General features: G+C 39.1%; 2 protein-coding genes and 1 long non-coding RNA gene across 6 annotated transcripts; 1 reads left to right on the forward strand and 2 right to left on the reverse strand.

Moving 5' to 3' along the window:
* Positions 1-2,930: 2,930 nt before the first annotated feature.
* rad18 (RAD18 E3 ubiquitin protein ligase) lies at positions 2,931-32,251 on the reverse strand. 3 transcript variants are annotated; one of them, XM_085456657.1, is made up of 13 exons: positions 32,073-32,250; positions 30,118-30,196; positions 29,605-29,666; positions 29,318-29,388; positions 21,979-22,391; positions 20,266-20,365; positions 18,005-18,183; positions 16,400-16,470; positions 15,984-16,044; positions 13,941-14,072; positions 12,487-12,610; positions 7,901-7,939; positions 2,931-3,333 (listed from the first exon to the last, which is right to left on the reverse strand). In XM_085456657.1, exons 1-13 carry the CDS (start codon positions 32,232-32,234, stop codon positions 3,234-3,236), a joined length of 1,593 nt encoding a protein of 530 aa, XP_085312783.1. In that variant the 5' UTR covers positions 32,235-32,250; the 3' UTR covers positions 2,931-3,233. The 3 variants fall into 3 exon arrangements, 2 of the variants coding, with proteins under 2 accessions (XP_085312783.1, XP_085312784.1); XM_085456658.1 differs by lacking the exon at positions 32,073-32,250 and adding an exon at positions 31,810-31,977; XR_014920461.1 differs by having other exon boundaries at positions 3,299-3,333; positions 7,901-11,746; positions 32,073-32,251.
* A 13,421-nt stretch (positions 32,252-45,672) lies between these two features.
* LOC146709615 (uncharacterized) lies at positions 45,673-47,960 on the forward strand. The gene is made up of 2 exons (XR_014920462.1): positions 45,673-46,567; positions 47,360-47,960. It is a non-coding gene; the product is annotated as an uncharacterized LOC146709615 (long non-coding RNA).
* Positions 47,961-51,399: 3,439 nt separating this feature from the next.
* On the reverse strand, positions 51,400-107,578 carry srgap3 (SLIT-ROBO Rho GTPase activating protein 3). Of its 2 annotated transcripts, none has more exons than XM_085456660.1 (22): positions 107,000-107,578; positions 91,053-91,248; positions 82,907-83,069; positions 79,237-79,299; positions 71,758-71,943; positions 69,806-69,934; positions 67,317-67,538; positions 67,137-67,238; positions 66,324-66,521; positions 66,100-66,184; positions 64,257-64,284; positions 62,466-62,496; positions 62,107-62,167; positions 61,439-61,516; positions 61,202-61,336; positions 60,702-60,807; positions 59,708-59,935; positions 59,455-59,528; positions 56,868-57,048; positions 56,595-56,744; positions 56,192-56,501; positions 51,400-55,025 (listed from the first exon to the last, which is right to left on the reverse strand). In XM_085456660.1, the coding sequence occupies exons 1-22, from the start codon at positions 107,061-107,063 to the stop codon at positions 54,579-54,581; spliced, it is 3,237 nt and encodes a 1,078-aa protein (XP_085312786.1). In that variant the 5' UTR covers positions 107,064-107,578; the 3' UTR covers positions 51,400-54,578. The 2 variants fall into 2 exon arrangements, with proteins under 2 accessions (XP_085312786.1, XP_085312785.1); XM_085456659.1 differs by lacking the exon at positions 62,466-62,496 and adding an exon at positions 62,974-63,076.
* Between the last annotated feature and the right edge of the window lie 11,319 nt (positions 107,579-118,897).

The raw sequence follows: 118,897 nt of genomic DNA on the forward strand, positions 1-118,897 counted from the left end.
TAATCAGTACCAAACTCTTCCCACACCACACTGCCTAACCAAGACTAACTAAGCTCAATAAGACTCCTTCTTCAGCTTGACAGCTTCCTTCACCTCTGGTGTCCAACATCTGGTTTTGGGAACTACTTTGTGGCTGCAGCTCCTTGCAGCAACTTCACCAATGCAGGTGTTGAGCATTGTCCACTTCGACTCAATGTCCTTAGCTTCCCTCAGAATGCAATCAAAGCTCTGCAAGAGGCGGGAATTGATTATTGTGGAGAGTGGGGCCTCTACCAGATGCTCCCAGCTCACCCTGACAATATGTTGGAACCAGGTCCATCCCCTGGTGGTGACCTAACTCAACCTCAGTTGGTGATCAGTTGACAGCTCAGCCCTTTTCTTTACCCCAGTGTCCAAGACATGGACAAAAATCATTGCCTGTAACCTAGGGTGTTCTTGTGGCATGTGCACAACACCCTTATTGTCAAATATGGTGTTCTCTATTGCACAATAACAGAACACCACTAAGGGTCAACAGAAGGACAGAGCCACATAGCTTCTTCGAGTAACCTGCAACAATTCTGCAAAGAAGAGCGGAGCAAACTTCCTTCGCACCATTGTGAAAGACTCATTGCTAGTTATCACAAAAGCTTTTTTGCAGTTCTTGCTGCCAAGAGTGATGCAACCAGCTATTAGGTTCAAAGAGCAATTACTGTTACACAAAGGGCCAGGTAAATTTGGATTGCGTTTTTTTCACCTTAATAAATGAAATCATCTTTAAAAAAAAAAAAAAACTGCATTCTCTATTTACCCTGGTTATCGCTGTCTAATTTTAAAATCTGTTTGATGATGCACGATGATGTATGTAACATGAAACATGTAAGTGTGACAAATCTGCAAAAATCTAAGAAATTAGGCAGGGGAAAATGCTTCTTCATCTACCTGAATCCCAAACCAAACAGGAATCATTTTAACTTGTTTCCAGCTGAATTAAAGGCTCCATCTAAAACCCTGTAATTCTACCAGCTTCATTTTGCTTTGGATCAAGAAACTCCATCACAAAAAGTAAGAAGTACAAAAAAGGATGAAGCACTTATGCCAAAGAAACTGTATTTACTGCAGTGAGTCTTATGTAATATACAGTGCAATGCTAATACAAATTGCAGAGTAAGAAAATAATGTTCATACCCATTTCAACAAATGTTGAATTTTCACCAGAAATGCACTGAATATGGATAATTTGTTGTTATCAATGATGAGTTTAAAGTGAGCTACAGCCAGAGGTGGAGAGGTTCATGCAGAGCACTGAGGATTAATGTGCCCCTGTACGCGAGCTGCCTTAGATTCAGACTGATCTGTAACTATGACATTAAGATTGGTTATCCTTAAGTGATTTGATGGGACCTCGACAGTTACAAAAACCACTCAAAGGTCATTTTGACTGAATAATGTGAATTGGGACCAGAGAGGAACATCATAATATTTACTGCATATTTATGAGCCTTTAAATCTCTTTCACCTTGTGTTAGACAGATGATAAATATCCTGTTCAACATTGCTGTCAAAGCACAGGCAAGTAAGGTGACTGTCATTCAGGTGAGGTGTCTGGATCTTTGCCAGACACAATGGGTATGTGTGATCAATGAGATCACTACCTGCTTCACTGCTTCTTAAATCCAGGCTGAGATCAAAAGCCTCTCAGTGCTCTCCTGTTATTTGAAAGAGCAGTTGCTCTCATGCTAATTAACCCAATGACAAAATGCATCATTGTAAAGGAAAGAATAAGGATGCAGTGAGATAAGGCATGTGTGGCTTAATGCTCATTTCCCTCCATTCAGCCGGAGCCTAATGATGTCTGGCCATGTCTCTGCTTTGTCTGAGGGGTGAGACGGTTGACTCGGAAGAACCATGTGTCTGACTCCGGGCTAGCTCTGTTTTCAATCAAGGTCAGCTCCCAAATGTTTCCCTGCTAAGTCTCCCATGCATGTGCACATAAACACCACCTTTTCTTCTTAAGTGTTTACACTCTCTCTTGCCTTGACCTCAGGTTTCTGCGAGCGCTGAGTTTATTGAGTTACACCAACCCTGGTTACTTTTCCTTCAACGAAAACAAATCAATTTAAAAAGCTACAGATGTGTTGTAAACTTTGAAAATTGAGAATGACAGAGGAATCACACAGGACAGTGCCCCTAACAGGATTTGGAAACTCATGAGGGAAATTTTGAAGATGGAAACGATAGATTCGTAAACAAGACTGAAACCTAGCTATCCGATGGGGGATACAAAAATTGGGAATCATTTAGAACATTGCTAAAATGCCTTGATGCCAGACCCTTCCTTTCAGAATTCTTTGAGCTGTTAAGAAATCAACGGTAACTCAAGCAACAACACATTCAACCTTGAAGCAGCTGCACCAGCAGAAGAACACACCCAGTTACTACTCCTGTCAGCTAAGCACAGGAAAAAAACAACAATTCACATCATGACAGCTGATCTGAAAATTCTCAATTTTTGCTGCAAAATACAGACGGAAGAGTCAGAATTTGGTGTAAACATGAAAACATTGATCCATCCTGCCTTTTATTAACAGTTCAACCTGGTGAAGGTCATAACGTAATGATGTGGGGGATATTTTCTTGGCACACCTTGGCTGTACAAAAGTTATGGCGGCCACTTCTATCAGGATAGCGCACCATGTTACAAAGCTCAATTTATCTCAAATTGTTTTCTTGAACATGACAATAAGATCACTGTAGCCTTGAACAGACCACCTTTGGGATGCGATGGAATGGGAAATCAACAAAATGGACAAATCTGCAACAACTGTGTGATGCCACGATGTCAACATGGACCAAAATCTCTGAGGAATGTTTTCAGCACATTGAATTTATGCCACAAAGCATTAAGGCAGTATATGATGTAAAATACAAAGTATTCCTGTGTCAAAATATTGAATGTTTCTATTAGTTTATTGCTCTTAAAATCTGCAGCAAAACATGCAATAATACAAACTATGGATTCGAGTCAAAACACAAACAGGTAGCAACAACAGAAATGGGACATTGACCAGAATATTGCAAAAGACAAAACTGTAAAAAAGACCAAAGATTTATTTGTAAACATGAAATTACCAGTGCAACGTAATCAGGGTACAAAGAAATGTTCAAAGGAATGTGCATGTCCTTCAAAGTTAGCTGATACAGAAGCCGTGGGATTTTCTTTAGATTTTTTCCCTCCTTTCCTTCGTCTCTTCTTACGTTTTTCGCCGTCGCTTTCCCAAAACAGGCGATAAAGTGGCATTGTCTTCTGTCGAGTGGGATGTTCGCTTTTGGCCTGGGGTCCTCTCGACATCTCTGTGAATGAGTATTTAGAGACAGCTAGTTAATGTCTTGTGAACAGAAGAGATTAGAACAAGCAGCTTGGAAGGTTGGAGCGTCAGCAGATGTTCTTATCGGTAATGTTTTGACAACGTAAAACTGAAACCAAAAGATTTGGTTATTTATTAATTGAGGAAAAGAATGTGCAAAAGTATTGAGTGTGACCCCCTTGTGAAACTATTCCACCATGTATGACGTCTACCCCCTGGTTAAGGTGACAATGGTCTTGATTTTCCACTTTTTGTACTTAATTGCTTGACTTATTGGCAAAAACCATTTCCTGCCCGATGAGTCTGAAGAGCATCAGGCCCTCAGAAATATTCTTTGTCCGTGCCATGATACACTTTGACAGATCCCCATTCGGTAAATAAAAACGAGACATCCACTCACATCTGTTTGGCACTGATCACCACCTGCACTCATGTATATATCATGTATATATCTATCCACTTAGCACTTTTAATTCTTATTCTTATTTTTATATTTTTATGACAGTATGTTTGCACTGAAGCACCGCAGCAATTTCCTAATGTTGTAAACCTGCTCAACATTTGGCAATAAAACCCTTTCTGATTCTGATTCTGATTCTGATTCATCCCACAAAACACCTCATTTTATTTTAATTTCACCTACAAATTAAGTGCTACTCCGACAAGTTAACAAACCTTTGCCTCTGTCTAACACATAATATTGGGGCCATGGGCTCTTAAATCCCTTCATTTTAATCAAGATTAAATTCTGTGATTTCCCAGTCAGACATGATTACTCGAGCCAAAAAAAAAAAAAAAAAAACTTCCACAGGAGTTATGATGCACATTGCAAATTAAAAATGGAAGATGAATGCCTATTTGCACTTGCATCTGACTAACCCAAAGTTCATACAGTCAATTAACATCAAAAGCCCCTTTAATATCACCAACTAATGTGGAGAAGACTCTATACGTTCTGATGAGAGCGAGGACGCAAAGCCTCGTACTGCATTCGTACTGATTGTCACGCTGCTGAAAGAAATAAAAAACCCGACTATCTTCGGCAACAGACGGCTTGACAGCCCTCCAGCAAATTTATTACAGTGGGTTAAAAGGTTGCTCGCACACAAGTTCAAAATAACTTTGAAAGGAAGAATGTTGAAAGGAAGAAGGCACGCCTCTGCTAACAAAAAGCTCTCACACTACTGCCCGACGACGATCGGGCAAAATTAAAGTCAAAATGTTCATTTGAGAACGTGGCAGAAAATTATTAATCAAAATATTATATTTATCATGCTTTGCAAAAGCACAAACTGCAACATACAGAAATTAGGTCAGCTGAACATGTGCAACTGAAAACAACTGCACATCATTTAAGTCAACCTCGGTGAAACTGCACAATCGTTAACAAAATCAGTAGCGCTAATCTCACTGCTGTGCTTTTCCTGCTATTCATATCAAAATATGTTATGTGAAAGAGGTCAATTAAATCTGTCAGAGGAGGAAACTTTGTATAATTTTATCCTCCATATGATTACATTTAGGGAAGTGGAGGGATAAGATTAGGAGTCAAATTCTCTCCTCCTTTCCTAAACAATAACAAGAACATGAGTTTTTGAGAGCCCTGGCATTTAATTTATAGTTTGAGCTTTACAGGGTTAAATAAGATGGGTAAATGAAATGCACCCTTCTTACTCTTAAAATATAATCATCTTGGAAGCAAACATTTAAAGGTTTACAGGAAAGCTATAGTGAGAAAAGAATAGAGGTGAATCTATACACTCACTCACACTCCCATCTTTTATTCTGGGGGAAGTGACGCTGTTGTCTGCAGAAGACGTCAAGAGTAAATACTCAATACTTCTAAATAGGCAGTTTCCCTTTATGGATTACCTTTCGCCACGCCAATGTTTTGCTACCATGTGTCCCCATGTGGGCTCAACAGCTCAGCACGTAGCTTAAAGTTACATCCCCGTTAACGAATCATGCTTAACATTAACAGACAACGATGTGTAATCTCCTACACAACAAGTGTGCAGATAACATGGCTTAGAAACCAAAAGGGAGCCCTGATGCCACCAGTGTCTCATGTGGAGAATCACTTAAAGTTTCACCTATAGATATAATTCAACATTCATAGACAAGACAAGGCTTTTAATCATAACTGCATAAAAAGGAAAAAACAATATTCCCGCATTGGAATTAGGGTCACAAGGCCACATGGACATTGTAAAAGAGTAAGGAGGCGTCTTCTAGGTGTTGTGGATTATCGGTAAGCACAGTAGGAAGCCGATCACTTTTCTACTGGTCCACACTTTGCTCAGTATTTTTCCAGAGTCTGACAAAAACTAGAGGATGGATATAAATCGATGCTCGATGGAAGAACATTTCCTGTCACTCTTGTTTCAAAAACACTCGACTTCAGTATAGAATAGTGCCTTATGATTACATTCAGTCAAGTGTTATGTGGAACAAAAAGATTAGGAGTGAAAACTGGGAGGTTTGAGCCCAACTTCAGGGTCAAAAACACAGATAAAGAGGGGAGCCTAGACAAGGAACAAAAACAAAGCTGAGAATAAGCTTAGAAAATGTTTGTGCTATCACCTTTGTGACAGTAGAGCTGTGAATGCATTAAATACATTAAAACTGCATTTTCTAATTGTATTTTATTTATTTATTTATTTACTTTACTTAAGCAGCACAAAACACATGCATGGAGAGGAAGGAAAGATGCAAAACTCTGTGGTCGAAACACCACCACCACCCTGGAATGATTCAGTGTCCTAGTGCATGGTTTGCAAGTGAATGAGCTCCGACTCAAGTGTTGTTATTTATGTGAGTCTTTTGGGGGTTAAATGCTGCATGTGGTGTTCTTTTCAGGCTGAATCTCACTTGACAGAGATGACAGAAACAAGCCCGAAAAAGTAAGAATGAGGGAAAAAAAGAAAAGAAAAATCTGGAAATTGTAATGTGGAAATCTGTATAATAAAGTACGATAAAAAATAGATTCATTTAATACAAAGGGGTCAGCACAAAAAGCAGACTTCAGGTATCCCAAAAAAAATAAATAAATAGATTTAAGTGGAAAATAGAAAAAATATCTTCCCTTTAAACTGATAATACTGAGATGAACTGACTAGAATCCAATAGTTTATTTCGAACATGTAAATATATTTGGATAACAAGAGAAAAGAAAACCTTAAAACATCACGTTTTCATGAATATCTCTATGTCTACACATTGAACTTCATCCTTTTCGACCATAAACAAAATTTTTCTGTTCCTACCCAGTTTTTTTAAATGCCATTATTTACAAACCAAAATTCAGAATGCGAGCAGAAGGAGAGTATGAAGAAGGATTGGAAGGGCTCACAATTAAAGCATACCACAACATCTGTCAAACATGGTGGAGGCAGTGTTACGGCGTGGGCATATATGGATGCCAATGGATTCAGGTCACCAGTGTTTACTGATTATGTGCAAGTTGGTAGAAATACCAGGACTGATTTGCATGGAGCTATTATTTCTGATAAATACTGATTCACAGTATAGATGATGACCTAAAGCTACCCTAGAGATTCTTTAGACAGAAATGTAATTTTTTGTAATGTAATATTTTTTATGGCCCCATTAGCCTCAACCCAAGCGAGCATGCTTTCTGCATGACACCCACAATCAAGCATCAACTAACGGTTCACTGCAGGAAAAGTCTGACAAGGCATCTCAAGGAAGGAAATTTCAGGCAGTCACTGACAGCAAATAATTTATATTCATGTAATAAAATTATTTGTCAATTACTCATGAGCCAGTGAAAGCGGAGCGGCCATGTAAAAATGCCTATAAATCCTTTATGCGCAAGTTTGCCAAAACCTCTGGATTAGAGCTAAGTCTTCACTTCAGTTGCATCTTGATTGCATCATTTCTAATCCGTTGTGGTAGGGCAGAGCGGCCAAACTGAGTCAGATCAAAATATTTGGACCTGACTGTATGGTCTTGATTTACTTCAGGATATAACAGCTGACAGCACCATATTTTTTAAAATAAATTACAGTAAGTTCTACCTTTCTGTCTCCTGCTATACTAGAACTGGCTAAAAAACAAACAAACAAAAAAAAAAACCAGCTAGTAGGGGCCTTCAGAGGTATCAAGTGGAACAAAAGTTGTGCCACTGAGTGTTACATGGAACTGGAACGTTATACTGCAATAACGTGCTTTTGTGGAACACCATCTTGAAGTTGCCCTATGGCACGGGCCCCATCCTGAGGGTGGCATGCTTGGAGCAGACACCAGGTGTAAATCAGTCACCTGACTGTCAGCACCAGAAGCTCAAAACAAGTGTCAATAGCGGAATAAGCCGTTTTCCATTGGCACAACCCATAAACTCTACTGTATATATATGCATGGGTGCGTTTGTTTGTGTGTGTGCGCGCTTCTGCATGTACAACACGAACACAAAAACATCAACAGTATGCTAACATACAACATTACTTGTAATATAAAGCAAAACAAAAAAAGAAACAGATGGATGAACAATATCAAATTTAGGCAACAGCAACAACAAAGTAATCACTTACTTTCTGGCAGGTTCTGGACCAAAGATGTCAGAAATAGAACTGTAGGGGAGGAAACAAAGAAAGGGCAATAAATTAACTGTGGCTACATGCACACTAACACAAGAAGCCATAGCAACAGTAACAAGTGTCCACACAACTAGTATTAAAATTACAAAACGTAACGTAGGTGAAGCTGATTTTCACGTTTTACTTTTCACGTCTGATAAGATTCAATCTTGATGAGATTGAGAAACACTGACACAAACATCCAAAGAGTCTGTCCCGACAAACAAAATCCTGCAGCTTTTAAACTAAAACTAAATGAGAAACACTTAAACTGTTTACATTTGGGAAATCTCTAATGGAGTACTGTAAATGTTGAACATAAACATAGTAAAAACATACCAGTGTGATATACCGTGATTCGGGATACTTGCTGTTTCAATAATAAACACATTTAATGACTTGCCTTGTATCTGTGTTAACTTGCCTGCAGGAGAAATGTGAGATTACAATAAAACCTCATATTTCAGATTCACTGTGTGTTTTACTGTACCTGCAAGATCCATCACAGGCAAAGATCAATAAAATGTGAAAAAGACCCAGGATGTTACTTCATAACAAAAATCGACCCTCAGTTTCCGGCTTGATTTGAAACTAGACGGTATTGCACAAAGCTGAGGCAAACACTTCATAAATCTGAATATAGATACAAAAAGAAATTCACTCTTTTTTTGGGCTGTTGTCAAAATATAAAATCTAAAAGTCTGCAATTATGTGCTGCTGTTCCTCTCGCACACCCAACAGGCTGCTGTGCTGTATCGGTGGGGTGCATAAACTATAAACTGATCAAATTTCTGCCACATTCATGCTCTGTGGGCGCTGAAAATAAAGAACAATTCCATACCCCTGATAACAATATCACTATTATATTGTTAATTGAATGCATTGTGGATGTTTCGCTGCCTTTTTCTCTCTCTGCCGTATTAACCGATTTGGACGTTCAACACCTCCGGCACAAAAAGCTTTTTGTTCACGCCGTGATTTATTCTTCTACTGTTCTCGCTGTAAACCAACAATAAGCTATCGATGTGCATCAGACTTCGCCGTGTATTTTAGTTTCTGTGTGACATTTTGAGTTTTGTGAGGCGCTGGACTTTGATTTCATTTGCATTTGCAAGTCACATCTTGTTGTGATTTTAAGAAGTAGAAACAGGGAGGAAGATCTGTGAAAAGCATTATTCCACTCATGTGTTTGATGGCTTAGAAAAAGAAAAGAAATTGTCCAAAGTGATTAGTTGCACCTTTTCAGTCTAGAAAGCCAAGTGTGACTATTAAGAACAGAATGTGACTGGAAAAAACATTATCTTCCCCCTTTTAAAATAAAATAAAAAATCAAGACGGTCTAAAAACAAAATGTGTCAGCTCATGTTAGCTCAGCAGTCACTAACGGTGACATGATTGATTACCCTTAAAAAAAAAAGATAAATTACTTGTGATGCGGACTAAAATACAAAAATTTAAATGGATAAAAAACACAACTCTAGTAGAGACTACATTACATTTTACCATGAAATTTACACATTACACCCCTTAGAAATGTGGCACACCAACTCCCTGATAAGCAATTTTAACTTGAATAAAATGTGAAATGGTGTCAGAGCTGAGAACGCATGAGTCAAAAAGGAGGAAATTAAAGTTTTATCAAAAGAAACTGCAAAAAATATGCATCGAAAAGCACAATCTAACCTAAGACTGGGCTTTTCCCTCCCTGAGGGCGAACAGGTCTTAAAGCAACTTTCTCTCTCCACTTATATTAAATATTCTTGGAGAGCTCCTTTGGTTTCCCCAAGCTGTTGATCCTTAAAGGCACGGATCATTCCTAACACCATTAAATACCTCACAACTCTTTTGGATAGTTATTGCTACTGTTCAAATCTCCTGTAAGCATGGGCCGGCCAATTAAAGTCAGGGTGGACTTAAAAGGAGAGGAACTAAAAGTGCTTGTTTCAGATGGTGGATGAACTCCAGCATAAGCTAAAAAACAAAACAAAAACAAAAACATGCAAAGCCACTCTGAGAAACCAACAATACAAATACTGAGCTGACAAAAGGTATTATTTAAGTGTGTAAACCCACAAAAAACCAAACCAAAAAAGTGCTTCTCAAGATGTGCTAGTGGCAGGCACTGCCATTTACCAGCAGGTCCCTGTTGGCAAGCTGGTGCGTGCGAAGCATTGAGCATATCTCAACATTACTGACCAACTTCCAGATGAGGTTTGGAGCTCGAAACAGTGGGGTGCTTTACAAAAGAAAATGAAGTGGAAATTGGTCCAGAGCTGGTCCCATACTATCATTTACTGGCTACTTGGCCTGTGTTTATTGCACGTAACTTTTCATGGCTGGGCACAGAAACTAAAGTCAGCCTTGTGTGAAAGCCACACTTCACAAGCGGAGCCTTAAAGGTACGTCCCGCTTATATAAAAATATGACAACCATTTCATCTTTAACTCACAGCACCTCAGCTGTCTGCGGTGTGCTAGGAATAGCCATTTTTCTAGTTAGCAGGTGACCTCTGAGGATAGAGACACGAGTGCTGCACTGGCTTCTTTCCCATTATCAATGTACACCTAACTGTTGTAGCCCTTCAATATACATATTTAACCAAAGGCTGTACTTATTCATCTGTAGGTAATGTTATTTTACAGAAACTACACGTTATTTGTTGTTTAGTTAAAGTGGAAGTCTTGCATTTTTATCCTTTATTTTATTTCTCAAAGCTTCAGTCTACCTCTCATCATTAGCGACGTGTCCCACATAGTAGCACATGAATCTGGATTTGTATTGTTGGAAATCTCTCTCTCACTTTATGTGTCAAATGAACAAAAAAAGGCTGAAAGGGATTATGAATTTAAAGTAACGGCCCAACTTTAAAAAGGCACTTTTGTCTGATTTAGGCGGCACTCTGCTGACAGCACACACAAGAGGCTATCAACATCATTTATAACTGTGCGGCAAAGGACCTTGTCTCTTTCCCGAGTCTCACAGCACGGGGCTTTATTTAGCGACAGCCAGTTATCTTTCCTCTTTGCAATTATATTCAAAGCTATAATTGAATCCAGACTGAACACCTGCGTGACTCCACACCGATGCTTTTTGCCTACTTGATTGGAGAGAGGGGGAATCTAATTACCTGAAAAACAGCTAATTATCAGTTTTATAGAGAAGTTAGGAACTTGTCAGTAAATCTGGACTATCTGAATGCAAAAGTCACAAAAAGAAAATTGACTGTTAATGTTAACCAGTGCGTTTTATGTTCTAATTAAACATTACAATCAGCTTAGAAGCCCCCAAAAGAATGTGTTATTTGACATATACAAAACAAATGCCTTTAGGATTTTTAAGAAAATAATCCAACAACAGATTTAATGTGAACGCAGTAAGAGCAACATGAAAAGAAATGCTGCAATGTTTCTGGAAATATGGTACTAATGACTTCTTTAAAAAATAAAGAAAAAATCATGGCTTGTAGAACTTATTGGAGGAAGCGCGCTAGTTTTTCAAAAAGAAATTTGAAATGTAAAGAGAATGAAGTGAAACTCCATGGATGGGGTGTGTATACTGTCATTTTTAGATCTGATTCTTTACTGATTTATTTATGTATTCCTGGAGCCGGTCTGATTCCCATCGCTGCTTCCTCTGTGTGTGTTGAAATCCAGGCTTCTCAGGCCTGTGGTTTGATAGCAGATCCACAGACATGTAAGCAGATACGAGCCTCTCTTCATAACAGATGAATATTTCCACTAAGAGGGTGAACATGATAGCAAAGCGAGATGACAGGATCCAGTCTGGAGTGCTCAGGCAGTGCTTTAAAAGAGAGAATCAGTATTATATTTGCATTTGTTTCATTGCGGCTCAGTGCTCGGATCTACTTGTTTTGCTGCTCTCGGTTTCATCTTAGTTGTGTCTCCTCTGCCCAGCGGAGCAGACCCAAGAGCAGAGGAGACACACACGGAAACATAAAGCAGAGAAGAGAGGAAAAACATCTTTATAGAGTCTTGTCACAAGCGGGGGCTCAACATTAGCTGTCATGTGTGCTTGGGGCGATTGTGGCTCAAGAGTTGGGAGTTCGCTTTGTAATTGGAAGGTTGCCGGTTCGAGCCCCGGCTTGGACAGTCTCGGTCGTTGTGTCCTTGGGCAAGACACTTCACCCGTTGCCTACTGGTGGTGGTCAGAGGGCCCGGTGGCGCCAGTGTCCGGCAGCCTCGCCTCTGTCAGTGCGCCCCAGGGTGGCTGTGGCTACAATGTAGCTTGCCATCACCAGTGTGTGAATGTGTGTGTGAATGGGTGGATGACTGGATATGTAAAGCGCTTTGGGGTCCTTAGGGACTAGTAAAGCGCTATATAAATACAGGCCATTACCATTTACCAACTGATGCTTCTGGATTATTTGCTGGCACTTGTGTGCACGCGCTGTCTGGTTATAAATGAAACCCTAAGAGACTGAGGTGTGTCTGATGCACCTGTTTATTTTGGGTTGAGATGCTGGTGTCCAGTGCAGCACTCAGTGGTTCTAAATATTGTTTGTATTTTTTGTTTTGTTTTACCTGCTGACGGACACGTCGCTATAGGTGGGGCTGGACGGCACCTCGATTACTCCTCCTGATTCCTCGTCTTCAGCTTCATGTTCAACCTTCACTTCTGTGCAGCTTTTTATTTGTGCACCTTGATCTGAAAGAGGCAAACCGTAAATGCTGTACGACGTCATGCTACAGATCCAGGAGGAAATGACGGGTCAAAGGTTTCTACGTAAAATGAATCTCTTTCCCTCCTCACTGATGTGATAAGTAATGTGAAAACAGAGTGGCATGACATATGCTAAATGTTGAATTAACATTTCTGGATTGCAACACCAATTTTTAGAGAGCATTTGAATGAACAAACACCAGGCATCATCTCTTTGTTGATAAAAAACTGAGCATTCAGTGGTGGAAAAGTGCTTATGATTTTCTACTCACTTGGAAAAACTACTTTCTTATAAAAAGATGGGACTTTTTTTTTCCTTTAAAGGCAGTTGTGTAGAAAAAAAACAAACCTTTTTCACAGGGCTGCAGGGTCTGTGAAAAACTAAGTGCACAGCCACATTTTGCAGGAATAACTTGAAGTAATTATTTTTTGCATCAGACAAACACTGATGCACAGACTCTTTACAACATTGCTTCAATTCACTGAAATGTGCAGGTATTTGTTCAAGCACCGCTCTTTTCCAAGGCAACAATCTGATTATTTCCTTTTTCATCCATTGGATTGTAGATTTGCTGCTGTGCTTGAGATCATTGTCCTGCTGCTTGTCCCAATTTCAGCTACGTTTTAACCGTCAGACAGCTGGCCTTAAATTTGAGTTCATGGTCGTCGCAGTGACTGCGAGGTGTTCATGTGGCTGCAAAAGAAGCCCAAATCATCATCCCTCCACCACCATGCTTGACAGTTTATATGAGTTGCTTGTGTTGATATGTTGTATTTGCTTTTTTCCAAACGTGACACTGTTCTAGAAATCTCGAGGTTTGTTCAGACGTTTGCAAAGCTAAGCCAGGCTGCCATGATCATTTTAAAAAGAAGAGGCTTCCACCTGACAGCCATGCTTATTCAGTCTTTTTCTAATTTAAACATGCTAACTGAAGCCTCTGAACTCTAACATGTAGGGCTTTGATTTTTTGCATTTTCTCTCAACATCATGTCTTCACACCGACGAATGCTCCAGACTAACAAACTACCAAAACGTCTGCTATTATAAAAGGTGCTCGCACTTGCAGACGATCAGTTTATCAAGTGAATTTGATTAGCAGCACCTGGCTGCTACTTATTCTCTTAACTCCTGTGAAAGCAGCAAAGGTGTTCTTAGTCTTCACAGGGCTGCAAAGGAAAATATTTCCTTTTCACGCAAGTGTACAAGATAGCAGGTAACCACAGACATCAAGTGACTTTTTTTTTTAAAGGGCGTCAGAGAAGTGCACAGAAGTGTCCTTTGGCTAGAAAATATTATGTCTGAATGTCAAAGTACCTGCAGAGTGCATTTTTTGTACGTCCTTGTTCACCTCGCTGACTTCCTGTTTAACACGAGGTTGTCTGGTGGTCTCCATGCGGCCGCGGACCTGCGCTATTAGCCGGGAAAAGTCACTGCTGTGCTGATTCCCTGTGGGCAAAATAGCATATCGCTATAGGGTCAAACACATCAAGAGGATAGAATGATTATGACGTTATGTGATAGTCACTGATTTCTAATAGCGGTTCAAGAGTCTAACCTTGAATTCAATGTTTAGATTAAATGCAGTCATAAATTAAAGTTATTCGAATTAAATGGTTGCTAATTAAAATGACTGTAACGGACAGTTGACCACTTGGAGCTGCAGTTTAAACTCACGTCTCAGAAAGTGTTACTGCAGAACATTTTTTCAACCTGCTGTTATTTTACCAAATGGGAATGTTTTCTGAATAACTAGCTACCAACTGTATTAACACTAAAAGAAATTGGTGTCACAGAAAGAAAAGGCTGCGAGCTCCCGGCGGATACGGTGTGTGCATGTGTATACGCCGCTTTCACCTTCTTGCCTGCTCAGGCACCACTGCCCATGCCGGCAGAGTGAGTCATCCACATCCTCCTCTGATAAATCGGGAGGTTATCACAGCAGCGCAGCTATTTATAGAGCCTCTTGTGAGTCACATCCATTTTTCAAACACTTTTAAAGTTAGCTCTTAAGAGTTATTTCCAACAAGCTTTTCATCTAATTCAACTATGTCAACATGACTTGAGAACAATGTCCTGCGATTTTGGTGAACTGGCCTCTGCCCCGAGGATAAAAACACAGAGCTCATCTAGATTTTCTTGCTTCTGTGTATCCGAGTGATTACCTCCGAGGTCACATGGGGGGAAAAAAAAGTCTCAGACATACAAATCAACAGACAAGTGGCCCTATGAATTATAATAAAATACTGGAGATTATTTACACAGACAAAAACCTATGTCACCACGTGCTGCTAAAAATCAGACAACTGTTGTCCATGTTTCTGCTTCTTTTTTAACTTGTTGATGAAGGTATGTGAGGCTAGCTTATAGACTAAAGTAACACTTGCGTTATGGCTGGGCGACACTTCATATGCAAAACTGCAATCCTCTTTCTGAGAAACAAAAGCATGTTATATTAGAGATACTGAATATCAGTAACCTATGCCGGTTTTCACAGGGACAGTCGACCTATCCACAGTATTACCAAGCAACAATTACTCAACCAGACAAAAATGTCATGCAGTCTTTATGATGGACTGCCTCTCAGTAAGTCCTCTTACAGTGGATTTCCCAAGTGAACTAGTGACCTATAAGAATTGATCACCGAGAAGCCTGATGGAGGCTTTGAAAACTGTCATAACAGGCTGTCAATAACATCTATCCAGCTAATTTTAAACTTTTATTTCTTTTGTAGCCAAAAAATATATAATATGCACTCTAATTCTGAACACCCAATACCCAATTTCCTTCGGGGTCAACCTTCAGGATCAATAAAGTTTTATTAAATTGAATACGTCTCTATTCCTTCATTTAAAAAAAACTCTGTATAGAGTTAATAGAGAAGCTCTCCTAAATTATTTCAAGCGTTCTCATTGTACCTGACATAAATCAGTTGGGTGATGAGCCCAAATTTGAGATTTTTGGTTCAAACTGACATTAATATACAACAACGACTGTCTACAGCCATCTACCCACCCATTTACAATTTTCCTGGAAAAATATAAAGAAATGAGAGGTGGCTTAAGACTTTCACAATACTGTATGTGTGTTGTATTTCATGTGAGCCATACATTTCAGTCTTTCTTTCCAAAGACAGCAGTGACCAAAAATGAACACCATTCAGTTACTGGCCAAAATAAACATAGTCAACAGGACTCTGGCTTTTTTTCTCCATCACCAAAGTTTATTGTCACTACATGTGTCGTTCTTCACAAGTGTTGATTTCAACGAAACATTTCCTAGGACTGCGTTGCTGTATGCGTGTAAAACATGCAACGTTTCAGCACATAAAAGTGTCAGGATGAAAAAAGAAAAACTTACTGTAATTTGAATGCATGTCTTCGATCTCTTTCTCAGACTGATTCTTTGAGAAAACCATGACCTGGAAAAAGATTAATTGGAGAGACATTTGTTCATATTGACAATGAATCAAGAAAAACAAATATTGAAATTTTGCAATATTTGTAAAGAAACTGAGCTAACCTGTCTTTTTTTAAGCCAGCACCCGTGCAACAAAAGTACTGTTTTTTTATTACAAATAACTCATTTTCATAAGACTGTGAAATTTTAAATTGTAAGAACTTGTCAGAATTATTGTTTCTCAAAAAAAAAAAGATTAGAAATACAGTAAAATAAACCTTGCTGATAATATATAAACGCTACTGAAAATGCTGCAACGTACATTTGAGAAAAAACAAAAACAAAATTTAAGCTCTCACTAAGCAGTTAATACATACTGGCTTGGCCTTCCCCTGCAACTGGTTTCTCATCTTCTCATTGGCCTCGACCTCTTTGGCAATTTCCTCAGCTGTTGACAGACGAAAGATGAATCTTTATTTGGCTTGAGGTGACAAATATTGTCCCTTATATGAAATGTACCATTTGACCCATGAGGTGGCAAAACAAAACTGAGGTTTTCAAGAAAAGTAAAAAAAAAAATCAAGACAAAAACCAAACTAGTGAAGTCAAATATCACCAACTTCATTCTATGTTTAAGTCTCATGGGGAAAAAATGTTAAAGCTTTGTACCACAGCAAAGGCATTTCACGATAGAGTTACAAAAAAAAAACCAAACAAACAACAAAAAAAAACTGCCTGTTCCCAAACAAGCAGAGTGTTTGTTAAAGCGAATGCAAAACGGTTCAGTCTGATTTTGTTGAATTAACATTCAGTCTGGGAACAGCAGGGACCATCTGCTGGACTTTGAAAACGAATGCTGTCCCGTTCTCGTCTTATACACGACTCCAGCTGCTCAACAGTCCCGGGTCTTTGTCGTATTTCTTGTTTCACGATTTGTTAAATGTTTCAACTGGTGAAAGTTCAGGACTGTGAAATATGCAAAAGCTTCACTGAAATAAATGTCGTCTGGATGGGAGAATGCTTGTTTAAAAGTCCGGATGCACTGGATGGTCCCTCTTCTCTTTAGTCCAGAGGACCCTGTGTGGAATTTCAAATTCCCAATAGTACGAGGATAGAACAGTTTTCCACTTTTGCTCCGTCTATTTTAAATGGCAGAGAAACGAAAGCTGTATGTTCTTTTTGATACCCAATCATGTTACCATCTGTTTCCATTTAACCTCATTAGTTATAAAATGTTGATTGAGTTCTTTTTTTTCTTTAATGTTGGGGTATACTTTTCCAGCCTTTTGGTGCCTCCATACCAACTTTTGAGACATGTTACTGACATAACATTCAAAATGAACTAATATTTTTTTATGAAATGTTAACGATTTTGCAGTTTAAGCATTTAATGTTTCCTAGATTGCGAATAAGATATGGGTTTATGAGATTTTGCAAAACATTGCATTCGTTTTTATTCACATTTTACAAAAAAAAAATCTCAATTTTGGGGGGATTCTACTGTGTTTCTAAATATTTGAGTGTCATTTTCTGCACAAACAAGCTTAGAAAGAAAGTTTTCACCATTCTTCCAAAATGTCTTAAGTTAACTACTTTTCTGTTTGTTTCTCATGCAAGCCTCTGTCTGGTATAATGAAGAGTGCAGGCACAGGTTCAGGGGCTGCCACACTCCCTCCTGTCATTTGTTCTATAACTAATAAGGGCAACAAGTACACAACTGAGAGCTATTACATGACTGTTCCTCTGTTTTGTAAACAACACTGCATCTGGCCCCCTTTATGATGTGTGATTTTTCATTCCACATTCAAGTGTGGCTATTTGAATAGACTACAAACACTTCTGGTTTTCAAGTTGAGGTTGGACAATATCCTATACAGTCCACTTCTTTTGTTGTGTAACAAAACACTGTGATATCACAGTAGTTTAGAGTTCTTGTTTTGTTTTTTCATTTTAATAAAAAAAAACAGAGCAAATCCTCTCACCTGATTTCGGGTTTAGAGAGTCACACTGGGCATTGTATAAGTAGACAAAATCTTGGTGTCTTTTGATCAGCTGGTCTCGAGATCCCTGCAATGGCAGATGGCATTCCTTCAGCCTCCTCTTGAGCTCCTGCACTGAAAGCAGGTTGTATACCAACTTCGGCATTGGACGCCTCTTCTGGCTAAGAGAGCGGAAACAAACAGATTCACTGTATATTTTCAGTAACCAACAGATATGACATTTTAATGCTTGAGGTGCATCTCTGTGCTAAGCTACAACAAAAATCTACAACTATAGAAAGAAATGCTCTTGAACACAAGCAGAATTTTTATTGTCATAACAGAAAAGGTTCCAAATTAGGTATAAAATTAATATCTTTACACACTAAAAGAAAAGCAAGTGCTTGCAGACCTGTTCCCCACTTTGAAGCAACCATTTCAGAGCCGATGAGCTCAAAGGGTCGCATTAATTTTGGTCGTCCCAAGTCTCCAACCACTGGTTCCCCTAATGTGATTGTAGCTTTAGTTATTCACAAGTTAAGCCCTGTGACATCAAACTACAACAAGACAGATTTTCAAAAGAGTTCAAGAAACTCATGACTGTTGCTACTCTCCCTAAGAATGGGAGCGAGCCCAGGGGTTACAATGAAACACTATATCTGTATTTGTGAAAATCTTTGTTCGTGTTTCTGTTACAACAAAAAATAAAAAAAGAATAACAATGGGGTTCAAGAAGAATACCACAAAGGAAACTCTCTCTCTCAAAAAACAAAAAACAAAAATCAAAACAAGCACTTCTCATGTTAAAAAGAAAGCCTGGATGTTCCACAACACATCACTGAAAAATCTTTTAAACCTCTCTAAAGGCACAAAAGTTCCCCAGCATGCTTGGAGGTAAACAAGAAACTGCACAATAGCCACAAACTCTCATATCAGCCTTAAAGCACTGGAACAAGTATTACAGTTTAAGGCTACTTGCAACCTTTGAACAAACAATAGATGCAAAATTGTATCAAATTTTAGAGGAAAAGAGCAGGGCAGGAGTCCAGGACCTAAAGCTCAGCAGATGTTCAGTAATGGAACAAGACAACAAGCAAAAGCACATAAATCAGCAACGGACTGGCTGAATAATAATAATGATAAGAGATAATTCGTGTATGGAAATCCTGACCGTAACTTAGTCGAGATGCTGTTCATCAATATAAAAACTGATAAGCTGAAACTGTTTTCCAGGAGAAGAGATAAGATACCACAAGAAACATTTGACAGAAGTTGTTGCGTATAAAGGAAACATTATTTTGGAGTTATGAAATTCAAGAGTGCATAGACTCTTTTTGTTGCCTGAACTGTGAGTAATTGTGAAATCAATACAGACATGACCTGTTCATGAGAGTTATTCATTTAAGTCATATTGTGTCTGGCTATAATCGGCTTATCCAGACCAAACCTACAATATTTTTCCCAACATTTCTGTTTTTGGTAATTGTACGGCATTTTGTATCACAAACTGTATTAAATCTTATTAATAAAGCAGGAAAAACTGCTGGGAGGACATAAGGTCATCGGTTGACTGAAACCCAACTGTTGTGTTTAGTTTTCTTTGTCTTCTACTTTTATTTATTCTTTTTTTTTTTTTTTTTACTGCATCCATGTACAAGAAAACTTTAATCTCATTATAGAAAAGACATTTAGCCACAAGCTAATTTCCATCTGCTGTCCCTAGGCAGGTATACACAAGATTAAATAAAAATGCCACGTAAACATAACTCCACGTGGTACCTGTTAATTTGAAGCATAAGGGGTATTTTTAGTTTAAAACAAAATCACAAGTAATTAAAAAACAAAACATCTCAACATGTTAGGCTAACATACACATGTTAATGACAGTTGAAATAATGTTTAATAGTTTAAAAATTATTTTACAGCTAATCTGATTCATATCTGTCTTTTAGTCTGTCTGATCCACTGATAAGTTTGGAGATAACGGCAGTGGCTATCATTTCTAATGGCTGTTTGTTGTCTTTGCTATCTTGGATGTCCGAGACCTCCAACATCTTAGGTTGTCACACTGGTGTTCGTTCACCTTCGGAAATTACTGATCTTGAGTGACCTCTCTTTGCTACAATTTCCTTAACTTGAGGAGACTTCTGACTCTTCCTACGTACGACCCTTTTATTTGTATCCTACCTCCCAAAAGAGCATTAAAGCTTGACAAGACATCAGTACAGTCTTCATTTAAGTGATCAGTAAAGTGGATACTTTACCTCCTCAAGCTTTCCTTCTTGTCGCCACTGGTAAGACACGTGTCCAGATGTTTGTTGATAAAATGCTGGGAAACACTTACAGAACACACAGGGCACTCCACTGCAAAAAAGACACACAAAATAATGTTGATAGTTTTCGTGCTATGACTCTATAATATATTTCCATGTAATTTAGTGCATGCATCCAACCAGCTGCAGTTATGCAATTCATTCATAATTCAAATTAAGCACATGAAGACCTGAACCGAAATGACACATCTGTATGTTTTGTTATCAATATGTTATATTCACTGGAGGTGAATTTTAATTGTGACCCAGTTAAACTAATAGTGACAATTAAAGCAACAGGTCATGAAAAACACTGACAGTAAACTGTACTCTATGCTGTCTTTTTTGTAGATGGTACAAAGTTGGTATGAAGATGGAATTCAGTCAATGTATCTCACTGTGCACCAGTCACACACTGTTCTGTACTTTAGATCCATCACAGTACAGCAAACTAACCTGTTTATCCTGCACTAACCTGCAGAGGATTTCCATGCAGCCTTTAAATAAGGTAGTTAGTCTGCCTCAGTTTGAGTTGCAGCACGTTTCACAATATCAAAAAACATAACGTCACATGTACAGACCTAATATCTGGTTTAAAAACATGTAGGGCCACTTAGATGCTGAAGTACCGCAACCACAACTTATGGACACCTGCAGTCGTTCAGGTGTCAAAAATAAAAAAAATAAAAAAGCCCCCCCAAAATCCACCCAATCCCCCAAACAAACATAATAAACCCACCATCCCGCTTTTAACCCCTGACTTTGGCACATGTCGTCTCTTCTTATGTTTGAAGGCTCGCAGTGACATGAAATATTAACTCCCCTCAAATGTGTTACAGCAAAAGTAACAAGCCTGTTTTGAAAATAAGGAGTAGAGAGTATGGATATTTGTTTACAAATGTAGGGAGTAAAAGTTAAAAAAAGGAGTCAGGGGGAAAAAAAACTACTCAAGCTACTCAAGTACTTAAGTACAGTAAGGAAGTATTTGTACTTAGTTACTTCCCACCTCTGAAATAGGATGACAAAAATGAAAAAAGAATGGGGAAAAAAAATCAGTGTTTGCCTACTGACTGCAGTTTTTTTTCCCACATTTGGTTATAAATTACAAGTAGTTGCAGTGACCAGTTGCCCAGTTTGAATCTGCAACACCAACAACTTCTTGCAATCTTTCTGGGTGCAAGGTGATTGTTCTCATTTATAAACACAGAGTGCAGTCAAACACTCTGCAATCAGTCTGAGTCAGACAGTGCTGAAGAGCACAGCTTCTTCCAAGACAGGAAGCTGACTCAACTGGTTGCTTCATGTTAGTATTCCTATATAAAAATAAGGCTGCCAAGTGGCTATACTGGGTTTGTTTTTCCAGTTAATCCACCTCCTGCAGCAACTACAAATCTATTTGTGGAGGAATTTCAGTATTAAATCTATGAGGCTGTTCCAACTAACAGATTTGTGATTTTTCCCAGTTTATCGCAATTAATCCCATTTATCATAAACAGTTAGCATGCAATTCCCAATTTGAGTCAATCACAAGCTAATAGCAGATTGATGCCATCTTATTGCCCTTTCATTGCCATCTAAATGCTTTAAAAGCCACTTTTACCCATTTTTAAAGCAATAATTTCAAGGGCAACAGCCACAGTATGTTTACAGTTAAACTGGATTTACCTTTGATTATGGGCTTAATGTCTTTTGAAGGTGTTAAAGAATGTGCCATCCCATTTTCAGCGCTAATACTTGGAAAGGCCGTGAGTGACGTCGAACCCTGAGTAGAAGCATCGTCCATATCTATGGGTTCTTCTTTCACAACCACTGAAAGCTCAGCTTTTCCTGAATGTAGGTCAGTATCATTGTGGATTCCTGCAGTCCATCTTTTCCCCTCCTGAACGCACTCAGAGATGGAACCATTGCACTGGGTTTCTTTGCTGGAAGGTGTTTTAGGCTTCTTTTGGAAAAATTGGCTCAGCACAGAGTTGTTACACCTCTGGCCCCTCTCCTTCGGAGTTTTGCATTTAACGGCTGAAGCGGGAGTCTTCGGAGATATTGGAGGAGAGTCAAATTGTGCTTTTAACAACTGTTGCCTGGAAAAAGAGAAAAGAAACAGGGCACATATGAATGAAAAAGAAAATACAACACAGTTACATGCTCTTTTATTACATTCAGTTTGAAAAAAGAAAAAAAACGACAACATAGGAAGTGTGAATAAATGTTGTTGGCATTGAAGTGAGCCCTGTGATGTTCTCTTCACCTGCTTAATCATCTCGCTCCTTTTCTACTGAGCCAGAAAAAGGAGACACTTTGGCTGCAGCCTCAGAAATGTGGAAAGCAAACAAATTGCAGCTGGGCTGTTACTTGACAATAAAATGGAACCAATGAGGTGTGCGATGTTCCACTTTCCATATTTAAGAACTTATTTGTGCTTTCTGTCTACATTAGGAGGAGGTTCATGCACGTGCACGCACAGATGCAAGCACACGCCAAGTTAGCTTTGCACACATGTGATGTGGAAACACGTTCTACTCCTCCCAACCTTAAACAAATATGCTCTCCCGATAACATTCATCAGTAACGCTGCATACACATAGACAAAAATGAATAGAAAATGTCCAATGAACAAACCCACCATCTTTGTGCTAATGGCATTTTTCCCCATGTGCGATGCACTTAAACCACCTGGCTATCGAGTTATGTCCAAAGCTCTTTTCATGAATTTTAATACAGAGCCTCACAATTAACACACCTAAGCTTACCAACGCAGAGATGTGGTCAGGGCAGTTACCCCCTGCACTCATGGTCTCGCAGTGTCCCAGAGACTTATGGCATTACAATAAAACCACCTCTCTCCATTCTTATTAGTTAATATTATTAATAAAATTTGATCTAGTTGGAGAAACTAAAAGTTTCCTAAAATGTTAGGACAGACATGGAGCAATTTAAACAGAGTTATAGATTTCATTTACTGACCAATATATTAAATAAATGTAAAAGATTTATATGTGTTGTATTTACAACCATCCAAAATAATTATTCCAGTGCACTAACATCATTCAGTTGATTAGCCCCAGTACCATGCTGTTGTATACGAATTCGTCTTTGTTTGGTTTTTTTTAATCAATGAGTAGATAGGAATTTATAGTAAATAAATAATTTTTAAAAAAATTACTATGAGGTAAATGAAATGAATGAACTGGTCCTATTATATGAACCATATTCTCTAGCTTCTCTTCAAAAGCTGTGCTTCAGCTTTGATCTCTGATTAGGTGGAAAAGGATGAATTTAGTTATTATGAGGGAATGAAGCTAAAGTTTGGGCATTTTATTTACAATCCCACTGATCTGTAAGATCAATACAACCTACTTAAATTCCCAACACTTACTGAATTTAAATAGCTGCACCATTGATTTTCTTTACAATGTGAGAGCTAAAGTTTTATAATTAGAACTGGGTTTTAAAGGGCGGGTATAGCTTCTACAGCACTTTTTAAAGCTGGGTGTTAGAGACCTTAAACCATAGATACAGAGCAGGAGATCAGAGGAATTCCACACAAAGCCTTTGGACCAGATTTTATAAAGTCGCCGTCGCTGTTACTCGGGGACAATACACACGGTAATTGTGCCAAGACTTTAAAAAAGCAGCCCTGCAGCAGTCAGAATCATTTCATTAATAGGATTTTGTGTGTGGACATCAGTAGACCTCAGGGAACGTAAAGAAAAACTAATGAATGGTGTAAGAAAAAAAATGCATTTTTACAATAGGAGGGCTCTATAGCAGAAAAGTCTGGGTGCTAAAACACCATCGACACATTGTGAAATGAAACCTAAAGCAAATGAGACCCTGAACATCAGAACAGCTCATATCTTATACCCAGAAAGTTTCAAAACTGCAAAAACTGTTATTAGTGTCAGTATTTTAGAGTATTTTTATTTTGTAAGAAGCTGTGATACAACAAAATACACAACCCGCATCTAAATGATGTGGGTTGTGTATGAAACACAATTTCATAATGCGATGGTTCAGCCTCACAAATGGTCTCTCAACACTAAATCCAAACCATGTTGCATTTATAATAGAAAAGGGCATGTTATGATTGTGATCAAACATATTTTGTTAGCAATTTATCTCTTATCCTAATGTGCAAATACACAAATGAGACAAGAGGCTGCAAGGTAACTGGTTACTGTACCAGTGTAAATATGCAGCACTGAGATTACAGCTAATGGTGTGCTAGAGGGGGAAAAGGCCTCTAATAGAAGTAAATTAGAGCCATCAGATAACAGCAACCCAAAGCACTGATTTCACAGTGATAAATCCGAATGAAGGAAGTTACCCCCAAACACATGCTGGACCAGAGAATCTACCAACCGCATAAGCAGATGTTTAAATAATTATTCCCTAAATGCTTTGCAATGCTGTCATTTCAAAGCAAATAATCCAGTTGAAACAAGTCTATCTTTACACAAAACAACATTTTGACAGAGTCAAAACCAACAAATCCAATTTCTCAGATGCTCAGTGTTAGACAACAGGAAATTAAAAAGAGAAGGAAAAGGCTGCTGCCTAATCCACTCATTCGTAACTGTGATGACAATCAGAAGGGCTACAGTTTGAAGGGAGACCTTTCAGACTGTTGATAACAGAGATGTGATTGATGGAAGGGACAAACATTGTGGTAGACTGACTGATAACAGCATTCAGCATTGGCATCAGCCCAGATATTGGAGAAACAATTCTAATGACTTTAGGCAGAGGGAGCGGGGGGGAGAGCTCTATTTAGGCTCGCAGGCTTATTTTCAACTAATCTTTAGGAGTTGCTACAAGATTCCCCAAAATATGGATCATCAAAATGATCTGTTAATAGATGACTATCTATAATACAAAGGAACATATATATCCTTTGAGAGATGTTTTCTGTTCTACATTTGGATTATTATTTCTTTAGAAAAGAATGACAGGATGGCGTCACTCTCAGTGAACAAGAGTTTATGAACTCCGGCCAGAAGCGTTTTCTCAAAATGTTCCCTACTTTCACGCAAACTAGAAATGTTGCTGTCTGGAGCCCCACTCTTACACTATTCCCGGGATGGAGATTGTAATGCGTTACTACCTCAGTGACACATATGGACTATAGATATGAAATGTTCCAGAAGGAGTCAACCTCAGCCACCATCCATAAAAAAAAGTGGTTTAGGAGGATTAGTATTAATCGGTAAACCTGGACCAGATCTTTTTTTTAAGGTTTGTGAATACAGAGTTGCTGGCGGGGAGGTTCTGACGTGTGCATTTTAACAGAAGAAATGGAAACGAAAGCAAAAGAGAAAAGCATTTCACAGATGTAGTTTTTGCTGGTATGAATGTGACGAGTTTGGCAGATGACAAACTTGAATCTTTTTCAAGTACAGAGAAGGGGTGAGGGGGCATTGTTCTATGCTTTTTGGGACAATTTACTCTCTGTCCATTTGTCCCCTAGAGGGAAGTTTCACTGCAAATCAATACAAAGTCAGTCTGAGGGGCTTTGCTTTTATCCTTGTCATTACAGGATAACAATATCCCATCCACAGGCTTAAATGGTTGAAACATAATCATATGCTAAATGACTAAATTACATTTTGCAAATATCTAACCAGCCAATGACCCGGGAGCAAATCAATGCAATTAGGCATGTATTCATGGGCAAGATGACCTGCTGAAGTTCAAACTGAGCATAAGAATGGGGAAGAAATGTTACTGCAGTGATGTTAGGCGTGACAAGATGGTTGGTGCCCAATGGGATGGCCTCAGTATTTTAGAAACTGCTGATTTACTGGGATTTTCCCACACAGTCATCTCTGGTTTATGGAGAACGTACCAAAAAAGAAAAAGGAGAAAATATCCAGTGAGCAGCAGCTCTCTGGGCAAAAGTGCCTTGTTGATGTCAGAGGTCAGATAAGGGGTTGATAGAAAGGCAACAGTAACTCAAATAACCTCTCATTACTAATAGAAAACTGGAAAATTGTTGCCTGTTACTAGCCTGGTCTGATGAGTCTTAATTTCTGCTGTGAGATGTGGATGGCAGGGTCAGAATTTAGATTGAACAACATGAAAGCACGGATCAATCCTGCACTGTGTCAACGGTTCATGTTACTGGTTTTGTGATGCCATGGCAGATATTTTCTTGACACACTTGGTACTAATTAAGCCTCAAGGCAATTAAGCCTGTCGTATAAACTTCAAAATCCTACGTCACCACATTCTCGAGTTATGTCGACACTGACGACAATAACCATTAGCCTTTTATTACTGAGGAGTGAAAATGTAAGCTTCTCCAGAGCTATGTACAATAACAATAATAATAATAATACAGTTAAACCCTTTTTACATAAGTTTAGCATCACCAGGGGAGCTTGTGTGATTTATAACCCCTGTGCCAACCTGAAGGAATAAATAATTAGAGTTTGGAGTGACCTGTTGTACCATGACATTGTAAATAATTTACAATAATTACACCTCCCTATAAACAACTGTTCCACAACAGAAACACAGACCAACAGCCTGTGACTGCAAGCATGTGGCCAGTGTTATTAACTACAGAACAATCTGTTTTTACAATCTATTTTAAGGGAAAGGTTTTCACTTGTGTGAACTGTGTCACTAGAGCAGAAGATTGAGGATAACATGCAACCTAAATTGTACCTTGAAATTTCCAATAGCCCAGCTCTGGACTCTGCACCTCATCTCTGCGTCCTGTTGTAATGAAAACGTATCAGCCCCAGAGCTACACAGCACACAGGTAAGTGCAATGCAGTGAGAACTCTGAGTGACCTCAGCTGATGAAAACAAAATCCCCATTTGATTTACAGAAAATCTGTGAATAAGAAGCAGATTACTAGGAGGCAATCAGGCTGTTTTTTCAATACTGTACAGAAGAAAAAGTGAAATAGTTTTCTTAGTGGGCATAATGTAATCTTGCCAATAACAATGGGATCCCCTGAAATCCCTGCAGTGATCTTTTTTTTTACCCCTTCGGGTCTTACAATCATGAAATACAAATTGAAGAGATGCTCAGAGCACCTGTGCTCATGGTAAAGAGGTTTACGTGGATGGCAGAGGAAATCTGATTTGCCATTTTGATTACTCATTTAGCCTGCCTCTGCAGGATGAAGAATTTTTTAAAAACCACTTTGGCTAGCTGCAGCAAAATGGATTATATTAAATCATTGTGTCCCAACAAGTCTGATGTGCAAAATGCCAGAAAGAAATATTTCATTAATGATGCTTAGATGAGAAGCTTACTCACAGTCCACTTTATTAGGCACAACTATTCGCTAACAGATATGTGATCAGCCAATCACCAGGCAGCAACTCAATGTCTGACCAGATATACATCAAGAGCAACCGCTAAGTGACACTGAACATGGCACGGTTGTTTGCGTCAGGTCTGAAAAATTCCAGAAACTGCTGATCTTCTGGGAGTTTCCCACAAAAACATCTCTAGGGTTTCCAGAGAATGTTTGAGAAAGAGAAAATATCCAGCGAGAGACTGTTTTCTTTTTGAACTGTGTACATCTGTGATGTATTAACTGAATGACAATAAAGGAAATTAGAATGCTGTTGGTTGTTGATGCTAGAGGTCAGAGGAGAATAGGTCAGCCAAGAACAGGAACCTGAGGATTCACACAAGCTCACTAAAATTGAACCACAGAAGACTGGAAAAACATCACCTAGTCTCACGAGTCTCGCTTTTTGCTGCAACATTCAGATGGTAGGGTCAGAATTTGGTATAAACAACATGAAAGCATCGATCCACTTTGTCTTGTGTCAACAGTTCAGGCTGCTGCTGCTGGTGGTGGTGGTGTAATGATGTGGGGAAATATTTTCTTGGAACACTTCTGGCCCCCTGACCATCATTTAATCTCCACAGGATACCCGAGTATTGTCGTTTATTGTGCCCCTTGACGACCACAGTATGCTAGTTTATTTATAAAGCACCTTTCATAGATAGGCAGTCATAAAGCACTGCACAATAAAATAAAAGTGCAGTTAATGGCAATAGATGCAGAACAAAGTAAAACATGTAGTTTGAAAACATCTCAACAGAAAGTCAAGTTAAACAAAAAGGTATTTAGCTGCTTCTTAAAATAGTCCACAGTCAGAAGTTGGAGTGGGAGGCTGATCCAAAGCCTTGGTGCCACAGACTGAAGGCTCTGTCCCCCCTAGTCTTTCATCCTGTACGAGGAACCGCTAACAAATTCTGAGATCCTGTGATCGAAGACCACAAGCAGCAGTGTGTTTAGTAACAAGCTGGGATAAATAGTCTGGAGTCTGGCTGTTAAGTGCTCAGTCTGTGAGTACAAAACTTTTAAATCGAGTCCTGCAATTTACTGGGAGCCAACCTAAAAAGTAATGTGAGCCTCCTTACAAGAATGTGTAAGGAGTCTGGCTGTGACATTCTATATAGCTTGGAGGAGTCAAAAAGATGATTTATCTAAGACCACGGCGTACTTATCTTCTGGTGGCTGCTTCCAGCATGATAATGCACCAACTCACAAAGCTCAGATCATCTCAAACTGGTTTCTTGAATATGACAATGAATTCACTGTACTCAAATGACCTCCACAGTCACCACATCTCAATCCAAGAGAGCACCTTTTGGATGTGCAGCTGACAAATCAGCAGCAAGTGTGTGATTCATATCAGTACGGACAAAAATGTTCGTAGCACCTCGCTGAATCAGTGCCATGAAGACTTAAGGCAGTTCTGAAGGTAAACTGGGGTTAAACCCGATAATGTATAACTACTGAAGTGGCCGGTAAGTATATAGTTTGCATACACACTTATTCTATATGTGTACCAAATCATGCAATACAGCTGCAAGTATTTTTTTTTCTGTCCTTTAACTTAATATTGTAATATTGTTGTGGACCCCACTAGTGGTGATTCAGTGTGCACTAAGATCTAAATGCATAAAAAGCTCTTCTTCATTTCAGATACAAGACAGTTCACTTGCTACTTGTCATGAGCTGTACATTACCTTGCAGATTGAAAGTTTGTGACCAAGTCATCCAACAGACGGTTGTTCCTCAGGTCTGCTTCTGTCATTTGCTAAAAGAAAAAGAAGCAAGATATGAAGAAATTCTGCCTGTAGGGTCCAAAATCCAGTGATATTTACAATTAAAGTTGAGCAAGACAATGTTTAAGTGATGTTCTTCAGTGAATTACTTAAATAATTTAACCAATATTTACTGATATCGATTAAGTCTCTTTAGGTGATGTCCTTAATTATTATGTAATTCCATTACAAGTCATGGTCATACTTACTGTATTGCAAACTGGACACTGGAGCTTGTAAGAAAGAAATTTCCGGATGCACAAAGAACAAACTGCAAAATAAAATGCAAACACAAAGCTGTGTCAGCCTGTTGACATTTTATCACATCGCTATTTGACGTGTGTGACAGTTTTTAATTTAGCAAATTGTGAAATTTGAAGAGTGACAGAGAGAGGGTGAAGTTTTAGGAGAAGATGAGAAAAATAATATTATGTCTGCAGCTCTACAGTAAACCATTTTAAATCGTTAAAAACAAAACAATAGAAATTTAATGTGTGCCTGTTAATGTTGCGTTATGGTAGACGATCAAAAATAATTTATGTAAATATATTTCGTGATCTGCCTCTGCAATGTGTGGGATATAGTTCATAAACCAGACAAAGGACAGCTGATTGCTCGTTTCAAACAACCACTCAGTGTTCTTCCTTTTATTTGCATAAACTTCTTTTATGACTGCATCTGCATCATCATCAACAATTTTTTTTTGCACTGCTATTACTTACAATTGTGTGAGCATTTTGTCATCATTGAAATATTGAGAAAGTCGAAGCAAATAGGACACCGAAGCAGCGCATCGACATTCTGTAGATGGGAGAGAGGAAAAAAAAAAAGAGCTGAAAATCAACAAGTACCTGCAATAATAACAACAACAACAATATATTTTACCTACTAAAAGTATGGCTGGCTCAAAGCATCTGTGCATGAACCTTTGCACTTTTAATCATACATTATTTTAGGATGAAAATATCCAAAAGTTGATTGTGTTCATCTGGACGTAGCATTTTGTGGAAGAAATGTTTCGTCACTCATCCAAGTGACTTCTTCAGTCTGAGCTGATTGCAGGTTTCCACAATCTTATAAACAGTACATTTGCATAATGACTGAAACCAGCCCACTGAAGGAACAATGGGCTTTGATCAGTGAAACCCACTGTGCTGTTGATCAATGGTCATGAGAATTTGCATAATTAAGACTAAGGAACTGACCTCCCAGCCCATTGTTCTTTTAGTGAACAGAATCGACTTCTGGAGATTTACTTACCTGGATGATTGAGAATGCGTCAAGACATAGGATGAAAATACAAAAGTTGACAGATGAAGATGTTACTCACTGAATGATAAATAAATGGTAAATGGCCTGCATTTGTATAGCGCTTTTCTAGTCCCTAAGGACCCCAAAGCGCTTCACACTACATTCAGTCATTCACCCATTCACACACACATTCACACACTGGCGATGGCAAGCTACATTGTAGCCACAGTTGCCCTGGGGCGCACTGACAGAGGCGAGGCTGCCGGACACTGGCGCCACCGGGCCCTCTGACCACCACCAGTAAATGTAGTACGCTAGAGTTGGTGAATGTCCTCGTTTATCAAAGGATTGCCCATACATTTCCATAAAAAGGATATCATTTCCTAAAACCAGTCTATCCAACTAAATAACAGGAAACTATCTAACCCTCCTGTCTCAAGCTGAATGTTCTCTTGTAAGAATGTTCAAGGTTCCACAAATTTTTTTTAATGTGATGTTTGCATAGCATTCAAGAATACAAGTTGTCCTTTCTTTTCTGACCGCAGACAATACTGTGCACACATTCTGAGTCATCCCTCATGTCTTTATTTTTTGCTTCCATGGAGCCAAGCTTTCGTGTAATTAAAAAAAAAAAAAAAAAAGGGCTTTCAAATTTTTCTCTGGTCACTGACAGCTTTTTCTCTCATTTTCAGCACCCTCCTTGTACCTGACCATTTTCAGAGGAATGTTTTACTTTTCTTCTTGATTTTTAAGCCACTTAATACTGACCTATAAATAAACCAAGCATAAAAACCCCACATAATTCAAGGGATAAAACAGTGTTGTTTCTGCAAATTGACAGATAAATTACCACAGAACCAAATTTAAATTGCATATTTAGCCACAATGTTAGCAGCTGGCTGAATAAGGTCAAAATTTGCTCCCATTTCTTAAGCTGAATCTATGAAAAATTATAATTATAATTTTATACAGCACTGTTCTACTGTAAATGCCTTCTATCCAACATTCACACACCAATGGTTACATCGGCGATCAACTTGGGGTTAGTATCTTGCCCATGCAGACTATAAGAGACAGGGATCAAACTACCAACCTTCTGATTATTAGACGACGTCCTAAACTACAACCCACAACAAAACAGTATGTTTGCACCAACTACTCACTTTCCAAAGCACTATTAGGACAGTGAACAAGTAGAGGTCAAAATTAGAAAGTCTCAGCGGTAGTCAAATTAGATCGACTTATGTCATTGTTGCACTGTATTTACAAGGTTAGCAAACGTTTCATCACTAACTGTAAGCACGTCAGATACTCAAGTGAGTTATAAAGATTGAACGAATGTGATGTAAGGGGGTTTTCAGTTAGCTGGGGGCTAACAGCCAGCATGTCAACAAAACATTTGAAATCAAACATAGCTACAACCTACTTTCAGACATGCGAGACTAGGTGGTAGATCCGCTTCCGTCTCGAAGGCCATTTTCTCCGAAATAACGCGCAGATTCTTGACAAAGTTAGCCTCAGCCCTTTTTTTTATTCGGCGCTCAGCTGTGAGAGTCCCGCTCACAGAACGGGATACGTCTGACGTCATTTGACAACTTCCGCTGAGCCACAAATATGTAAAGACTGTAGCTGTGCTCGTCACTCGGTCAGAGTCCGGGTTACATTGTTTCAGTTTTATTTAAGAGGCTGTCTTTATTGTTTGGACTTAAAGGCATAGCAGTACTTGTGCTGCCTCGTATCTTTCTACGGGTGCAGATTCAAGAATATCAGATTTGATATACCTGCATTTTATACACAATGTTTTACTGCTTGACGAATCATAGAAAATAGCAACAAAATAACAAAACAAGGCTTTTTTTCAGTTAAAGTTTGACAGTGGTAACAACTTTTTCCAGAATAATTACAATATATGATGGACAGCAGCTTTTGTCTGTCTCTTTTCCTGATGTACTTTGTTATATGATTTTATATATAACTTCCCGTTTCTACTGAGTTTAATACGTTAATATCAAGCTACAGTATAATTTAGCATACTAATAATATACAATACACATGTACTAACAATTTTAACCAGCTTTAGTTATTCGGTTTATCAGGACTTTGCAGGACTAAGATGCAAAAATCCAGCCCTTTCAGTTGTACTCATCGAAGCAGCAGAGACAGGGCCAGATGCAAATCCAGCATATCCCCATTCTAGCAACCTCTTAGCAATTCCAGCCCCTGCAGACACCAACCCCCGAGCCCTCGTCTCGTTTCCACCTCCCAACCCCAGAGCCAGGATCTGGTCTTCACCAGCAGGAACAGCTTTATTCTGGGCAATCAATTGCTGTCTTCTTTCTCTCCTTGGCCATCTCTCTTCAACCGACAGAAGTGGTGGGGGAGGATGGTGTGTTCTGGGAGCAGGCCGTGCATAGGGGGGTCTTAGCTGATGGCACTGAGAGACACGTGCAGCAGGCCCCCCTTATAAAACAAAAATGATGCTCACCGGTATATTATGTAAAATACTGGATGTTTCACCTCACATTGAATGAGAGGTGAATCACCTCCTCAAACCTTAAAGAAGTCCAGTCACTTTCATTCTAAGCTCCTTAAACTACCATGACCTGGATCACAGAGAACCTACACACACATTGTGTAATGCTCACTCACTTTCACATTCAGTAGATTGTTAGACTCTCCGTATCAGGAAATGGTATGTGTGTTGCTGTTGTACTTAACAGTCCTGTGATAGCCACTTTGACTATAATGACTATATGTATATATCAATGAGGCTGTGCTGCACATCTGTTGCTATTATGCAATAACATAAAATACCTCTTAGTAATATACAGCACATTTGATGTGTAATTTGTGACATGAACAAAGTTACCACTGGAATAAATCAGTTTAATTTATATTATGGATTAAACATGAAATACATGAGAAATTTTATACAAAAAAAAAAAATCCGTGGACACTGAAAGATCCAAAAGTCATAAAGATTGTGTTTTTCTGGCTCCAGTGGAGGGAGCTAATAGGGAAGACAGCCACTGCTAACTCCAACCAGGGAATCTGAGAGTGGAAAATGACTATTACAAAATAAATGACCTTCTTGTGGTGGATGTAAAAGGACAGGCTCTTCTTTTGTGGTGTCCACACCATGACAGCCTCGTGTTTTTAGATGACACTAACACAAGTGATTCTGGATGACAAGTGTAGCATGAAAAAAATGGTACAACCAGTTCTTAGCTTGACTCATGCTTTATTATAATAGTTATTCATGCCTTTGGCAGTTGTTTTCAGGACATTGATGGGAAAGAAATAAGTTAATCAATCTTGTTCTTACAGTGGAGAATGCTCAGCAGATTTTTCAGAGGCCTTAAATGCAGACAATGAAAACCATCTCCCTTATTGAACTTTAGACTAGTAAGTGCTTACCAGAGATCCACAATAACCCATGTAATGTACAGTGTAAACCCAAAGAAGTTAGCAGAACTTCAATAAATGAAGGCAATCGATTGCCCTAAGGTTATTAAGTTTATGAACTTAAAAGTTGAAGCTTATAAGAACTCCAACATTTGAATTACGTTTGACTAAAAGTAAAATGTTTAATAATTATATTCACAAATATTTATTAAATACAACTTAAAGTCTTGATTTATGTCTCTAATGTCATGTTCCTGGGTCTGTTGACCCGCGTTTTAAGTTTTAGTTTATTTGGATGTTGTTTATGTTTAAGTTCATTAGATTAGTTCATTTGGTTATTAGACTCCTTGTGTTTTCTTCCCCTGTATTTAAGTTTCCCTCACCCTTTGTGTTTCATGCTGCGTGTCTTATGTTATCAAGCTTGTATTGTCATGTCTGCGTCTCATGTTTCCTGTTTTATTTTGAAGGAGTGATGTGTTCTTTGCTCATTGTATTTAGTTTGACTTCCCCTGTCCTGTCATTAGCCTCATGTCAGTCAGCTGTTCCCCCATGTGTTCCCACTTCCCCTAATCACCTCCTGTGTATTTAAGTCCTCTGTTTTCAGTGTGTTATTGTCAGATCGTCTGCGTTGTTTCTAGGCCAAGTGGTCATGTCAAGTTTTCTTATATCAGGTCCATGTTCCTGTTGTAGGTTTTTATTTAATTTAGCTCACCCAGTTTAGTTTATTGTTAGCCTTGCCTTTTGCCTGCAGTTAATTTGCCAGCCTTAATCAACGGCTCGTGTTTGGTTATTCAAGTCATGTTTTGTTTCGTCTGCATTTGGGTCCACCTTTCACTCTACACACAGTCGACCCCGCTGATTGTGACATCTAATGTGAATAATGTGGCATAACTTAAAAGAAATGAGTACAAGTCATTTTTTGAGTTATGAAAACTGCGTATTTATTGTTCACTTTCATTATCTTTTTTTAATTAAACAATAGTCAAACATCAACATTGAAAACTCAAAAACAAATCACACAAAACTATTTCTATAGTAAACTATATTTAAGAAATATTAAAATAAATCATTTTAAAAAGACTTTTAAGTGCTAAAGACATGGTGTGTACTTTTGAATATCTGAGTAACAGATTTGATTCATTACACTGTAAACTGTTGAAACTCTAAAATGTACATATACCACTGTCCTGGTTCTGTGATTTGTTAATACCTGCTTGGTTAACCTTCATATTCAAAACAGTGACTATTAGAATTCTATTGTAGTCCAGTGATTGCAACAAAACAATGAAAATAACTCCACCAAAAAACAAAACAAGACACTATGCTTGGATACAGTGATCTGCACACTTAAGTCTCTAAGTTGGGGAACAGTTTACCAGCTTCCAGACTACTGTACTCTGATTGAATACAGTGTTATTCAGTCCCTTGGTAATAATTGTAGTGGTAGATATAGTGTAAAGATCACTCCAATCATTATGAAGAAGTTCATCAGCAGTTCTTGGGAGACCTCCATAAAGTTGTAACAGACTAGGTCGTTGTCATGGATTACTATACCAAAAAAGAGGTGGCTCAACAGGCTCGTCCTGAATGAATGTAAGCTTGTGATCGAAAATTAATCAACTATTTCACAAGATGATTTTGTGACAAATCATCTCTCCAATTCATGATCACTAGCAGTGACCCAGATGATTCTGCAAATCGTCATAATATTTTTATGTCTTTAAGCGTCACCCAGAAACTTTTGGTGTGTAGGAGTTATGTTTGAAAGTTATGTAATATTTTAGCTACAACTCTATATTTTTGTGGTCGTTTTGAGAACAAATTACATGTGGATCGGTAAAAACAGATGATCTATGTTCTTCATAGTAATCAGTTCTGAGGCCACCAAACCCAAGTGACAAATAGAGAGGGAAAGCTGAGATGGTTTGGATATGTGCAGAGGTGGGATAGCAGATATAGTGGACAAGGGATGTTGAAGCTTGAGCTGTAAACAGTAGAAAAGGCAGGAGAAGAAAAAGAGGAAAACAAAAACTGAAAACAAAGTGGGCAAATGCTAGAATTCAAAATCTCAGTTTGAGGTTTGGGTTAAATCTCTTTCCATTGTGAAAGTTTTAAATTTCAGCCGAAACCTTTGCTGTATTAACTGTATTGGAAATCTTCTATTTGAAAATAGGTATTGGCTGAATAAGACGGCTGTGAAGCTTGGCGTAGAACGTGTTGGGCATGCTCGAAATGCTTGCCCAACACCAGGCTCTGCTGTGGTGAGAACAGGAACCTGTGTTGTTTATTAAAGTGAGTGAAGTGGGTAGCACATTTGGTTTCTTGTAACATTAGCTGTTGTTGCAAAAGACTGAAACAAGAACTTTTAAAAGGCAGACGTGCAGCAACACATTCCTGATGAAAAAGGTTTTCATCAGAGGGTAAATCTTCATTAAGACACACATCCACACATGTGCAATAACACTAAGTGCAATTCTCTTTTTCTGACAATGTTGTATTTTATTCTGTTGTATATAGTATTTTATTCTATTGTGTACAGTATCTTATTCGTATTCTTATTATCTTATCCTATTTTGCTACTGTAACTTTGCACTGTCCACTTTCTGCTGTAACAAAACAAATTTCCTAACAAAGGTTATCTTATCTTATTAACTCCATCCCCTTAAATTTGAAAGAATTTTACATAATACTTGTATACAATAGAGAACATTTATCAAAAAAGGGGGGGAACTTAGCAGGCTGTCTCAGCTACTGTGATGAACTCAGCTAACTTATTAGCTGTTAGCCAGCTGAATGAGAATTGCTTTGCTGACATTTCACTAAAAGAGCTTAGGAAAAAATAGAAAGCTAAAGAAAATTTGAATGCTTATTGCAATACAAACGATGCTGGTAACGAGTGATAAATACAGAACCACCTAATGGACCTGTCACAACACCGGTGTTTGTAGGTTTTCAATGAATCCCACCCTCTCACTTTTCAAAATCAAACAACTGCAGACAAGTGGGCAGACCTCCATATTTAAGAGGAAATGACCTCACTAGTGAAGCCTTACAAAATTAATTAAAAAAAGATCACTTGACTGTTTCTAAAGCTTGCAGTTGATGTAGTTTTTTATGGGAAAAAAATAAAAATAAATAAAAGTCATTAATAAATGAATTGCAGTAAATTCATTATTTTTAAGTCAAACTCTTTTTTTAAATATTTAAAAATTTTATGTAGTGTTTTAAAAAGAAAGAAAAGCAACCAAAAAATAAAGCAAGAAACAAAAACCAATTAGTTAAACTATTTGTACTTAATGTTAGTGCAAGAACCTGTGAGCACCTGATAAAAGACATTTTACTTTTACTCCATTGTCTTTTCTCAGAATCTCAAACAATCCAGCTCTTGTATCATTTAACAGCTGCTGTAAATCTTTGCATCTTTGCTGTGTTTTATACACTTGACTGAATGCACTTAGACTGAATCGTGAAGGTTTGGTTAACGTTTTTCTTTAAGTCATGATGTTTAAAGAATCCACAGAGCAAGAGACAAGGTATACCCTGGACAGGTCGCCTCTCTCTCGCAGGGCCACCACACAGAAACAGACAATAGTTCACACATAAAGTCAAATCAAAATCACCATTTAACCTGAACCCATGCAAGTCTTTGCACTGTGGGAGGAATCCCTGAGGAGTACCCATGCAGACACAGTGAGAATATATAAACTCCACACAGAAAGGTCCAAAATTCAAATATAGGACCTTCTCGCTGTGAGGTGACAGTGCCATTAACTCCACCATGGTTAACAAAAAGTTAAGCAGAAAACATCTTCCAACTCTGACATTTCACTCTGACTGTGTTTTACTTTGCCTCTTATGGGTGTACTGTACCAGCAGACAAAATGAAATTAGCCCTGTCAGGCAGCTTTAGCTTCAAAATAATACAAACTGGTATCTGCAGAACAGACAAACACAAAGTAAATGCTTTTCACTAATAAGTCATGAGATAAGATGCTGACCTTGGAAGTAAAGCCACTGCCTCGATAAAGAGATATTTCCAATTTGATCAATACAACACAGGGCTGGATTTGAAATGTCAGCTGGCAGTTTGTAGCTTGTGGCCATTCCAAGCCCCAATGTCATTGATCATGTATCCTTAACAAGGCACTAAGACCTTTGTAATGCTGCACTTTGGGCTTAATTGTTCCCAGAACATGCATACATGTTGCTCTTAAATCTGAAGCTCAAGTCTGAAAGGACAGTTTCAACTATCCTTGTGTAAAATAGCTGCCATTATAAACCGGTGTCTGTTTTGTAATCATTGCAGTTTGATTAAATTCTCTTGTAATGGTTCCCTGCTGTTATTTATCAGATGGCTCCAGCTTATATAGATAAAGTCAGTGGAAGTGGAAAGAATACTACAGAGTCTACATCAAAATTCTGATCATGGGGCAACTTTTTTGGATTTGAAGTGGATTATTTTGGGATTTCAGCCTTAAATGCAAGGATATCAAACAAATAGCAATGAACACAGTTTAACCTGAAATCTTTGTGATGATTGAAAAAACTCACTAATTATTCAGCACTCTTACAGCTTACTGGACTCTTACAGCCGCTGTATCGCAGATATTCAATGATTTAATGACCACCTTTATATACACAGATGTTGAGCATTAATCACAGTAAGTGTCAAGGAAAAGGTCATGCCTCTGTAATAGGTTGCTATCTTATTTTTTCTTCATATATAAATAATATATATAAATAACGAACAATTTTTCACCATCCATTATTTCCTGTGTGACCGATGTTTCACCTATTAGACTGCAAGGCAGCCAAAAATGTCATCTGTGTCACTGACATTGTAAATGTCAAGGCAACACAAGCTTCTACATTTCAGTTTGTTATGTTAGGTCTGATTCACTGAATTAATTTGGTTATAGATAATATTATGCAGCTTTATTTTGCTTTTTCCCAGCCAAAAGTCTTCACGCTAAAACAATGTTTTCAGTTCTCTCTCTCTCCCTGTGTGTTTGTGTGTGTGTGTGTGTGTGTGTGTTTGCCAAAATTCATTTATCTCTTTGAATATTACATCTCAAAAGGCTGAACCATGCTTTAAGTTTGCAAATCTATACCAAATGAAGAAATCACTGTCATGGCCCTGTACACCGACCAATTTCAAAATATGTCAATCTAAACTGCTGTGTGATAAATGCTCAAAAAAGAAGCAGAAAAGGACAAATAACACAAACAGATATGGAACCATGTAGAAGAGACTAAAAGTCTGATTAGTGCAGCTTAGCCATATGGCCATCCAGTCAATTTTCAGCACTCTATAGAGACATTCTTATGGGCTTGGAAACTGAGGATGTTTAATCACTGGATGCTCCGCCAAGTGGAAAATATATCCCTATATTAGTAAGATGACATGATGTACTGAGTGCCTGTAAGAGTCTCCAATTCAGATTTTCAGGAACTGTGTTACAGATTAAACCCATTACCAGCTATTTTACTCTGTTTCTAGTTCAGTCTGTAATTTTGAGATGTTCTTTTCAGAGAACTGAATTACTGCTTATGTGTGTTTAAGGATTATCTTTGGTGCAATGTTTTCTGATATTATGAAGCTGTAATCTGTAATATTATGTTTTGTTTTGTTTTTTATCTGCCCTGTGGTCAGAGCATTTTTCTAACGTTCTCCTCACATGGAGAAAACATTATTATGATATACTGTAGATGGAATCACAAATAGTTGGCAGCAGGTCAAAATGAGCTGTTCAACTTTTACTTTTTATACTTTTGGAATATTTGCTGTTATCCTGACAACAAAAAGAAAGAAAAAATGTCTCAGTATTTAGCACCATATAGATTATTCACAAAGCTATTTGTCTTTAACTGTTAAACTTTAACTGTTGTGATTCATGCTATCACTGCTTAATTATAAGTTACTGCACAGAGCGCCAGCTGGCAGGGAAAGCAGGTTCTCTCTTCTTAAATTGAGGTTGAATAAAGGCAGCAAGCCAAAACTATTTAGTTAAATCTTAAAAGTCAGCTACAGAGATTTTTACAGAACTTTAAGACCAACACTGTTTTGCACAAAGTCTCAATTTTAATCTATGTTTTACCCCCAAAAGACCCGGTCAAGGACCCTAAATATTTTAAAAATTCTCATGTTAAAAGTTAAATGCACTGTCTGTCTTCATATATGGACTATATTCAAATTTGCAAAAGAAGAAGCATCTAAACGTGCACAAACATCATTCTGTCCAATGCAAAACAGTGAAATATCAGAATGAAAAAAAAAACACACACAAACACATTTCTGGAGCCAGATTTTTAAAAGATTATCTTATTCACACGTTTATAAAATTAATCACAGTTTTAGCCTTTTCCGCATAATTTGTAGCCATTATTTGTAATTCAGAGTCTACAGTAGAAACTGAGCCTTGTGTTTATGATTTTTACATTGAGAAATGTCCGACAGGCTGCTGCTCCTTAGACATTATGCAGAACCTTTGAACTGGGGAGTCTGTGGGGAAATCATGATCAGCGTTTCTTCAGCGAAGTGTAGCATTTTAATGTGGATTCAAACAAGCGCCACTCATAAGAAATTTGTTAAGGATGCTAGCTGGGCTTCCACATTCACGATTATATGTAGCTTTGTGGTGGCCTGTCCGTATACTTTCACTGAAATCCATTTCACTAGATGAGATTGTGCCGCTCCAGAGACTGAAAATATATATTCTGTTTTTTAAACAGCTACCCATTAAGCAAGCTCCAACAAACACATCATGAATCACTGCTGCATGCTGTTTTATTTTCTTATGTGCAGAGAAAAGAATCTCATATAAAACTAAATCCAGTCATTGTGTTTTACCTGAAAAGTACCTGTTAAATTAAAATAGTTATGTTACAAACTCTAAGATAAACTACAGCTCTTTTTTGTGGTTATTTCTCAATTTCATATTTTTATTTTTTTTTTTTATTTTTTTTTTTTACCTCACATCATTTTAAAAATTGGTTATTAGATAATAGTAACAGTACCTCTTTCGCCTTATAATATTGTTTGGCAACAAGTGGATTTTCAAGCAGGATACCAGGAAGCAGTTTTAGGGTTTTATTGGAAACAAGTGTTTGAGAGAAAGGTGGCTGGGATGGAGTCCAGGGCTGGCTGGAGACAGGGCTTTGGAGAGACGAGGCACTGAGTTTGCCAGGGGAGAGTGGGTTGGCAGGAGAGCACCAGGTAATAGATGAGCAGGGTTGCTAGCAGGCACACACAAGTGATCCAAGCACACAGAAGGAACTGTTTAGCATGAAGGAAAGTATAAGGCAACAAACTACCAGCACAGCAGACAGAATTATTGGGTGAAGAGTGGCTGGAGAAGTTAGAGATGAGATGATGAGGTGCAGGCAGGTGAGAAAGCCAGACAAAGGAGGGGAAGGGAGGAAGCGACACCCAGAGATGCAGACAGACAACATTAAATGTGCGGGCAGACACACACATGGATACACACATGGACACACAGACACACGCAGCTTTTTGAGCTGGCAGACACCCTTGTCAGTCTACACTTGTGAAACATCCATGCCATTTAGTTCAGTTGAAATTTTATATTGCTGCAATGGAAAATTGCTTTAGCTCATTTGAAACTGTTTATTTCACTTTACCCAAAATTAAGAATCCCATGTGGAAAAATCAACAAATACTTTGTCCTTAAGTTAATATGTACTTCAAGTGTATTTCAGTGACCTGACGGCGAGCACTTGGAGGGTCATGTTTTTTTTTTTACTTTTCCAGTGCATTCAAAACCATCAGGCCGACCCTTTTGGGTGATAAGCTAACAGCAATGCAGGTGGATGCTTCTCTTGTGTCCTGGATAGCTGACTAACTGACAGGAAGACCACAATATGTGCGTTGTCAACATCTGACAAGGTGATCAGCAACACAGGGGCACCACAAGCGACCGTCCTCTCCCCTTTCCTCTTCACCCTCCACACCACAGACTTCAGCCACAGCACAAAGACCTGCCATCCTCAGGTTTATCTGATTACTCTGCGGTGGTTGGATGCATCAGTGAGGGTGATGAGATGGAGTACGGGGCTGTGGTCGACTCCTTTGTCACGTGGTGTGCACAGAATCATCTGCAGCTCAACGTAACAAAGACCAAAGATTTGATTGTGGACTTTAGGAGGACCAGGAAACCAGTGATCCCCGTTTTAATCCAAGGAGTTGGTTTGGACATTGCGGAGGACATTGCAGGGAACTGTACACATAGATAATTAACTGGACTGTGCTAAAAACACCACTGCACTCTACAGGATGGGCAAGAGTCGTCTCTATTTCCTAAGGCAGCTGAGGTCTTTTAACATCTGTTGGAAAATGCTCAAGAATGTCTATGAGTCTGTTGTAGCAAGTGCCATCCTCTATGCTGTTGTATGCTGTCGCAGATGCTAACAGACTCAATAAACTGATCCACAATCACAGTAATGTTGTGGGGATGGATGTGGAAACCCTTAAGGTGGTTTAGGAGTGGCGGATGTTGTCCAAGATAAGGACATTTCTGGACAATACCTTCTACCTACTCCATGATGTGCTGGCCACTCACAGGAGCACGTTCAGGCAGGGGCTGAGATTACCCAAATGCAACACCGAATGACACATGAAATCATTCCTGCCTGTGACTATCCCCTCCTGCATATAAAGCACAGTGCAATAGTGACATCCTTTTGCACACCCTCTACAGTGAAAATAACAAATAAAAAGTTTTATAGTTTACGGTTTAGAGTAAAATGTCAAACATACATATTTAATCTCTGTAATATTCTGGATATTTATAATTGAGCCATTTGTATATATTAGAGCTATTTCTTTTATTTTTTAACTTATACATAATATACTGTATTATTTAATTTAGTTCAGTCTGTTACTGCTCTTATTGTTTTGGAGCAACTGTAACCACATAATTTCCTCAGGGATTAATAAATGATTCTGAATCGTTTTGCTTAATTTTGTCTGATGTTCTTTTTTTTCTCTTTAGCAACTGTTGTGTAAATAGCACTGATAACTTCAGTACTTTATTTTTTAATTTCTATTGATTTTTTTGTACATAAAACGCAGCCTTTGTTTAAAAAACACTCTATAATAAATTTGGTCCTTGAAAGGAGAATGTATCTTTGTTTCTAGCAAGCTGATTGCGACAAAATTTTGGTTTTACCTTTAAAAAAATCTGCTTTTTTAAGCAGATTTTTTAAAGGTAAAATTTGAGCAATTTTTTAAAGTTGGTTTAGAGAAACATTTTTTTCAGTGTATATCGATAGCCCAGATACCTGAGTTTCTATAGTATTTTTTTGTAGTCTGACATGTGGTTTACAACCAGTGATTTAACACATCTTTTTCTAAATGTAACTGCAGTTTGAGTTGCATTAGTTCATGCAGTCAACATTCAAAGAATATACAATTTCATAGACATTCAACTATTGAATGAGAGGCTCAGAGTACATTTAATACCCTTATATTAATGGTCTATTTTCCGGGAAGGTTTGCTTTAGCTGAATAAAGGAATTGATGATAAATATTAAGTACTAACAACAAATAAGATTTGAGCCCAAATATCTGCAGTGAAACATTTGGTTTGGTTTATTTTATATGAAATCTCACCATTCAAAGAGAGTCATCACAACTTTACAACAATGCAATAAAATAAATAAATACACAAATAAACAACTGTAAAATCCCAGAGCTTTCATGTCCACCTATTTGCTGTCAGGGTGTAATCAGTAATATTTATTGACCTGGTTTCATGCAAGGCATGTCATGTTTTTTTTGTTTTGCTTGACTTGTAGGAGGATGCACATAAACAATAACATTTGCAGGGCCAACATGTCTGTAGATCTTTGTCTTGAAGCTACGTTTATTATGCATGCTGTATATGCACTACCCTGCTCCACTCCTGCATTTCAAAGATACAGGCATAGCTAGAAATGTCACTGAATTTGGAGGTGTTGAAATCTACTATAGCCATGCAAGTCTGCTGACTGAGTTGTTGTTGGAAATAAAATGTTTCCATTTCTAATTGAGGTCAGAACTTGTTTTTTTTTAATAAAGAGGAATCACTAAAATAAATTTAACAATTGGCATACAGTGTAAAATATTATGTATTTGAGGCATCTCCTCTGCACTCTCATTTTTATCCAACAGACTGAAAAGCTATGAAAAATAATAAAGCCTGATGTTCTCATCTTTCCACAGAAGTGTCTTTCTTGCCAAATCTAATTTCAATCTGTTCTAGGCTCTCTCTCAACTAAAACATCTCTGATTCAGTCCCTTTCATATTCATGTACAGTGCCAAAGTACTATGGAGAAGAACTACTTACTCACTCACTCTGTGTGATTTTAGTTTACTGTAATGTGCTGTAGTGCATTGTAATTCTGTAATGACATTTGTGGGGGAAAAGAAAGACTTCATAGCACTCTGTGCAGTCATGTGAAAACAACACACATTGTGATTCGATACCTTCTATATCAAATTTCAGCAGCAATATTTGAAGTAATCATTTTCTGTATGACTCTGTGAGTCTCTCAGATCACTGAAGGAATTTTGACACACTCTTTTTTACAGCAGTGCTTCAGTTAATTGAGGACAGTAGGGATTTGTTTTGTGCACAGGTATCTTAAGATCCTGGCACAGTATTTCAATCAGGGCGAGGTCTGGACTTGGTCATTGTAAATTTGCTGCTCTGCTTGGGATCATTGTCCTGTCACATGACCCAAAGTGGGACAAGCTTTAGCAGTAACCTTTGTTGGACAGATGGCCACATACAGAGGTTTACAAGGTAGACTGAATGACTGCAAGTTGCCCAGGTCCTATGGCTGCAAAACAAGCCCTAACTATCATCCGTCCACCACGGTGTGCCACAGTTGATATGCTATGTTTGGTTTTTGCCAAGCATAGTGCTGTGAATTATGGCTAAAGATCTCCACTTTGGTCTGGTATGTCCAAAGGAAGTTGTTCCTGGAGTCTTGTGGTTTTTTTCTTCAGGTGCAACTTTCCAACGCTAAGTTTTGATACCATGTTCTTTTCTAGGGAGAAGAGGCTTCCTCCTGACAACCCTTCCAAACAAGCCATGCTTGTTCAGTCTTTTTTCTTATCGTATTGCTAAAGGAGGAGACCTGCAGTCTGAGACAGTTTCTCCAAGCATGGCCTGACCTTTGGCTGAATTTTCCGAGATTCCCACTCCTGAGAAGATGACATTGCATTAATACACACCTGAATGTGTCAAACCTGCAAACTGCCAAAACCTCTGCTTTTACTGAGGCGCTCACAAATTTGATCAGCATCACCTGACTGCTATTTACCATCTTAACTTCTCTGAAAACAGTAAAGATGTACTTAATATTTCACAGGACTGCTTAGAGTCCTGTGAAAGCTTCCTTCCTTCACATGACTGTAGGCTGAAATAAAAAATAAAAAAATAAAACCAGGTGGTGCGTTCCAGTTTTTCAGGTCTCTGCTTTGGTTAATGTAAATTAATTTTCTGACATCATCTCTTTGCGCATGACGAAAAGTACATATTGCTTATTTTACAGCTATAAAAGAATCCACATGGAAATGTTGAATGAAATTAAAACTGGCTTTATTATTAGCATGAATGTTCTATGGCTCTTTACTATGGAACTCCAAAGTGTTCAAAATTAAATAAATAAATAGGTCAAGATGAAATAAATAACTATGTGAATAAATAAGACACAGATATGTAATGTGAGAATGATATTGTGAAATCATGGAACACATTTTGAAAACAATGCTCATTATTGTGAAATATATTGCATTCTGCTATATAAATTTACTTATTATTGTGAAATATTATTTCATGGTCATTATTTTTCACAATAACAGAGATTATTCCTGAGGCATTTTATTTATTTCCAGCCGTTTTTAGTCCAAAATGACCTTTTTTCAAAGTCAGTCTTTATTTCAAAATCCCGTTTTTCCCGATGGCCTATTTATTTCATAATGCGACTTTTCAGCAGAATGACTTTGTCTGTCAATCAATGTAAGTGGGCTGGACCTTTGCACCTATTGGCTTATCGTTTACCATCGACTAGTTTTCCTGGATACCGGCTCCGCGGACGGCTGCTACAGCTAGCAACAGCGTGCTAGGTCAAAAGTCACGGAGGATGGCGGACTGGTGTGAACTTCAGCCAGTTCTGCTCATTTAAGCAAATCAGAGAGGGATCATTTACCTGTAGATACTGTTTTGAGTCGTTTAGATGATGTTTCTGAAATGTCTGGATGATAATTGCTCTTCAAAATCTTAGCATCGATGACAGCATTGTCGAAGGTTTAAGATCAATTCAGCACCGTGTTCGTTTGGAATACGCCGAGGAAGAACAGTCTTCAAATGTTGGCCGTCCACGTCTAGAAATCCCGGTGCAGCACTCAGGACTTTAGTGCTGTCCGGGATAACCATCGGGGTAATTGCCGATACGTTTTCTGTGTCTCCGAGCACAATTAGGAGGGAAATGACGGAGGAAGGTCTAAGGTAAGTTTATGCTGTAATTGAGCACCTGTGTGATTCTGTACACAGCATTGTTTAGGTGTTGACCTTAATTATGACGTTTGACAATGAATTATTATCGCTTACTTTTTTTTGTTACTGTCTAAAGTGGGGCAGCTACGGCTAAAGCTATCGGCGCCATCTCGGCGTTGAGACACGTTTAGCAGTGTTAGCTGTTAGTGTGTTAACTCGGAGACTGGGGTCAGTGGAGCCTGTAGGAACCTTTTACACAGAGAGTAGACCCACCAGCTTTCCACAGTCTACTTACTTATCACATCTTGTTAGACAACAGGGTCATTAGTGCTTTAAATAGTACATAGTTGAATGTTTCATTGCTGTTTGCAGTTGATTGTTCTCTGATAACGCATAACAAGGTTGATGTTAAATAGCGAGTTTATTGAAATGGTTTTGTCTATTTCAGCAGCATTATAGATATCATACTTTCTCTGGTGTCTTCGGCAAAGCTAAAACAAGAATACATTTACATCCTTGGTTCTTTCAGCATTAATTGGAAAACTTTGAGATTTGCTGTGTGTCTCCCAAGCCATTCTTTTTTATCCCACCTGTCAGGTATAGATGGCAATACTTTAAACAAAGTTAAATTTGTTATACCTGAAGAGAACCAATCCTGACCTAGAATGGGTGAATGAATAATTAGTTGGTAGCCAATGCCTAAGCAACTCACATAGGCCCTGGCAGACTCAATAAGTCCATCTAGGAACAGCTGCAGGAAACACCTCTTCAGTTTAGATTTAAAACATGTGCATGCTCTTTCAGGTTGATGAGGATTATGGTGTGGACTGGACAGGACAACATAATCGCCGCCCATCAAATGAGATCACCATTCCTGAGATTCAGCTCCCAGATGCACTGAATGAACAAGACCCTGCTGTGCTACCAATACTTCAGAATCACTTGTAGAAAGACATTATTACATTTAATCAGTTTCTATGTCAGGAGGATTTTTTTTTTTTTTAAATTTCTACAGCTTTGTAGCTAATACTGACTCAAAACAGCATAACCAATTTCATTTTCAACAAAACAGTGAGTGGCTATAAAACAGGATTTGTTTTATACAGCTGTCACTTTAATGATATTCATTTCTTGGTTGGATATACAGTACATGTCAACTCTGAGCAGATTTAATACAATGAACACAGTACAGTAGTGTAACATCTTAATTCAAATAATTTTTTCTAGAAATTTTTTTTGTATCAGTAGCGAGTATAAACAAAACATATTGTGTAATTTATAATGTACAGTGAACAACTGATTTTGATATCTGAACTCTTCATCAGTTTATATTAAAAAAGCCATAAATGCACACCTGTAGTGTGTATTTTTCACTGTCAAGTGTATTAAAAAGAACTAGAACTCACTAGATTGTCCGTTTCTTTGAACACTGAGTACAGTAATGTGATGCAAGAAAGAAGAAATGGTCTAATTTTACCATGTGGTTATGGAATCAATCGTAAACCAGACCAAAACCTGAGTCAGTAGAGTTGAGACACACCTGAATGTCCATTAGAAATGACTCATAGGTACAGTAGTGTGCAGGAAGACGTAGTACTTCAAAACCGGTGGAAGACTTTGGAAGATTGCTGTTGACCACTTCCACAGTCATTTCTCGGCAAGACTTCCCATCCTGTCCAAAACTTGATGAGGGCTTTTTGTTGTGCACAAGATGCTGCAACAGAAGATTGTTTTAAACTATAATGACATCCTATATTCATTATTTTGAATCTTTTATGGAGAAATACCATAAAAGATGACCACTTACATACAGGGCACCAGACATTTTTGCCCCACTCAAATTGCTGTTGTAGCTTTTATAGATATTTTTATGTTAACAAAGCTAAAAGTAGTCTACATACAATTCTAGTGCAACTGATAATGCCACCACTTATGTATTGCATGGAGCAAATAACAAAACAAAATTATACTATAGTGTAGAACTGGGCGATAGAACGATAACGATATGTATTGCGAAATAACTTTTTCTCAATAGAAAAATTAAACTATTGTGATAGACCTCACCGCTCTTGTCCTTTTATAAAAAAAATATATATATCGTGATATGAAAAAATCTCATATCGCCCAGCTCTACTACTATTCAGATGTTAAAAGATGTGACCTGACCTTACCTCACAACAGGGAGCAGTCTCTGATTCCCTTGGTAAGAAAAGAGGAATGATGTCTGATCTTTCTGTCAGAAGCGGCCATACCATTCCTTAAGCCCTTTCCTCAGCTGCTTGACTTGACGACTTGTTTGTGTTATGACCTACAACGGTGAGACCAAAACTGAAGTTGGAGTCTGTAAAGTGACACACACTTTAAATGTTAAATATTTAAAGAACATCCACTATACTAGTAAAAGCATTTTCAAATTATACCCACTTACAAAATCACTACGTTGAACTAAAATTGCTTTCTTTTCTTTCACATAGATTACTTGTCTTCCATATTAGCACAGAAGATAAGCCACTTTAAAACAGTCATGAATAACTATTACCTACAACAATGTAAATAGTAATACAGACATTAACCCAGAAGACAATTATTTTCTCTTACCTAATTTATAGAATTCTTTGCTATGATAAAAAACAGTATTAAAAAAAATCTGTGACTAAACTGTTTAAAAAGCGCATATTTGGCAGACAGACAGACTAACCAAGCAATAATAACATATCGTTACTTACCCTGAACAGCGTTTCGTGGAGTGGAGCTAGCTGTGATAGCGTTAGCATTTGCTAACGTTAACCCTGTGCGGTTGTGATGAGAACTTGGACCAGGGACCACTTCATCTCCAGTACACTGCTGCAATACGCAGACTGAGGTGAAGACGTTCAATCTAAGCGGTTAGCAAGTTCTTTGAGTAACTCAGAAACGGACTTGTTTCCTGCAGCCATGCCCTTCACAAGAATTGATACACCTGTAACGTTATTCGCGCCCAGTGTTTTGCATTTGTCGGTGCCTTAAGTTTATTTTGAGCTGCATACTGCCGCCAGCTGCATAGGAGACGCATTGCACCATTGCTGCTTGCTGACTGCTTACTTAACATGTAAAGCTTATGACACTTTCTGTGCGGCAGAGTCTCCATCGCGTGGCCATTGAATGAACTACGAAATCTGGTTAACGGGCGGCATCATTTTTTAATTTTACATAAACCCCCTGCATTGCTGTTGAACTGTGAAAACAAAGATCATCCATCTGCAGTATTTGTCATCTGTCCCTCATTCATGGAGAACAGATGTGATTAGAGTTCAGGGAGCTTTTATATATAAATGGGTGACAGGAGGGTTGTGTTCTGTTTCTGGCATGGCAGAGGTTCACTTGTCTCTAGAAAGAACGATCACCGTCTGGTGATTCAAATCAAAGTGATGATTTGAATCATCACTTTGATTATTTAATTACGCATTTCAATCCTGATGGGTGTGGTCTCATCCACAATCACAATGCCCCAAACCCTGGAGTATTACAGATCTTCTAACAGTCTGAGTAAATCACAAAAATTAGATAATTACATGCAATGACTTTCACAGTCACGAGAGATTTTGGACCGACATGTTTTTAAGAGTTCTCCAATGCACTCATCAAAACACCAAATGCTGGAATATGTTTTGGGAGAATGGTGTTCATACCTCCAGCAGAGTTTCAGAAACAAGCTGGCCTAACATGTTGCTAAAATACTTTTTTGTTTACTTTAATTTATCATGCTTTTGTGATGTGATGTTTGTGTAAAGTTGGTCAGAAGGTCAGAAGGTTGCTTTGTAAGTGCGCATGCGCCATTAGCGTGCTGCCTGCTGTAACCCTAATTTCCTTCGGGATTAATAAAGTATTCTGATTCTGATGATTTTGCAGAATTAATAATAATAATAATAACAATAAAACATTCTTCACTGTGCACACACGGCAATCAAAATTGTACTTGATAAAAATACCTAAGCAGTGTCTCTAAACATAATGATTTTACTTTAACATGCCGTAGTACAGTTCCATGCTGTCCATTATATACTCAGTGCCACATCATTAGTTATATCCTGTTATGACAGGGTAGGACCCCTGTTCTCCTTCAGATCTGCTTTTATTATTTGTGGTGCACATTTAACGAGGTCCTAGAAACTTTTCTCAAAGATTTTGGTTCATATTGACATGATAGCATTACAGAGTTGATGCCATCTGACATCAACAAGACATTTTTTTATCAGGTGAAGTGATGCTTACTGGATATTTTCTCCTTTTCGGCACATTCTCTGTAAACCCTATAGATGGTTGTGTGGGAAAATCCCAGCAGATCATCAGTTTCCTACTTACTCAGACCAGCTCATCTAGCACCAACAACCACACCGTGTTCAAATCTGCTTTCTCCCCTATTCTGATGCTCAGTTTGAACTTCAGCAGGTCATCTGGACTCTATATGTTTAAATGCACTGATTTGCTGCCATGTGATTGGCTGATTAGACATCTGTGCTGTAAACTTAAACAGGTGTGCCGAAAAAAAACCCCATGGTTTATGCATACTGTAACATTGTGGCTCCGAATTGAATAGAAACTTCAAGCTGGAGGTCGTTTTTTTTTTTTTTTTTAAATTGCTGAATAGTTTAATGTGTAACACTAGATCATATTTTCTGAGTTTTTTTTGAGAAGTTGTATGTACCTCAATATTACACTTACAGTAATGTTTAGCCTTGACAAGGTTTCCCATTAAAGATGTATGGCTATTTCAAGACAGAAGACAAACATCTCTCTGATTACGTTCTTTGTTTTGTTTTGTTTTTCTTTTCAAGCATCAAAACCAGTGACTCAGAAAGTCTGGATGACAGAGCAATAATGGTTTTTATTTGGATGCAGGAGTTTTCAACATCCAGTCAGTGGCATGATGTACGTTACATCACAGGTTTCAACCCACCAGACACTCACCAACAAACAGCATCACCAGACAAACAATTAAAGAGAAAGTAAACAGCGTGACAGCAACTCACACTCCGGTCCTCCGATGGGGCCATATTCTGTTCTCATACTGGGATTTTCTTCTTGATTAATAGCTTGCTGTCTTCTCTTGTCACCAGACTATCAGTGTAACCCATTTAAGCACACATTCCAGAAAAGAAAATGGCACTGTAACATCACATGTAGGGACTGATGAGAGTGCACCAAGTGCCTTTATAACCTCTCATGTAGAGGGTCCATATGAGTCCATCTGGCAGCGATGTTTTTTTGAAAGGGAAGGAGCAAAATGGCAAGAATTAAAGGCTCAACCACAGCACAGGCAGTTCACAGGGAAACCCCCAAAAAGTAAAGGAGATGATTCTACCGAGCTCTGCCAGTAAATTACGTATACAGTAGTTCTTATAGCTCCTGATCTTCAGGTCTCACCCAAGCACAGACGAGCAGTTCAATGATTTTATACACAATATAACACTTATGTTGGCCTGACTACTGAGTAGCAAGAGAAAATAAAGATTAAAAGAAGGCAACATCAGTTTATAATAAACATGACAACTAACCACATATCACAGTTAAAAAAGTAAAAAAGTAAAAGTTCAATAAAAATTGATGTTGTGCACAAAAGGCACTCAAATCTTCTGCTCCACTTATATTCTATAAATAAAAACAAAACAAAAAATAATAATCTACCTAAATGTAATTTATTTCCCCCCTTTTAAATTGAATTGTGTGCTTTCTTCATATTTTAATAACAGAAGCGTTTTGTAACATTAACTTCATATACTGTAGATCAACTGGTGCAAAACTAATAACCAGGTTAATAAGATGTTAAAACTAGAAGGATTCATTAAACCATTGCGATGATTCTGGATCATAATGCCCATCGAGAGCAATAGCCTCCGCTTGCTTATGCAATACCAGCAGGAACCAGCAGAGGGGGTGACAGCACTGTGTACGTTTAAATGCTATATCAACTTTATTCTGGCTGTACTAGCTCTCTGTTCTTACTAATCCTTCCACCCTGTACTTTTGTATATAGGTAAATAATTTGATAGTCGAAAAGCAAACAATACACCAACAACAAGCGAGTATTTTCATTTTACATCAGGTGTCTGCATTTGACAGGGAAACTGTGATTTCAATGCGAATAATTTTTGTTAGATTCGATGCATTTTTGTTATTTTGCTTTTGTTCAATCAGGCGTTGTTAGTTCTTGTTCACTTCTGATCTAGCAACAGTTATGAGTATCTTAATTCATCACTCTCAACCCACGTAAATACTAAGGGCAGTTACTTAGTCCAATTTTTAATTAAGTTGTGCGTTTCACCAAGCCAAGGCACCACATACCGTCGAGTCCCACATTACAGCGCAAGACATGCAGAACAGAGCAGGCTCTTTGGGATGCGGATTACAGGGTCTTTAGATTACAGCTGTCAGGATGACAAGAGGTACAGTAGATATAAATACTTAAATGTTCTTCTTTAGATTTCTTCCAACTAAGAGTACGAGTCTACAATCTGAGTGTATCGGTAACCATAGACAATCTATCATGTAAAAGGCAGAAAGAAGGAGGCCGTTCTGATGACTGCACGTTAACACATCTAGTTCTCCAGCTTTTCTGGGTGAGCACAGCATTTTCAGTGTGAAAGAGGAACCATCAGAAGTTTCACTGTTTCTTTCATAATACTAAAAATCACCCAAATATGACTTGAACCTGAAAACCTTTTGCGAACTGAGAAGAGACTGAAAGATATGTCAAAAACATACTTTGTGTTGTTTCCAGCAGCAATTAGTGGTCTATAGTTCACATGAGTACCATTTGAACAGTACTATGGTGAATGATGATCTGAACTCTTTGTTTTCTTTTCTTTTTTTTCAGTCAAAATGTTTGAACTTTACCGGAAATGATAAAAAGGTGGTTCAGAATCCTTACAAGTGCCATTCATATCAACCCTTTACGACATTTCATATTAACCTGTACACAAATAACACTTACAAATTACTAGCTATATATTATGTACAAGTTTACCACAGGATTCCTACATTAGTTGGTGCATTATTCTTCTGCATTCCATACACAGCAACTAGAAAAACAAAATAAAATATGGAAACAGCCGTGTTACGTCTGTCCGCTGTTCAACCATGCGTGATGGTAGAGGCTGACTTATTTTACTCTAGTACTGATTAGTAATTTCTAAGACTTCACAGATCATCTTCATGCCAAGATGCTCCATCTTTTGCAGCGAAACCCACACGAAAAGTCAATGTATGGTGGCAAGGCATTATTTTTTTTTAATATGTGGGCATCTGAATCCTGATTTTAGTTTTTCATTCTTGTGGATCAGAGTTTAAAGTCATATGGATTTCTTAGAATTAGCAAGCTTGTTCACAGATCATTTCATTGCAAGTCTCCTTTCAGTGATGCAACTTTCCCTTATTTTCCCCAATCTGTGCATGCAGGAATAAATTTCACTGTTATGTTGCTGAAGATCCAATGTATTATAATACAAACAGAAAGGATGTTTATTTCAAGTAACTTTGTATTTACAGCCATAAGGCCTTTGCCCAAAATGGACAAACGGACATATTTTTACGCCTGAACAACTGCCGACGTGAGGCGTTTTCACATAAGAGGAGGGACTGAAAGATTGGCTGGACTGGATATGTGATGGGCAGAAAACCAAATTTCACACAAGTATTGCTTTACTTGCATTCATTGCATCTCTGAAACAAGAACATGGCCACAGACTTTTGTTAAAACTGAGGTATAACTGAAATACACGTATTCCTATACACATTTAGTCTAGTTAAATCAAGTTTCAAAGAGAGCTGAGCTTTATCACACCTCTACAGCTTCTGCCACTGCTTTATTACCATGGTAACATACTTTAGAAGCTTTAGTGGCATCCTTTATATACGAATTAAGTCAAGCAAAAAACAGACAGGAGTATATCCGTATCTGGTTTGCACACATCAACATCTGTTTCCATAAGCTTTTCTCCCACTTGGAAAGCTTCACAGGCCTCTTGCCTACAAGCTTCCACCTTTGCTACATGGTACCAGACTTATCTCCGCCATCACCGGAAATATTCACATTGGAACCCGCAGATGCATTGTTACTCGGAAACATCTTCTCAGTGGGAGTCACAGCTGGACTGCCGACCCCTGAAGAGCTGGAGCTGCTTGAGCGGTGCTGCGTTGGAGGAGGTCGGACTGGTCTCATGGGCGGGGGGCGTAACTGTGCTCCAGCCAGCCGGGCAGAGAGAGCCGGTTTAAAGGTGGTCATCATCTCAGATGTTGAGCTGCTACTGCGCCGCATGGCAGCATCTGGATCACGGATCATAATGGTGTGCAGTGGACTCCCGGGCTCTGAGCTAACCGGATTCTTCATTGGCTCCAGTGTGTCCAAGACAACATCGGGAGCCTGTTTAACGGTGTTTTGGCGCTCCAGCTCCCGCAGCTCATGAAGTGCCGTATTCATAGTCTTCTCTATGTCCTGAAGAAACGAAAAAAGCAGAGAAATCAGAAATAAAAGCCAGGACTCCACTGCGTTACCTAAAAAAGTTTTGTTTAACACGGTTTACAAAAAGCTTAGTTATCATGTCGAATATATTTATATTTCCATAAAATGGCTTAAACATACCACTGTTATTGTCCTGTTTATATTCATACTGGGTAGAAAAAAAACTCAAGATGGTGGCGCGTGCATCATGCGAGGCCCAGCATCTCTTCGGATTTTGCAAATTAGCTGTGTTGTATATACGTAGCACATCTGTATATTTGTTCACAGTACATCTGTATATCTGCCCCTCTGTATAGCAATACAGATCATCTGTATATTGGTACATGTATATACATCAGCACATCTGTACATTTGCCCATAGACCCTAATACTAATCCTAACTTTATTAGTTATTCCAAACCCTTTGAAAAACTGACCCTTCCTGAATTCTAAAGCAAGCTTATTTATGCACTGGTTAGCAAATGAAGAGAACCTGGATCAAGGCCAGCAGTGTGCTCTAGCTTCGGTTTCAGAGATACAGGTCTACCTGAGTGCAACAATATCAAACATGGATGTTGGCTACAGTGATGTCATCCATTGTGAAGTATCAGTACCTATCAGGAAGTATCAAGCTTTTCCGCCGTCGCCATCTTGCTAGCAAAAACTAGATATGATGAGGATTAGTGGGTCTGACTGTGAAACCGCATGCTAGTTGGCTAACAACTTGTGATTAACAACTCCTTAGCTTGTGGTTTCATACCACAAATAATCCTCCATTTGGAAAGATGGCATAATGAAGATTTTTTTCCCAACATGAGCCAAAGTGAGTGACTGAACTCGTAAATTCAGAAGAAAAGTGTTCACATAGGTTAGGACAGAAAGCCTTTTTCTTGTAGACTTCTATAATAGCAAACGTCTTTTTGCAATCTAAGCTATCGCCATCTGGTGGCTGTCAGACAGACACAGGTTTAATGCACTTTGGCATTGGCTTCATTTTTTCTAACCAGGTAGTTACGTCCATGTTTTATACTCTATACAGTCACATCTCCTGCTCTCAGACAAGCTTCCCTGTCAACTGTTCTCACTTGTACCCTATTAATGTTTGAGACAAGAGACATACTCTGTGAATTAAAATTTAAAACTGTTTATTTTAGTCTTACCTCTGCCAGAGCCTCAGTGTCTAGTGATTTGTGGTCCCCCAGGCTGCTGTGGCGAGTGGTCCCTGGCACTGGCCTTAGTGGGTGGCCCTCAGGATAGCCCTTCCTATCTGGATAGTTTATGCTTCCTGCACTGCCAAAGGTACCAAGGCGCCTTTTTTCTGGGCTCTCCATGCGGCCTTTGCTGATGGATACCTTGTGAGGGCTGCTAGGACAGGCTGCAGCCCGTGGTGGAGTGTCAGGCACTCTTGTTGGGCTCTGGGTGTCTGTTCGGCGACGTGGGATTGCTGCTCCATCAGATCGCAACCTGACCCTGCAGACATGGATCAGATCATATCAACTGTCAAGAAAATGTCTCAACATTACAAACACTTGAAAAATGAAAGGTGTTTATTTTTAAATGTACCTCCCCATGACTCCTCCAAAGTTGTAATCCGGTGATTGCTCGCATGGTGATGGGACATCGTTTTTGGATGAACCCTTATCTTCCAGCAACGGTCCACTGCTGGCTTCACTATCTGCTTTCTGGCTGAGGTTATCTGAGAACGCATCATCTCTGAAAGAGCAGATTCAGGTGCACTAAGAATAAGCTATGGATGCAGACTACAACAAATACAAAGGGCTTACAGTACTTAACACAAGATAAAGAACTACTAAAGCTCAGTCTGTTGGCACGTACAGGTCTTGTACTACGATGTACTGATGAGGGATGAGGCCATCCACGCCATTGTGACGGCCTTCCCACCAGTCTTCAGATGCTCTGTGATACAGAAGCAGGGAGGCTCCCTTCTTGAAGGACAGCTCCCTGGGACTGCGTCCCACATAGTCAAATTTGGCAATGGCCTCAATCTGTTCCACTTCTGAAAGAAACAAACAAGAAAGTAAGCATGAAAAAACGAATCAAAGTGGACACAGCATGATTAGTCATACCACGAGACAGACAGCACTGTGTAAGCTGTATCTCATAGCTCTTTTTTCTGTGGCAAATCCCTCAAACAGGCACGTTTCCTTTATATTAACTTTATTACTTGTGTATGTGGGCTGTAAAAATACAAACTGAAGCACATATTATGTTTTCTAACATTTCTTGGTTGCTTCAATAGTAATTGAACTGGAGAGTTTGATTTGATTTGAAAGGTGGATTTCAAAAGGCCAGTAGGGTCAGTCAGAGTTCACTGTGTGTTGAACAGGAATCATCTATGAGCCAGAAAACCTGCAAGTGTACTTTTGTTTTGAAAACCCATTAGAGGTGTGTCTGAGTGTTACAGAAGAGAGCACAAGACAAAGTTGAAAAGCAGCTTTGTTCATGTTTTATTTCAACTATAAGGACACTGTCATTGCAGCGCGTGTAAGAACTATATTTTAATTTCTTAAATTAAACCTGACGCATTGCCACAGGAGACAAACTGCAAAAACACAGCACTTCACTCCCAATACTAAGGCCAGCAGGAGAATAACTTGCATCAGGAAACCAGCCTTTGGTCTTACCAAGTAAGAAAAGCACCAAAAGAGCCAACAACACAGATGAATGTCACAGATAGTTGTTGTCACCGAGAGGAGATATGATTCTCTGTTTTACCTGCGTTTTGGCTTACGTGCCTGCCCTGATTATGGATTCAAAGCTAAGAGTGGGAAATACTACACAAAGGAGAAAGTCTCAGGAGAGTTGCTGACTAATGCTGAACAAAGAACAAGCATGAGAGCAGGGGGTGGGGTGGCCAGACACACACATACGCACACACAAATAGATCAAAGAGGCAGTGCTGCATGCCAATACTCTTTACTCAACTTGCCTTCAGCTTCAAACATCACTTAAGCTGTTGTGATCAGAAGCCGCTGCAGCTCAAGCCTCGCTCACCTCTCAGTCAAAAGCACTAATAAAAAAGGTCAGGCTATATTTAAGACTTTCTGATCCACAAACAATTCTAAAATCCCACATATATATTCTTATATGTCTTGTGTGAAATCCTTGTTATACACATGTTTAAAATGTGAATTGCTTAGCAAACGACCAGTATATCGGTTTTTAAAAATAGTTGTCTCTGGAGCAATAGAATAATAGTTAACCACAACAAGTCTAAAACTACCATCTACCACAATGTGAGAGAATGATAACGTTATGCTGAAGTTCTGAATTTAACTACAGACACAAGACCACAGTTCAGATGGCCACTAACATCAGAGCTAAATGAAAATAACAGCTCTGCCATTTATAGGTAGGTTTATACGCTGTATAGGCATAGAGGTAGCCTGACTGCTTACAGCGGTTTGCAAGTCTTCACTGGCCCTTATTTCTTTGCTTTGCTACAAAAATGGAAAAAAGGTGCAGCGATTTATTGAAAAATGCAAACATGCATGGAGATATAGTGTATAAAGCAAGAACAGAGCTTAAAGGTCAATATTTGATTTGACCACCTTTACTCTTCAGCACAGCCTGAACTCTCTTATTGTAAATTCTCTTTAGGTAATTTTCAGGAATAGTTCTCCGGGGTTCTTGATGGACATACAAAGCTCTTCTTTGGATTTTGGCTGTCTTTTGTTCTGTTCTCTGTCATGATGATCCCACAATGCTTCAATAATGTGAAGGTCCAGGCTCTGGGGAGGCCAATCTGTGACTGATGGCGTTCCACTGGTGTTTTTCTATCCAGATAGGTTTGTACTGCATTGGCAGTGTGTTTGGGATCATAACCATGCTGAAAAATTAAGCTGTTGCCAATCAGACTTTTTCCAGATGGTATTGCACGGTGGATCAAAATCTGATGGTACTTTCTAGTTTTCATAATCCCCCAACACCATCAGGTAGCCTCAAATCATGACAGAGCCTCCACCGTGTTTTACATACGGCTATAGACACTGTTGTACCTCTCTATACTGATGACAGTCTTTCTTTTTAAATGATTTTTTTGTGGATTTATCATTCCTTAAGACCCTTTGCCATTGATTTTTAGTCCAGTTCTTGTGTAATGTGGCATAGCTCAGCTTTTTCTCCGTCTTCCTTCCTTAAGAATGGCTTCTTGATAGCCTCTCTCTCACAACAATAATGCAGATGTTCAGCAGGAGGATAATTTTTTATGTTCAACACATTAGTTTGGTATGTTGGCACACAGCAGTAAACAAAAGGCTGAAAAGGCTGATGGGTATTCTCTTAGTTATAAAGGTATTAGGTCCTAAAGCCTTTTATAGTAATTCAAGTGGTGGCCTGTTACTGTTGGTCAGTGGGAGAAAAATTATTACGAGGCCTTTAATAAAAAAAGGAAGCGACTAACCCTCATCGCTGGTGTGTGGTTCTGTCCCATTATCAGCCTCATCAATGGTTCCTGGTTCACTGTGTGGACTGTCACTAGAGAAACAAAAACAGACCAGAAAGACATTAATATGTAGATAAAAAAATATGAAAAAATCATGTTTGTACAGTGAATTTGTTAATTTACTGTCACAATTCAGCCTTAAAATCAATGCAAAACAGAGCTGAACACACTATAGTATCACATACGTATTACACTGTACCACAATACCTACCAATACTCTTCGCCCCCTGTCATGCACTTCTCATAGACTGGGCCATCCAGCTCTCGTTGACTTGGAAAGATGACTTCATTGTGGCTAATTATAGTCTTGATGACTTCGTTAACATGAGCTTGACATGCTACAGGATCCTGGCCATCTGGGATGGGCATCAGAGTTGGACCAAAGCAGATAGCTAAATTGTATGGATCCATCATGTTCTCGTCACTGTACTGTGAAAGACTGACGGACGGCACAGGACAGAAGTCACAATTTTTTGTTATGTATGCAAACTGTACATCTATTTAGCTAAAACCTTATTGATAACCAAACAACATAAATATGTGCTAATCTGATTATTAAGATTCATCAGTTCATTTAGAAACGATTCAGTTTCTCTTTCTATTTTGTCTATTTTGACAGAATTTGCAGTAGCAGATACGTCTCTTAGGGCGTCACTGGCTTCACCTGATTTCAGTCCTTATGTACAGTCATCACTGCAGCTTACTTGAAAAACATTTTGATCAGTCAACCTCTCCAAGGAATCAACTTACACCGCACAGCCCACTCTTAATAACGAAGTCATCGAGTCATCAAAAGGAAATCATCAAGAGGAAGCCATAATAAATGTCTACTTGAACATTGTACTTAAGCTGAGGTTGAGCAGCATCATTGCAGTTCATATGGCTCCAACAAATTTGACAATTAAATCAGCTAAATTCAGTAAAAGGAGCACAGAAAACATCTATTATCAGAAGAAAGGTTTCTTATTCCAATATGGAAACCTATAAATAACTTCTAAAACACTGATATAGTAATAAATACCATGTCTTATTTTAAATACACTTTTGTTTTGTCTATACTTTTTTCCATATTGTATGCCTATTCTGTAATTTTCATATTAGTAAAGGTGTAAGATTCAGTGTCATATCCTGGTGCTTAAGCAACCGCCGAACTCATCTTTTTACACTGTTTTGGGAGACCCAAAGCAGTGAAATGTGTGACTCACTGGTTAAGGAAAGCAAAAAGATATCTCATGACGATTATGATGGTCCGAGGAAGAGTGACAATAATCTGCTGGATGTGGTGTGCTCTCTCAGCTTCAGACTCCAGCTCTGAAAGACAGAAACAGAGACGTTTAAAGATGCTGCACTGAAAAAAAAGAGAGACACAAACTGCAGCTACAGTGCCAAGGCAAAAAGTGGTGGAGATTCTGAAAATGGTTTTTGACAAATGCCGCCTCATGCATTTCACCAGCCCAAAGCCACAGTGAGTGATCACATTATTTGAAACAGTGGAGAAATTATCCTGTGGTGAACTTGCACGTGGCACAGTTATGTGGCCTGCACCCCAAAGCAGAAAGCACTGGTGTTACTGTTAGACTGCTTCCACGTGCAGCACGGCATGACTTTCTCTAGTCCAATAAAGCTAAACATCTACCTATCACTGTGTTTTCTCTTTTCTGTGAAGGTGAGTGAAAAACGCTTGAAGCAAGGTCTGTTAACTCACTGATAGTAGAGATGAAATCCAGGAAACGCTCCTTTGGGAAGAGCGGGTTCTCGAGTCCTCTGAAGTACAGCTTCAGGACGCCTGCCACTGAGTTTATATCATGCTCATTCTGATCATCAATCAAGGGATCCTCACCTAATTAAGAAACACACGAGTGCTTTCAGCGGCAGCATTTGTTGAACTGAAAAACGTATCAAGGTAGTTCATCCCACAGATCATGTTGAAATATTGACTAACCTCTCTCAAATGAGTTTTTAATATCATTGACCTCCACCTGCGATCCTGGCACACGAAATATGCCTTGCTGCTGCAAACCTGAAAGAAATACAACCCAGAATTTACTGAATTAGAGTTACGCTAGCTGCCATTATCTCCAAAACCACTGCCAGCTTCTTTGAAAGCCCACTGGAAACACATAACACAGAGCAGGAAATGTAATCTAGTCATAAAGGGAGATGCATATTTTTCCAGCAGAGGGCCCCTCAGTGAGTCTGCACCATATGGTTCCAGTTAGAGGGTTCTAATCAGTTTTCTGTAGTTTCATTAGGTCCAGATCCAGGGGAAAGGCCTGCAGGCTAAACCAACGAGCTGAAGACAGATGTGAAAGGTAGACAGGGAGGAGTTATGGGCAGTGGGGGTGAGTTGGCTGAACTTACTAAACAAAGACCAATGGGACTTTCAAAACTCTCAGTGTGTGACCTATTGTTATGAGCCTGCGAAATCACTGGTAAGCAGCTGAGTGCTGCGGTGGCGAGCAGAGCAAGCTTCTACCAGCATCTATTTGTGAAAATAGACTGCTGATGTCTCTTCTTGTAAGTCTAAAGAAGTTTTCAAAGGACTTTACTTTACAGTTCACTCTCGTTATTTTTGCCCCATCACGCAGAAGGGCTTGATGAAAGACTTACCATATAGATTGATGTATCTGATACAGCTTTCAACAACAAGTGGAATTGGTTGACCTGAATCCTGAAAAGAAAAGAAATAAATACATTATGAATTTTTGCTTTTATACGGATCTAATAAGTGATATCTATCTATCTATCTATCTATCTATCTATCTATCTATCTATCTATCTATCTATCTATCACATAGTATAATAACAAAAAAGCAAAACATGACAAGACAGAAGTAGTCTAATACCAAAAACTGCACAAACAGTTGTGAAGACTTATAGCATGCAGGTAGAGCAGAAGCAGCAGCAAATGAATGGCTACTATTAGTTCGGAAGTTTTAGTTTGTCATGTTCCCTCACTATGGCAGTACCTGAATGCGGGCGCGGGCATTCCTTCTTCCTCTGGGACAGAAAGCAGCAAAGCACAGAAGAAGAAGAGGAAGAAGGGTCAACAAAAAGGTTAGAAAAGCTCAACTGAGTCCTTTGCAAGTTAAAAGCAAATTACAGGGACTAGTCATAACACAGCCTTAGAAATGCAGTAAGGATTGGGTGCAGTGAGGGACAAAGCAGACATACTGCTGACTCCTGCCTCAGTCCAACCAAAAAAAAGAAAGAAAGAAAAAAAGCCAGAGATGGTAAATTGTTCTGGAAGGAAATAAAGAGACAGCTGACTGACGCTCTGTCTGTCTGCACCAGCAGAACCGTGGAAGGAAGGAAACGGATTAGAGGTTAAACAGAGGCGTTATATCATGATCAAGGGCAGCTGGAAGAGGGAGGAACAGAAGGCTAAAGAGGAAGAGAACGAGAGCGAAGGCTCTAGCTGCCTTTCCCTCCTGCTCCACAGGGACCGCTCGGTCATACACCACCACCAGAGGGTACCTTGATGAATGCCTCCATATTGCCGTTAAACAGCTTATGGTTATACACGGAGCGTGGCCTAGGCTTCCGCATTTTCTGTGGTTTAGGGGGAAGGGTGGGGGGCCTGGAAATGACGGACAAAAGGAGAAAAACAAACAAAACAAAAGACCACATTGTGTGAAACTATAGAAAAAATATGGTTCAAAAGCAGGTATTAAAAATCTGGCTCTAAAACAGAGCTTTATCATCTGTTTGTTTGTGGTAATACAAACCAAGCGGTAGAGTAAAAAAAGGGCTTGAATGCAATTTCCATTTCATTGCTAACAGTGGATTTGGAAGACCAAGACTGGAGTATAATTTTTTTTAAATGCTTAAGTGCAAGTAAGAGAGAAGTAATTAAGTTTCCACAGTTTATAGTTAATAAAAATACAGACCTAGAAAACCAAATGTGACATGTGATTATACAACCAACTGAATGCCTTTTGCATCATCTTTAATATTATGTGAACACTAATGAAAATGACACAAATTGTTTTTGATGTCATTTTATTTAAGAACATACTAGGACAAACTAAAGGAAAATCCTGAGGCCTCAATTCCCCGAAGTGGTGAGGGATCTTTTCCTCTTGTAGGGAAGGATCACTGCAAATCAGCACAAAGCTGTTTTTGTCCTGATGGTCTCTTCCGATATTAAAGTGCCCCATTCATGGGGCACGAGGGGTCACAGAAGTGTGATGAGTGTAAAAGTACAAAAGCGAGCTTCACAGTATGCAAAACCTTAACACCAATGCATCCTCTTCAAAGCACAAAATGAGGGAATATGTTTTAGCAGAGTGGTATTCTCTCTGTTGGAGTTACTGAGTGGCTGTTTAGATATTGGATTTTCCTTAAATTTCTCATCTGTCATTAAAAAAATCATCAAAATGCAAAATCTGTTATATCCATTCACATACATAACAAAATCATATATGGCCACAATATACCCACAGAAAGATGGAAACAACCTTTTGGGTAAGTTCAGCAAGATGCAAAGAAATATCCTTTTAATATTTATAACAATAAACAATATGTTTTAAAAAAAGCAACTTGTACCTTTTTTGCAAATGTTAAATACTTTCATGACTACATAATACACGCAAACATGTCATTTATTTTTCCGGTAGGAATTCTTTAAAAACATTTTCTTTTCCTTTCTTTTCTAAAGATGAATTAAATATCTTGAATTCTGAAAAGAGTGGAATAAGCAGGTGTTTTGTGGCAGAGAGTCAGAGATTAGAAGCAACTCGCTTCAAGTGCAAGCTTACCTTGTTGTTCCGCACTCAGCTCTTTCCCCTGCGAAGGAAAAAGACACACACGCACACACACACACACACGCACACACGAGGGAGATGTTATATACTGGTTTCTTTCTGGTACACATTATACAGACTCCAGTCAGTGTCCAGCCTCACTAAAGGGATTCATGACAAACAACATCGCCATTGAGGGCTGGGTGAATAAAATGGCGCTAACACCATTCACTGAAAAAGCTCCTGAGCAGTCGTAGCTAAAGCCTCAGGGGAGCCAGAGGGCCCTAAAGGGTTACAGAGCAGAGAAATGAGGGTGGCAGCTGCAGTGTTTGTATGGTGGGTAGGGAGGGGTCCTTCAGTATTGAGACTGAACAATGTCTTTGCTGGCTCACTGAGCCTTTTGTTATAGGTTTTTAACCACACATGCGTATGCTTATCCTTGCATTCTGATAAACCTAAGAACAGGAGATATCATGTAAAGAATTATTTAAAAAGAGAAGGATAACAATGGCATCAATGAGAGCATTATTTATTTATTCTATATTTACTCTGACTAACAAAGGAAGAAAGAGTGAAGGCTAACTCATTGCTAGCAGGTCTTTGGAGCATTAAAGTGAGGAACCAACAGTTAGCCTGGTATGAAATCATTCCACTGAGTGATAGACCTCGCTACCTTTGAGCAACCTTGGAATTACAGAGCAAGCATTCCTCATTCAAGCATGAGCGAGAAACTCTAAATTGATTTTTGATTCCTCTGTGACATATCTATTCTAAAAAATAAAAAAAAAGTGACAAGAACAAATCATATTTTACAGAATAAGGAAATTGGTGAGTCTTTATCTGGAAAAGAAGGGCTGGCAGATGCCCCAGCACAATCTTGTCTAGTGCCAACACTTGACATTATGTTTTTATTAATACATGCAGCAAGATGTAAACGCCATGTGGCACTCACCGGTCTCATCTCGTTCCCCTCTGTCATGCTCCCACGCAAGCGCGCGTACACAAACATACACAAACATACACAAACGCGCAAGTCTTGGGTGTGAAGCAACGAGCTAATGAGCACGACTCGGCCCTGATTGATCACCTGAATAATTAAACATGGGTGGTACCTGGAGGCGCCATATGCTCTGCTCATACATTCTCTCAGCTGCGACACCACGGACATTGAATGATAATGTGATTGTTTATGGGTATAAGAGTGTGCAGATGATTGCTTGCCACATGACTTGAATGTAATCACAGGAACAATCTCAGGTCCTGAAAATATAATAAATGCTTAAATAATGAATATAACCTGAATATAAGTGTGAAAATCTATGCATGGACGACTCAAGGCCTCAGCTGGCTGCACCTTGTGTCCTTTCCTATTAGTTGAACCCCTGGTGCAGGAGCAGCTGCAGATATGGGCCTCAGTTTGGTCCTGCTGATTGATTGGGCATAAACTGTTCACAGCCGAGGTGACAAGGGGACCCTTGGGGAAGAGGGGGAGCCAAGAAAACCTCTCTCTTGCAGCCTGGAAATAGAAACCCCCCCTGCGGCTACACCATACAGAGACTAACTGGATAATATTTTAACCACTGGAGATAAATAGAAGGTGGAATGAATACCTCAAAGTGGATATGGTCTGCTCTTTCAGGTGGTACTTTTCTATCTGAATATCAGCTCTTACTCCCTCTGCTATCTTTAAAAAAAGTGTCTGGTGTCTTTGTGGACTCTGATACCTCGCTTCCTGATAGCTGCACCACTATAACCCCGAAATCAACAGTTTTCTGTGGGTCATTACTCAGCAAAACACTAGTTCATGCACATGCCATTACCAGACGCCAAAGAGAAATCAAGAGAAAGGGATTCTTACCTTCCCCCAGTGTCTGCTTCAGCAAGTCATGCTTGGCCTGCAGCTTAATGATGAGGTTACTACCATTCAGGTACTCTTTGAATTTCTAGATGGAGATGTGAAGAAACATTTCAGTACCATTGAAATCAGCTTAAATGCTTTTTCCTCTGCTCAGCTGATAACTGATGGCTTTATTTTGAAAAGGTGCTCAGAGGCCATGACTTTGGACCGAGAGATGAACTCACTGAAAAGTAGAACATTTCTGTCTCCTGCTGATTCGCTCTCCTCTTGGCTATATTGAGCTTGCTCATGTACGTCTCAGAGGCCACAGATTTGATGGATTCAGTGGAACGGCTGTGTTGAAAGGCATCTGACACGTCAAAGTCCTCCACTGTCAGCATGTCCTGCAGTGTTTGCATGGTGGCATCCAAAGTCTTCCTCACCTGGAGAGATAGCAGGGTCACCCATAAAGCATTACATCGTAACCTGTGCTGCCCATGTATTTTGTTTTGCATCAGAATATGAGTTGAGAGCAGGCTACAGGTCAAGCATACATCAGGCCTAGTCATGAAAATGAGGAGTGTCTGGCACAGATACAAACTGTTCATGAAATTATTGAGAGAGGCTTTTTGTTTAGAATTGAGATTGATAAAGCCCATTTCCCCTAATGGCATTCATTATCTTCCAGAACACAATTCACTGGGAGACAGGGAAGAAACAGAGCTGTTGGCGCTTGCAATTTAAACAGTCCCTGGTTATTATCGCTTCCATTTCCACCTTTCTGTCGGCGTTTCTTAATGAGAAAGGTCTCTTTTCATCTTTTCATCATATATAACTTCATAGAAAACACAACATTGGCAGTGTGACAATCTAAATATATTCCCAGCCCCTGCAGAGAGAGGGGTCATCGGAGAGTAATTGCAATGAGAACAGATGGTGATGTGGCCATCCTGCTCCGATGGTATGATGGCCTTGGGGAAAATGAGAGAGGGCTTTTTGTTTAAGAGGGGGAGGAGAGGGCTACTGGTGCTGGACAGACACAGCTCATAGGCCCTCACCTCCTCATTTTCAATTTTTAGTGTTGCTAAGCGAGACTGCAGTTGATGGTAGCGCATCAGAAGTTCGGTCTGAACCGGCTGCTGGGCGCTCACTTGGCACACCTGAGGGTGGAGAAAAAACAGGTTAGAAAGGAATAAAAAAAAATAATAATTAAACTGCAATATTTTCTAGCATCTCACCTCATCTCCCATGTGTGGCAGGTATTCAAAGCGCATTGGAGGACAGAACACCTGGTTATGCATATCCATGATCTTGTGCTTGTCACTGCGGGAGTCCAAGTTGTCCACTGCATTCTCCAGGATGTCCAGTCCCTCGTGGCGTGATGTCTCCAAGTTGTACTCCGCAGACAAATAGGTCCTTAGGGTGCGTGCCAAGCTAGCATGGTAGCCCAAGTCACAGCACTGCAGAGACACAATACTAGATTAATAACTTAGAAATAAACTGTAGTTGTTAGCAAAATGGTAAAAACAAAAAATTAGTGGAAAAAAGGAACCACTGCATGTGGTCTGTAACTACAACTGAGTTTTCACAGTAATGCTAAGTGAAAAGTTCCCATCTGAAATTGGATGTAGTTAAAAGTCTGCTAACAATCACAGGCAACAGCAATGCCATGATATACTGACCATGATATACTATTTAATTGTGCTATAAATTAATACGCCAATATATGTGAAAGAATAAGAATGTAAAAGTGAAACATTCAAGTCTAATTATATTCAGTATTTTTTCAGTTATTTATTTAATGGACTAAATTCCAAATTATAACCTGATACAATAAAAAAAAAAAAGTACAGTTCATAGAATTACAGCAGCTAGCACAGTAGGACATCAGGGATAATTAAAGAGCCTTATCACACAGAGCTGTAAGAAGTAACCTAATTAAGAAGAGAATAGTAGAGCAGAGGTTTAGAGGGAGCTTGAGGCAACTGACAGCTCTGTAAATCACTAAGTAGACGCTCTTTAGCACTCTTTAGTACTGAGGAAGTAGTCTCTTCAGTTTGTGTGCTTCATTGCACCACTCAGTCAAACTGGCTCAGTAGACCAAACACTCGAGGGAGTGAATTAGCTTCTTTTTAACTAAGCAAACAGAGTGAGAACACATTCACTCATATCCTTACATCCATATAAAATCTAAATAAAATGCTACAAGTACTATTAACTCCCAGTTGCACCGCACTATAATCATAGGAAGAGTACAAAGTTTCTTATGTGGTGGGCTGTGACTCTCATATGACAAACTAAGCCTTTTTTCCTCTCACTTGATTGCAGCAGACAAACCAGTGGAGCTCATGATCCCACTCCTTTTAGCCCAGCAGGATTAAGGATGACATGGACTTTTCATTTTCTAGACACTGAGTACGCAAGAGCTGCCCAGCAAAAAGGCAGCCACAGCCACAAATCGGGTTCCCAGCATGCCAAAGTACCACCATTGAGCTGCATATAGCCCAACAAAGGTTAAGCCACAAGTCATGTGTGTAATATTACAGAAATGCCACTGAAATCATGTCTTATCACAACCGTCCAGGAAAATGTGCATCCATCACCGTGGCTAATGTAGCTCCGTATGGTGAGCTGGCCTCAGGCAAAAATGTAACAAACAGGCCAGGAGCTCAGAGACACGAGGAAAACACAATGTGACCTTCAGATTTAGAATTTATATATTATATATTTATTTTTCATATATTTCAAATGTTGTTGGTCAAAAATGGTGATTAAAAGCTTCTTCATCTGCTTTCTGAGCCATAATGGGTAGCAGGTCACCCGAGGTTGAGAGGCTTGTGCCAGCCACATTAATTGTATTCATGCCTGCATAAACAGAGCCTCTGCTTTCACCAGCTGACTTTCACTGACTTCCAACCAACAGTGGTTTGTTAAACAAAGTCATCCTTTTAAATAAAGATAGTGAGACTGTCCAGCAAGGGTTTTGATTAACAATGTGAATAACTTTTAGCTTGAATTGTCAAAAACAACCACAGAAATCACATTTCGCATACTGCAGATGAGGAGAGATGGGTTTTTTATCAGTGAAAATTGAGTTTTCATTTGTAATAAGTAAAGTGCAGCTGCTTAAGCTTCAGAAAGCCTGTGTTCTACATTATGATTCATGAAAGAAAAGCCCACAGATACCAGAAGAAAATGTGCCTCTGTGTGTATGTGTCTTTGTCCTGGGCCATGTTTTTTTTCCTGGGCGACAGTTAGAGGCAGACAGTTACAAGGACATGCTGTGCTTGTCCCAGCAAAGCTCCCAAAAGCAGCATCAACAAAAACAAATGAACCACAAAAAGACTGAGGAAGAGGAGAGCAAGCAGACTGAGCAGAAATAATTCTGTCAACACTGATGGAGCCCATTGAAATCATCAGTCAAAAATGTCCTTCTGCGCTGAAGTACAGAACATTGCTAAACTAGATTTAATGTCAACAGTTAGTCAGTAGCATATCAGTGTTAGGTTTGTTATTAATAATCCCCCCCCCCTCCCCCCCAAAAAAGGTGCTAAGTAGACTTTACTCGGGCCAACAGAGCAGCTTGAAAACAAGCAGCTTACAAGCTAAGAGCGAATGAGACACGCGAACAGATGGAGAGAAAAGTGACAGTGCTACGGTGTTAAATCGACATCAGAAATCCCAGCTGACAGAGGTAAACAAACACATGTGCTTAGTGCATACTTACATCAATCATATCAGAGACGTCATGGATGTAATATTTTGCAACCACAGCATTTGTTGCTGCCAGGTTCAACAAATAGTCATTCCGAGCTTTTGTGCATTTCAGCTTATTCTCTGAATACTTGGCCTGCCTCTGGGGAGATAAGAGGAGAGAGCAGACAAAGGGGAAAAAAACACATCAGTGCTGTAGGGAGGATCATGAGACAGGTAGAGATGGAAGAGAAAGTTTGGAGAAACAGGCTCTAGAGAAGCTAATAATAATAATATGTATTAAGTGGCACAGCCAGGCTCACACCTAGTTATTATGGCTGTGTGCTGCAGCCAGTTTGCCTAGCTCTGCATCAAGACCAAAAAACAGCAAAAACCCGGGGCTGGAAATTTAGGCCAATGTGAAAGTAGCTTAAATGGACCTTTAGGGGTTGTTACAAAAGTGAGTCCCTCTGCACAGACTAATGTTAAAATAACAACATTTATGATACAAACAATCATATTTACATCCTGATACAAAATTATAGATTTCTTTTTTTGAAATTCACCTTTTGTAATGGTTTTAAGTCTATGGATACATATTGCTAACCAAGCATGCTAGCATTAACTAATAGCTTTACACTCCAAACATTTTCTGGCCACCACAAAAAAAAAGGTATGGCTATATAAGACTAAGGCAAAGGCTTCACAAAAAACTAAACAAAAAACTAAAGGGTGATGCTAGAATGATTGCATAAATTTTATAAATCTTATAGAATCTCTAATATACAGTTTATTGTTATTATTGCGAAACAATACTAGCTTGTCTATGTAAAGGGAACAAAACTACTCATTTCTACCTCAACAAAGCACCAGTTATGATATTATTAAACCATTTCTCTATAAAAACAGACATTTTAAGATGTTAGGTATGAATATTTGTTTATATAATTGATAGCCACAAATACACGTGTTGCTTCTACCTGTTTACCATGTATACATCAAACAAACCAAACAGGTATTTTCAAATTTAGCTGACATGGTTTGCCTTTCTGTCGGCCTGTATTCCAGTGAAAATTTAAATAAATATCTGCAGTTGCACTCAGCACTTAAATAGGAGGAAAAGAAATGACACAGTGACATAATGTTCTGAAAACAGTGTTTTGTGTTTTTTCTGTTACATTATGCCGAAAATGCTGCAAAAACTTGTCTCACACCAGTAAACCAGTGATTCAGGCTCAACCCAGAAAACCACTGCTGCTGTTTGAAATGCAACAAAAGATTCACAATTATATTCTTTTTTTGTACTTTGCAGGGGCATTTTAGTTCTGATTTCACTAAGCCACTGTGATGCAAATTTTAGCAGGAAAAGACTTTAACTTTGCATTCCTTCGTCTTCCTCTTCCAAGTGTTTGCCGGTAGAATAATGAGACAAAAGTGTGGAAACCATTCACAGGAAAAAAACATAAATTCACCGCCACGTTGTGTTATAAATAGTCTGTGGCTTCCAAGCTAAGCAGCATCTCTGAGGATACCAGCCTGAGGATGGAGAAACACTGCCGTACTGACAGCCTTTTGATTTTCTGCACCTGAGAGATGATAGAAATTTCATTTGCATGAAGAAATCTGAGACGAAGATGCAGAATAAAAAATGCATAGGGGTATCTAAAGTTCAGCATGCTCCGGAGAGCCCAACATGGAGTGGAGAAGACTTTTCACAAGCTAGAAATCTGAATAAGATGGAAAGGGAGTGGGGTTATTGGCCGAAAGTACTCATCTGGCTGCAGACCTACAGTATGCTCCTGAGACTTTCTGTCTAGCTGCTGGTCTACTCATCTCTCGATATTTCCAAGTACACCTGACAAAGAAAGCTGGCTTACCATTAACTGCTTAAAGGTTTTTCCTAACCTAAATGTAAAACTGATGATTCAGGATTTAACAGCACAAACAGATCTGAATTTATGTAAACATATATACATATATATATACCTTCTCCTTCATCTTCTCGATTTTCCTGACGGAGCTGCGTCTCGGCTGGCGGTCTTCATGCCGGAGGAGGTTGACGTTGAGATCTCCCGACTTGCTGAACTGTTTCTCTTCCTGCTTCTCAGCGTCTTTCAGCTTGCTCTCTGCACTGATGCTCTCAGTGTGGTACATGTGATATGTTTTCATCACCTGCAAGAAGAGTATAACAGATGATTTTATGTGGCTGAACATCACAGCCTTTTACAGTATTAGTTACGAGCTAAACGTACAGAGGTTTGTGGGTAACAAATACCTGACGATACTTTGGTTTTATGTTCCAGAGTACCCTGTATTTTCCTCTTGCAGCTGTTTTTTAAATTCACAGTGTAAACATTATTTATTACTGAGATCTGCACCACTCTCAATATTACTTTTTACTCTTCTTGAACCTCATTTTTGCTGTTTATTTTCTTCGTTTTTTGCATTCACAGTATAAGACCTTCACCATGTGCTTGTGGCACTTTTACATTAACAATGCTTTTTTTTTTTTTTTTAATTGTATTCTGTACTATTTTTATTCTTTATCATGTTCCTGTAACACAGTAATTTCCCTTGTGAGATCAATAAATCTTATCAGTGAAGGGCGGGTACACTGTGGACGGCTAACTGATCTATCGCAGGGTTAACAGAAAGAGAATGACAAACATCCACACGCACATTTACACTTATGGCCAATTTCAAATTGCTAATTAAACCTAACCTGTCTTTGGACTGTGGGAGGGTGCTGGGGTACTCAGACAGAAGCACAGGGAGAACATGCTGAGCTGTCCAGTGGATTCAAACTCTGGACCTTGTTGCTGAGAGGCAACAGTGCTGGCTACTGGTGCCATGTTATTAAACAGAGCAAATAACTCTCAGTATGAGCTATTTACCATTTAACATTAATTAATGATACAGTATTAAAATGTTAATTAACACCCTAGATAAAATAATACAGCGTGAGTAGTAATAGTATGTATTCATCTGTATTTTTAATCACATGGTAAATGGACTGGTATTTATATAGTACTTTCTGCTCCATCTGTGCCTAAGTACTTTTACCGAATTTTCACACTCACACGGATGAATCAGGGCAAACTTGGGGTTCAGCACCTTACTTCAACGCACAGTTTGGGGGAGTCAGTAAAGAAAATCTTCACTGTCTCTTTACAAAATCTGGTCTGATTTGAGCCTTTTCGTGGTGGCCAGGAGGATCAGTTTGGGTCATCAGTACAGAAGTAACACAGATGTTACTACATGTGGAATATTTTAAGTGGATCCAGAGCCCCAAAGTTGTCTGTGGTTTAGACTTGGCTGTCAAATCTCCAACTTGCCCCCTCTTCCCCTCCTCCCCTCCTCGCTGTAGCTTTCCTGGCCTGTTTCCTACAGTAATTCCTCATTACCTCATCCTTCTACATTTTCAACTCTTTGGAGAAGCAGAATGACATTTTATTCTGTCTTCCCTGGAATTAGTGTATCTCTTCACTTTGATCTCTACTTAGACACTTAAACTTTTACACCCCTCTCCCCTTGTTCAGCATGATGGGGATACGACCGCAGTGGCAGAAAACCCTCATTAGACAACGCAGGAGCACCGCTTGTCCCTCTTAACTCAACACAGATGCTTGCTGAGAGTCTCTCGGAGGCCCATTCCTAATTCTCTTAATGAAACATCCATATGCCAATTGCAGCTTCAAACATTTCACCCATTAATGATTTCCTATGAACACCACAGGATGTGAAGCAGTCAGCATAAACAGTTATTTATTTGTTTCCTGCAATCAAGCAGCTCGATGCTGTGCTTAAACAGTGGGGTTCTTCTTTTCTGCGTGAGAACTGCACATCAAAAGCACATGTTTGCTGTTGGGTCACTTACAACTATAATCTTTCACTGACCTCAAATGATACTAATGTGACTAGAGAGCAGTCTGTCCATTGGAAAATTGAAAATGTAAACTTGTAAACTTAAATAGTGCATTTCTATGCTAATTGAGCAAAGTCCTTTCTTACTACAAGTCTTAACAAACACAATTGCTGTTTTTTCTATGCCTGAGTCTAGCACTGACACACTCACACGTCGACGGATGTATTGAGAAGACTGGTTTTTGAGTATTGTGTTTGCTATAGGTGTTTCAACATTTATGTTGTCGTTTAAGTAAGATTATTACTAATAGTTATTAAATATTATGAGCTCAAGCATGAAAAAGTAAGTCATTTTGCAGAAATCTGCAACATCCCTAGCACAAAGAGAGACCCACACAGGCACAGGAAGAAGACACAAACTCCACTTTGTTCTGTCAACTTCCTGCAGTGGCAGTACTATGCACTGCTCCACCACCACCACCACCACCATCATATTGCTTATATTAATGCATTAATGTGTAGGCACCATTTTACCACAGAAGTTGCTTATGGTAATATTATTTAATAATTTATTTAAATAGCACCGAGTGGTGAAGAGCTGTAAGGCAAACACCTAAGAAAAAATAATCCTACACTATTTTTGGAGTGTCACAGCTAGGTGTTAATTTAGATACTCACAGACAACAGAAATTAGGTTAACACTCCGTTCTTTCATATGCTGCCAAAACTATTTTCTGAACATGTGCTGCATTTCAAATTTACTTTGAAGCATCTGACTACAAGACCTGGTTTTTCCCCTATGTCTATATGTTAAAACATAGAATGGGCAAGCATACTTTCTTATAAATAGAGGAATGAAAACTAGATCCAAACCATCACCTGTGACAGAACCTCAGAACCACTGTTGTTATATTGTCAGCAACAGAATAACTGTGTGAAACTAAGGAGCAGACATCAGGCACAAGGATCAGAAAGATAAGATACACTATAGCTCTATTTATCCCCTTGGGGATATTAAGCTCGTATACCAGGAAATTAACACAGGTACAAGCAAACAAAAGTAAATTTTACAGGGCCGAGCTGCTGAAAGCAATATCAGGAAGTGCACGACTCTTTAGGACAATCAGGCCCTTTTCAACATTTTTTATTTTAGGGTTTGTTTTAATGATAAATTGCAGACAACAGGATCTTCGAGTGCTTTTTTTTACTCCCATTTCAGCATCGCACTATATTTGAAAAACAATATTTTGAACAACAGCTTCAGCCCACAGTCATACCTCTCCTCCCCTTACCTCTCACCAAGCTGCCAGAGATCCAAATGGGATTTCACAGTTTTGTTTTAGCAAAATTCGTTTTGTTGGCAACCAGCAAAAGTGTTGGAAAATACCACGAGGTAACCACCATGTGGCAACGCTATTGATTTAGCTATTTTGAACAATGAAGTAACAAAGGTCTAGTCTAAAATAGAACAAAATACTGCTGCCTGTGGATCATCAAGATGGGAAAGAGACTGCTCTGTCAGTCTTGTAACCTTTAAACTGCCTTGAAAGTGTTTGCTACAGGTTGTGGTGATAAGGAGAAACCATTTCTAACACACCACTTTTCAGCTCTGAAATAAAATTGTTCTTTTAAATAAATGGTGGCAATGCAGAATGAAAACATAGACTGTATACAATGATGGTCATGGGCTTCAAGTCCAAAAAGTGAAGCCAGTAAGAAAATTACTTTAATCTGAATCTTTTTTTAATGGCTAGCACGTCCATGATGAGAATCTCCTGTTCCACCACCTCTCAAGGGTGCTCTGTTAATTGAAATCATGTGACCGTCGAAGCCTTTTGAGTACAGTGAACTCTTTGCCATGTTCAAGAAACTAGTTTGAGATGATTTGAGCTTCGTGACATGGAAACATTTATCAGAAGATCAGTACACTGTAGCCATAAAGGGATGGACACCGCATTAATACTCAGGTTGCCTTTGCTATTTAAACGATGCTCAGTTGGGCCCAAAGTGTGTAAACTGTTACTGTTGTCTTCCTTTTATCTCAAAGCACTCTAACCATTCTCCTTTGGCATATATACCAATTCTCTTTAAAACTTGTAAACTTTAGAGTTGGCTGCATGGGAAAAACCATCTGGCACCAACAACCATGACACGTTCAAAGGAATTTAAATCACCTTTCTTCCCCATTCTGATGCTCAGTTTTAACTTCAGCAGGTTGTCTCAACCACGTCTACATGTACACATGTCTACATGTCTAAATGCGCGGAGTTGCTGCCATGCGATTGGCTGATTAGATAATTGCGATAACGAGTAATTGACCTATCAAAGGTAATACCAAAATAAAAAAGATTCATACCACCAACAAACATTTTCCTGTTGAGTTTCTGTACTTAGTCACTAGCCTCATAAATTAATTTCAGCGATTTCTAAACTATGGTCCCATGTTGTTCCTAGAGTATTTAAAAGTAGAATGGGAGGGAGAGCCTTCAGTTTTCAGGCCCCACTTCTGTGGAACCAGCTTCCAGTTTGGATTCAGGAGACAGACACTATCTCTACTTTCAAGATTAGGCTTAAAACTTTCCTTTTTGCTAAAGCATATAGTTAGGGCTGGACCAGGTGACCCTGAATCCTCCCTTAGTTATGCTGCAATAGACATAGGCTGCCGGGGGATTCCCATGATGCATTGAGTTTTTCCTTTCCAGTCACCTTTCTCACTCACTATGTATTAACAGACCTCTCTGCATTGAATCATATCTGTTATTAACCTCTGTCTCTCTTCCACAGCATGTCTTTTATCCTGTCTTCCTTCTCTCACCCCAACCGGTCGCAGCAGATGGCCGCCCCTCCCTGAGCCTGGTTCTGCCGGAGGTTTCTTCCTGTTAAAAGGGAGTTTTTCCTTCCCACTGTCGCCAAAGTGCTTGCTCATAGGGGGTCATATGATTGTTGGGTTTTTCTCTGTATCTATGAAGCGCCTTGAGGCGACTTTTGTTGTGATTTGGCGCTATATAAATAAAATTGAATTGAATTTACAGTAAATTCAATGATAAATCAGTGTTTTTGACTTCTTAGTGGGATTCACAAAGCTAAAAATATTTAAATTAAAGGTTTTAAAATGGGGAGCTCATAGCTCGACTTATTACAAACAATAATAACAGGATAATGCCTAATAAGCAGAGAATGAGAAAAAAAAACAATGTAATTAAAAGAAAACTTGACCTATAGCAGAAAGAGAGAACAGCCTTTGAGAAAATTATTATTATTTTGCTCAAAAAAATGTGCCAAAGTATGACTTTTGAGACATATTTGTGTTGCTCCAGCATTTCATTTATTTACCACCTAAGCTGTGAAATTTCACACAACTCCCACAACCTCTCTCTCGTATGTAGAAAGAATGAGGCTATACGTCAGCATCTGAGTTCTTAGCTTTCAGCCAGACTGTAGCTGAGGCCAAGTGCAGCATGAGAAGACGGATCATCTGAGTCTTATTATGCAGCCAGAAAGAGTGAGTGGGTAAAACAAATACATAGTAAAACATCTGCCACAGTGAACCTGAAGTGCACTGACACTTCGAACCAAACTGTAAATGTCTGGGAGGCAATTGCTTTTGAAAAGGGAGAATCATTTTATTTATTCAGACACAGATGACCACTTGTGCAGAAAATAGTAGTTTTGGTCTGTTTTTTAAAACATTTGACCAACAACACGGTCCTTCTGAAATTTGCATGCATGTAATTTATACATATGAACTTGTCATTACCTCACATGCGAACCCGAACACTGTGTGCTGTGTCCAAATCTACAGATAGCTTAAATAATGATGGTCGCCAGCACTGCCTTTGGGGTTTTGACTTTCATCACACTGCACATATGAATAAGTCATTTAAGGCAGCTCTGCCATCTCTTCTGTTTCACCTCAGGGTGCAGAAGAAGCTGAAGTTGCTTGGTGCTTGTCCAGTTTGGTGGACTGAATCCCTCAATAAGCGCTCAAATTAGACTAACAGCGCAGCACCAGTACCATTTGTTGCTATCCCAGACATACGTTAATCTATCAACACGGTCTCTTGCAGAAAATCCTGCCATAAGCAAAGCAGTTCGTAAGCTATTGCTAATGACTGTACAGTGAAGACAGTACAACTGCAAATGGTTGGAGAAATATTGCAGAGGAAAGTTATGATAAATCTGCCAATACACTGCAGTTAATTAGAAACATTAATCATAATATATGTAAAATGATATAGCCCATGTCTTTTATTGTTACAGCAATGCGGCATGCGTGACACCCAGGCTTTGTAGACATGCTGTTTAATTAATATCGAGATCTTATTATACTGAACTGATTTCTGACAATCAAAGTTCTCTAGAGTTGACATTTCATAGCTGAAATGAAATATTAATAATATTGGACCTTTTGAGGACAAAACTTTCAAACTATAGTTACAATTCATATCACAAAGCATCCATCAATATGACATTTCACCATTAACCTGTTTTAAATTAAAACATATGGGAAGCAGATGCAGGATATGAGAAAGCTGCTTGGTATGAAGTTAAAATGTGGTTGAACAGAAGCGAAGGGTAAAAAAAAGGAAAAAAAAAACAGCTTTTTCGAGAAAAATGGGGTAAACAACGGGCTACGGTCAAAATGAAGCAAAATGAGTGTTTCTACAAAGACAAAAATAAATAAATAAATAAGAGGCGCACTGTACCAGCAGAGAAACTGCTCATTAGAATTGCTGCATATATACAAAGTGTTGGTATCAAGCACAACAAAGCAACTGAGCTAGAATAGGTGACCCTAAACTTAATGAGCACCTCTACTCTCTGACAGATTTATGCAAACACATTTCATTAAAATGGCACACTTATGTGTCAGCAGGCAATTATTTCACAGCTCTTCACAGATGCAGTCAGTGATGTGAACCCTGAAATCAACCAGATATGTTAGTAATTTGAGCCCTGAAACGGTAAACCTTGGGGAAAAATGAAATTTTCTTTTTCTTCATTCATACCTACCGCAAACGTTAATCTTGAATATTCAAACAAGTATATACAGTAAACAGAGTGCAATGAACACTCAGGGAAGACACTGACATTGACCATTTAACAATACAAGAAAAGATAAACAAAGCTTATAAGAACATAAACTGGTTTCTTTTGATTCAGTACAACTCTAAAAGTTTCATTGACCCTGTCCAAGGCTAAAGGCAGTCCCATAATAAGGAGTGCAAAAAACTGAATCCATAAATCTGAAGGGAGAAAGGCAATTTCTCTTTTTAATAAGGAAGACAGAATGAAAGATAAAGGCTGCAAGGTCACTATAACCCTTCCATGATCACTAAAAGGAACCAATATGTTTTCAGGAACACACAAAGAAAGTAAAGACCGAAAGATGAGATCCATGCACGTGTTAATAAGAGTTTCTACTATGGTGCAGCAAAGGGAATAGAGACGAGCCATGACTGAAAGCTATTTAACTCAAAGGAATACAGAAGAACATGAAAAAACATCAGGAAGACAGTGAGGAGAAAGAACTTTGGGAGAGCTCAGTGAAGAGATGAGGTGTGAGAGATCGATCTGCAGGAGACACAGTCTATTACTTACAGTGTAGAGTTCATTCGTCACCTTCACAAGCTCCTCGTGCATCTGGATACCAATGTCCTTGCTCTGAAAACGGCAAGAAGACAGAACAGGGGTAAGAAAACAAATACTGTCTGAGCAATCAGCAGTGACCCGATGTTTCAAACTCCAGTTGTTATGCTGGCGCTGTGACTTTGGTGAGTCACAGAGAAACAACTCAAGAAATATTAGATGGATGACCACAAAGACTGGTGCAGAGGGTGTCTTTTCTCATTGAACCCCGCATACAAGTGAGAATTGGCACAACTGCAAAAAAATATATTTCAAAATGTGCAAGCAGCGGAGTGTTTTGGAATGGGTAATTGTACTTATTACAAACAAATTTTGAGAATACAGTAACATATAAGCATTTCCACCTTTCTAGGACACCCACAACCTCTGTTGTCAGTCAACAGTGACCAAATGTAACTGCAGGAAATGCAATACTCTAATTTCCTGCAGTTAATGCACACTACACTACATATTCAGATCAATTCTATGTCCTCAACAATGCAACAGCTTGTAAAATATCTCAGTTAATTCTTCTTACAGCTTTTAATACTCTTACAACTTCAATTGACAGAACAGAACATGCCTTTTAATAGAAGGAGAAATAAATAACAGTCGATGCATTGACACCTGTTTGTGTGGTGGGGGAACAAGACTTAATATGAAGACTCTGAGGTGAGAATACAACAACAGGATATCTCAGTTTGATGGTCTCACACATTCAAAAACAGAGGCAACACCTTCCTAGCCTAACAAAGTGACGTGAAAGTGTTATGTCTGAAAAAGAATGACACAGATAAACATCAGTACAACCCGAAATATAAAACTGTTTAAACTTCCTGATAATTTTACTTCAATTGGCTTTTCATTATAATAACTCTTGTTGTCCTTTTATGTCACAAAACCCGGAGTTCTATTTTCAAAGATTGTGCTTTTTCGGGTTGCATAGGTATTTTTTTAGTTGACATTCAGGGTAGGTGTTGAATGAAAACGTAGATTTTCTTAGCCTAGAACCAGTTTTGTTCTCAATCCATTCATTTTGTTAACCCTTACCCAGTGAGGGTCACAGGGGTCTGGAGCGTATACCACTGGTAATAGCATGAGAAGCAGTGAGAAAGATCCTCATGCCCAGTTCCACGCCTACTGCCATTATATGCCGAACAATCGTGTCTTTGGACTATGGGATCAGAGCTACAAACCACAGGAAGAACAAGCAACAACATATTGAAAGGCTGAAGACAACTAGGTGTTTCAAACTAAGAACATTCTTGCTATGAGATAACTCACTGCACCACCGCCGGCAGAATTTGTGGGCATTTTGAGTAAGGAAGCTAAAACTCAGTAACCCATGATTCAAACAGGAACGATCACTACATGGATGTTTTAATGTCTCTAGAATAAACAGCCAAAATGAAATATGTTACCTGACCATCAAATCAAATTCAGCTACTTGTGAATTATAACAGAGGTTTTAGGGCTAAGCTCTGAGAAGTAAACTAAGCTTGAAGTTGCTGAAGGCTGAATCCTACTGTCAAAATGGAGTGGTGAAAAACAAGAGGTACATGAAGTCCCAAGGTTCCTCAGTAGAGCTGGTGTGCAAACGAGACCCAAAACAGTTCCCAGAACCTTTAAGCTGTGATACTGTGTTGTTTGACACTTGTTTTGTGTGTTGCCTGGAAGGTGTCACCTTAGCCATTAACACTGGGAACATTTCAGCTAAAAACTGCAACACAATAACATACTAATAAGCAAACATGATGTTATGATGATGATTGCTAATGAACAAAACAAGTGGTTTGCCAAATACGGCAATGACTTTGAGCAGAACAGATTATGCATCTCCTCATGTGCACAACTTTTCTTAGACACATTTTTTAACAGTGAAAACAGCTGACTCATTTTTCTCTGGTGTATGGAAGATAATGACTCAGCAACAGTCATTTCATATTTGAACAAAGCAGATCAATAACGGATGTATTTTGCTATAATGAAACCTTGCTGCACCAATGACAAAGCATAGCTGAACGCAAAAACACACAAACACACACAGTATTTTCATCACTTCAGACAGCAAGACACTGACTTACTTTCATTGTCTTATGGGGACCTGCTCCTGCCCTTCTCTTCTGGAGACTTACTGTTACCCTTGGCATAATTACTGCTTGCTTAACTCTAAGCCTGAATCTAGACATAACTTTAACACATTTTGTTTGCCGGAGTTTATTTTTAGCTTATTTTCATACTGGGACTCCACAATATGCAATGTCCCCACAACATAGGTAAAAGAAGTACAAACACTCAACTTGAACCACATCCACCCACAGATCAGAGGCGTTCATTGATATATGAAAGGTAACCTTTTTTTGTCCACACCCTGGTCTGCTATGGTAACTGTGCTTGAAAAAACTTGCAACCCATGAGTCACAAACTAACCTAATTATAATTATAAAAGAATCTCAAAAGAAAATGTTTCTGTAACAGAAACTTGATTATAAAGTACGCTCAGAAGAGGAAAATAAACACAGCCTTGGTAATAAAGAAGGGATTTGATGTTGCAGCTTTGTTTTTATCTGGATCACAAGCAATAAGTTCTTCTCAAACAATCATTGAACTGAATGTAATGAACTGGATACACCCTGAGAGGGCTCCAGCAGCTGGTGAACGGCATCTGTATGCATCAGTGGCTCTGAGGTGAGACAGACTGCAGCGTGTACTGCAGAGGCTTGGGGGATGAGGAAGGTTTCATTGAGTGAGTAAAAACTGTGATGCAATACACTGTAAGAGCTGTGGCGCTTACAGAGCCCTTTATAGTGAACGTACATTTTTAAAATCTTCCCTCAATAAAAGGCACGAAAAAAGAAGATTATTAATGTATTCTGTTTGAAATTAAAAGTGATGTAGAACAGAGAAGACAACAGGAAAATATCGCACTCTGTACATTCATACTTGCCACACCTTTTGTAATTATATTACCACTGACTATTAGCACATTCATCAGAACACACCCTTCTAACTCTGATGAGCCCATCAACAGTAGCATAACAAACTAATATTCATATAATATCAGAGATATTACCTGTAACAAAATTCCTATTTTATTTACTACTTGAAAAACTATTTGTAAAGTTTTTACAGATTACATTTTGTCTTTGTTTGCCCCGTCTCACACTTAACCAAAGCTCATTTATTTTAGTATAAACATTCATGATTTCCTGCAGAAAACACACACACACACACACACACACACACACACACACACACACACACACACACACACAGAGCATCAGAATCAAACCTCATAAGCAGAGTTAAGTTCACTACAGGAAAGCCTGCAAGGTGAAAACAACCTTCTGGTGTTTGGATAGGGCCTCAGTCATTTCTAAAATGTGCTGACAGAGAGCCAGGTGTTGCTCACACTAGTACGAGCTGTAGATTCTTAGACCAGGGAGTCTCTGCTTGTCCCCCAAGCTGCTTTTACTGCTCCGTAGGCCGTGCAAAACCTAGACATCTTACGAACTCCATGTGCACTTAATGCACTTAATCAGCAAAATGAAAGCTTAAAGGCAGAGCAGAGGTTTGGCTGCATATTGAAATCTTTTCATTGGTAACAAAGTAGGAAAAAAAGGAAGGAGATTGATGGTCTTACCTTTTTGAACAGGCGAATTACATCCTCGCTGATCTGGGCCAGGCGGACAATAACATTGTTGGTGTAGATGTCACTGAGGGTGGCATGGTCACGGCTCTCACGCCTCGTCTGGTTCAGCAACAGATACCAGCAGTTTACGGATGACAGCAAGTGCTGATCTTTCCTGGGACAATAAGAGACATAGAGGACTGTTAAAGAGCTTTTCAGAACAGAATCAGGTCTCACACAGGTGGTAACTATAAACTAAAAAAAAAAAGTTTTGCTTCAAATGTTCAGATTTATTTAGTAAAATTATAGTTTAGACACACTAAGAACAGACACTTGTACCTAAAGCTATCCACAACTCAGAGCTAGCTATGGCTTATAATAAACTATTAAGTTCAATATAGACAACATGTTTATGGTTAGCTGGGGCCTCTCTGTGTAGAGTTTGCATGTTGTTGTGCAACTAAAACTGATGGGAATTTCACCAGCCAGATACAACAAAGTTTGGCTAAAGATTAACACAAAATTATTGTTAGGATAAAAAAATAATAATAATAAAGATTTTACCTAACTGAATGTGTTAATCCCTCTCACTATCACGTCCTTTTTGCTTTCCAAGACACTCCAAGCAATGCTATAGCTAGCAAGGCACCAAGTGGTTAAATTCATAATGCTCGTGACCATAGCGATCGAGAGAGTCACAGGCCCTGATTGCTGCATAATCAGTTTAAACTGTCTTGGCCTCGGGTGCTTTTAAACCAAGTCACATAGACACTGAACAACTGCACACACACACGCACAATCCCTTCAAACCCATACCCTTGTCTGGATTCAATCTGAGCATTAATCAATCAAGCAACCCTGAGGAAGAGACAAAGGGGGCGGGGAGGGGGGTAAGAGCATAGAAGGGAGAGAACCAGAGCACAGCAGAGGATTGGGTTTCACTGTTGAGGGGAAGAAAAAGACGAGCAGCACCAACATCAAAGACATCCCCTTCAGAGAGCTTCCATAATGCTAATCGCATCTAATGAAGCTGATATCTTGCTACTCCAGAGTTCCTCCACCATTATTTCTTTACTTAACTCTGCCTCTAAACACACTTACAAGAGGCTGACAGGATACAAACAGCAGCACATCATCTTCATAACATCCTTGTGGAGCAGAAAATAGGATAGCATTTGAAGTAAACTTGATCTGTCCATTTACTGTGCACCCTGCCTCTTCATGTTAAACTGAACATAGTGTATCCATGCCCGTTATCCAAACGGTAGGTCAGTTCATTTAAAACCACAAAAACTGAGTAGTAAAGATCCGATATAAGCCAAGTGTTAATCAAACGTCACATACGTCAATACAATTATTCAGCAATTAACTAACTCTATTATAGTGATATGAACTCATTTGTAAGACTGTGTAAAGGACAAGTGGGACATAGCAAAACCCAACATTAGTAGGTCTAATAAAGACCATATTCTCTGTCATTCCTCTGGGATGACCTACTTTGACTGTCTCACCATCCCTCATTTTGTACCAGTTCTTCTTGACTGACCTATCTTCCCATAAGAGAAGCAGGTCCTTGGTGTATAATTGCTGTTTGTGGTTGAGAGGTTTAGGGAACAGGCACCTCTACTCACTGTTAATCCCTGAAAGTGGCCAGAGATGCTTCATCTCATCCCTAAGCACAACCAAGCTCCAATTTTAGTTCTTTTTATCCACCTCAGCTTTCCACCCAAGCCCCGAACACTTCCTACAGGCATAAATCCCAGGCCCGCCTATGATGATTTAAAGCGGTAGTGGACCTGTGGTCTATAAGTATGGTTACTTTTTCCTTTAATATCTGTTTAACTTGACTGGAGCACCAGATTCATGCCACACTGAAATAAATAGCAATTTGCAGTTTACTCAACAGACTTTAAGCACACAGCTTATAAAAAAAAACAACCAAAAAGCTGTTTTCTCGCTGTATAAACTCTGCAGAATATCGATAGACCCATGTTTTCTCACAGTTTGAACCAAAACTTTCAAGTTGGATTAATCACTTCGTAAAATCATAAGACCTGTTAATTTTCAGTACAATTCTTGTGTAATCTGGCAGATTACTCCCAATTTGCCTTTCTTAAGAATGGCTTCTGCAGGGCCTCAACATTATTGAAGCACCTTGTCAGAAAACAGAACAAAAAGCAGCCAACATCCAAAGAAGAGCTTTGATTGCTTTTCAAGAACCCTGGAGAACTATTCCTGAAGACTACTTAAAGAAATTACAAGAAAACTGTCTAAGAGAGATCAAAATATCTAGCTGGTCGTACCAAATAGACTTTAAAGCTTGTCCCAATTCTTAAAACTCAGTTTTTTTTGCTTTATGTAACATCACTGCACCCAGTTCCAATGTCCTTCATTCACTGAGTTTTTTAAAAAATGTAGAAGGATGTTTTTTGGTGTGTGAGTGCATGAAAATGGAAGGGCACAGATTTTTAATGTTGTGGCATAAAACCTTGGCAACAAGAAAAAGAAAGTGATAACGGACACAAGATCTCCTTGTTTTATCACTGGTGCCCTATTTTCACAGAAATTAGGAGCATAAGGTCAGTAATTAGGCCTGTGTGGGAGCAGAGCCTGTTAACTCTGTACTAAATGTAGCTCCTCCACTTTTTACAGTACTGAGACACAACCTTGTTCTGTACTGGTTCTACAGAGATATATCAGTCATAAAAGATATTCATTCCTCAATCTCTACGTTTTACCCACTTCTTGCCAATTTCCTGTAGAAGGATGAATATCAAGTGAGAACTTGCAGGTCAATTAATCTTGAAGGCTTCAAAAGGTTTGATTTTGAATGGCTTCATGCCCTCTGTATTTATACAAGGAATATCATTAACATGCAGAAGAAGGCAAATGATGAGCCCTGACAGTCTCTAGAGAAACAAAGAGGAAGAGGAGGAGGAGGACGAGTGCAGCTTTCTGGCATCCTGTTATATTCGTCTCATTCAGCAAAGCCCTGTCTGCCTGTCTGCATAGTTTTAGACTCTGCTCCCCGTGTAATGCAGGTACATACACTGAGCATGATCTGTGAACAATTCAAAGAGAATGAAGAAGAAGATGAGACACAGTGTCAGTGAAAGTGAATGGAGAAACAAAAAAAGAGAGCGTGTTTGGAGAGTATAGCAATAATCCTCTGATTCAAGGATAAAATGATGGCAGGCTGTCTCCTTAATATGCATACTCTGAACAAGTGAGTATTGTATAGAAGAGTGGCCGTGCTTTAGTCACGGTTGCTCTGAATGCCACCATCTAATCACCAAGAGCCTCTGATGTGTCTGAGCCAGGATTTCCAGAAGGAAGTGTGTATTTATCAAACCAGGACTCAGCTTTATAAAGGCCTTTAATCCGCTCCACACTGCTTGCCTGCTGCTTATCAATGAAACAGCCAAGGAAAAGAAGAAAGTGCCAAACAGCTTCAAAAGACAAGGGACACGTGGGCACATGCAGCTTGCTTTGCCATTTAAATTTTCTTTTGCCCCCATTTTTCAGCACAGCTTAAATATGCTACATCGCTGATTTGCACACCATTTACTTTGGGGTTTTTTTTCGAGGAGACACACTGCCAGCACTTGATAACGCACAGCTGTACAGACAGATGGGGCAGAGCAGGGCAGAGCATGGGGCAGTGCCTGCGAAGAGGACACAGGGCTTTGACAAGATCTGAAACGCAAACTGCAAAACAGCTACTCTATTGATCCGCACACCGTGATTTGCAAAAGCGTCACACCAACTGCTGTGCACTGACTACAAGAGATACAACTCAACCTTTTACTCTTTGAACCTCAGACCACCAGAGTAGCCATACTTATAAAAACCAATGGAACTAAAGTCATTGCTCTAGGCTGATGCTTGTCTGCCAAGCCTGCAAAGCACAATTAAAAAGGTCGTTGCATTCCTAAAATGAGACGAATCATAACCGAAGAGCATTATCATGTTTCGAGGCTTCTCAAAGAAAAGCTTGTTACGAGCACAGGCTGGATCAAAATGTGTAATGCTGAAACATGACAATATCCAGCTATACAGTTTCAAGTTGTGACATCTGAACCGTGACGTCCTTTGAATGAACAAAGGTCATTACTAAAAGGAAAGCCTGATATACACAAAGATCTCAATAAAGACATCAGACTTTTTTCCCCAGATTCCTCTCAAACCTAATGAGCATACACACAAACTTAGACGGCGCTATAACCCCAGCTTCATCTCCACAGCAAGGTTGTTATCCATATTAGTGCTGCATGATTTGCCATCCTATCTATATCACGGACATACAATATCAATCCATCCTAATTTGATGGGTTACTTTATAAAACCTGCTCATAATTTACTCGTAAACATCTGTCCCATAAATAAAATCAAGTCAGCTGTTGTCTCTAAGGATCCAATAAGCAGGGTTTTTCCTGGCTCGAAATAAAATAGGCGGTGACTCCGTACGGCACTAAGCATGATCACTTTGTACAGAAAAGGCATTAAAAGCGTTGCCCAATTTGACATCTATGCAGTTCTCTAGCATCTCGGAGTATTTCGTAAACAAAAATGCACATTGCACATGGTAAATAGAGTCCAAACACTTTAATAACAACACTGGAGGATGTGGGAGCACCCTGGTGTGAGAAAGAAAAGCACTTGCACCGTAACTGTAGCACAGAACACCTAAGTAACCTCTCAGTGTGTCTTTTCACTGAGGCAAATAGGGTAAAGCGCCAGAGCAAAATAATTCTCGGTTGGGTTGCTGCAGTGTAGCCTTAGCTGCAGTAGCTGTAAATCACAGTGGCATTCAGCTTGCTAATGAATCTGCACTGGAAGGGTTCAGCCAGCAGCTGTAGGCAGGGATCCAGGACATATGGAAGTCTGTCCTGGTCAGAATGACGCCATTTTACCGCTGTGTGGTGATGTCCACTAAGCTGCTTATGAAGCACCCCTTAGCAGTACAGCACAAGGTTTCCTGAGCATGGCTTCCTTTGCGATGAAAGATGGTCATCTAAGCGAGAGTGAAAACATTTTTTTTCCAAAAAAAAGTATAAGTGAAAGGCATAATGTACATTTCTGTGACTTTGATGTTGAATACTGCATAATTTGTGCCACCAAAGTGGGGTTTTTTTTGTCTTTTTTAAAGAAAAACACAAGTGCTCTTCTTGCCCATTTGGTGTTTTAGTGGCTCCTCATTAACTTAACTACACTAAAGTAGTAGGAAAGGCTGACTGAAGGGTGTGTCACGGCTGATTACCAGGATTTGTGGTTGCCCGCCTGCAGACTGGGAGTTCAAGGAAGAAGGTGCGGTAATGTTATAAACCTTTTTGTGTCATTATCAAAAGCTTATGAACTCACTTTGGTTGATGAATGGGACAGTTTGAATTTACTGTGGCCTGATGTGTTTCTGTCTAACACACACAAAAGTGTGTGTGGCCTGAGTGAACCTTACATCCTCCCCACCCACACTTCCTCCGTTAGTGGTTTGTGAGCGCATCAGTTCTTTCAGACAGAGTCCAGAGTATTCTCTAGCAGTTAGTCTAATAAGCTTTTAAAATGTCACGTCTGCTTAAATATCATTTTACTCTAGACCTGTTTATGTCTGTGCAGGAGATCTCTGCCCAGACACTGCACTGAAACACCTGTCGGCTCACCACAAGCAGAAAGCATAAGTAGACTGGATATCTCAGGATTATTCTTCTAACACTTGTCCATCACTGCATGGATCAGCTGTGGAGTCAAAAGGTTAAGCCACTGTCTCGAACTAGCAGTGCTGGTTTTTGTGAGGCTGTCTTCAGAGTAACATACACCCATTCATACACTCATACAGCTCAATTATGCAGCCAAATCCTCATCTGCTTTAGAAACACTGTTCAATACTGCTAAAAAAAGAACGCACACACTACACGGCCTTGTGTACACAGAGTTACACAAGTCTTCTGAAAATTAAAAACACTGGTTTTCTGGTTAAAAATTAAAAGTGGAAGTCAAGGCACGAACTTAATCATCTATCTGCAAATCTGAAGCGAGATTAATATATGTATTACTGTGTATTACATGTGACCCAATACATTGACTTTTTTTTCAAACTTTCACACTTTCAGAGGGTTAAAAAACAGGAAATCGTGTACTTTTTGCACAACTACATTTTGGCTACCAAGACCAGTTATACTATCAAAACTGCTGCTTACATTTTAATGCATCAGCAACAAACAATAAATAATACATCACTAGCATAACCCTAACAGTTTTCACTTTATATAATCTGTTTAAACTTTAATTAGTGATTCTGCTATTAATTATAGACTTTTGCACTTAGTATGTCAAATACAGGATGTTTACACAATTCTCTCAAACAAGGTTTTCACATAAAAACAAAAAAATGTTTTTTTGTTAGGCATCATAATTAAAATCAGAGGTGGAGGGTTAGAATATATACTGCGTATGTTGGTGCAGATTTATGCGTCACATCTGCTGGGTTAGTGCTCCCACTACCAAACTGAACAAAGCAAGATTAATATAAATATATTATTAGTAACCCACTGAGCTGACTTGTCACCTTTTTGCACTCACACTTTCAGAGGATAAAAAAAGCAAAACAGGAAATAGTTTTAGTGCAACTACATTGCAGCTACCAAGACCAGTTATATTATTCAATTGCTGCTTACACAGTAATGCATCAATGACATGCAATAAATAATACATCAAAGCATAACCCTACCAGTATTAACTCTGTGAAATCAGTACTTTACCTACTGATTCTGTTATTACTAATAGCCTGCTGCACTTAATGTGTCAAATGCAGGATATTTACACACCTCTCTCGAAAAGGTTTTGACACCTGAACAAAATAATCAGTTTTATTTTTAAGAATCAGGCAAAACACTAATATTTCTTTATCAACTTTTGAGAATTAAACAGACCTTCTTATGGAAATATTGGAAATCCATTTGTGTTGTTCCCATTTGCAAGAATCAGAAGCTAGAATTTGACTACATACTGCGTATGTTGGTGCAGATTTATGTCTGAGATCTGCTGCCAGATCACAGCTGGGTTAGTGCTCCCATTACCAAACTGAACTAAGCTTGCCTGCTCGCCTGAGGTGCTTGATTTTGGGAGCGGCAGAACTCAATTTCATGCCCTGCGTGAGTCATGCACCAATGTGTTGTGGTAATCTCTGGCCAGACGATTCCTTATTTCCTCACTGGTATCCATTTCAGTACTTTCAGAACTTCAAATCTAAATAGGTCAAAGCTGCATGAGGTCTGATTTTGATCTGATGACATTTAGCAATATTTGCCTTTTTTGCTTTTGTACTTGGCTACAGGATTTATAATGTTCCCTCCTGTGACCCGTCTTTAAAAAACACTGGCAGTCACCAGTGCCTCCACTCCTAGTAGATGCATCTATGGTATTGATTTGAAAATCCTAGGTGACTTTTAAAAAAGTTAACCTCTGATCTTGAAGTCATGGTCACTGGGATTCAAACTCATAGATGGTATGGTGATATCAATTTAAAACTCCTACATCGCCTTGTTCTCATATTATCACATTCACAAACTCTGGTGTCCGCCTGCCCACCCAGCCAATGGGGTAACAACAATACACAATCAGGGTAAAAATGTAATGGCTTTTAATTTATTGCTACTCAGCACATTTATGCACATTTAATTTACATTTTCGATAAAAAGTTAGAAAGCTAAGTTCTCAATTATAGTGGCAAAAGTGAACTGCGTGTAGTATGTCCAACATTCAAGAGTTGAAACCTCTAATGAACTGAGCAGTCATTGTGAAGCTAGAATAATCTGACCTTTGAAGCTGTCATAAAGGCGAAGACTGTAATAAGAGACATTCCCTGACAGCACGTAAACAAATGGGAGCATTCTGTTATATAATGCTGCAATGTGATTAGCATCAAGGAAGGAAGTGTTTAGTGAGGAGAAAAAGTGACTTGACCTTCATATGATAAAGGAAATAAAGCAAGTAGGTCATGAAATGCCATTTAAATTCAAATCTAACAAGAAGCCAAAAACTTAGACAACATTAAGGAAAGAAAATATGATAGTGCACCTGCTTCCAATCAACAACACACAAAGACTCCAATGCACAGAAGAATATATATTAAACAGTACCAGCTATAAATGCTTCAACTCACTTAAACTGTTGGTGTTCTCTGGAGCTGCGGATCTTCGAGGAGAACCTCTCAGCCAGTTTCTCCAAGCTGCGGGAGTATTCCAGTTCAATCTCTGCTTTGCGACGGAAGAACTCCTGCAGATCCTGCAGGAGCTGGATACGTGATTCAGACTGTTGCTCCAGGCATTTAAACTGCTCCACCAGCTGGTTACGGATCTCTGTACAAGAAAACACCAAACAAAAAGGAGTTTGATTGACTTTTTACACACAAAATTAAGGCACAGTAATGTGAAAAATAAGATGTTCATATGACTCTAGGCAGTACTGTAAAAAACTAAGTGAACCATTACTGCTTCCATAGGAATTAATAGAGTAAGTAAACGATGCTATTTAACTGATTATCAGCAGGAGTAACCACCTCTATAAATAATACGTTTTGGCAGTTTGTTGGTCTGGAGCATTGAGGTGTGAGTTAACACAATCTTCCCCAGAGTGGGTGTGTCAAGAAATTCACCCTAATGTCAGACAGTGCAGTGCTCAAAGAAACTGAGGAAACTAAGCGCTATATCTCATACTCTACAGACCTCAGTTAGCATGCTAAATGTTAGCATGCTAACATTTCCTGACAATACCTTTGGAGGAAGATTAAACAAGTATGTCTTGTTTATAAGGGTTTCCAGGAGAAAGCCTCTTCTCTCTAAAAAGGACATGGCAGTATAGCTTTGGTTTACAAAGTTGCATCTGAACAAACTACAGGATTTCTGGAACAATCTCCTTTGGGCAGACCAGACTAAAGTGGAGGAGTTTGGCCATAATGTGCAGCTGGACATCTGGTGAAAACCAATCACAGCACATTCGCACAAACACCTCAAACCACCCCTTGAGCACGGTGGTGGAAGGGGGATAAGTTGGGTTTGTTTTGCAGCCACAGGACCTGGGCACCATACAAACACGTCAACCACAAACTCCTCTGTACACCAAAATATTCTCCATCTAAACATGAGGACTGTCTGATAGCTACAGCTAGGCTAAAACTAGGTTATTTTCCAGAACATCAACCTCAAGAAGAGAGAAAGATTGCAAACCTCAATGGACAGAAGCAACACTCTAAAGGAGACTGGGTGAAAATTCCTCCATAACGATGTGAGAGACTGATAAAGTACATTCATTTGTTGATGCTAAATCGGTTCTACACCTTTAGTGAATAATGAATTGTACTAAGTTTTGACAGGACTCTTTGCAGTCTTTTTCTCCTTATTGTATATGTTGAATGACTGTTTTTAAAATTATCCATCTCCACTTTTACTATAGGAATGTAACAAAGTTAAAAGCTTCTGTGACAAACATACAAATTCCCAAAAACATAACACAACCCAGTTACAACTACACAGATAACAATGCACAATAAAACCTTGACTAACCTTCAAATTAAATGAAATCAACAAAATTGAGAAATAGTAATTGAAAGCAGGAGAGCAGCGATAAAGAGAGTCAGCTGCGAGAGAGAAGCCAGTAAGTTGACCTGTGTTTATGACCTCTCATGTACATCTAAATAAAACTGATTTAATGAGAAACGCTTCACTCCCCCACTTGGACTAAGTAGCAACATTTCGCCTCAAGAGGAACACGATGTTAGCGGCCAGACTACAGACCCTTCATGGGAGCCACAAGCAAAACTCAATTCCCCTTTGTAGTGCTGTCATCAGCAACAATGACGCCTCAGCTCAGGAACAGAAAAATGCCTATTCTGTAGAATAAAATTATACTGTTAAGGAAGGAGCGCAAGTAAACAGGATGAATCTCACTTGAAAAGAGGAAGAAAACACCACGAACCCATGTGAAACCTTTACTAGAAATCCCAGTTTTGTTGATGCGTCTATATTTTCAATTAACTTTATTTTTCCCTCAGTGTGATTCAAGAAGCGAGTATCAAAACATGATGAAATGACAGCTACCAGTACTGCTGCCACAGATTTTTAAGCTTTCAAGGTTTCTCTTGTGAATACTTCATCCTAACCTATAATGACTAAATAAAGCCAAGAGCCACATTGTGCTAACTTTTGGCAATTAAGATTTTCCACCAATCAAAAGGATCTTTTATTTTTTCTGCATGAAAATGTGCTAAAAGAAGAAGAAGAAGAAGAAGAAGAAGAAGAAGAACTTCCTAATGCAAGGCATGTCATGTTGCAACATCTCTTATTTACAATATGAGTCACTGCAAGTTATAACCTTTAAAATGAAGGCAGGATGAATCGCACACGTACAGTATCAAAGCCGTGTCAGTGACACTCTGCAGGCAGACGAACTGCCAGCTGAATGGTGAAACCACAGCAGTGACACAGACTGTGTTTTCATGCTGCTGAGGGTGTAATTTGGACAGCAAAGCCCTCATCATGGATATATGTTGGCTCTGACTGCTGGGGAAACCGTAACACTGTGCACAGGGAGCCTTTGCTCTCCCTGTGATGTCGTGCCGCCTGGCTTCAGCCTCAAGCGGCATGCTTCACTCTGTGGTTAACCATTGTCCCAGCCCTCCCCTTTATCCAGGGGGCCTCCCTCTCTCTCTCTCAGCAGGGCTTAAAGCTCTGTTTTTAGTGGGAACTGAATCAGAGCTCAGGGATATACAGTATTTTACTACTTCACTTCTGTCAGGAATGCTTTGCCAAACATTCAGTTATGTTTTTATATATATATATTACTTTCAGAAGACAGAAACAATGCAGAAGAATTCAAGGCAAGAAAAAAAGAAGCCAGAGGAAAATGTGACAGCAATGTGCGTGAGTGACATGGAGGACTTTTAAAAACATTCTTTTACAGAAAGGGAACCACCAGCTGCAGCCTTGCTTTTGACAGATGAGATTGGAAAAATAGGTCACACCAGAAGTGTGCCTTTCCCTCTGAGAAACCATGAGCAATTGAAGAATTATTCAGAATTAAGTATTTCCAGCACACTGAGTATGGCTTGATTTGCTGTGGTTTCTTCAAAGAGAAGGACCCTTCTTTAGTTCGCTTCCGTCTGTGAGGTTGGCAAAATGCTGTGAATATGTGTGTGCAGTAAATTTAAAGATGCCTCCTTACAGTTTTAAAGACAACGCATTAATATTTTTGCTAGATAGATACATTTCTGTAATATCTGATATCCTTTGTCTTTCTACCATGTAATTGTTGAAAGACTATGGATTGCCCAGATGAAATACTCTGTGACTAGTATGGCACACAAACCCTAATGCTTTCAAGAACATTTATATACTCGAACTGTGATGGCCCTCCTGGCTTGGCTGAACCTGAGGGCTACACCATGAAGGAAGTTCAACACAACCAGACTGTGTCAGCGTTAGCTGGCTTGACAGAGTTCAAATGCTAGTTGGAGATAACAGGGATCAGATGGTGGTTCTCAGAAGTCTCTGTTAAGCCGGGCTTTCTGCTTCAGGCTCTGTGTGCTCACTCATCATGTGACTCTTCCAAACTAAATGACCCCTTCGAGTGTCACATCAGCTGAAATGTTATCAATGATGATAAAACAGTGAGAACATAAAAATATCTTTAAAGAACATTTAACCCATTCACTGCTTCACTGAGTGAATGGGTTAAATGCAGAGAGGAATTTCCCCACGAGGATCAATAAAGTTTACATTATTATTATTCTCATCATTATTAAAACTGCAGCACTGTTGCAAATAAGACAAGAGATAAATGCTGCAGAAAATCACTAATCTGGCGATCTATCCCGCAGACCTATAGTTTATTTGTAATGTGGCAGCTGCTAATTAGAACTGTGAAAAACTAAACTGGATAAATTTAAATATTAAAGGTTACTAGCCAAAAGGCAGATCAATGTGAAATGAATTTTATTGATTGAACAGATGTTCCTGGTGTGTGTTCTACCACTTCCAGCAGTGTGGAACAGACGTAGCAGCAGGTTAGAATTAAGAATAAAAACATTTACACTTTTTTTTTGTTTTTTGGATTGCCAGCTGCATTTATGCAAATTTCAGTGATGATGGGATACACAGTTTGCACTGCTGTAACTTTAGAGCTGGGTTTCAGTTGTGATAAAACATGCTGTAAATAAAGGAATTTGAGAAACTGTGGCTCTTCTTGCAAAATAAACCTCTGAACATTAACCTGCTCCTTACCAGATTATTTGTATCATAAGTTACCATGGTGATTTAGCCAGGTAAGAGGAGAGAAACGTTTGTGACATGTTTAAGTCTGACTTTAAGTTCAACATAGATCACTAACCCATTAATCTCACTTCACAGTACACCCAGTTGCCCTGTGTTCTTCCCCATTTCTCCTTCTGTGTTGTCTTGCAAGTTTCCAGTAGGTGGAGTTAATCAGTTCAAATGGGAGTGCATGGCCGGTTTCTCTGGCACATTTAAGAGCTGGTTATTTCAGACTTTGCCCATCCCATCAGCCTCCACCATGCTATTTGTTTGGCTGGCTTCACCCTGGTTACTTTAGCTTTTGTCACGGTTCATGAGTTGGACCACAACGAAACTGTCAATAAATCAAATACTTCTACAGTTGTAAAACGATTCAACAGCCACTGACTGTTATTCAGTGGCTATGAATACTATACAGCTGGGGAGTAGCTGCAGTCTGGGACTTGTTTACCTGGATATATGAGCATGTACCAAGATCCATTCATACCATAGTTGGTGTGACAAAATACAAATCCATTTTAGGTGTCCAATTATACAGTTATTTGATAGCACAGTAACAATGTATAGGAGCTAGAGATGTAACATATTTGCTAGCGCAAAATGGCAAAATAGCACTAGCTAGCTTAGCTCCGTGCCATCCACAGATTCGGTCACACATCCATGAATAGTGATAATATGACTAAAATAGCACACAAATTTCCAACTCCTTGAAACATTTTTAGTACAGTTAACTACACATCAAGTCAGGTTATTACAGATAATTTCATAAAAATGCTCCAAAAGGCACCAACACTACAAACAGTTGAGAGAGCCACTTCAATGATTCAAATGAGCTGAAGTGAAGTTAACAGATAGCTGGCTGTGTCAGCATCCACCTGTCATTAAAAATTCCTGCATGCATAAATTCACGTCTTTGCACATTTTTAGATGTTTGACATACAAAAAAATTCACCCCCGTGAAAGTTGATTCTAAAAAAATGTTGAATTCTGCTTCGGAATTAGAGATTTAACACAGGACTAAGTTACCTTTTGTAGCAGCTTCTAGCAGTCATTTGAGCAATTGTTTTGTATTTCCTAAAGTTGCTACTTGCACATAGAAGCAACAGATACTTTATGTTCCTGACTTCATGATTTTAAGTTCAGGTCCTTCAGAATAGCACCTGCTCGACACTGAAACTTGTTATACACCGTTTAGGGAAGGGAACTGAAGCACAGTGAACACTCAACTCTTCACAGAACAGGAAATCTTCAAAAAACAATAGTAGGATGTTGGAGATCCCTGAACTTTGGCCCGTTACAGACAAAATCCTGTGCCGGCAGCTATGCAACAACACAGTAAGGGCATCTTTCTAGTAATCACTCTTAGCCGCACAGAAAAAATGAATCCCAAACTGACCGTCTATGAACAGAATTGTGGCATGTCTGTAAAAAGTTTGGTTCAAATAAAATGTGTATGAAATGATCTGCACCTTTCAAGCTTTTATGTCCACCGGCTTGTGCTATGGCTATATTACACAAATTTGATTTGTGACTATTTTGGGTGGCATTTAAAGGTTCTGGTGACATAGTTCTGAGCATGACATGTATTTAAAGCCCAGATTTACATATATTTTTAATAACATCTGCATTAGAGACATCCTCTAGTTGACCCACTTGACTTCCTGTTGACTCCCTGCACACAGATTACAAAAAATCTATTCAAAGACAGCAATATGACACTTTTAAAATCACCGGCTTAGCTCTATAAAGATTCAAGTTTCTGATTTGTAGTACTCAGAAGTAAAGTAATCAATAAGGAATAATGATTTTTTTTTCAATGATTCAATAATGGGCAAATCTTGACACATAACCTGGTCACTGACTGCGGCCAGTTTATCCACATTGACTGCACATCAGTTCCAATGTGTTGTTCCAGCAGGCTTAGTTAGCCAAAACAACTGGCTGCTCTGTCAAAGATTTCCATTTTTATCCACAAAGTCCCTCTGATCAGAAATCATGGTTTCTGATGCAACTTAAATATGTCTGTCACCAAAACACAACTCAGTGCAAAACAATGACAAAAATGTCCTAAACATATGCATGAGTGTAAAGCTGATCCACATTTAATGGACTTTGACATTTCTTTTAAGGCATCATTCCCTCTGTATGTTAAGCTGAGAACAAGACATCACCCTTTTCCACATAAAATGAATCAATCAATAAAACCTGCATCTCTTCCCAGAACCAGTACAGGACATCAGGGGTGATGCATTGGCAGAGCATTTTACTGCAAGTCTGCCGTTTGGGAGGGCCACGTGACGCCTTGACGCAATGAAGCGGAGATAAAATAGGAGTGCAGTGAATGAGAGGGATTTTCTGCAGAGCATCCTGAGGGCAGCAGGGAAGGCTGGGCTCCACAGGGCAGCCAAGTGACTGAGGAGAAGCAGGAAAGACTGGTCATTTCCCTAAAGAGTAACATAACAACTAAAACGTAATCCCACATATAAAAAGTTTGAAAGTGAACATGTTCTATTTGTCGTTAATTACAGGCAAGTACATGAGGCAGTGGTAAAATGTCTGAGGATGCAAGAACTATGAGTCTCCTAACGTAATTTGGATAAATTATAGATTTTAATGAGCCTCAGAAGCTATTAAACGCTTTGAAAATAATGTCCCTGGGTGTTCAGATCACCATGCAGTAAAACACACACAAAAATGAGACACACACACATAGACATCACACAAAGGCAACTCTGAGCCAAATTTCTCTAATCCCCAACTCAGCGCCGCAGTATCTGGGCTCTACACAGCAGAGACAAATTTGTGTGAAAAGAACAGACAAATGCAACCCTTATACAGACCTTATTTCACTCTATCTGTCCCACACACAGAATCTCATAATACAAGTTCCAGTCGTTGAACTAATCCCCCTTTTTTCTGTTCTGTTTTAATCCTCTAATGATTAACACAATTTTGGATTCACAAGGGCATGCTCCCAGTGTCAGCACAGGTTCTTCTCTGTATGTCTCTATCTCGTCTGATTCATCTCCGGCACAGACAAGCTGCAGCACATGTCCACAAAGATAAGACAACAGGAGCTGAGTCCAATCAATAGCTGAGGAACTGATGGTGTATCCTACAGCAAGATGTCACTTGTCAGTCATCCTTCCTGATTATCTGCTGGTTTATAGTATTTTCCACCGGATGTTTTGTCTAGTAAACTAAAAATCAATCCAGCTCTAAAGAAAAAGAATCTATCAAATTACCTCGTGTCGTGCTTTTTTTTCCCACTACATTGCATTATTACAGTCAAATGCTCCACTGTGGAAATCAACATTTTCTATGCAACAATTACTAGATATAATAACTTTGTATTTGAATGGGCAGAATGTCTTTTTTAACCCTTCTGAAACTGAAGAAAACACACGATAACAATAAAAAAAAAAAAAGACTATAACTGTTGCTTTATAAAAAGAGCAAAGAAAACCATCCCTGGCTTCCTGATCGCTCTAAAGACTTCTGGAAATCATTAAAGACTTCAGGGAAACTGAAAGCTTGAGACACATGCCCTCTCAGAGTCGAGCTGTCTATCATCTGCTGTATCCATGATCCAGCTCTGCAGGACCAGGCTGAGAGGTGTCGCCATGGCAACATGGGCGTGTTCCATTCCCTGGGGAGACGCTTATTGGAGGAAAGGTGGGATCTGATGGGTGTGAATAGGTGGCAGCATTGAATGAAGAGACACGTGTGCACTGACAAGTGGAGAAAATCTGAAAATGAAGTTGATGAGGCAATTTCAAAGAGTATTTCTAAATACAGTTGAGACAATGGGCAACTTAACTGATTGGAATCTTCCAACATTACCGAGCTTTCGTTGGATGGTGTGGGCTTCTGAGGCAAACACATGAGTGTATTGCATTTCTTTACTGGCTGAAACTGAGAGTGGAAGACAAAAAAAAAAAAGGCAGAACTTGAGAGGACATGTGTCATCTAGTTTGGCCTTTAACTAGACTCTCTGGTGAGCCACAACCAAATAAGTCCCTTGTTTTTTTTGCAACTTTCAGGTCAAAGTTCTTGAGTTATTTTGGTGTTTCACTGTCAAGACATCAAACACGCTACAATCACAGAAAAACATCAAGCAATACCTGCATTTTTATTTTTTTGCTCTCTATTTGTCTAAAGTGACACAGCAAATAACAAAACCATCTTAAGACAGTTCCTGGAATAATCACACAATTTAATCACTTGATTTGAGTTCAGCACATGAATTTTCCTTGTGTTCATTATGTGTATGCATGTGAAGAAGAGCTGTCACACACTGATCAAAGCTGTAAAAGTTTCTGGTACTATCGGCGGTGAATCACCATAATTCAAATTGCAATCTGCAGCAATGTATGACTTTTTACCCTATAAATGATTATTTTCACTTTCTGTTGCGGTTTGGTTAGGTTTAGGCAACAAGAATAAGTTATCAGAATCATCTGTATTTGGCCAAGTTTGCACACACATACAAGGAATTTGACTCTGGTTCACTTTGCGGTTCTAAATACCCATATATACACAAGGAGCACATAAATATGAGGAGAAGACAAGAAATAAGAAAAATATAAGTTACAGAGAGGCCTAAGGAACTGTACAAACTATAACAAACTACAACTGGGCATGGATGACAGATTAAAACACAGAAATAATATTATATTTGCTTTAAAAATAAATTTCCAAGGTGGTCTGGGGGACTAGTCCCCTCTCAGAGGTCTCGAAACATTCATTTCATGAGAACTGAAACACATGAGTTTCATTGTCTTGCTGGCTATCATGAAAAAAATATCAATATGTGCTCATGACCTACTAAGAAATAGGTTGAAATTAGTAAGGGTCTGCACATAAAACCAAGCTCTAAACTTAATGTCTGAGTTTGGGACTGGTGGTCAAACAAAACAAACTATTTAAAGATAGTTTAGTTTAATTATACTTTAGGTTACCAGGATAATTAGTACTGGAAAAATATAATACCAGTAGTTGCAGCCACAGTTTTGTGCTTCTATTAGCACGTGAAACTGTGCCACTTATGCTGCTACAATCTGTTAGCTGGAAATAGGTGCGCTGTTTAATTATCTCAAGTCTGCTGTGGGACATGTGCTTCACCAATATGGAATAAAGTTATCTAACAGGTCCCAAACCTGCAGTGGCAAGAACCGAACTAATTACTTCATTAGTGACTTTTTCAAACTTGTTATTTTTACACAAACTTGTTTCTGCCTGTTTCTAAGGTTACTGTCTCTTGGCAGGAAGTGCATGTTGAAATTTTTCTTGTAAAGACTACTGCTATCAGCAATAACTCACCTCTGGAACAGCAATGCGAGTTTACAAAGTGACCCAAACACACTCAGTCTCAGCATTCACACCTTTCTGACTGCCTGAGTTAGACATGTGGGAATTTTTAAAATAGAAAAATAAGAGCATTGAAATTCTGCACGCAATCGTCAAAGATCTCTAAGACATGTTTGTGCCTTTCTGAAAATAGAGGACAAACTGCAACTACAGTATGCTTTTATCTCCCAAAAGCAACAGTTGTGCATTGCTGGACTCGTAATACAGTGTTAACTGAGAAATACTTCTCAGAGCTGAATCAATTGAGAAATGAAATCATGCACTGACTGGCATCACATTAACAAGGAAATTAAACCTTTTTCATGTTTAAATGGACCTTTGTCTGGTTCATCAACACCATCGTGAACTGAAAAACTGTGGGACAGCAGTGAATGATAATCTTTGCTCAGGACGTTAGGCATTTTATGAAAGGATGATTATGTCTTCCGTGAAACGGACAGAGCAAACTCTCAGCTAAACGAGTGGCAGCTGCATTCATCATACTGAGCTTATAGAGACGAGAGAAGAGTCAACAAAGAGGAAGCTCTATAGCAAAACTCTGGTGACAGCGAGTACGATAAAACTTCATTATGACATGATTATACTGTTCACTGAACGCAACACAAGTGGACAGTTTGTGCTGAATATTGTACTTCTTACTTATGGACACAAATAGAGTGAACAACCAAAATTATGCACTGATTCAAATTCACAGGGTTATATACAATTACTGACTTCAACAATCTGTCATTACAAACAGTAGACTTTTGCATTATTCTTAGTGTTGTTTGAGGTGCATATACCATCCAACACACGTATGACTGCACAGCAACTGAAATACAATGCCCGGGGTTAGAGTTCAACTGCTACAATAGCGTGTTTTATTTTCCATTATGTAAAACAGTTATTGTTTTACATTCTCACTTTCTATATTGTTTTGACACCCACAATGTGCAATAGAATCTCACAACACATAATAATCACATGCCTAACTTCATGCATTTTGCCATGATACAAATGATACTTAAATGTTACTAGCGTCATTGCCATAAGTAATGCAAAAAATAAAGAAAATCTCAGCTTTCTTTTCAGGTTTATTCAATAAAATGTTGAAAGGATAAAACACATTTCAGTCAGACGCACTATTTACAAATGATTTTGTTTCCATCTGCAGCAATTTATATATGTGGCAGCGTGGCTTTGTTCTTCCACGAGCACATGTGAAGTAGTAGGTGGATGTGGGTTGCAAAGCAGCTTGCAGGTGCACAGCAAAAGCAGCTTAAAGAGAGCGCCTTTAATGAGATAGCTCATTTAGCTAACATGGCCTGTCACTGAGATTAGCTGATTCTATAATTATGCCTAAGATTGGCTTGGTGGCCTGCCATAAAAGGATGTTGGAAGATTAGTTTAAGGAGTAGTGCAGTGTTTTGGAAATCTGTGCAGTAATTAGCACCACGCTAACTTCTCTTAGCTAAACTGTCCTCCCAAAGAATATCTGATGTGTTAATTAAAGAGTAGTGACACAAGTGTGTATATTTTGTTAGTTTTGAACAGAACCAAGCTGTTTCCAGTTTATGTGCTAATCTAAACTAGCTTTATACATAGAAATAGAGAAGAGGGTACTTTCAGGTGCTCCCTCATTTCCCAAAGGGTCACCACATCACAGAGCATGGACCTGCATGTTTGATTTGGCAGACTTCCTCACATAACCTGCCCATTAAGCCAGGCTTGTGACCCACACTAGGAGCTTGTGACCTCCCTGAAGCTGGGTTTGTGATCTCCTGTTGGTCTGGGGATCTTAACACTACACCAGCATACACAGAGTTGTACAAACCATCTTATCTAACTCTAAACAAGAAAGCGAATGAGCTGTGTGTTTGACTATTCACTGCCACTCCATGCAAACAAACCAACCCTGAATGAAGTCCAAGATTTATTGGACCACACAACAAACAAGCTGTCCCACACAAATTTTATTCAGCCTTAATATCTAGTGGATGTTTTTTGCTCTGCAAATGCTCAGCGGGTTTGCCAAACAAGTGGGCAGCTGGAGGATCCTCAGCCAGTGACTCAGTGAGACCATTTCTTCATCTCCCTACATGTGTGTTTCCACCCTGCCACACTCATGCTACTCAGCAGGGTGCTGAGAGGTAACTAACCAAATCTAAGCATGATGACAATACACTCTGATCTTCAGACTGACAAAAACAATACACAAATGCAACAAATTCAGCTACAGCAACCAGAACAGTGATTTGTATCTCACTCAGCAGAGAGCTGTCTGTGGCCTGGGGCAATAACAAAAAGAGACACACCTAGTGTCTCACAGAATTCTCATCAGCGTTTAACCAAAGCAACACTTCGGGGTTCATTAGAAGGTGCTTCATAACACATGGCATACTGAAGTCTTATTTCCACACAAGCAGTGAAAACTGTTTTGTAACAGCACATGTGTTAATCTGGAAGCTAATTGTTGACCTTAAACTGCCAATAATATATCATAACACCTCACAATTACACACATATAGGTGTGTGATTACCTTGCCGTATACTGCAATGCAGTGCTTGATCTGTAAATGAGGCACACAGGTTTGTGCTCTGCAAAAAACACAGAAAAATATTTCATAACACATTGTGTAACAAACGATGTAGCGAATGTTGGTCAAATTCTTTTCAGGTATTCATTAGGTTCTGCTTGGGAGTCTAAACTTGACTGTGTTCAGTCAGGTAGAATGAAACTAGCAGAGGCTAGCAACAAACGGCAAAGAGAAACTTGAAGCGAGAGGTGGTAAACCATGCTTCCTTTTCAGAATCACCTGAAACGTACCGCATGAACATGAGCTGTCATACCTTGTGTACATCTGTAGACCACTAAAATTTTCCATGAGACCATGCTTGCATTAATTCCTCTGTTCATGACAAGGGAAACTAAACAACTAGAACCAAATGGTACCAGTTCCAATCTTTGGTAAGCTCCATCACATTCAAACTCTACTTCCTCTCAATAACACTTCACCATCTCAGCATTGGTGAGTGTGTCACTGTCTAAATGCCCGTTCGGTGTGTGGATGTATTGTCAGTAATGAATCGGATGCTTGTGTAAGAGCAAGGCATTAGTTACTTCTTGGAAGTGACTACCATCATACCATTAAAAGGTTAAATATGACGCTTTGGATATAAGCTACCAGACTAAGAAATCAAATGAAACTAGAATTAAAGCATCACGTTTCTTTGCCTCCGCAAACCAGTCAGGTTTCAGTTTACATTCATGCCCGTCCAGACTAACACAGCATATAAGAGAAGACACTGAAAGAACCTCATTAAAGGCAGTAAGTGAATTCATGTTTGCTCAGTGAGGCTGAAGATGGCAGAATACAAAGTTGTAGCCCCATATTACTCAACGTGCAAGTGAATCTTTTTGATAATTAATTCTTTCTCAGGTTATGACCAAAAAGGTCAAACCACCAAACTACAAATCAGTTAATCCTCGAGTGCATGAGAATATTAACCAAATTTGAAGAAAGTCCTTTAAACCATTTCAGAGACATTGTGTTCAAAACTATTTGATGGATGGACGGGCCGACCAAAAAAAACGAACAAAAAACAATACTGTCACCATTGCAGACATTCAGAGACTGTCCATGCATGAGTTTAAGCTGTTAAATACAAGAAGACAGCATTATTTAAATGCACAGTTTGACAAATAAAGGCAACACGGTAAAATGCACTGCGAGACATCCAATTAGTGATTTATTACAGAGCTGGATTTTGGGAGACACAGGACCTGCTACAAGTCAAAGCACACACAAAAAGAAAGAGGGAGAGAGAGAGAGGGAGAGAGAGAGGGAGAGAGAGAGAGAGTGTGTGTGTAAACACCAGACTAGTTAAATAAAAATGAGTCACGGTGAAAACAGTGCTCAGCTGTTGACTTTCAATTTTTGGCTTCAAAGCTATTTCATCACCACCAGCTAATTAACTCATGATTGTCATGACTGCAAAGCTTTTAAAACATACATGTATATAAAATAACGGTGGCTCAAAAGTGTAGTTGTTCACATGTTTGCTTAACAAGCAAAAGATCCCAGTTTCATCTTGGAAGGAGACACAAACTCTTTGGGGGTTGCCTTGGGAAGGGCGTAAAAAAAAAAAAAAAAAAAAAAAAAAAGCTGCCAAATCAAAGGTGCAGAGCTATCCGCTGCAGCGACCCATTGTGAATAACGGAGCAGCCAAAAGTAGCCTTTATGTGTACATAATAACAGACGAGCATGGGTTTATCCCTAAAGCTGCCATTGTAAATGTCAAGACAGCTGCTGGTGATTTAGCCCACTTCACAAACTGCCTATAAAACTGGCAAACAGGAGGAAGAATAGCTGCAGTCCAGTAACCACACGGCAGTTAGTTACAAAAGTCCAAACTCCTCAGTAAATGCAGTGTATGAACCGTCTCTATTGACATGCTAATGCAAGATCTACCAGCTGAACAGCTTGAACAAAGTGAACCCCGTCTCACAGAGGTCCTTCAGAGGCCTCAGCTTTGGCAGCCGGCCTCAAGGGTTGTCAAGAATTCATTAATAGCAGGAGTTAAGATTTTAGCAAAGTAGTTTGTTGCACTCTAACAGATTAACTTTTGATACGACATGCCAGCTCCCTGCACCGGTCACATTTAAGCAACCCCAGTACTGAGCCACAGTGAACCTACTGATGGGGTTTCTTCTTTGTTTCTGAAGCCAAATGATCTTTTTGTCACCCATCTATAAGCCCTCATACATAATAAAGCAACCCCGCCATCGTGTTATTAACCCATCACTGACACTCTGATGATCTGGCCCCTTCTGCCATGTACACATTAGCCATTAAGCAATAACTCAGAGTAAGACAGGAGCGATTTTCAATCTGAATTTCATTACCGTGCGCTCACTGCCAGGTTCAGCTCATAACATTACCATTGTTGTGAGGCGGTGTATGTCAAGAGCAGAGCCCTCTCTGTCTGCAGGCTATGATACACACCAGCTGTGAATGAGAAACAAGCAGCATTCATCATAAATTAACATCCTTCCTTCTCACGCAGCTGAAAGGCCCCGTCTAATTCAAAGAGGCAGCAGACAGGGCCTGGATCTAAGAAACGGCAGCAATTCTGTCACAGTACTAAACTGACGCCTGAATTATCAGAAAATGTCTTGGGTAAAGAGGAAAGCAAGAGAATCAGATAAGTGCTCAGTTGTGTACAAGCAGTTTTTTTTTCAATGATCAGCCAAGGCCACAAGACAAAAGAATAAAAAACATAATAACAGTAAAAAAAGAGTTAGAAAATGGTTGAAAGTAACAAAACAAATAAATGAATCCGCTGATCCACTTTCAACACCATGTGACAAGTGTAGATTCTCACACTTAGCATCCAGTGGTCCAGACAGGTACACGACTGAAAGGGTGATCATCAGACATTTAGCACCAGTGGAACCACAGAGAGTGAGAGTGCCAGCAGTGAGCCTACGGCCTTGAAACTGAACCCCAGAGTCAATCATGGTCAGCACCCTATGCTTGTGTGTTCAATTGATGTCTTCATTCCTCAGCTATTTGCCCTGGTTATCCTCTGATTTTTTCTTTTAAATTATTAAATCAGGATTAAATGGTACAGAACCACTCCAAAACCAGCAGAGTCCATCTGAGCCTAGGTGTCACACAGTGAGAGAAACACTGCACTGCAAATGCTAATACGCTCGTGTTATAGTGCCGGATGAGTTTTAGATAAAGGCTGGCATGCAATCAAAGAGCGTGTGTTACCCATGTTGTCAGGTGAAAGCAGTGAGTCAAACCACAGGCACCATCAAGGAATCAAAGGCAAAGCATGGGGAGGGTGAGCAGGTACTTATGTGCATTCAGTCTAAGCCACCATGTCATCATATGAGATTAGCCTATAACACACCGAATATGGATTTATAATATATAACCTACTATTCCTAAATATTAGTCTATCATCCAACCACAAACCACAACAAGCCAAACACAGGCTTCCCCCTCAAGAATCAGAAAGAATGAGGTGCAATAATAAAAGCAGTCCAACCTCCATCCTTTGCACAGGGATCATTTTACCCAGCAACAACAAAGCGTGCAGAATCTGGACCCTAACCACATGATGACAAATTAACATTCAGCTTACAGACATCCCACTGGCTGATGGTGAATTAATGACAGAAGCCTTTGCACACGGGAGAGAAGACTATAGTCTGCTGCTCTTGTCATTTACTTGACTGTCACGGTTTGCTTGTTATCTTGAGGGAGAAGTCAATCTGTGCTATAAGGTTTGCAATATAAAGGATATTGCTTTGAATTTTTTCTATTTTAAAAATACAAATAAAGGAGGAAAGGGGTGCAGGGCTCGAGCCAATTAAAACGGGCTCGAGGAGAGAACAGACAATCCGCACTGAGCGGACACAGGCATCAGATTCACACCGCACCTTTCACTTGGGTCTCATATTCCGCTATGATCTCCTTGTCCTTTCTGAATCTCGTGGATGACATGGTTCCTCGGGTTATGGGGTTGAGCCCCTGTCCGTCGACGACTTTTGGGGGGGTCTCTGCAGTTGATCTCCGACTTGCAACGTTGCAACGCGATCCTCCGTTTTTTTTTTCTCCTTTGTTTTCTAGTGACCATGCATCGGTAAGGGGGAAAAACAGTAATAATGAGGCTCAGTGCTATTGTATCCCGCAGTTGTATTCCTCCAGCTTTTTAATCACCCTATCGCAGAAATGACAGTTGAGCAGCAGTCCGGTGTTGCATTCTTCTCTGACTGCTTTCTCTGCTGCCAGGAGTCCTCCTCCTCCTCCTGCTCAAAAACTCAAAGCCTTCAGCAGGGTGAGGGAATTAAAACACACACACAAACGGACTGAAAACTATAATAACAACATGATGAAGGGGACAAGGAGACGCCTGAAGGTTTCCAGCAGGAAAGTCCTAGTACCTCCTGTGTCCAAAATAAGCAGGCATGCGTACCAAGAGCGAAGCAGCCACACACAATTCAGACTGACAAATTGCGCTGCAGGGAAACAGGAATTTAAAAGCTTGTCACGTGAGCCCCCTTCACATTATCATCCATCCCTCCTTCCTCTTCCACCCGCCCCCTCTCTCTCGCTCTCTCTCTCTCTCACACACACACGTTTATCCACGACTTCAGGGGACACACATTGGCACACATTAATGTTCGGAAAACAAAAACTATAGTTTTAACCATTACTTATTTGCTTTAAACCATGTCTTCTCCTTAAGAAGAATGGAGCTACCCCCATAATGTGACTGTGTAGTACTGACCATAATATCAGTAATACGTGGAGCTGTGCACACACACACACACACACACACACACACACACACACACACACACACACACACACACACGCACAAAGCAACGTTTCCATAAATTCAAATCTTTATTTCCTGGAGACCTCACTATAACTACTTCTGCCTACTTCCAACCCTGCAACCACACAATGGTTTATATCCTCAGAGCATGAGCAGCCTCATTCAACCACATTTGTAATCCACGCACCTTCATTTTTTTTTTTACCGACAGTTATTGTTGTTCTGTTCTTATTGCTCAAACATTTGCATGCACACAGAGCATCATTATCAACACGAAAGGTGTTCCACCTTCAGGCTCCTGTTTCAGTTGTTCTCACAGCTTCAGTGCTAACCTAACCAAGCAATCGCCATTGGCATGGAAACCTCTTTTTTTTTCTTTTTTTTTATCTCTGCACTACTTTCACCATGGCTACTGTTTAAGAGATTGTGAGAGTTAATCCTTGAAATGTGAGAAGCCTGGTCCTTAAAGAGCTCAATAACACATCAGGACGGCACTGATGTGGTACCTATAAATGAACACAAGCCATTAGCTGGTGAAAGAAAAACTGTGTTGCCAGCATGCATCCTCTTGTCCATGTTAGTCACGTTTAACCTCTTCTTTCTGATAATTAAAGATAACTTTGACAATAATGTCACAACAATATATTTAGTCTCCTACAGTAAGCCTTTGAAACATCAGTAGAAGCAAGGATAAATAAAATAGGGGAGAAGAACTGTTAATTCTCTGTAAAGGAACAAACAAATATGGTCCAAATTTATTCAGTTTCTGTTTTTAAGTAAGTAGTGCTTGTACAGATCCCTGTGCCATGTCAGTGTTGCAGCCTGTTCCTTGCATTTGTGTCATGAAGATAAGCATTGTGACAGAGACTGAGTGTGTTTCTGACAGACACTGTCATTTGGATCTGTCACTGTCTTTAACAGTTCTGGGAACTCAGATTGTTGTCACCTTAGCTATTCTCAGTTCAGAAGAACCAGGCTGCGTGACTCACATTGAAATGGCATAAAATCGGCATACTGACACACTATACACCTCTGCATTTTATTTCCATCTGCAGTTCACAGGCATCAGTATCATGAGCTGACACTTGACAGACTCCAGGTCTACGTTCTGCCACATTTCAAAACACAATCATTTGATTTTTAAGAAGAAAGAAAGAAAGACTTTTTTCCCACTGAATGTGAGATTTTTAACTTCGTTATTGCAAAATGATTCAACAGCAGATGTTATTAACCGCGTGAGGTCCAATCCAAATCTTATGCTATCAGAATATATAATGTTGTTCTGTTTAAAAACAGTTCTTCAAAGTCTTAGCAATCAGGGGAAAATAATTCTCACTGATACAGATCAAAAATATTTATTTTTCATCAAAAAACAGCTTTTTTGCCTTTTGCTTGACTCCAAACATTGGGTTTTGGTTAGAGCTCAGTGCTAGGGTTGGCGTCATCAGTGATGACTTACATCCAAGGGGTTTTACGCCCACCAAGACCTGTTTGGGGCTTAGGTTAGGTTTATTTCCACTCCTGCTCATTTACGATTTGCTGACATGAAGTTAAAGTCAAATTAAGAAATTCTTTCTAGAAATCATATAAGTGTATGATGCAGATACAGATATATACAAATACATATACAGGTTTGTGGAAGCAGTCTTTTACTAGCCATACAGATTACTTTTGTATGGCTGGTAAAAGACTGGAGCACTTTTTCCTCAGTCACCCAATCACACACATTCATACAAGTACTTTTCTTTCTATATCTAAGCACATTAAGAATATTTCAATTTCACACATTAACCCTCTGAGGTCTAAGTCATCATAGATGATATCCCTACCTTAAGCATGTATTTTGGAGAAAGTTGAAGCAGACTTTTATGGAAACAATATGAACAGCTTTCGATGTGTGAAGGTTGGTGATTATAATAATAATAATAATGATGGATTGCATTTATATAGCGCTTTTCAGGGTCCTGATTACAGATTACCAAGACTCTAGAGAACCAAAGATTATAAAAAATACCACTGTGAGATTTTCATAGGCTAAGGTTAGATAGTTAGTTAGGATAGTTTTAGACCTCAAAGGGTTAATGACTTATAAGTATGGTTTATTCAATCTTTTATGAACTGTGTATTAAACATTATTGAGTCCATTAGAAAGTCTGTATGCATGGCACTGTTTTTGTAAATCAATTGTTACAAATGAGCATTAAATTATCAAGACATGTAGGTTTTTCAGAATATAGCTACAAATTACTTTCATTTGACTAAAGAAATAGCATATCATTGTAAGCTAAGGACCTGCATTAGTATTCAGCCAGCAACACCAATTTAAGTACAATTTACATATTACATGGTACAAATGAGATGGAACAATTAGCTAGTCACCCAATAAGCATCTAATTGATCAATTACCGCACAGAAGATCTCTAAAGCGTTTCTCTCCCTCAAACAGTGTGCACGCAGGCTTGCTCTGCCCCGCTGCTTTCTTACCAGTTATGATTTAAGGAGTTAGGTTTGAATTCTTCGCTGGCCTTGTGATGTCAACTGATGTTTTCAGGCTGTTGAACACAGCATGCACAAGCCTCTTCACAGGAGTAAAAGGCCCAGAGGAATTTTAAATGGCCTTTGAAAGGCTGTGTGTGTATATCTATGTCTGGGTTCAGTGAGCTTGGATATGAAAAAGAAACCGTGCGTCTTCCTGTGTTGTGTGTCTTTACTGTGTAGATAACTCTGTATCTTTGTGCGGTATTTGTCAGACCCTATGCATCACCTACATGTCTGAAGAGTGAAGCCATAAGGGAGCACCTCAGTTGTGACATGTCAGGTGTGACAGAGATCAGCATTACAGGGTGGATGTTGCTTGAATTATCTGGAAATCTCTTAGACATTGCCGGTGCTTTCATAACAAGTACAATAAATTTAGATAATTAATGAAACTGTTCAGGGATTTTTTAAATTAGAGTTCATTTTTTAATCTGTCCAAAATATACGGGGGTTTATTGTTGTTGTTTTGGGGGACTGATGGAGCCTATCCCAGCTGTCATAAAGGCAAGAGGCAGGTTACACCCTGAACGCCTCACCAGTCATTCATATGGCTAACAAAGAATGAGACAGAAAACCATTCACACCTATGGCCAATTTATAATTACAAATTAACGTGATCCCATGTATGTCTTTGGACTGTGGGAGGCACTTGGCCAGAAACCACACAAGCACAGAAATAAGGTGCAATCACAATACAATCTGCAAAGTTTTAGTTAAACAACTGGAGGTGTATACTGAGGAGCATGATTGGCTAACTGGACACTGTTGTGCCACAGAAAAGTGTGTAAAACAGAACAGTGGGCTGGAAGCATAACTAACTGTGTTGTAAGACTAAACAAATGTCAAAATGAAACAGGAAGTGATTAATACATGGATGGTGCACACAACAGAGAAAGAAACAGGAAATTATGCAACAGAAACCCATCATGACACACATGACAGCATATTGTATATTTACCAAGAATGATTATCATATGATTTGCTAGGATTCCTCTTAAGGTTGAGGTCACTTTGTAATGTATTGTCCCCACTGTGTATTTAATGTGTTATTTAAATATGTAAAATATGTATCTATACAGCGTAAAGCTAATTTAAGTAGTTCAGGTGTCATAGGAAGGACTTTTTTGATGGACACAGGTACGATAGGTTTCCTGTGGTTTCCTGTGGGGCATCTGTGGTGACTGTCCAGTATTGTCCGTAACTTGGACAGCATTCTCCTTTCTGACACCGCCATCTGAGAGTCAAGCTCCACACCCACAGCGCTACTGGCCTGGAGGATCAGTTTATGTTGGTTCTGCTACCCTCAGTCTGCTGCTTGAGTGTGCCACGGCATCAAGGATGAGAAATGGCCATCAGACTCGGAACACATCCAGATTTCAAAGGGCCTAAGCTTCCCCAGAAAAGAGAGATGGCTTTGGTCTTTCTTGTCTTGAACTCATCTACACTTCTGACAATAGTAATTCTGAGCAAGGAATAAAAATAGTTACTGATCTTTGAGCTGGACTCAAGGCATGAAGTATCACTAAGGAATAGGTGGTAGTTGTGTTTATAGCAGCACTGAGTTGCCAGTAAGTTCTCTGCAGTCTCTGTTCGTATGCAGCACTTGCCATCTGTTGAGCAGGACTTTTCATTCCCCGAAGAGATAAAACGCCCACTTGTCTCTCAGACTTGATGCTTACTAATCAGTTGACCTGCAACAAAAAGTTGGAAAACAACTAAACATTTTCAACAAACACAGAGGATGCAGTGTGGGGAGGTGCGGGGGCATTTCTCTGTTTTAGAAGGTGATGCAAATAAGCATCTTAAATACCAGTGATTCATAAAGCGCTTATTTACACGTCACAATAATAGTACAGAAAACACTGTGAATAAATAGACATGATATTTATTGTTCTCTGCAAGTGTTTGCTTTAAAAAAACAAACATTATCTTGTACTGCTTAGAGGCTTCAGTTTTGATCACTTACCCGTGACACAGAGAAGAAGGCCATTATTCACATCTTCACCCACAGCCTCATCTCCATTAATGACAAATGATGAATGAGGACCAGAGATTGTGTTTGAGTGCACTGGCCAGTGGAAAGACTAACACTTTTAAAGAGGAGAAAAAAATCAATAGCAGTGTATTTGGGTTTACCTGTGACATGTAGCTGTACACTGTGAGAAATATGAAATCCATAAATATCAACAGACACTCCTATATGTGAAGCACGATCACAAATAAACATAGATAGCAATTCATAAAAACAGACATGTAAATCTATAAAAGAGATGATGGTTTTAAACCCTCCATCATATCTCACCTACTAGATTTTCTCTGAGCTTTTTCCATGTGTATAATTGTCCATTTTCTTCTTCATATGATAGGATACTTGAATATTTGGCTGTGTGATGATACATATGATGTCTCTTTTTTCCCATGTCTGTTTTTCTTATTTTGGCTTCTTCTTTTTCCATGTTCTATGAATGGGTTTGTGCTCATTCCCAGCTCAAAGCATTGTTCTGTAGCGCCCTCTGCCGGTCAATTTTTTAATCGGTTTGTCGTGTTCGGGTAAATGAAAGAGGATATATCCCGGTGGCAAAAAAAATTCGTTTCTTTTAGTGGATTTGTAACAGCCATAAATTCTGTTATTTAGTTGTTTTGTAGTTATTGTGACGCAAAAGGCTTATCCGAATAAGGACACAAAACGTTTTACGACAGCTCCAAAAGCGCCTCTATTTGAAAACAGTCATGCGTATTTGGATAGAAAAACAGTCCCTCCAAATTACTTAAATATTTGTGTTGCCTTCACACACTGATAAAGTGTCATGAGGACTGTGATTCAGGAGTGCATATCTAATAACCCAGTCACATGTTTTTATTTTTAATCCTTTTTTTAAGAACCTATTGGCTTTATGGGTAACAGCAATTTCGGGTCTGTGAATCAGCTCTTTTCTGTGTTTCTGTGACTTAATATCACAGCGCAAGAGATTTAAATGATCTGTACATAATTTATCTATGTGTCCATTCATGACTATTAATATCAGCTATATAAAGGATCAGGCTTTGTTTCAGTCAGCTTTACCTTATGAGAGCAAAATGATCTCTGCTGGCTTCCTGACATTAGTATTATAACCTTAGTATGCAGATGCTCAGCTAACAACAACGCTCCATAACCACTGTAGCAATTTATCTGCAATAAATCATCAGTAGACAAAGCATTTGACAAAGCTTATATTTCTTTGTAATGCGGCTTATATAAAGCCTCTATGGATTGACTTTAGGTTTACATTTTGTAATACAGTAAGCTTAAACAACCCCATGTCAACATAACTTGTCAGAAGACAGTAGATTGAGTTCTCTGACTAGCAATCAAAATAATGACCTGTGACTCATTTTCATTAATTAGTCTTAATAGTTATTTTTATTCAACAAGTCATGCAGCAGAACATTAAAATAGTCTATAGTTGTCGTTTGAAAGCAATTTCACACTAAAGCCTTCCAGTAACATCAAGTTACTATGTAAATAAGATGTGGTAATATGAAGGAATTACACAGGTTCATAGACATAACCTGAATATTCACAGTTTCTGTGGAAAGGGTTTTGGTCTCTGTTGCTATGATAACAATGGTAAAGGCGCCTGTGCCGTAAATCTGCTGAAATATGAAAGAGAAGCTGGAGATGAGCTGGTATTCTCATTCAGTCTGTCAGTCATTGCGTTAGTGGGAGCAAGTTTGCTCCATGCTCCAGCTGTCAATAGTTCACGGCCTCCAGCGCGGTGACGTCATATATAGGTCGGGGCAGATATAGGGCTTCGGAGTTGACGTCACGCCGCAATGCATTGTGGGAGCGCGGCGGCATTTTCGGGGTCTACGAATCAAATCAAACACACTGTGTTGGAACGACGATTACAAGATGCTTAAAAGCAGCTTAAAATGTATACTGTAAAGTTAGAGAAATCATTAAAAGCCCCAAACTACAATATAATATTCATAATCATTATAAGAGCCTCTAAACTTCTCACCACATCTGTATGAAACTCCTGGCACTATTTTTGGTGATCCCAGCATCTGTTGACAAATTTGGGGCGGACATCATAGTAATTTAACCTTAGTTATGGTTCATACTAGGTTTTGCAATATTATTTTATAATTTTACACATTTGACTTTCTTATATATTTCATTATTTTACTATCACTTACCACACTTTATATTTTATCAAAACATTTCTTTCTTATAGCATTTTGTGAGCTGATTTTGGTCCAACTGTAATTATTACAAAAGGACATCTTAACTGTATAATCAGTGTGTTGTTTATACAGTTAAGATGTCCACAACCAACAATGAAAAGAATAAAAATAAACCTTTGAACCTCTCAAGGCGCACCCTTGTAGTTTGATCAGGTGCTTGTCGGTTTACAGAACTTCTCTGAATGGCTGACACCCTTACCAAACGCCGGGTAACTTTACAGTTCTTAATCATACTTGCCCCTTAAAAACCCTCAATAAAATCTGAAATTCAAGTTGGTCTCAGCTGCTCTCCACTCTGGATTCTTTAATAATTGAGATTTCAGCGGTGACTCTGTCTGATCTCAGTTGCCACGCACTCGCCTTCTCCATACTTTGCTCAGACATAAGCGCTCTTTCAGACTCATTGAGTCTACCTGCAGGTTTCCTGGAATCAAAATGAAAGTAGAGAACAAAAATCACTCAAGAAATCTCATCCTCGTCACCAAGATTGTTGTGGAAAAATACACTGAGCATCGACCCAAACTGACTCAGATTTATCGAAAGAAACTTCAAACCTCTGCAAAAGGATCAACACAGCACCAACGGGGTTCGTACCAGCACTGACAAACAGGCAAAATAATAACAGCTCCTCTATAGCCATACAGATACAGTGAAAATGAAAGTGTTTTTGAATTTTATTTTCTGTAAATCATTTGATTTATTTAATAAATTAAATATTATATTTTAGAGGCCGTTCTAATCTGATATTCCATTCTAGGCAAATTGACAGCAAATAAAACTAAGTACACTTTTAAAACTTTTTTTTAAATTCATTTTTATTTGAATTCAATTCAATTTTATTTATATAGCGCCTAATCACAACAACAGTTGCCTCAAGGCGCTTTCTATTGTAAGGTAGACCCTACAATAGTACAGAACCCAACAATCATATGACCCCCTGTGAGCAAGCACTTTGGCGACAGTGGGAAGGAAAAACTCCCTTTTAACAGGAAGAAACCTCCAGCAGAACCAGGCTCAGGGAGGGGCGGCCATCTGCTGCGACCGGTTGGGGTGAGAGAAGGAAGACGGAATAAAGGACAGAAAAATGCTATAATGTAATGTGGTGAAATTATTATCAACCAGGTGGTTCATGAGACAATTATTTTAAAGTAGTCTGGTTTTAACATTAACAATGAAGAATTATAATAAAAATGTAATGCATCTAGGCTACGTCCACATGTACCCAGGTATTTTTGAAAACGCAGCTTTTTAGATGCAGGTGTCAGGTAAACTTTAACGTGCTCGTGAGAAAACCCTAGAGAAGAAATTAGGTCTCTTCAATGGGGCATTTCTTTTGAAACTTTTGACAATCACATTTTCAATATTGTCTTGGCCATTAAACATTAACTCCAGGACAGTGTTTGGATTTTTCCACTTTTGCCGGAGTTCATTGTACACTTTCACACTGACTTCTTCAGTGTTCTCTAAGGACATTTTAAGCTTTTGGGACAAAATTTTAGCCCAAATCCTGTGGGTAAACCTGTTCATGATGGCTTTATCTGCCCCTGGAGGCAATTTCCTTGCCTCATTTGCGTTGCTTATAGCGTGCAGAACCAAATCTTTAGTGAAGCTTTCAATAACTTTTACGTACTCTTCTCGGTTTTTATATATAGTGAGTACTCTTTTTGGTAAGGCCAACAGGTGTTTTGTAAATGTTGGGACAGTAATATCGTCAAGCTGTTCCCTCAGACATAAAATCAAATACTTCTCCTTGCAGTTATGTGCTTTGCAAAGATTGGTGAAAATGTCCTTGTTGATATTGGTCAGCCTTTTTGGAGATAGATCCAAATCCCTCTCGTCAATCTGAGGCCAGATTTTTTCAAGCAGGCGATCGCTGATAGAGTCGGAGTTGTGGCACCGTGTGAAGTCCTTGTATTTAGACGAGGCTTTGCCTGCGGCCTCTGAAACTACCAACTGAATAACTTTATAAACACAAATCTTTTCTTCAGACAGATAATCAGATGCCAGAGTGACATCATAAGAACCAAAATCTGAATCAGACTTATGGACTGACCTATGTAGTGTTTTCTTCACAGGCTTTTCCAGGGGGGAAGCTTCTATGTTGTCCAAGTCTTTTGAGTAGTTTTTCTTCAAAAAGCTCTTCTTCGGTTCCACTGTGTCTGCGGTGAGGGTTTGAGGAAGAAACATCTGGGACGACACAGACGCTTCTTCCTCAGATGAATCACTAAAACCAATAAAAACATTTAGATATATGTTAGGTGGCGTTGGTGCACGATGCAGTGATATTTCGCTTTTTTCACTGTCAGCTGTGGATGTTTTATCAAGACTGCTCTCCTCTGCAGTCAAATGCAGCTTGAGGTTTTTTGAGTCTGAAGAGTCCTCCAGTCCTGGAGTTTCTGTTTCTTCATTATCACCGTGGTCATCTACAGAAATTTCTTTCAGGATGCTGTCCTTTGCTCCTGTTTCTTCTGTTTTCTCAGGGGACTCTGTGTCCACTGAGTGAAGACAGGCCTCATCAGTCTGCGTGGACACTGGATCTCCCTTCTCCACGGTTGTGTCCATTGCGTCCTCTAACATGGAACAAAGTTTCAACATGTCTTTCAGCAAAGTGGAAGGCAGCTCAGTGTTGCAGTACTCTGGGTTGAACTGCAGAGATTGCCACTGTGGTACAATTGTACCAAAAAAGTGGTCACTTAAGGACTTCCATGTTTCCACTGAGGTGTTACTGTGTGGAGTTGTCATGTTTAAGTTTGTATTACTATTTCTCTGACTCTGAAATGTAGAAGAGGAAATAAATTGTTGGCTGGTTGGAGTTGGACTAGGCATGTGTGCTCTTTGTAAACCAAATGCTTGGGAGTCTGGACGGCTCCTTTATATAGGTTTAAGCCCCGCCCACGTTCGGCTGCAGCCACTGTGACGTCATCCACTTTTCTTTGACGTTGAACCTTCAAAGGTTTGGGGGCGGGGTTTAAGCTAATAGGGCTTCGGAGCGTGATGTCACGGGGGTGGGCGTGGAAAGGATTTTGGCCCGATTCACCATTTTGGGGGTCTAAGCTAGGAGCGATAGCATAGCCATGGTTCGTACTTGCTGTGTGCTCGGCTGCAATGTTCGATCTTACGACCGGCACGGGAATAAGGTTGGATTGTCTTTTTATGCTTTCCCAACCTGGAAGCGACATGAGGCAGCTCGTGTATCGATGTTACCAAACGAAGGCGTCTAGCCTGGATAGCAGCTGTGAGATGAGCTGACGTGCAGCTCTCTTCCATCTCCAAATATCTGTTGGTGCTCCAGACATTTTCAATCCGGTAAGTTCTAAATATGTTCATATCTCTCTTTATAGCCTATTAGTTTCATTTTCGATGCGCTCTGAGCTCATAGCAAATTAGAACAAACATCCTACTGAGTGATTTTGCAGAACTACCGTCTATTTATAGAGTTGCTAATTATTTGGCATTATTGCAGCAAACCAGCCGATGAAATGGATGAAACATCATGACTGGTTTCCAGCGCTACACGAGGGACCTGCTTCAAACAAACCACCATGCCAATCAGATTACTTCTTCCATGTGAGGGTGAAGAGGTGACCCTTCTGGATAAGATGGTGAAGGTTTGCTGCGTTTGGTGAACAGTGTGATAATAAAACCAGAGAAGAATGAAACCTGCTCCTGTTAAATGTTCTTAAGTCTTGTGCTGTTATTTTTTCAAAAGATACAGTAAATAAAGTAATGTTAGTAGTGGGTGATATCATGTAAACACTCATGATTTGGTGTAAACATTTTGTCATTTGTAAACTGTAAATGACATGGATTCTACACTGTTACTGATGTGATGTTCTATAAAGTGGTTTTAATAAAAAAAAAAAAAAAGGCAAAATAATTTAGTTTCTTTATTCAACTTTTGAACAGTGGGACTCAGTCAGTACATATTCAGTAAATGCAAATTATTTACACAGCAGTGCACTACAGGCATACATCTAGACCCCTAGATAAAACATGATGGCATTATAGCAGTGACAACTCCTCCACAGTAGCAGGTGGGGTTTTTCTTTTTTGAGGACGGCTCCTTTTACCTGTCACTACAGATGGTCTGTGTATGTTTTGATCAAGAGCCTTTTTTTGGGCAGCTGAAGAGAAGTCGTCTATCTTATGGCCAACCTCTGGGTGTATCTTGGTATTATTACCAGGCAAAACCCAGTATGCAGGTTCATCTGTAACAGTCCTTGTGCCA

The sequence above is a fragment of the Copadichromis virginalis genome, linkage group LG5 (genome assembly GCF_057382275.1).
Source record: "Copadichromis virginalis isolate Kocher_CV1m ecotype Utaka linkage group LG5, C_Virginalis_male_GT1.1, whole genome shotgun sequence".
NCBI classification, from domain to species: domain Eukaryota; kingdom Metazoa; phylum Chordata; class Actinopteri; order Cichliformes; family Cichlidae; genus Copadichromis; species Copadichromis virginalis.

Excerpts from the sequence above, each read along its gene's own strand:
- rad18 (XM_085456657.1), bottom strand. The coding sequence starts at position 32,234 with ATGACGTCAGACGTATCCCGTTCTGTGAGCGGGACTCTCACAGCTGAG. Across the intron at positions 29,667-30,117 it reads GACAAAATGCTCACACAATT|TTTGTTCTTTGTGCATCCGG; the intron begins GTAAGTAATAGC and ends TTTATTTTGCAG. Across the intron at positions 3,334-7,900 it reads GGTCCAGAACCTGCCAGAAA|AGATGTCGAGAGGACCCCAG; the intron begins GTAAGTGATTAC and ends ACTCATTCACAG.
- srgap3 (XM_085456659.1), bottom strand. The coding sequence starts at position 107,063 with ATGTCATCCACGAGATTCAGAAAGGACAAGGAGATCATAGCGGAATAT. Across the intron at positions 83,070-91,052 it reads AGAGAACACCAACAGTTTAA|GAAAGATCAGCACTTGCTGT; the intron begins GTGAGTTGAAGC and ends TTATTGTCCCAG. Across the intron at positions 67,239-67,316 it reads TGCCACACATGGGAGATGAG|GTGTGCCAAGTGAGCGCCCA; the intron begins GTGAGATGCTAG and ends CTCCACCCTCAG.